At 38.6% G+C, this 144,179-nt stretch overlaps 4 protein-coding genes, 2 long non-coding RNA genes and 1 other non-coding gene across 8 annotated transcripts; 2 read left to right on the top strand and 5 right to left on the bottom strand.

Moving 5' to 3' along the window:
• Nucleotides 1-4,947: 4,947 nt before the first annotated feature.
• On the bottom strand, nucleotides 4,948-5,682 carry LOC132043420 (uncharacterized). The gene has a single exon (XM_059433911.1). It carries the CDS (start codon nucleotides 5,680-5,682, stop codon nucleotides 4,948-4,950), a length of 735 nt encoding a protein of 244 aa, XP_059289894.1.
• Nucleotides 5,683-5,771: 89 nt separating this feature from the next.
• On the bottom strand, nucleotides 5,772-6,203 carry LOC132043421 (uncharacterized). The gene has a single exon (XM_059433912.1). It carries the CDS (start codon nucleotides 6,201-6,203, stop codon nucleotides 5,772-5,774), a length of 432 nt encoding a protein of 143 aa, XP_059289895.1.
• Nucleotides 6,204-6,264: 61 nt separating this feature from the next.
• On the bottom strand, nucleotides 6,265-8,122 carry LOC132043422 (uncharacterized). The gene is made up of 4 exons (XM_059433914.1): nucleotides 7,594-8,122; nucleotides 7,394-7,501; nucleotides 6,907-7,172; nucleotides 6,265-6,573 (listed from the first exon to the last, which is right to left on the bottom strand). Exons 1-4 carry the CDS (start codon nucleotides 8,120-8,122, stop codon nucleotides 6,265-6,267), a joined length of 1,212 nt encoding a protein of 403 aa, XP_059289897.1.
• A 22,206-nt stretch (nucleotides 8,123-30,328) lies between these two features.
• Nucleotides 30,329-30,435, bottom strand: LOC132043432 (small nucleolar RNA R71). The gene has a single exon (XR_009411802.1). It is a non-coding gene; the product is annotated as a small nucleolar RNA R71 (small nucleolar RNA).
• A 38,421-nt stretch (nucleotides 30,436-68,856) lies between these two features.
• Nucleotides 68,857-118,375, top strand: LOC132043430 (uncharacterized). Of its 2 annotated transcripts, none has more exons than XM_059433924.1 (12): nucleotides 68,857-68,974; nucleotides 72,304-72,402; nucleotides 75,939-76,064; nucleotides 81,658-81,952; nucleotides 89,220-89,338; nucleotides 102,282-102,414; nucleotides 115,735-115,811; nucleotides 116,511-116,708; nucleotides 117,025-117,214; nucleotides 117,321-117,502; nucleotides 117,664-117,764; nucleotides 117,846-118,375. In XM_059433924.1, exons 1-12 carry the CDS (start codon nucleotides 68,960-68,962, stop codon nucleotides 117,979-117,981), a joined length of 1,671 nt encoding a protein of 556 aa, XP_059289907.1. In that variant the 5' UTR covers nucleotides 68,857-68,959; the 3' UTR covers nucleotides 117,982-118,375. The 2 variants fall into 2 exon arrangements, with proteins under 2 accessions (XP_059289907.1, XP_059289906.1); XM_059433923.1 differs by lacking the exon at nucleotides 68,857-68,974 and adding an exon at nucleotides 68,981-69,246.
• Nucleotides 106,295-106,607, bottom strand: LOC132043428 (uncharacterized). The gene is made up of 2 exons (XR_009411800.1): nucleotides 106,474-106,607; nucleotides 106,295-106,438 (listed from the first exon to the last, which is right to left on the bottom strand). It is a non-coding gene; the product is annotated as an uncharacterized LOC132043428 (long non-coding RNA).
• Nucleotides 118,376-127,139: 8,764 nt separating the features above from the next.
• Nucleotides 127,140-128,452, top strand: LOC132043429 (uncharacterized). The gene is made up of 3 exons (XR_009411801.1): nucleotides 127,140-127,775; nucleotides 127,866-127,942; nucleotides 128,036-128,452. It is a non-coding gene; the product is annotated as an uncharacterized LOC132043429 (long non-coding RNA).
• Nucleotides 128,453-144,179: the final 15,727 nt, after the last annotated feature.

A 144,179-nucleotide genomic window follows, 5' to 3' on the forward strand; every position in this document is an offset into this window, starting at 1 on the left:
TTCTTGACAACACTCCTATTCTTTTGAACAACATCAACCTTTATCTTGTAGGACTCTTGGTGACGACTTGTTTGCCCAAAAGGAGGACATGGCTGCTCTTTAGTTGTGGGAACATGTTTGCTGTGGAGATTATAGGGCATTTTCTCCTTCTCAAACCCAAGTCCTCTTCTCCCATTTCAACTTTTCTCATTTCTGGAGGAGATTGCATCAGAAGACCAGGTCCACTTGAGAGTTTTGTCAAGGTCGAACGTAGCCTTTTCTAGATCTTTTCTTAGGAGCTTGTTCTTCTCAATTTCAGTAGTACTACTTGACTTTACTTTTATTTAGTTCAGCTGCAAGCTCAAAGGAAGTCTCACTTGCTGCTCCTCTTCTTTTGGAGGAGGTTTCTATCTCTTTTCTCACTTGACATTCTAACATGATATTTTGTTGGTTTGTCCTCTCCATTTCTTTTGTTATTACGCACAGGTCCTCCTTATCTAGTTTTATTTCATCAAGAGCAAGATTCAGCTTCTTTCTCTCAATAGCCATAGCATAATAACCATCAATTAACACACTTGAGTGATATGAGTTTTTTCTTAGAGCAAATCTCTTAGGTTTTTCTTTACATCAAGGAGATTTACCACTTTGTTCTCATCATCAACATCACTTGTGTTAGATTTAGCCATGAGTGCAAGGTCTGACTTACGCTCAATTGTTCCATCGTCAAATGCCATCGTGGACAAGTCCTATTTGTCATTTTCATCCTCAGATTCACTTGAGGAGTCTCCCCATGCAGCAAATACTTGCATCACAATCTCATCAGAGGCCTCTTACCTTCTGAAACTCCTGTCAGGGACCTGGTTCCTCTTGGCAGTTCTATCATAATTTTCCTCCCTGGTTTGAGGATAATCCTTCATGAAATGATGAGGTTTCTCGCAATTGTGACAGGAGCAGTCTTTTCTGTTGGGGTTTCCTGTCTTGGGGAATGTCATGCCCTATTTTTAACGGATTAAAACTAGTTCACAACTTATGACTATGTTTCCTCTGGTTTTGTAAATTTTCAGAGTCGCCACCTAATTTTAGGAAACCATTCGTAAAAAATGAAAACTCCATTTTTAGTCTTTGAAACCTGTGAGATTCTAGGTAAGGGTTTTATTTACCCCGAGGGAAGGTGTTAGGCATCCCTCAGAGCCTATCCGAGGATAGTCTTTAAACTTAGTTTAATTAACACTAGAGGGGGATTTGTTTGGTTAGGCTGATTTAGTAGTTTGGGCCGGGTCGGGTAGCGGGTTGATGGGGAATTGAAACATCTTCGGGACGTTTTTTTTGTATTGACGGGGTGGAGGCGTGGCAGCATTGGGGGTTGTGCTGGGGAGAAAGGGATCGTTTGAGTATTGATTTGGGTCAAGGGTGAAAAGGAATTGACCCAATTTTATAGATAGTTGACTTAATTTCTAGTCCCTTTTTATTTCAATCAATTATTTAAATATGCTTCTTTGTCCTAATTAGTTCCCAAAAATATATACACCTATATAAATTATAATACAAGTAATTTAATATACGCATTTAGTTTAAAAATAGAATGAAAGATGATTAATACGATAATAAGTAGGATTAAAGGAAAAATGCCAATGCCAATATTGATATACGAATATCAACATTATTATTGTTATTATTATTTTTTCGAATGATTTTAATTAAAAAAAATGTTTAGTCCTTTTTAATTATAAAATATGATGTTTGGTCATTTTTAAGAGATCATAAAAAATGTTCTTGATTTTAGCGAAATATGCTTTGAAAAATAGTGTGATAATTAGCGAAAATATTCCAAACTCATTTTCGGGAAGTTTTCACGACTGAGAAGCATAGTGAAATTAATTAAATAAAAAGGAGGGCCAAAATTGGGTGTCAACAGCTTGTCCCTCTTCGATCAGGGACGATGAAAGAGTCTTTGGGTGAAGACGTTGACATAAACTCAATTTTGTCCCGACGAGTAAATCAGATTTGGTTTGGAAAGAGTACAACTGAAAAAGAGTAATTCTTTGGGAATCGAGAGGTGGGTTTATGAATTCGACCGAACTCTGGTTCCTGAGTAGCCTACATATCTCGGGTCATAAGAGAATCAGGTCGATGTAGTTCAAACAAGGATATGGTAAAATTTGGAGAGGTCCCCGAAATTTGCCCCAGCGTCTGAATTATAAGGACACTGGCTTTCTTGTTATAGACAGGGGAATGATAATTTTGTTGGAGATTCGGAAGGTTGAGTTGTTGAAAATTTTTGAGCGATCCTCAAAAATTTGTCCCAGTGTTGTAGTTATGGTAACACGAGGTTTTGGAGATGGAGAGGGTAGTAGTTTCAGCATGAGCGAAAATAGCTAGCATGGAATATGACTGGCTTGACTCTGAGTTCCCTACATGTTGAAGAGAACGAGAATTAATTTAGATGTGTTTCAAAGAAAACGAGAAGATAGAAAATTTTGAGGGGTATATCTCAAAATTTTGTCCCAGTGTCGAATTATGATGACACTAGATGTTGTTAGGAAAATGTGGTCAAATTTAGGGAAAGATTGTTGATGAAAAAGGTCTTTCTGATGACGGGATGTACTTTTGCAGCTTCTTAATTATAAATGTGGCGGCCGCAACACACCCATAAGCGTACTACACGAATGCATCTATGTGCCGTCATAGGACCATTTCGGCGCGTCGTGGAGGACCGACCCTCGTAATTGTCCCGCATCGTATTATGACGACCTTAGGATGCGGAAGAATTTGACCGAGTCTCTAGAATGTAGATTCTCAAAAAGGAGTGACTTCTTAAAATTGAAAGAAACTGGTTGGCGAGCTAAAGCGGAGAGCGGATTCGTTGACTCAAACTTGTGAGTTTGATGTCCTTATCAAGCGGGGCGCCTCGGCTGTGGCGTAGATAGTTCCACGTTGTATTGTGTTTATCTGCAAAAAACGTTAAGATACATGTGCAGTTCAAAGTTATAATGTAATAATAACATAAGGAAATAAAGGAAGGGATTGTAGACAAACTAGAATTGAAAGCACCGATTTGCGGAGCGACTGAAATGTAAAGCTTCCGGCTGGCGGAGCAACTGTAATGTAGAGGCTTCCGGCTGGCGGAGCAGCTGTAATGTAAAAGCTTCCGGCTGGCGGAGCAACTGTAATGTAAAATCTCCGGCTTGCAACCGTAACGTAAAGTAAAATCTCCAATTGGCGTAATGTAATAAAGCCCCGTTGGCGGAGCAACTGTAATGTAAAGTAAGAATCTCCTATTGGCGGAGCAACTGTAATGTAAAGTAAAAAGTCTCCGATTGACGGAGCAACTGTAATGTAAGGTAAAATCTCCGATCGGCGGAGTTGTTGGCGAAGTTAGACGGCGGTCCTCGATTGGCGGGGCAATTGGCATTGTTAGACGGTATCCTCGATCGGCGAAGTTAGTTGACGCAATTAGATGGTACCTCTCGATCGGCGAAGTCGACCGGCGTAGAGTTAGTCGCGGTTAGATCGTATCCCCGATTGGGGAGTTATTTGACGCAGTTAGATCGTATCTCAATTGGCGGAGTTATCGTAGATCGCATCTCCGATTGGCGGAGTTATTTGGTCATTGTATCCCCGATTGGCGGGGGGTTGTAGATCTCGATTGGCGTAGTTATTATTGAGAAACGGAGCTCCCCCCATCTTCGAACAATCGACCTTTTTTTTTCGTTCGTAGGTGCATAAGCTAAGATAACAAAATAAAATAGGAGAAGGTTATTTTGGCTTATGATGTAGTGATGGACCGCCTCCACTAGAAGCTCGCTTCGATGTCATCTCGTCCTAATTCCTGTCAATCCTGTACTCAAAGAAAAATTCTTAGTTTGGGAGGGGGTGTTGATTTGTGTCGATCGTGGCCCTAGCCTTGTCACTTGAATGCTTTGAGCTTCTTTGGTTGCGGAGATCTGCGTCATGGTAGGTGGAAAAATACGTAAAACTTTGAAAGAAAGAAAAATATGGTATTTTAGAAATCGGATATGCATGTATATATACTACGTATAAATGCAATAAAACTCTATCATTTTTTAGATTATGACACATTCCGAAACGCATTGAGCTTTTCCATTCTGATGCCTGCATCCAAACGGTGTCTTTGCATAGTCTGTTCCTCTGACGACGCTTCTTCATATTCAAGCCAAGTGTCCCGATGTCTTTGACGATGAGACCGATCCTAATCTATAGTTACATTACAAATAAAAGGTTTCCTAAGGGGTATGACCGAACCTTTTAGGTTGCCTACGTATCCCAAATAGGAATCAGGTCTGTACGTAGTTCGAGGGTACAAATGAAAAGAAAATGATATGTAATGTGATGTGACCGAGCCGACTGCCTACGTATCCAAATGGAATCAGGTCGTAACGTAGTTCAGTTACAATAGAAAAGGTAAAATAATGCAATGACCTACGTATCCAAACGGAATCAGGTCATAACGTAGTTCAATTACAATAGAAAAGAAGATTAATAAAGGGACCGAATCCGGTAGGGATTGCCTACGTATCCCACCTAGGGAAATCGAGTCGAATCGTAGTTCCAGTTACATGAAGATAATGTTTTTGGGATTTTCTATTACAAGAGACCGGACCCGATGTGGGTTGCCTACGTATCCCACCGCGGGAAGTCAGGTTAGCGTAGTTCTGTTACAATAGAAATGCAAATTACAACGGAAAAGAAAAAGCTAGCTTGGATGTCTTCAGATGTAGTACTTCTTGATCGAGTCTGAGTTGATGGGCTTCGTGCTCACTCTTACCATCCATTTCTCGCCAAAATCAATGCTCCTCCGAAAGCACTCGATGAACCACGTATGGACCTTGCCAATTTGGTGCGAATTTCCCTTTAGCTTCATCACGGTGAGGAAATATTCGCTTTAAAACCACTCGCCCGGTTCGAATTTCCTAGGCCTTACTTTCTTGTTAAATGCCTTGGACATCCCTATTCGATAAAGTTCGCCCGTGACGACACGGCGTCCATCCTTTTCTCATCAATGAGCATCAGCTGTTCGTGTCTACTACGTATCCATTCTGCATCGTCCAAACCAACATCTTGGATAATCCTTAGAGAAGGTATCTCTACTTCTGCAGGTATCACAGCTTCGGAGCCATAGACCAGCATATAGGGAGTTGCTCCTGTGGATGTTCTAGCAGTGGTACGGTAACCAAGCAAAGCATATGGCAACTTCTCATGCCATTGCCTGTGACTGTCTGTTATCTTCCTCAAGATCTTCTTGATGTTCTTATTTGCTGCCTCGACTGCTCCATTCATCTGTGGTCGATAAGCTGTGGAATTTCGGTGGGCAATCCTAAACTTTTCACAAGTCTCTCTCATAAGATCGCTGTTGAGATTGGTCGCATTATACGTGATAATTGACTCTGGAATCCCAAATCGGCAAACTATATTGTTGCGAACAAAATCTGCTACCACCTTCTTTGTTACTGCCTTATACGTTGAAGCTTCGACCCATTTAGTGAAATAATCGATGGCCACCAAGATGAAGCGATGTCCATTTGATGCAGGGGGTTCGATAGGTCCAATCACATCCATGCCCCAAGCGGCGAACGGCCAAGGGGAGCCCATTACATTGAGCTCATTTGGGGGAACTCGAATGAAATCTCCGTGAACTTGACATTGATAACACTTTTGTACATAGCGAATGCTGTCTCTTTCCATAGTCATCCAAAAGTATCCCGCTCTCAGAATCTTCTTTGCCAAAGTGAATCCGTTCATGTGAGGTCCACATGTCCCTGCGTGTACTTCTTCTAACAACCTCGTCGCCTCCGTGGCGTATCCACGCATCTTAGCAATCCCAGATACGAAGTCCTCCTATATAGGATTTCTCCGTTAAGGAAGAAGTGATTTGCCATTCTCCTCAAGGTCCGCTCTCGTTTGTTAGTTGCATATTTCGAATATTCTCTCGTCTCGAGCAACTTTTTAATGTCGTAGTACCATGGCTGGCCATCCAATTCTTCATCGACATGAAAACAATATGCTTGCTGATCATGTATTTCTACCTTGATAGGGTCGATGTAATTCTTGTCCGGATGTTGGATCATTGATGACAATGTCGCAAGGGCATCAACAAACTCATTTTGGATTCGAGGGACATGCTTGAAGTCAATCTCTCGAAGCGCTTGCACAACTCCTTCACGCAATGTAAGTATGGAAGAATTTTGACATTCTTGGTGGTCCATTCTCCTAGTACCTGATGAACTAATAGGTCGTAATCGCCTATTATCAAAAGTTCTTTGATGTTCATAGCAACTGCCATCCTAAGCCCAAGGATGCAAGCTTCGTATTCTGCCATATTGTTCGTGCAGGGAAATCGATCTTGCCGAGATAGGGTAGTGCTGACCTATCTCGGAAACCAAAACTTCCTATTCTGACTCCTTTGAAATTTGACGCTCCGTCAAAGAACATCCTCCATCCTGAGTAAGGCTCTGAAATATCCTCTCCTGCGAACAGTACTTCCTCATCAGGAAAATAGGTTGTAAGCGGCTTGTATTCATTGTCTACCTGGTTCTCTGCAAGGTGGTCCGCCAATGCTTGTCCTTTGATGGCCTTCTGAGTTATGTACACGATATCAAACTCACTTAACAAAATCTACCATTTTGCTAATTTTCCCTTAGGCATCGGCTTCTGGAAGATGTATTTGAGTGGATCCATCCTTGAGATCAAGTACGTGGTGTACGCAGACAGGTAGTGCCTCAACTTTTGTGCGATCCAAGTCAAAGCACAGCACGTGCGTTCCAACAAAGTGTACCTCGCCTCGTACGGTGTGAATTTCTTGCTTAGGTAGTAAATGGCTTGCTCCTTTTTCCCCGTCTCATCGTGTTGTCCCAACACACATCCAAACACACCGTCCAGTATGGACAAATACAGCAATAGAGGTTTTACCGGTTCTGGCGGGACCAATACGGGTGGACTGGACAAGTACTCCTTGATTCTGTCGAAGGCCTTCTGACACTCTTCTGTCCATTTTGTGGCAGCATCTTTCTTCAGCAGCTTAAATATGGGTTCACAAATCACCGTTGACTGTGCGATGAATCGACTAATGTAATTGAGCCTTCCGAGGAAACTCATTACATCTTTCTTGCTCTTCGGAGGGGGCAAGTCTTGGATTGCCTTGATTTTTGAAGGATCCAACTCTATACCTTTTCTCGCTAACAATGAATCCCAATAATTTTCCAGCAGGAACTCCAAACGCACATTTTTGGATTCAACTTCAAGTCGTACCTCCGCAATCGTTCAAAGAACTTCCTTAGGTCAGTAAAATGATCTGAACTCCTTCGAGATTTGATAATGACATCGTCCACGTAAACTTCGATCTCCTTATGAATCATATCATGGAACAAAGTAGTCATGGCCCTCATGTAGGTCGCACCAGCATTCTTAAGGCCAAATGGCATTACTCGGTAGCAGTACACTCCCCATGGAGTGGTAAACGCCGTCTTCTCTGCATCATCCTCATGCATCAAAATCTGATGATATCCTGCAAAGCAATCGACAAATGATTGCAACTCATGTTTTGCGCAGTTATCGATGAGTATGTGGATGTTCGGAAGAGGAAGTCATCCTTAGGACTAGCTTTGTTGAGATCCCGATAATCCACACATATCCTGATTTTTCCATCCTTCTTTGGAACGGGCACAATGTTGGCCAACCAGGAAGGGTAGTTTGTAACCCTCACGACATTTGCTTTAATCTGCTTGGTGACTTCCTCTTTGATCGTTAAACTCAAATCGGGATTGAACTTCCTTGGCTTTTGCTTGATCGGTGGGCGGGTGGGATCAGTTAGTAGCCTATAAGAGACGATATCGGTGCTCAGCCTGGGCATGTCGTCGTAGGACCAAGCAAATACGTCGACATACTGCTTAAGCAATTCCAACAATTCTTGCTTCCGTTCAGCTTCTAAGTGTATGCTGATTCGAGTTTCCTTCACTATTTCGTCGTCTCCTAAGTTAACTATCTCAGTTTCATCCAAGTTTGGTTTCTCTTGATTCTCGAGTTGCTCGATCTCTTGCGGAAGATTCTCAGGCATCATGCTTTCGTCGTATTCCTCGTAATCTTGTTCGTCGTTTGTACTTTGCTCAATGGTTTCGTTACATGTCATAATCATAGAACGAATATTTTTACTAGTTTGAGTGCTGAAAAAGAAAGGCGAGTATAAGTAAGATATGATATTTTAATATAAAAAATAGAAATGCATTTTCATTAAAGAAGCATTCAATGCTTTTAAAGAAAGAGGCGAATGACAAAAAGAGCACAGGCGTGATTCAAGCCTCAATTGATCATGCTATTTTGAAAACAAACTACAATTCCACACTATTTCCCAAGACTCCATCTAATTCTGATTTCCAAGGATGGGGAATAAACGGGGTGACTAAGTTCCCCGAACTACGATTTGCTCCTGGGCCCTATTCGAATTTCAAACACCGATCTCTCCGGCCATGTTCGGCATCACGAATAGTCGGTGTCTCGGCATCGGGAATTCCTCCCCACAATACTCCTCGATCATTGTCACCTTCAACGGCTTTCTCCATTCCTCTTCATGATCTCTTCGTTCGACCTCCACCGCAAGTCATACAAACTTATCTCCACAGAACTTGATGGAACTTGTTCCTCGGTGGAAGTTTCTACGAAATAAATCTTGTTTGCTTTTCTCCAACATAGGATTCATATGCTTACTCCAAAAGTACCCAGCTAAAGCGTCCCCGTTGGATTGGTTCAATTATGCCATGATCGATTTTGGGCCTCAACCGAATACTTTGGTTTGCATCTTCTTTCAACATCTCGCGACGATAATGTTTTCCTTTGACCATCTTTCCGTTTAAATCCTCCGGCACTTGACATCTTCACTGTCATTCTATGGACCCCCTCCATCATCTCAATCTATTTTTACGGGTTACATGATTTCCACGGCTCTTCATCGTACCATGAAAGGTGGATCCATCTAATTCTCCCATTTCTTTGATATCGGAATACGGCATTCGTTCACGAATAGACGGGGTGCATTGAATTGCTCCCCTTGATTAAAGCTTCAACTACGATTTGCTCCCACCCCATTCGATGATTTCAAACAACGATGCAAAGTGGAAGGAACGGCTCCTGCCATGTGGACCCATGGCCTTCCTAACAACAAGTTGTAAGATGATGATATGTCCATCACTTGAAAAGGATCGGGAATTCCACGGTTGTAATGTGGTTGGGCCGACATAAGGGGCATGAGCAAAGATTTGGATGTAGACGAGATTTCTCCAAGGGTGTGATTGGATATTTCCTCCCTTTGTGTCCCGTGGAAAAGCTCGGACCTTCATTGAATTTTTTCTTTCATTTCTCCCTTTTGGTGTCCATCTTCAAACTTCTCAAGGTGTTGAGAGGGCAAATGTTACACCCTAAACCTCCATCGACAAGTACCCTAGATACAAACTTATCTCTCGCTCCCTTGCGGTGATGTGAAGTGCTTTGTTGTGTTCGTTCCTTCCGACTTCTAACTTGTCGCGGTAGGTGGAAGTTCGTCAAAAATATCTTAGGAGGTTTGTATCGGAAAGAAATCTTGTTTGCTTCAACCATGACTCGCATGTTCCTCATTTTTTTCCTTAACCGATTGTTGCGGCCGATTGCGTCTTTCACTCGTCGTCTCATCCGATATGCTTACTCCACTCGATACCTTCGCTAAAGCGTCCTCGTGAACTTCGAACTCATTAACAAGGACATGATCGATATTTGGGCGAGGGGGTCTTCTTCAATTTGGTACGTTCCTCAACCGAGGTCGAAGGTTAATAATCTTTGGTTTGCGTCTTCTTCCCGGTGAGATGGGTCTGTCCCGAACCTCGGCATCGTCAATGTTTTTCCTTTGATGGTGCTCTTTACCTGAACTTTCTCTGTTTAAATCCTCCGAGACGTAACATCTTCCTGACCTCGTCATTCCATGACCTCGTCTGGGAAGCTTTAAAAAGAGTAGAGTAACACATTTGATCACATAATTACGTCAAGTCGACGTGCAAACAAGCGTGTCCTAATTGTGGAGCCTCTTTTTGCCAGAGGTAAGCCTACGTTACACACAAGTTGATGATGATGATCCCTTTTTTGACACATTGTGCGATTTTTTAGAACAAACATAACTTCCATTCCAACAAAAGGTAGCTCGAGAGCTTACCCTTAAGCCTATGGCAGCTTGAAATGATAAAACACAAAAGGGGATGGCCATAAAGGCATACAAAAGGAATGGGTCGATGGAAATTTGAAATGAAAATGCAAAGGGTGGCCACGAGGGCGTACAAAGGGATTGGGCCATGCGGCACTCTTTTGGAATGTAAAGAAAATAAGAAGTGGAAAGAAAAGAGTCTAGGGCCATGTCGGGCCGTCATTGTCATCCCCATCATATGCTGGATCATAATCGGGCCCTAGGTCGTACTCAGGTTCCTCCTCTGGGTCTGTCCAACCTGCCTCTGGATCATATTCAGGTCCCTCCTCCATACCATGCACTGTAGGCCTGTACCCGGACTGCACCTCCAGTTCCTCCTCGGAAGGTCCGGCTGGAGTATACTCGGGTGATTTCTCAGGCTCCACCTCCATTGCAAGGTCACATTCTGCTTCCCACTCTGGATCTTCTTCCGGATCCTCCTCCATTGGTTCGTCTGACTCTATCGGATCCTCCTCCTCTACCAGCTGTATCAAATGGTTTACTGAACCCGGAACTACCTGCCTGTACATGTCATTGTTGACGTTCATGAGGGGCAGTACCTCAACTGTGAGCCAATCGGCTACATCATAGTCTGTGAACCCGTCGAATCCGTCCTCGGTTGGTAGAAGCGCTAGGCCCCCCACATTATACCAGGCGTAATACTCGGGTGTGCACCAACTCTCATTACTCATACCAATTGTGATCATGTTCAACCATTCTCTTTGTAGAATTCTCACTCGTGCCATGGTTCCAACCACCCAATCATAGTTACCATCATGCAGTGCCATGCGGGACCAGACTGGGACATCCTGCGTAACTTCAAACCGCCTCGGGACTGCGAGAGGCGCATATGGTTGAATCCGTCCAACCCGATTAGCTCGATGAAGTATAGATTTGCGAGTTCTCACCAAAGGTCTCCCGGACGAGCCGGGGGTTTTCCGAACAGCATCTCCCGTGTGGCCGTACCAAGAATGTGCGCCACTCCCTCGCTCCCGTAGGTTCGAGGCCGATGCCTCATTCTTTCCGTATGGCTCGAATTACGCTATGAGTATCTATGCAGTAATCCATGATAGGGGGGCGAGTATAGAAGTGTTCCACGGCCCATAACTGCAGCAAGAGATTACACCCCTCAAAAAAGTTATGCCCTCTTGAACAGGCCGATAGAGCTCGGAGCATCTCCGCGAGAATCATAGGGACCAATGTCAATTCATCCGGTCTCGAGAAGATATTCATAAAAAGTGGCAAAAGGTTAATATTGATTCGGTAGGCTTTCTTTGGGAAGACCAAGACTCCCTACAAAGCTATGGCGAAGACTCGTGGCCGCATTTTCTCCCACCTTCCGCGGTCACATGCAAACTCATCCCGATGGTGATCAAAGCTTTCTCGGTGCCCAAATCTCTGAAACAGAAAGTCAAACTTCACTGGATCATTTTCCACGTTTCGCAAGATCGGGTAGACATTAAATCCCAAAATGCGCAAGAATTTCTCTCCCGATATGAAGGATGGTAACACCGGCATTCTTTAAAAGAGGATTTTTTCTGAGAACTTGAAAAGAGATTTCGACAGCCAAAAAAAGAACTTAAAGTTAAAAGAGGATTTTTTCTGAAAACTTAGCAAGAACTATGGATTTTTAGTTATGAAGACTTATGAAAAAGAAAGGGATTTTTTCAATTCAACTTTAGAGTAAATATAAGTTTTCTCTCAAAATTCTAAGATTGTTTCCAAGGGATTTTCGCACCTTCAAAAACCTATCTAGAACAGCCCAAGAAGGCCGTATTTATAGGCAAGCAACTTGGGGGTTTCAACAACTTCTTCAAAGGGAAATTTGCCTTTAAATTTCGAATCAAAGAAGGGGAAAAATCTGAAATTTCAAAAAGAGGAAATGATGAAGAAAAAGTGACGGATTTTCACCTTTTCAGACGGGTTTGATGGATGTGGATTCGTTGGGATTCCAAATCTAGTGGATTCGCGGGTATGAGGGCCTTTACCCACGGATTGAACAAAAAATCGACCTTGAAACCGACGGCTCACCGCACTCCTCTTCCACCGAGGTTGATATGACGCTTTACCGGCTCCTTTCGGCTCGCCACCACATCAATCGAAGGGGAAAGAGACGTGGTAGCAGTGGAGGTGGTGGAAGTTTCAAACCCACAGATTTCACTATTTTTTTATTCAAGAGAGAGGGAAGGTGGTTTTGGCAGTCTGATGGTCATACTGGAGAGGCGATATGATGGAGGTGACGGGGTGGCGGCGATGGCAGTGTCATGGTTGAAGAGAGAGGAGGTGAGAGAGAAGGGGTCGTTTGGTTAGGGAGAAAGAGGGTCGTTTGGTTGAAGGAGAAAGACTTAGGGATTTTGGTTAGAAGACTTAGTTTAGGTGGTTTGGGCAGGGTTGGGTCAGCAGGGAATTGGGCTGGGGCGGTTGAGTGTTGGGCCACAGATTTTGATTTAGAAGTAGGAGTAGGATTTGACCCAAATTGTTAGTAGATGATTTGATTTCCTAATCCCTTTTTACTTCAATCAATTAATTAAAATATGCTTCTTTGTCCTAATTAGTTCCCAAAAATATATACACCTATATAAATTATAATACAAGTAATTTAATATACGCATTTAGTTTAAAAATAGAGTAAAAGATGATTAATACGGTAATAAGTAGGATTAAAGGAAAAATGCCAATGCCAATGCCAATATTGATATACGAATAAAAAAAATGTTTAGTCCTTTTCAATTATAAAATATGATGCGTGGTCATTTTTAAGAGACAATAAAAATGTTCCTGATTTTAGCGAAATATATCTCGAAAAATAGTGTAATAATTAGCGAAAATATTCCAAACACATTTTCGGGGAATTTTCACGACTGAGAAGCATAGTGAAATTAATTAAATAAAAAGGAGGGCCAAAATTGGGTGTCAACAATAACTATTCCTCATTATAGAATGGCACCTGCGGAGTTGAAAGAATTGAAGGAGCAGTTGAAAGATCTACTTGAGAAGGGATTTATTAGGCCCAGTACATCATCGTGGGGAGCGCTGGTATTATTTGTAAGAAAGAAGGATGGCTCTTTGAGAATGTGTATTAATTACAAGCAATTGAATAAAGTGACTGTAAAGAATAAGTATCCCCTTTGGAGGATTGATGATTTATTTAACCAGCTGCAGGGTGCCAGATATTTCTCGAAGATAGACTTAAGATCAGGGTATCATCAGGTAAGGGTGAAGGAGGAAGATATTCCGAAGACGGCATTCAGGACCAGATATGGGCACTATGAGTTCCGTGTTATGTCATTCGGGCTAGCTAATTCTCCCGTTGTACTCATGGACTTGATGAATAGTCAAACCCTCCCTATATTTATTTGTCATTGTATTTATAGATGATATTCTGGTTTATTCACCATCAGAGGCTAATCATGCAGAGCATCTACGTACAGTGCTTAGGGTTCTTTGAGATAAAGAGCTATATGTAAAGTTTTCCAAATGTGAGTTCTGGTTGAACTCTGTGGCTTTTCTTGGCCACATTATTTCAGGTGAAGGCATTAAAATGGATACTCAAAAGATTGAAGCTGTGAAGAATTGGCCAAGACCCACGACCCCAACAGAGATACGTAGTTTTTTGGGTCTAGCAGGATATTATAGAAGGTTCGTGGAAGGATTTTCTTCTCTTTCAGCCCCATTAACTAAGCTGACTCAGAAATCAGCTAAGTTCTAATGGACAGATGAATGTGAGCAGAGTTTTCAGATATTGAAGGACAAGTTGACTTCAACACCTGTTTTGACTCTTCTAGAAAGAGCATATGGATATGTGATCTATTGTGATGCCTCAGGTATTGGTTTGGGCTATGTCTTAATGCAGCACAGTAAGGTTGTTGCTTATGCCTCTAGGCAGCTAAAGAAGCACGAGCAGAATTATTCAACCCATGACCTTGAGTTCGCTCCAGTGATCCATGCCTTGAAGATGTGGAGACACTACTTATACGGTGTTTATGTTGATATTTATACTGATTATAAGAGCCTCCAGTACATCTTTAAGGAGAAGGACTTGAATTTACGCCAGAGGCGATGGCTAGAGTTGCTCAAAGATTATGACGTTGATATTTTGTACCATCCTGGGAAGGCTAATGTAGTAGCTGATTCTCTTAGTCGTAAATCTATGGGTAGCCTGTCATATGTGCAGCCGGAGAAAAGAGAGATAGTCCACAAAGTTCACCAACTAGCCAGCCTTGGAGTTCGGCTGTTAGATTCAGGTGATGCAGGAATTACGGTCTAAGATACAGTGGTGCCATCCTTGGTAGCGGAGAAAAAGGAACGTCAGTACGAAGATCCTGTTCTAGTCCATTACCGAGATACGGCTCCTAAGAAAGAAAAGACACCTTTTGTGATTACAGGGGATGGAGTACTCAGGTACCGAGGTAGATTATGCGTTCCTAATGTTTCAGGACTTCGTCAGCAGGTTATGGGGGAAAAACATTATTCTCGCTATTCTATTCATCCGAGCACAATAAAGATGTATTATGATCTCAAGGAAATTTATTGGTGGGATGGTATGAAAAGAGACATAGTAGAATTTGTCGCTCAGTGTCTGAAATTTCAACAAGCCAAGATAGAGCACCAGAAGCCTGGAGATTTATTACAGGCTATGGAGATTCTGACATAGAAATGGGAGGTAATCAACATGGACTACATTACAGGTTTGCCCTGTATTCAGCGGAAGTATGACTCGATATGGGTTATAGTTGATAGGCTTACAAAGTTAGCCCACTTCCTACCTATCAGAACTACTTATTCAGCTGAAGATCATGCGAAGCTCTATCTTAGAGAGATCGTACGAATTCATAGTGTTCCTATAGCCATTATTTTAGTTAGGCGGCGCAGTTCACAACTAACTTCTGGAAATCTTTTCAGAATGGATTGGGGACTCAGGTGAGTTTTAGTACTGCATTTCATCCGCAGACAGACGGATAAGCGGAGCGTACTATACAGACACTTGAGGACATCTTTGAAAGCTTGTGTGATTGACTTCCGAGGTAGCTGGGATGATCATTTGCCTCTTATTGAGTTTGCACATAATAACAGTTACTATTCCAGCATTCAGATAGCTCCTTATGAGGCTTTATATGGGCAAAGATGTAGATCACCTATAGGATGGTTCGATGTGGGAGAAAATCAATTAATAGGCCCAGATTTGATACAGCAAGCAATTGACAAAGTGAAAGTGATTCGAGAAAGGTTACTAGCGGCACAGAGTCGATAGAAATCCTATGCAGATAACCGATGGCGCAAGTTAGGGTTTGAAGTAGGCGATTGGGTCTTCCTGAAAATTTTGCCTATAAAGGGAGTGATGAGATTTCGCAAGAAGGGTAAGTTAAGCCCCTGATGCATTGGGCCATATAAAATTATTCGTACGGTGGGTAAGGTGGCTTATGTGCTAGAACTACCTTCTGAGTTGGAGTCTGTGCATCCATATTCCATGTGCTCATGCTCCGTAAGTGTATAGGAGATCCTTTGAGGGTTGTACCAGTAGATGATATCCAGGTAACTGAGCAGTTATCATATAAGGAAACCCCAGTGGCTATATTAGATAGGAAAGTTCATCGATTGCGAACTACGAATGTGGCTTCTGTTAAGGTTCTTTGGAGAAATAATAATTTTGAGGAAATGACTTGGGAAGCGGAAGAGGAAAGGCTAAATATCCCTATTTATTTCTGTCAGGAGGCTCAGTCTGAGGCATTATCTTCCCTAGGTATTGATTTTATTTATAGTTATTGTGACTGGTCATGTGAGGCCATGGTGTTATATATTTTAGCATGTGGCCCTGTGTGGCATTATTTTGGGTTGCTGTGTACAGGTTGGATTGGTATATTTACAGGGGAGAATCTGCCAAAATATTTATAGCCCAGGACTTTCATGACGAATGTTTCTAAAGGGGGGGGGGGGGAGAATGTTACCCTCTCATTTTCGTCGTAAGAAAGTCCTTGGCTTACTATAGGTAGTTCATACCCTTAGTACGGAGATGCATACCTAAGATTTTGAGATATTAAGTGCTTTATCACGCGTGTACTAGAGTATAAGTATGCATTCTTTGCAATACGATAGGATTAAAAGCTAAACGAATCGAACGGACGTGAGCCGGAGCGACTTAGGAGAGTCTGCAGAAACCAGTCACCATCGACGGGCCGTTGACAGGTCGATAAGCTGTCATGGTGCATCGTCCCTACTCCGCTGCCTCTGAACTTTCTGGTGGCAGGTCGACGGAGCACGTCGACGAGCCGTCGCGCTGTCGACCCGTCCATCGATCTGCATAGCTGGAACTTTCTAGTTCCATCCATATATATTTTTCCCTTATGTTTTATTCTTATTATTTTCATTCCCCAAATTAGAGAAAGTCCTAGAATATTCCCCTCAATATTTTACATCATTATAGTGAAGATTTAGCAAGATCCGAGCCCCGTAAACCCGAACTTGTGAAGGAAAAGTCATTCCTAAGGCTCCATTAAAGTTGTTAAGCTTTGGAATTGGAGTTGAAGTTTGATTCTTGGAATCCTAGAATCCTCAAGGTATGTATATAATTTCGACCTTTGTGTTTAAGTTAATTATCTAGAGTTTTAGTGGTCTTAAGCAAGGAAACATCATTATGGAAGTTGTAAGTTGGATAAGGGTAAAGTTAGGGTTAAAGGTTATTTTGAAGGATGAATTGGAATAGATTTGATTATATTTGGATATGTAAGTATTGATATTGTTATTGTGGGTGTGGTTGTTGATATTTGAGTTGAATTGGAAATTGAGGGATTATTAAATACAAAGGTGATGTTGTCCGGAAGTCGTTAAGTTCTTTTTTCACTTGAATTGGGTAGTAAGTATCATAAAGGGGTCTAATTGTGGCCTATGTTATCTTGGTTGTAGACTTATGAGTTCGAAAAGTAGACGTTGGACGATTAGATACGCTTCAAGGTATGTTAAGGCTGTCCTTTCTTTCATTTTGGCATAATCTTATGATATGAACAAACAAACGTGTAAACGAGCTTCCATATTACACTACAATTAGATGCACTAGGAGTACCTCAGTTTTTTATAATCCTATACCCTGCTATGATTGTTCCTTCTGCTCGTGGGTCTTGAGATTTCATATATTGATGATGTTACACAAAAGGTGTCTATCGGAGGTAGTGCGACCTTATGTCACTCCGAGAGTTTTAGTTACTCATTATACTTATGCATTACATTTATTATATATATGCACATCGACCCATGACCAGAAAGCGTTATATACGCGTATATTATATGTATATGGGGTATGGGGAAAGGCATAGGCGTTATATATGCATTACCATCTGATCAGCTGGTGCACAGTGATGATGATGATGATTTATGGATCGGGCCGTACGTTCCTCGGCACTAACATATGATATATGGATCGGGTCATACGTTCCTCGGCACTAACATATGGGATATGGATCGGGCTGTACGTTCCACAGCACTAACAGTTATATTATGACCATGCATGTCATACGCCCTTAGAGACACTTTCATGTTATACAGATGTTCCCAAATTTTTTTCTACAGATGCATTCAGATATCGAGACTGATTTCATGTTTCACATCTCTATTATAATTCTTATGTACTTGACGTTCTTATGCCTTACCTACTCGGTACATTTTCCGTACTGACTCCCTTATTGCTTGGGGGGCTGTGTTCATGCCCGCAGGTTTAGGTAGACAGAAAGACGATCCAGCTCAGTAGGACTTCCCCTCAGCTGTAGTCGGTGCGCTCCACTAGATCCGTAGCTGTGGTCGATTTTTGGTATGCCATTTTGAGATGTATATGCATATATGGGTATGGCGGGGCCCTATCCCGTCCTTTCTATAGTTTTTTACTCCATTAGAGGTTTGTAGACAGGTGTATGTATGTGACAGATGATGTAGCCTTGTCGGCTCCTAATCTTTTTTTTATAGCATATGTAGCAGCCTGGTCGGCTTGCCTTTGTTCTTTCCAGCATATATATATATATATGCAGATTTTACAGAGTCCATGATGTTCTCCTTTCTTGAATCATTATAGTTCAGCTTGATTTATTTATAGGCCCTTGTTATTTAGTGTTATTTAGATACCAGCATAGGGGTGTTTGGTCATTAGAGATCAAGCACTTGTCATGGCTCATCGGCTTGGGTCGTGATGAGGTTTACAATTTAAGCACAAACGAACAGCGGCTCACAACAGTATAAAGAACTTAGACTAAAACTTGTGTCTGGATCAGGTTCTTCAACTTTTAGGTGACTTTGTTCTTGAGAGTTTTTGAGAACTTGTATCGGCAGCTTTACACAATTTAGATTAGGTTTTCAAGTCTGCTAAATATGTTGCCATCATGGTGTATATATAGTGGGAGCATGTGGGGTGAAAAGAGGCCACTCTTCAATTTGACCTAAAGCATAGGCCAACTCACAGCTGTACTTGTGTGCAGCAAGTGGCTCGGCTTTACAGCTATCGCTGCCGACATTGCAAGCTGCACAGAGAGCAGATTACAGACTAAGTCTCTATCTGGTTCTGAAACAGTTTGAGAATCATCAAAAAACAAATGCACTTGGAACTATCAATTTCCCTCATTTTTATAATGACAAACTCATAGACTGATGTTCCCCCTGAGAACCAGCTTCCCACTTGTTCCTCCTGTAAAGCAAGCCATCATTGTCAAGGCACTTGCAACATGTTAACAACATAATACCAGCTTCTATGTGAGGTATCTATCTTGTTATGAAATAGTTTAACAGTCATCAAAACACGAATGCACTTGGAACTATCAATTTCTCCCTTTTTGATGATGACAAACGCACAGACAATGTTCCCCCTGAGAACCAGATTTCCACTTGTTTCCCCTTTGAAGCAATATGTCTGCTCCCTTAATTCAGCTTTTCTTTCCCCCTTAGTTCATCATTTCTTCTTCCCCTCAATTCAACACCATCCAGCATATGTTCCTTAATTAAATATGTTTGCCCCCTTAATTCGCATTGCCTTCCCCTTAGTTCAGCATTTCTTCTTCCCCTAAATACAACATCATGAAACATGTTCCTTCCTTTTTAATTCAGTATGTCTTCCCCTTTTTGACATCATCAAAAAGGAGAACAAACACAACATGCGTAATAATAGAGATGCCGTATGGCATAAAGACAGCCAAAGCAGGATAAAGTAATTATCCAAGTAAGTAGTGTAGATAATACAAACATGATAATTAAAACGCTAAGACATCATGCTAGAGACAGAGATTTTCGAGCTCAAGAGAATAAAATATGGAGGACATAATAGGGAGAAGAGTTAGGGAGCATGAGCAAGGGCCTTTAGAATGTTGTTTAAATGTTCACCAGCAGCTCGTTGATCTTGATCAACTTATCACGAAGCTCATCCTCTTATCCTTTAAGCGAGTATTTTCAGCTTGGAGCTCAGCATTTGCACAAACAAGCTTACTGCTAGGACCAGGTTCGTGTGTCTACCCAACCAATTCAACTTTCAAACTATCATTTTCAGCTTCAAGCCTGTTGATTTCAATGGTTGCTTGATGCTATGTTTTGATTAAGTTAGAGATGCCATAGCTGCTCCCCATACCTTTCTTTTTGGGTATGCATTCACATTCTTCCAAGATCCTTAGAGTGATCATCTTCTTCCTTGTTCCCTCTTCTGAACTTCGACAATCTCCAGAAGCTCTTTCTCTTTTTCTTGGAGGAGCAGAGTTACTCACTTGCTTTGCTTCCTTTACCTTTTAGGAGGTCAACCCATGTTTTTCCCTTGACTTCTTGTTCACTCTGTACATCCTCATCAGAATCTATTTCAAGAGCGGAGTTGTTAGACTCACTTGTCTTATCAGAGAAAGGTTCTTTTAAGAGCACAGACACTCCTAGTCCGACCAATGAATGATTCAAACACTCCTGGAGTTTTGACACCAGGTCCCTCTAGCACATTTCCTATTTAACTTCCTTCCCCTTTAGCCTTTTTATCATCCCTCGCAGCCTGCAGGACATCAACACATCCAGCCACCGTTTCCACTTCACTCTCTAAGATATTTGACAGTCCCACTCGTTTTTCAGCCAAGTTACCATCTATATTTTAAGACAGAATCTCCTACGTCTTTAACCCAATCAGAATAAGAAGGGGTTACCTGAAATCCCACTGCAACTTTATTTTCCTCAGTAGTACCGGCACTTTTAGAGTCACCCATGTCCTCACAGCTCGACTTTTCAGCAGCAAAGATTTGTACGTTAGCAGTTACATAATCAGAATCCCTTATTTTGCTAGATAGCTCTGCTCCATCATCCTTTGCATTGATTATCTCAGTGGTTTCGAGAAATTTAGAAGTAGAGAGTATCTGACCGCTCTCGTCGGAATCAGGTTTATCATATGGGACAGGATTTAAGGGTCAACACACTGATTTTTCATGAGTTTGGTCATTTTGAGTTAGAAGGACTAGTCATGAGGGAATCTAAGCGTGTAGATGATGAATTTTGGTCTTTTAATGCTAAAGATGGTGTGGAGGATCTTGCGAACTGTGGTCCTAAGGGAATGTGTTCTTGAAGAGTGAGGAAGAACTGTTCATGTCTGGGACAGCTTGAGAGGCAGATTCGTTTGATAGACATGATTGATAAGGGCAAGATTTTGTGAGAAGAGGAGGAATCACCAAGGTTTTCTTGCAAACCGGTTCAGTTCAGAAGAAGATCTAACGTTTGGTCTTAAGTTTTGAAAAGAGGGCGAGAGGAGTTTTAACGACATGGCATTTTAGCAATTTATTACATATAAGCATTAGAAAGACTACTGACTTGAGTCACGGGGACCAGGTCCCTTTGTGCTTTATTGACTAAGAAACCATAAAGAAATAACTTCACCATGAGTTTTCTACACCTTGTAACGTTTTGTTCAGCAGCAAGCAGAATTAATATAACGGGAGAGTGTTTTAAAAAAAAAAAGTGCACACTCCCCATAGAGTTCCTTGAGTGAGATGACATTCTTTAAGTTTTCCAAAGGATTTTGAACAACATCACTTACGCGCCTTTTGGATCAGTTCTTTCTCACTCGGGGCTTCTCAATCAACGATCAAGTTCCATTTGGGAACCCGCATCAAATCGGGCCCCTTAGGATGATGACCAGTCAAGCTTGAGCTTCCTCCATCTAAACCAAGTACGTCTTCCTTTTTCTGGTGTGGACCAAGTTCCTCCTCTATAACCTTTTGTTTGGCAAAGATCTTCATTTTTGAGGATGATTGAGGTTGCTGATCTTTTGGGGTTCACATTCTTGACTACCTTTATGCCCCACCTAATCTCCTTTTGCTATCTCCTTCCTTCCAAAAATCATATTCATCAGCTCTTTGATCTGGCTGTTTAGTAGATGATTTTTCTTGGTAACTTCTTCCACTTGTTCTGATAGATCTACGATGCTGACCATATCATAGCTCTCTTGTTTGGCACTGTCAAGCTTCTCAGTTAATCCTTCTTCTCTTTAGTGAGTCCATGAAGCTCACTTATCCATCCTTTTACCACTGAGATCAACCTTTTATGAGAGTGACCTCCCAGCTCTGCCTGATTTTTAGGAGGATTTGCCTCCTTTTTGCTGGTTTCATCATAGGTCCCATATTTTCTTAGAAGACACGGATTCAAGTTACTCATTGAGGCTTCATGATTTAATCCACCCTTAGGTGTACTATTTGAGTCAACTTCATCTTCGGATTCCCTCATTGAATCTCTCCATGTAGTTAGGGCCTTCCTCATCAATTTCTCAGCTGCCCTTCTTTTTGTAACCCTTTTGACAGATATCTGACTTCCTATAGCTGTCTCATTGGAGTTATCCTTGAGATCTTTACTATTGCGCCTTCTCTTCAAAGATTCAGCATTTTTCTGAATGATTCTTTGAAACCTATGAGTGAGATATGCGATTTCTAAGTCATCATCACTTGACTTACTATTGCTCTCATCATCAAGACTATCTCATCTCTCTGGATCTTGAGTGGTCTCATCATCCTTCATTTTTTAAGAGATCCAAGCTTTGTGCTGATTTTGTCTATTCCAACACATGTACTTTTAAGAGCTTCCCAGATTTCCTTTGCTGTTTTACAGGAAAAACTAGATTGTGCTCTTTTTATCCAAGGCTTCAAAGGAGGATGTGCTTAGTTCTCGAATGTCTTTTCGCAGAGTATGGCTTTGGTGAGCAAAAGCACAAGAACCATCACAAATGATGTCCCACGATTCGGATCCTCGGCAGGTGATGAAGTCTTCCATTCTAGCCTTCCACTAGTCATAGTGTTCGCACCGAATCTTGGAGGACTCCAGATGCATTCTCGCTTCATTTTGTTTAGTGAACTGGCCATGAAGAAGATCATTTCTATGTGTTAACCTTTTAGAAAGAACCCGCACCGATACCAATTATTGCAGGTTGTGTGTCCACCAAATAGTATATGAAGGACCTGGTTGTGTGCCAGCTCCCTTATGCGGTGCAGTACAAGAATCAACACAAGATTTTTATGTGGAAAATTCCTTGCTAAAGGGATTAGAAACCACGACCTACCCCAGTAGGATTTCAACTCCACTACACGAGCAACTTCAGGTTACAACTCTACCGTAAGCTAGGAACTAACTCCCATAATCCCTCACCCTCACAATGAAGTTTTTTTAACATAGGAGCTAAATCCCTAGTCCCTCCATACTTGCAATACTCCAATTGCAAGCCATTCCATTTAGCTAACTCTAGCTAAGGACCCTAATACACTTAGACTAATCCTAACCTAATGTACTACTCAATAGCTTGAGAAAACACACTTCCAACAAGCACCCTTTGAGACTTTTGATCTACCGATAAATAGCTTCCTTTAAAGAGAAGAGTAGGTTTACAATTTAAGCAAAAATGAACAAAGGCTCACAACAGTATAAAGAACTTAGACTAAAACTTGTGTCTAGATCATGTTCTTCAACTTGTAGGTGACTTTGTTCTTGAGAGATCTTGAGAACTTGTGTCGGCAGCTTTGTATGATTTAGATTAGGTTTTCAAGTCTACCAAATATGTTGCCATCATGTTGTATATATAGTGGGAGCATGTGGGGTGAAAAAAGACCACTCTTCAATTTGACCTAAAGCGTAGGCCAACTCACAATTTGATTCTTTGTGTGTAGCAGTACCTCGGCTTATCGTTCTCTCTCGCTAACAAAGTAAGCCGCACAGATGTGACATACTGAGTCTCTATCACAGTTCAAACGAGCTTTGACAATCATCAAAACACGAATGCACTTGGACTATAAATAGCTTATCGATCTTATTCAGGGTTTGCGAACGGACTTGATGATATTTTGTTGATAACAGCTACTCGGACAGGTGTGCTGGTTCGCATCGATACGTTGTAATGATGTGAGGAGGTACCATGGTTGCGATAGGTCTTTAGAGTGATTATATGGTTTCCTACGGGCTTGGCCCGGCGAGGCACATAGTGGTATGCCTGCAGCATTGTGATCTGAAGGTTTAAGAAGACTTGAAACTAGCAAAGTTGGCAACGAGTAAGATCAGCTTGATGGGATTGCTTGAAGTTCCTCCGATAATGTAAGAATTCTTTATGGCAAGAGTAACTCATGGTTTCGGGCTTGCATTGTTGTGTTATTAAGAAATTCGTGGTGAGAAGAACGACTTTAGAAAGTGTGAAAGGAAGGTTAGTGGAATCAGGGTATTATACCAGTTCAGAATAGGCTACGATCATGTCTATGTCTAAGGTTTGTGCTATTTTGAGAAATGTTCTTGGCACCTATTGATCGCTTCCAGAGGTATGGTTTTATCAAATCAGAGAATTCCGGTAAATGCGGCTCTTTTATTTTGGGATCAGTTGTGAGAGAAATTCGAATATAGAAATTGGGAAGTTTACTGATGAGGTGCGAGGGTAGTGTTTGTGGCGTACTTCGTGCCTGGAGGCTTCCGTGTTGTTATGATTATGATTCCTTGGTTATCGTCAGCTCCTATACTCTCTTTCTTCGCTCGAGGATGAACAATTGTTTAATTGATATCTGATGCAAAGACCCGTTTGGTCGCTATGGTGCTTTTGACCTATTACTGAGATCTATTAGTATGATTTTGACTCGCGTGGACAGGTGGGACAGTTCCCGAGGTCATCGGACGAGTATTACTATGACTGTTGGAAATTTGAGCCTTTAAGTGAAAATCATTTGACTCAAAGTTGACTTTTGGGTAAACGGACCTTTTTTTTAATTTTATCGATTTCGAGAGGTTCGGATGGTCATTTGTGACTAGGTAGCAAGTTTGGTTCATTTCTAAGGCTCTTGGTAGCATTTTGGGACTTGGTTTGGAAAGTTGGTGTTAGGCCATTGGGGGTTGACTTGGTCAAATAGACTTTCGTTGGAAAATCAGAGGCCACGGGTGAGTTCGTAGCACATTTTTATGCGTGCATGCATGATTGTTTTGTATCTGTGGGGCCTCGGGTGATAGTTGGACTTCGGGATGAAACTAGTCAAAAACCAGGAAAATTATGGTGTCTGATGTCCGCGGCGCGTGGGCATCTCGCAACCGCGGTGGCCGTCCGTGTACTGTGAGCGAGGGACCGACCGCCGTAGCATGTTCTGTGAGTTTGTGGCGGGTCGCCACGGCGGACTACCATCTGCTGTGGCCGACTCGTGATAGCAGTCAAGCAGCGGCTGAGTAAGTTTTATGGTGGCCGCTGTAGCAGTTCTTGTAGAACCATAGTGGGTGCCTTTGCCACGAACGACCTATCGCTGCAGCGGGTTATGGGAAGATTTATTTCTTATTCTCAAAAACCCTTAAACCCTTGTCATCTCATTTTATCCATGTCTAAGCATACTTGGGCGATTTTGAGAGCTTTGGGACCGAATCTTCATAAAGGTAAGATCCTTGGTCTTAGAAGTCATTACTTACCTTCCTTAATCATTAATCTACGCTAGAAATCACTAGAATCAAAGAGGGAAAGATGGGTTTTATGATAAATTCTAAAAATGGGTTTTAGATTTCTTAAATAGAAATTGTTGATGAAATTGGCTAGTATAACCCTAGAATTTGATATATTCATTGTTGTTAAGCTTATACCTTCCATTATTAGAGGTTAATTTATGGATTGAAAAGTTAGGGTTCATACCCAAATTTTGGGGTTTCACTTTAAATCTGAATTTAGCTTAATCTTGAGGTAATCTAGCAATTGATTAATGGGTTTTGATCATCTAGACTTGAATTGCATATTCCACCTTAGAATTTCCCCTTCAACCCATTGTGGGCTCATTTCCCCAAAAATTTGGACAGTTTGCAGTTAGACTAGAGTTGATGCTTTGGCTGTTTATTTCATTTCATAGGTGCTTTTGGCCTTATTTTGTTTTACTTCTCTGTACAGATTCTCTTCATCAATAAATTCAACACTAGTATCATGCTAGTTGTTTTACGGGAAAAAAATTAGAAGCTTAGCAATATGGGAATTGTCCTTCTTGGTTTCTAAACTAGAATACGTTCATGATAACACTTTGAGTACTCGGAGGCACAAAGAAAGGACAAGGCTAAGGTGTGATGGTTCGTGGCTCCTGTTCGGCATTCCAGGTAGGTTACGGCTTACCTTATGGCTAGACTTCGGCTATAGAGTCAGTGATTGTTGGAGAAAGCATGTGTGCCTTCTAACGAGGTTTAGGTTGGAATACTTAGGTTGGTATTGTTGTTGACTATGGCTTTTCACCTTATTACGTATTATGGCTTGTTGCCTTATTGTGAGTTGTTGGCTTGTCTCCACGTGATTGATTATCAAGTTGATTCTTAGTGATTGCTTATGATTTGGAGAGCATATTTATCATTGTTGAGGTTGTTGGAAAATAAAATAAAGTTAAGATATAGATAATGTGATTGAGATATGTGTCCATGTGTGGTACGATTGATTTGATAAGTTATCATTATTCATTGATATTATGCATTGTACCCCTTCTCATCTTCCATCATACTCTGATATTCTGATATAAGCTGGGCTTGGTATTATAGTGTGATTGTATTTATTGGGCATTGTATTGTAAAGAGGAAGTAAGTGATTTAATCGTGATATTGTGATACGTGTCCATGTGTGGCACAATTGATATTGACAGATTCTCGTGATATGTGTCCATGTGTGGCACCATTGATATTGATATATTCTCATTGGCATTGATATCATTCAAGCATTTGGATCGGGTTGCACGGCGCAACATATTTTATACATATATTGGATCGGGTTGTGCTCCGCAACATATATTAAACCTATTTTGACATTCATCGTCCGCCGAAGCGTGTGTGTTTTATTGCATTGCATTGCATTCATATTTCATTCACTCGTACACCTGATTTCTGTTGTATTTATTTACTGTATTGTATGATACTCGTGAACATTGACTTCCTAGTTGGTTGTACTCCTGAACATTGACTTCCTGGTTGGTTACTGCTTGAGATCGTCGTGTGCCTGATTAATACATACTTGGGAATTGATAGATTAGTGGAATAGAGACTTTCTCCTAGGTTGAGACTTGAGGATACAGAGTAATATTGTTGGCGGTACTATTAATGTGGTTATTATGAGAAATCGGGGAAAACTTGGCAAGACTTGGGTTTAGGTGCTTCATCGTAGCCCATGATTCGATTATTGATCCTTATGTACTTGAGATGATTACTCCTGGATTGTGTGGTGTTTATATCTAATTGTGAGCATGTCTATTCTTCAGTCTATTTATTTACATATATTAACTAACTGTTGTCGGTCTACTCAGTACGTGTTGTTGTACTGATGCTACCTTGCTACACTCCTTTTCGAGGTGTAGATTTGAGACAGGTTCCATTCCATTCCTCGTGATTGACTTTCGAGGCCTAGCTGACGAGTATCCAGGGTGAGCACATGGCTAGATTTGCAGCGTGGATGACTCATCTTATCATTACTATCTTTATCTCTTTCCATCCAGACAGATAGTTGTAGATATTCGAGACTAGTATTTCCTAGACATTATGTAGTGGCTCATGTACTATTCAGACCAGATTTTGGGATTCGGTGTATTTTCCGCATTTATTATATTTATCTATTTATGTTAGACTTATTATATAATTCTAGGTGATTGGATTTATTTTATTTATTATTTAATTGTGAATAAGGGACGGGTTCGCCTACCGAGGTGGGGAATGATAGGTGCCCGCACGTTCCCCTAGTTAGGGCGTGACACACACAAATACAAGTATTTAAAAAGTAATTTAAAAGCATTACAACTACATTCAAAGAATTACACAAATATAATTTACTTCAATTTATTTACATAGTATACAACTTTTAGATTCTAAGTATCTTTGTAAGATGTATTTTTAGGAGTTACTACCATTAATGCATATACTTTTTATTTTCTCTTTCTTTCAAATATGGAGAGGACATGAGATAGAATTAATGTAACTTTCCAAATAAATCAAAATTACATGAATACTATTTTCTAATAGACCTTTAAATCCTACATCTATCGTTTTGAAAAGATTATTTTTCGTTTCCTTCTCTTTATTTTTATTCTTTTACTTTTCACTTGATGCAATTATTTTTTATGACTAAAGGAAATTATTTGACTTGAATTGAGACTTGACAACTTTCCTGCAGGCCTAAATGCTATTCAACTGACTTTGTTCCATATCACTTGGTGAGAGCTTGGAGGGGTGATAGATGGAAGAAAGTCAAGGCACCAAGATTTGTAGTTCAATTGTCATGTTTAGGTTTCTGATGTTAGCTATTCTTTTCTTTTCTTAGTTTTTGTTGTTTTTGATTTTGCGCTCCATTTTCTGGAGTAGCTTTTTTGTACAGACTCTTTTGTTTTTAATAAATTCCCATCACTCTCTAGTGGTTTTAGCTAAAAAAAATAAAAAAAATATTTGAATATGTTAATATTAAGAAACGTACATGAACATACAATAATTATTATTCGCGCTTCAAAGATAAAAACTATTCTAATAACATTTTTATAGTACACACACACACACACACACACACACACACACACACACACACACACACATATATATATATATATATATATATATATATATATATATATATATATATATATATATATATATATATATATATATGTATTTTAATTCATTAAATAGTTGGTATACCAATGTTAAAAGTTGTATACAGTATGCTCAATATCATAAAATGTATATAATAGCATGATGTGTCGTAGAATTACGGTACATTTGATTCCTTTTGACGACAAGCTTTACTTGTTTTTAAGTGAGTTTGTGTTGTTTTGATGTACTTTTGTTATGTTTTGGGTATTTGACGACCAAAAGGGAAAAACAAGGAAGTTGTATCAAAAGTCCAGAAAAAGAGGAGTTTTACGGACCGTACAGAATAGCAAGATTTTGGGCTGCTTGATACAGCAGATTATACGGGCCAAAGAATATTTCTATGGGCCGTACTTCACACCATAATTTGAAGACTATATCGCTGAATGCAACAGGAAGAATAAAGTAAGGAGGAAACTACGGACTGTACTTCCATTGGACGGTCCGTACATTTGGACGTAAAAGTAGACCTAATTTTAAAGACTTGTGACCGTATAAAAGTTACGGACCATACTTAAGTTTTATGGTCCATACTTGGTTCCGTCGGGGGCATTTTTGTCACACTTAATTCCGTATTTTTGGACCTTTATAAATAGTTTGTGCAAGATTTTGTGGGTCATCCATGTTTAGACTTTGAGTTATTATTCCATAGCATTGAATACTCCAAGTAGCTGAAGCTTTTGAGGAGATTGACTACCTTTTTCTCTTTTTTTATTCATAGTAAGCTTTTAATGTCTTCTTTATTGTTTTTTCTTGTAGTAAACATTAAGCTTTTAATGTCTTCTTTATTGCTTTTTCTTGTAGTAAATTATGACTAGCTAAACTTAATACTAAGGTTGTGAACCCAATGATGGGTGTTATGTGAATGGGTGTTTACTATTGAATATATGCATAATGGGTTGTTTGTTTGTATTTATTTCTCATGCTTTAAAATTGGTTGGTGGTTGCAAACATTAACCTATGCCATAAACCATTGCTTTACTTGGAAAGGGTGAGTCAGGGTTTGGTAGAAATAGATAGCAAGAACTCGAGGCGTTAACCCTCTTTTAATAAACTCACTTAGAGATAAGGAGTTTACTTGGCATAAATTAGTCGTTCTTCATAACAACTCTTTTATATATGGTTAAATCATAGAGAGGAAATACTTTCTAATTATTGGGAACTATTAGAGTCATTTAGAGATTAAGTGCAAACAATACAACAATCCATTAGGAGCATATCATATTAACACCTATAGCATTACATCTCATCTGACGGGGACACAACCTTGGTTTCTTAATCCAATTAATTACATTCAAAATCATAATAGCTAGTAGAAATATAAACTCTCTTTATAAACTTATCGGAATATGAAGTAAGACTAGGATTTAAGTAACACACTATGATAGTAAACTTTTCACACTCATTCCCTATGGGATTCGACCCCAACCTAGTTGGGTTACTATATTTGACAACGTTCGCTATACATCATTTGTTAGGTGTAATTTGAGCGTATCAAATTTTAGCGTCATTGCTGGGGAATACGATTTGAAACTACTAAATAGTGTGTGCTTTACATCAAGTATTTTTTTTATTCCATCAAACTTTGTTTGTTTGTTGTGCACCGGGTGATTATGTCAAGAAGATGAGGAGGACGTGGAGTGAACAGTGGTCGGGTTGCAAATGTAGTCCCCCCCCCCCCTAAATTTGATGAAGATAAGAATGTGTTTGTTGATTTCATACAGCAGGTCGAGTATGCATCCGCTATTGTTCCTTCAAGTGTCGGTGCCGCAAGTTTCAAGATTGATAGTTCTATCTATCAATTGCTCAAGCTCGAAGGTTATTTTTGGAAATCTACCAACAATGACCCACATCAACACTTGAAGAATTTCATATGTGTGTGTCAAACACATACCCAGAATGTTATCACTTCAGATGCAATCCGGTTGAGAGTTTTCAAATACTCTTTAGCCGGTGAAGCAAGGGATTGGTTTGGGAAGTTTCCCCACAATTCTAGTCATACTTAGGGGTGAGCTGGTGAATGTCTTTCTCAAGAAGTGGTTTCCTCCAACCAAGAAAGTCAAACTCAGAGATAAAAATTTTGAGTTTAAGCAACTTACAGGGGAACAATTGTATGAAGCTTGGGAGAGGCTTAAGCAGTACTTGATGCGTTTTCGGAATCATGGCTTTCCAGAGAACATATTAATAGAGAAGTTTCGCATGGGGTTAGATCCAATGACACAATATGAGGTGAATAATACAGCCGGTGGGTGTTACATGGACAATACTTATGCCTGAATCACTCAATTGCTAGACAGATTGACTACACATAATCAAGCATTGCACTCGGGTGTTACACCTCGGAAAATTTTTCATTGATGCACAGTGAATAGGCTAATAAAGAGCACGAAGTATATGATGTTTCGATAAGTAAGAAATAGCATTTGATGATTCTAAATAAGATTTCAAAGACATTTGAAGTAGGAGACGAAAGTTGTTAAGGAAAGTAAGGTATATGTTATGTGTCGGGAGAGATTTATGAGTAACGAGTTAATGATGGCTTAATAAAGTTTTGGAGAGGAGTTATAACATCCCTTGGATTGTTAATGAGGTGATAAACAAGTGCTAAGAAGGTTCCATAAGGATTGGAGATCAAACGAAGTGACGAGAACAAGTTCAGTGGACTGACGGATTATACGGCTCATTATACGGACCGTATAATGTTATACGGACCGTATAATGGACCGTAGGACCATCACAGTGAAGGTCCCGCACTGGTGGAATTATACGGTCAGTTATACAGACCGTATAAATTTATACGGCCCGTATAACGGACCGTATAATGGTCACAGTGAAGGGTGAATAAAAGGACCATTTCACGGTTACTTATACGGACCGTATAAGTTTATACAGATCGTATAAGTGTCCGTATAATGTCCCGACGGATCAGATTGCTGAGTTATTAAAAAGGGGACCAAGTTCATTATTTCATTTCCACATTTCACACCCTCTCTCTAGAACTCTCTAGAATATTTCTCCCACATAAATTCAAGAGATATTAGTGATCAATTACATCAAGTTAAGTGAATCAAGTGTAAGAAACCCATTAAAGTTCATCCAAACCAAGAAATCTAAGTGAAGGTGAAACTAGGATTTTTCTCAAGTGAAGTGTTTGCACCCAAGGTTTATTTCTACGTCATCTAAGGTAAGTTTTATGATATTTCCATGTTGTTTAAGACATTTGAAAGTTGAAACACTTGGATTATACAAGGAAATAGGAAATGGGTCATGAATGTGGGAATAGTGTCACTTTTGAGTAAATGTTTGGATTGAGTTATGATTCTTGATACATTATGATTATAATCATGTTATAAATGATATTGAGAACATGGAATAGACGTTGTATATGAATGAACGTAATTATGTGATATGACCATGAATACGAAGTGAATTGAGAAGTAAGGATAATGTAGTTGGATGAAGGCTATTGTGATGATATTGTGAATATTATTATTGATGTTTGGGGGTTGGTATATGGTATGAAAGAAGTCGTATAAATAAAGGAGATGTTGTCCAATTCTCCCTAGCTTTAGTCATGAATGCTAAGCTATCAATTCTCTAATGTTAGTATGCACTTTAATGAAGGTAGAGATGTGAACATTGAAGAAGCACGTGCAAGTGATAGAATAGTTGAACGAAAAGGTATGTAAGGCTAACCCTTCTTTCATAAGGCATGGTTCTTTGTTCTTTGGCCAAATATCTATCTTCTATGGGCCTACGATACTCTCTAATGATCCTATCTCAAAAGCTACTAAGCGTATGATTCTCGATATGATATGACTGTGCTAAGTGTCTTATACGACGAGTAATCCTTTAAGGATAGATGTAATGAATGACGATAGTAACAAGGCTAAAGGTGCTTATGAGCTTATATGTATATGTGCCCATGTGTGGCTATTATGAAACCCCGAGCTTATATGGCCGGGTAGAATATAGTAGATATGCATATATGTAATGCGCGCGCACCACTGCAGTTGGGTACGGATAACCCTGAGCCTTGGTAGGGCCAGGTATGTATGACACTGAGCCTTGGTAGGGCCAGGTATGTGAAACACCGAACCTTTCATGGTCGGGTATGCTATATAAATGCTATGTATATGACATCAATATGAGTACGAATATGCCAAGTATATGTAAATGTTATGTAAAGGCTATGTATATGCAATGTATATGAGATGTAAAAGATATGAATATGAGTATGAATGGAAATATAAATACGACTACGAAAATGGATACGAAAGGTAAGAGAGTATGGGTATGGATGTATGTACACGGATACGCAATAGAAATGGAATGTCCCTATGGAAAGCAAGTAAGTGCTATGACGATGATACTATTATCTCCCATCTTATGCTATTTCATATGTTATCTATTATGCTTTCATATTGATATTGATCATGCTTGACATAGTCAGTACATTCTTCGTACTGACGTTCTTTTGTTTGTGGACGCTGCGTCATGCCCGCAGGTGGCCAGGGAGACAGACTTGATCCATAGCTATATTCTCAGGGACTACATAGCGGAGCTCCATTTCATTCGGAGGCTGCCTGACTTTTGGTATAGATTCTTTTGTGTACATATTCATGGGCACGACGGGGTCCTGTCCCGCCTATATGTTATGATATGACGTATTCTTCTTAGAGGCTCGTAGACACGTGTATATGGTTAGATATGTTTGGCCTTGTCGGCCTATATTTTGTGGTATTATTTTGATAGCCTCGTCGGCTTATGTACATTTATATGGGCATAATCGTTAGTGATGATGTAAGTGAATTGTCGCCCAATGGGATTAATATGAATGATGAATAAAAGCACGATTTACCTATGTGGCTCACCTAGATGTGATGTAAAAGCACGTTAAGAGGTACCTGGGTAGGTTAGCACCTGGTGCCCGTCGCGGCCCTCTGGATGGGTCGTGACATCGGGTGGCACGGATGGTATGGCATATGGGGCTCCGGTAATAAAAAAATATTGTGAAGAAAAACCAAGAGAGGGACCAAACTCTGGCTCAACTTGCAACCAATATTACTTTGTTGACTAAGAGGTTTGATGAGAAAGAGACAAAGAAGGTGAACGCAGTTGAGGACTTGCAGACTTTGGCAAAGGGAATGTATCAAGCTCCAGAGGTTCCATATCAAAAGGGACTGCCAATGCAATATGAATATTCCAACTATGTTAACAACTCACAGGGGGGTTACCAAAGTTAGAATTATCAAGGGTCCAGATATCAAAATTAGAATCAGTGGAAACCACAACAACAAGGGCAAGGTAATCAATATGGGCGAAATGACTATGGTGAGTCGAACCAAGGGAACTATAACAACAATAACAACTTCGGGAATAGGAGTTCCAATCCCTATGCTCTGCCAAAGGATCAATCGAATGAATGATAAGGTGAGTTCTAAATTAGAGAGTATGCTTCAGAGGGTGCTAGCCAACCAAGAAAAGTTCGATAAGACCATCAAGGGGTTGACTGAAGTTATGTGTTCTCACACTGCTTCCATTCAAAAGCTTGAGTCTCAAATGAGAGATATTTTAAGAGAGCAATATCCTCCACAAAGGGGACAACTCCCGAGTGATACAATACCAAACCCAAAGGGTGGTGGTGGTGATCCAATAGCTAAGTGCAATGCTATCACTACTCGAAGTAGGAACTACTTCAAGGTGTAGGTGCGAAAGTAGTTGAAAGGAAGCCTATAAATTAACAATATGAAGAGGCATAACTTAAGGTGCCAAGTGTTGTTGAGGAAGTGCAAGATGAAACTCTTAGTGTGGTTGAAGTTGATCGTGTTTTGGAGATTCCAAAGGCTTAAGAGCTGAGCAATGACAAGGGAAAAGGTAAGGTAATGGGGGCACTTAGGCCCTTAGCTCAACTTTTCAAATCTTCACCTCTCTTCCCCCAAATGTTGGTGAAGAAGATCGAGGATGCCAAGTGCCAAGGATTTATGATCAACTGAAGCAACTATCTATGAATATGCCATTCCTTGATGCTTTCCAAGAGATGTTGGGTTTTGCTGAATATTTGAAAGATTTATTAACAAAGAAGAGGCCAATCAAACATGATACAGTGAGTGTCACTCACCGTATTAGCTCTATCATCTCCACAACCAAAGTTCAGAAGAAAGAAGATCCATGGGCCTTTACTATTCCTTGCACTATTGGTCATCGTGATTTTGCACGAGCTCTTTGTGATAATGGGGCTAGCATTAACCTAATGTTGCTTGCTATCTACAAGCAATTTGGGTTAGGGATGCCCAGACCAACCAGCATGCGGTTGTAGATGGCTGATAGATCGATAAAGAGGTCGGTTGGGTTTATTGATGATGTTCTTGTTCGATTTGGTGATTTTCTTCTCGCGGTGAATTTTTTTATTCTTGATTGTGCAGTGGATAAAGATATTCCAATCATATTGGGAAACCTTTCCTTACAACCAGAAGGGCTCTTATGGATTCAGAGAATAATGAGATCAAGTTTCGAGTGAATGATGAAGAGGTAACTTTTTAAGCTAGCAAAGGGATGAAATTACCAAGTGCTTATGAAAGCACTTCGGTGATTGACACAATAGATGTAGTTGATGAGGCCGTTGAATTTAAAATGGAGGAAGAGTGCGTTAGCAAAGCCTTAGCTCCTATCTTGGTTAATTTAGATGTTGATGAATGGAGGGATATGTGGAGACAATGAATTCGCTTGAAGGATTGGGGTATTACTCTTACCATCCAAAGAAGTTGTCTCTTGATCTAGAGAATCGGGCTACTCCTCCAGCCAAGCCATCTATTATTGAGCTAACTAAGCTTAAGCTCAATCAGCTCCCGTCATATCTGAGATATGAGTTTCTCGGTCCAAATAATACATTTCTTGTTATTGTGTATGCATTTTTGAATGATGAGAAGGTGAAGAGGTTACTTGAAGTCTTGAGAGAATATAGGCAAGCTATTGGGTGGACTATTGCAGATATTCGGCGGATTCCCTCTAGAATTTGTGAGCATAAAATTCAACTTGAAGAAGATAGCTAGCCAAGTGTTGAGCATCAAAGAAGACTGAACCCACCTATGCAAGAGGTGGTCAAGAAGGAGATTATCAAGTTGTTGGATGCCAGAGTTGTTTACCTCATTGCGGATAGCCGATGGGTTAGCCCGATACAATGTGTTCCGAAGAAGGGGGCATCACAGTTGTGCCAGATGCAAAGAACGAGCTTATTTATACAGAACAGTTACTGGGTGGATAGTATGTATGGACTATCAGAAACTCAACACCGCAATGTGCAAAGACCATTTTCCTATGCCTTTTATTGATTAAATGCTTGATCGTCTAGCGGGAAGGTCATATTATTGTTTCTTGGATGGATGTTCTGGCTAGGTGGGTTCTGTCTTCTTTGATGCTCAACACTTGGTGGTGTACACCGACCAGCTGTATTGTGGTATTTGATGGCGAAGAAAGATTCCAAGCCAAGATTGATTCGATGGGTTCTCTTCTTGCAGGAATTCAATATCGAAGTCAAAGATTGGAAAGGTTCAAAGAATCAAGTTGCGGATCATCTATCTGGGCTTGAGGAAGTCGGTAGACCAATGAGAGAGCTTGTACTTGATGATGCTTTCCCGGGTGAGAGGCTCTTAGCCGTGTCTTGTCATGTAGCACCGTGGTATGCCGATATAGTAAATTTCTTGGTCACCGGTCTTATTCCTGAAGAGTTCAAAGCGTATCAAAAGAACAAATTTTTGCATGAGTGTCGATATTACTATTGGGATGAGCTTTATTTGTTCCAAACATGCACTTATAACATTATTCGGTGTTGTGTTCCCGAAACTGAAGTTACAGCTATCTTGAAGGCGTGTCACGACTCTCCGATTAGGGGGTCATCGTGGAGGAAATCGAACAACAGCTAAGGTGCTTGAGTGTGGGTATTATTGGCCAACCATTTATCATGATGGCCAGATCTTGTGACCAATGCCAAAGACAAGGGACAATCGCAAAAAGGCATGAAATGCCTATGAACATTGTGCTAGAGATGGAACTATTTGATGTATGAGGGATTAACTTCATGGGTCCCTTTGTGAGCTCTGGTGGAATGAGGTACATCTTGGTGGCCATTGATTATGTCCCCAAATGGGCAGAAGCAGTGGATTTACACAACAATGAGGCTAAGAGTGTCATGGGTTTTCTGGAGAAGAAAATTACCACTCCCTTTGGCACCCCGAGGGCAATTATTAGTGATGGTGGTTCTCATTTTTGCAACAAGGCCCTCATGGGACTACTAGAGAAGTATGGTGTCAAGCATAGAGTGGATACCCCATATCACCCTCAAACAAGTGGCTAAGTGGAAGTCACTAATCGGGAGATAAATAGTATTTTAGCCAAAATGGTTAAAGTAAATCGGACCGAGTGGTCCCGAAAGCTAGATGATGCTCTTTGGTCTTATAGAACGGCATTCAAAACTCCCATTGGAACTTCACTTTACTGGTTGGTCCTTGGTAAGGCATGCCATTAGCCAGTCGAGCTCGAATACAAGGCTATGTATGCATTGAAGAAGCTGAATCTAGATTGGTATGAGGCAACCAAGCTTCAGTTGTTTCAACTTAATGAGATGGATGAGTTTCAATACCAAGCATATGAAAGTGCAGCCTTGTACAAGGAGAAGATGAAGCCTTATCATGATCAAAAGATACTAAAGTGGTACTTCCAACCTAATAAAGAGGTCTTGCTGTTCAATTCGAGGTTAAAGATTTTTCTGGAAAAACTAAAATCCAAATGCTCTGGGCCTTTCAAAGTAGTAAGTGTTTCATCCCATGGTGCAATTGAATTGGAATCTGGAGATGAGACTCGAACCTTTAAAGTGAATGGACAAAGGGTGAAGCATTATCATGGTGCGCATCGATGGTGATTGAATTGTTGATAGTCTCAATTTGAAGCACAGATCTTCGCCTGACCCAATGTGAAGTGATAACATCGTCGTGCCGCAATGTTAAATCAAGCACTGCTTGGGAGGCAACCCAAGTTTATTTTCATGTTGTGTGATTTTATTGGTCCTTTTTTTTTTTTTTTGTTGTTTAACGTTTGTTTGTGTGTTAAAACTCCAATGCTCCAAGGAAGGGGGGTGATAGGAAGAAAATTGTGCAAACTGCTAAGCTTCAACACTAAAAGTACGGGCCGTCAAATCTACCGTACAAAATTAGTACGGTCCATAACTTGCACCGTACCAAGAGGAAAGAATCATTGGCTTGCTCGAATTTGACATCCAGTTACGCTAGAGGAAATACGGACCGTACAATACGGTCCGTCGTTCTGGCCTTACGAAAGAGAAAGGAGAATATGCAAACTGGTTTTGACCATCTAGTTACGCTAGGTATATACGGACCGAATAATTTTATACGGTGACTTGTACGATCCATACTTCTACAGTTCCACGTCATTAAATGACACCTGGTAAGTTTAAATAACATGGACTGTACATCTAAGGTACGAGCCGTATGTGTATGGTGAAAGTTGGGCAAAGGTTTAAATACATAGCCTGACCTTCACTCTTCCCGCTTCTCACAAAATTCAAAACCCCTCCTATATTTTCTCCCATAACCGACCACGATCCATTCACTACAACTTCCTATCATTCCCTCATTATATTTCACTACACACGCTATCTCTCTCACAAGTTTTGAATGCAAGACAAGGAATCAATCACTTTCCACTGTTCATATTTTTTATCAAGTTCATCACACACAGGTATGTTGAAGTTTTTGTTTACTCTTGCCTTGTTTAATGGTAAGTGGATAGGCCAATGATTTTCGGGGTGGGGATCTGATATGTTATGCTGTAATGAAAGACTCGTCGAGGCAAGTATATCAAAACCTCCACTGAGTCAGAGGGCCTTCCAATGGATGACTTTACTTGGAAGTCCAAAGTTGTTAATGCCCTCCAATTGGTCGACAAAATTCCATTGAGAGAAAATTGTCTAAAAGGGTGAAGTCTGAGTAATCCGAGCCCCCATGTCCCAAATACGAGAGGGTGTAATCTTGAGGTTGAGAGTGTATAATGTGTGTGTTTGTGAATGTCTATGAAAAAAAATATGAAAAGTAGCCATGTACGTTACATGGTACAGACCGTATCTGGGATGAAAAATTGTGAACATTCTGTTTAGGAGGTACGGTACAAAGTACGGAACGTAAAAAAATTTACGGGCCATATTATGGACCGTACCTAGGCTGGAAGATTTCGAGGGTTCTGTTTAGGAGATACGGTAGAGAGTACGGATCGTAAATTATTTTAAGGGTCGTACCTTCTGCCTTATCTCTGGAAAAAAAATGTTACGGCCAATTTTGACGGACCATTAATTATTTGTATGGTCCATCCCTTTTTCTTACGGCCAACATGACTGAATAAAGTCCAAATGCCTGCAATTAATACATTGCTTTCCTATTGTTACTTCATTGTTTTCTTTGTCACTAACACTATCCCTCAATAGGTATGCCTCCGATAAACACAGTCCAGATAGGTGGTGGGTCCCAACAAATAGAAAGGGGCAGAGGTAGAGGTAGGGCCACCACACAATTACGCCTACGCGATGTATCCTCTGACCAAAAGGAGAAGGAGGTTGAATTTAGGCACTTGAAAATGACAAGGACCTATGTGTCACAACGAGTATCACCATCATATGATTCCTCCCAGTCTAAAGAGGAGGAATCTTCTTCTTCCGCACAAAGCTCTAGTTATGAGAGGTCTGAACAAGAGAGTGGATCAGCCGCTAATCCCCCTACCTAACACTGAATGAGGTTGAGGTTTGAAAGGTCAAATTAGACATTACCAGCAAAAAAAAAAATCAATTCTGCTTTGGGAATGATTATGTTGCGCCAGCAAATATTTTCGAATTTGAGTATAAAGTGGCTTAAAAAAAGTCAGACTCTGTTCGCCAGTGGATGGCTACAGTGATAGCTCGGGTTGATCTGCCTTGGCTAAAGAATAAAAATGCAAAGATCTACAAGAGGACTCTCTCTCTCTCTCTCTTTCTCTCTCTCGAAGCAAAGTTGGTGGAGTCTTGTGGTGTACTAGATACTTTCCACACGCATTAAAATTCACTTACACTATATCGAGTTGTTACAGTTGCAGCACTTATGTCCCTATAGCCAATGAATGTTGGGAGGCTGATTCTTACTGAGATCCATGAGAGAGCACCACAGCCAACTACATCCTTGATCTTCCCATGCCTTATCACTGAGATATATCGGAGAGAAGAAAACCCTAGAATTCCTCATCGAGATCATTGTGTTTAGGCTACAGACGTATATGACCTTAGGATGAGCAAGGATGAGACACTCAGAAAGTCTTGGGATATTGATGATTCGTTTCCAGATTTTTCGAAAGGATAGGAGGAGCCTCAGGCCGAATCTATTTTTGAGGCCACATGTGATGCCACCACTGAGGCATCACCCACTGTTACGGCCCCTGTTACTGATGTTGCACCATCCACCACCACTGTCCTACCCACTGCGGCTGCACCTACTTGATCGGTTGTTCCTCCCTCATCCTTATCGCAGCCAACAGGTGACCCCTTTGCTTTCAACAAAGAGAATTTTAGAGAGTTTCCCTCAAAGTAGAACAGGCTGATCAGCAAGTGACTATCATACTGAGACAGCTCCAGAAGTTTGTGAGCAAGGAGATTAAAGCAGCTTTGGTCCCTGTAAGGCATCTGCCGAGCAGTCTCACCAGTTGTTACATGACCGACTTGATGGGTTTGAGATGACGTTGGCAGCTCTTGAGCTAGCAGGGTCGGGTGGTGACATAAGAATGCTTTGGGATGAGCTAGATCAGCTAAAGGCTGATATACATGAGCTACAAAAAAGCAATTAGATCATTCTTGAAGATCCCATTCCCCCAATCAAGATGGACATATCGTCTTTGGAAAAGGTGGTGAGTTTAGTAGATGATGATGACTCACCGTGGAAGAACAATGGCAAACAGATATTAGATAATGTGGATCCATTAGGGAGGAGATATATGAGGTCACTAGGGCCCAGTTGTATCAAAAGGAGGAGGAGCAAATGCAGATCGTCTTCTGCAATTCCTTGATTGAAAGTCATTCTGCAGCACTCATCAGCAGTGTTGTTGGTGCATCCTCTAGAAGCACCTAGGCAGAGGTTCCCGTGCTTGGCCAAACAGTGCCACCTACTACCACTGATCTTGTAGCAAAGGCAAAAGTTCAGACTGCTGAGGTGGAGACAGTACAGACTGTTGAGGTGGTGGCACCTCAAGACGATCAGAGCGCCTAGTGCGCCAAGGGAGCCCTTACCCTCTATTTTTACTTATTTTGATGCATTGGGGATGCTTCATGTTTATTTGGTTGGAGGTGGGCTACCTGGCTTTTGTTGTATCTTGTTGTATAAATATCTTTGCCATGGTTCTTTTCCTGAGAGGTTTAATTTGTGTTGAACCTGGAATGTTTAGTTTGTTGTTTAGGTAAAATAGAGTAATTATGACCTATATGGCAGTGGTTGATGAACTTATGGCATGTATGATATGTATTTTGAAATTGAAATGACCCCTCCAAAATTTGGTGTGTACTCAGAATATAATAGTGAATTGATATGCATGATTCTTTTTATGACATTATAAGTATTGGGGTATTGTGTGTGATGAGTGCCCGCTTGGGAAGTCAAAATCAAATTAACAGAGCAATCCTTATGCCATTGTGTGTTGAGCTATTAAAGTCTGTTCATGTACTGCACTTGCAATCTAGAACTGGACTAATTAGTCATGCTCGATTTTTAAGGATAGTTTGGCTGTTGAAATGATCTTAGGCTTTCTTTGTATTTTTGAAAAGCCCTGTTGCCTTTTATAAGCCTAACCTTTTCACATATATGATCCCTAGTTACCTATCTTGAGCCTTTTAACCTTTACTTGACCAGCCGCTAACTAGCCTCTACCCTTGTTTGAAATCTTCCCAATTTTTGCACCAATTCCCTCCTTGACACTTTAAGATGATGAATGAGAGGCTAAAACCCTAAGTTGGAGGTGACACACAATATGTTGGAAATTGAAACCCAAAGCCTAAGTTTGGGGTGGGAGTGAGTTGCCTAGTAGAGAATCGGTGTGGTTGATGTAAATATTTATTCCAAATCTAAAAATAAGGCAAAATATAAATAGAAGCAGTAGTTAGTTAAACCACACTGAGGTTGGAGGATCGAAAAAAGGGAAAAGAAAGACAAATAAGGGCAAGTGAAGTGTAGTGTTCAAGGAGGGTGAGTCACTAATAACCATGTATCTATCTTACCCGTCCCTAAGCCTACATTACAAGCCAAGGAAAAGTCCTAGTGTGATCACAACCGAACCATCCAAAGTTGAAGGAATTGAAAATAAGGGCAAGCTAGCATATGGCATTTGCATTTGCAATATATGAACTTCTTTGTGAGTGTGAGTGCTTTCTTCGTCTTTGTCTCGTTTATTCTTGTACATGTGTGTTTTGGGACACTCTTTGGTCTTTGTGAGGATATAAGGGTTGCTGAAAATTGTTGAGAATGACTGACTACCTAAAGTTGCATTTGTGTATACATTGATACTCCCAATAACGTGATGTCATTGATTGAAGCTTCATTGTGAATCGTAACAATTTTGAGTGATGCATCTTGTTTGAAAATGTGAGAGTGAGGGGGCCATTCTTGAGAAACGTGCATGCCACTAGTTATTAGTCAAAACCATTGTAGACATTCCTGATTTGTGATATCTGAGCGTTTGCGTCAGTAGAATGTGTTGTTTTACTTTCTTGAGGACAAGCAAAGACTTTAAGTTAGGGGTGTTGATGTGTCGTCGAATTACGACACATTTGATGCCTTTTGATGACAAGTTTTACTTGTTTCTAAGTGAGTTTGTTTTGTTTTACTGTATTTTTGTTATGTTTTAAGCATTTGATGACCAAAAGGCAAAAACAAGGAAGTTGCATCAAAGGTCCAGAAAAAAAAGAGTTTTACGGACAGTACAGAGTATGTATGGGCCATATGTTCCAACCGTATCTGGGGTGCAAGAAACAGAATAGCAAGATTTTGGGCTGCTTGATATGGCAGATTTTACGGGCCGTAGGATATTTCTACAAGTCGTACTTCACATCGTAATTTGAAGACCAAATCACTGAATGCAACTGGAGGAATAAAGCATGGAGGAAACCACGGACCGTACTTCCATTGGACGGTCCGGCATTTGGGCGTAAAAGAAGACCTAATTTTGAATACTTATGACTATATAAAAGTTACGGACCATACTTGGTTCCGCCAGGGCATCCTTGTCAAAGTTAATTCCACGTTTTTGGACCCTTATAAATAGTTTGTGTAGGATTTTGTGGGTCATCCATGTTCAGACTTTTGAGTCATTATTCCATAGCATTGAATACTCCAAGTAGTTGAAGCTTTTGAGGAGATTGACTACCTTTTTCTCTTTTGTTATTCATAGTAAGCTTTTAATATATATTAATAAAATCTTGGCTTTTCTTTCCTACACAATGTAACCCCACGATAACGTAGGAGAAAGTACCATTTATTAATTCAAGACTTTAGGAGTAGTCATAATTGAGGGAGGATTGACAGCTTTTAAGGTAAACCATATAAGTTTCTTTGATGGTACAATATGTAATATTGGAAGTGGTTGTAGTTTGTATAATTTACTTCTAGAAAAGTTGTAGTTGTGAAAGTTCCCCTAAATAGTTTGCAATGAACATAGCCCAATAAATTTTACATCTAGAATAGTCAACTTAAGTTTACATTGAATTTCATGAAGCCAAAATCTATTTTAATATTTTTTTTAAATTCTTCCTGAGCTACAATAAAGCCCTCTTCATTTTTTTTCATTTTAATTTTTTAAACATGTATAACATCATGTATAGAAATATATAAACACTTTTATACGCTACTATACATACATATACACCCCTATATACTAATATACATTACATAAAGATTATATATATAACGTAAAAATAATATATTTCAAAATTCACAAAATCCATGCACCCTTTGTGTATCTGTTGGCGGTTAGCAGAATAAAAGCAAGCTCAAAGATGGAAAAAAAATTGAAAGGGGCAATAAGTGAAGTTGAAGAAGACGATGAACATGATTCTAAAGAAGTGCTCCGCAGAGATACTTTCTCCGGGAATGACAAACTAGGTCTGATTGAAATAGCGAAAGTAGGTCGCAAATGGTCACACGAAAAGTGAACAGTGCATAGTGTGCTTGGAGATGAACGTAGCTTCACAAATTGGAGTAGGAAGAAACTAGGGATCTTGAATGTTTTGAAATTCATGATGGAGTGAGTTTTGAAGGTTTTGGGTTATAGATCTTTGTAGAGGAAAAGAAGACGGTTCGATTCGTATAATTTGAAGGTGAACGAAGGTTGCCGGCCGATGGCAGTGATTTCCAGCCAATGGAGAGAGGGCGGCAGGCGGTGGTTGCATGGTGGTCCGTGCCAGTGGCGGTGACTCCCGACCACAGCTCAAGGGGGAGAGAAAAGTAACAAGTGGGAGAAATGGAGACTAGGATTTTACAAAAATCATGGCTAAATGAACTAAATTGGTAATAAAGTAATAATTGGGCTAGAATTGGCAAATCAAACATTTGAAGAGGTATTGACCTGTAATTATTCCAAAGAAATAGGCAACCCATTGTTCAATTACAAGGCCAAGGATGACACAGAAAATAAGAGCACTCGAGGAGAGAAATCCACATTGGCAAGGAATAACTTTTTAATGAATATACCACTAGGCCAGTCCAATAACTTTTTTTATTTATATAGAAGAATCAATCTAAAAGTATACATCATATTCATAATCAAAACTAGCTATAATAAGATGTGCTATAACTAATATGACACTCAAGCATTCTATGCACTTCCTACCTAATGTATTATTACATAATGATGAGTAACAATTCAAGCTAAAATCGATCTTCATAGTGCAGTCCCTCTCTAGTCTAATTTGAGCAACTCTATATAGCAACACATCCAATAAGCCAAACCATAACAAATCTCTGTGTGCATTGTAACCATCATGAAATTCTTTTAGTCTTGATCCTTAAAGCTAGGCATTGAGAATTATCCATATTGAGAAGTCTTCTACCTTTCACTAGTAAATATTTAAAGGAATTGCACTCTACTCTTCCATCCTTTTCCCGAGCATGATCACAAAATCCCCGCACTCTTTTTGTGCGTCTGTTGGTGGTTAGTGTAGTAAAAGAAAGCCCAAAGATGGGTAAGAAATAGAAAATAGCTGAAGAAGATGATGAACATGATTCTGAAGAAGTATATGTACATTTTTATACGCTATTATACATTACATATACACTCTTCTACACTATTATACATTATATATATATATTATATATATAATGTATAAATAGTGTACATGTGTTAGATTATCATGTATAAACACTGTATAACTGTGTATAGATAATGTATCCCCACTATTTGTGAATCCTTGCAATTTTCGAAGACTTGGAAAGACATTTTCGAGAAGAAAAAATTCAAAGGATGAGAGCTCCAAATTCATAAAATCCACACACTTTTTGTGTCTCTGTTGGTGGTTAGCGCAGTAGAAGAAAGCTCAAAGATGGGTAAGAAATTGAAAATAGCTGAAGATGACCATGAACATTAGTTTAAAGAAGTATATATACATATTTATACTCTACTATACATTACGTATACATGATATACACTTTTATACACTATTATACATATATATATATATATATATATATATATATATATATATATATGTAATTAATCGTTGTTGATATAATAGATTGACCTTGAAACAACAACGATTAATTAGAGCTTCAAATTCATAAAATCCACGCACTTTTTGTGTCTCTGTTGGTGGTTAGCGCAACAGAAGAAAGCTCAAAGATGGGTAAGAAATTGAAAATAGCTGAAGATGACCATGAACATTATTTTAAAGAAGTATGCATACATATTTATACTCTACTATACATTACGTATACATGATATACACTTTTATACACTATTATACATTATATATATATATATATATATATATATATATATATAAAATTAATCGTTGTTGTTATAATAGATTGACCTTGAAACAACAACGATTAATTACTCTGGTTTGGGTAACCATATATAAAAAATGCATAACTATGTATAAATAATATACCCCCACTATTTGTGAATCCATGCAATTTTCGAAGAGTTGGAAAGACACTTACAAGAAGAAAAATTAAAAGGATGAGAGCTTCAAAATCCACGCACTCTTGGTGTCTTTGTTAGTGGTTAGCGCAGTAGAAGAAAACTCAAAGATGAGTAAGAAATTGAAAATAGCTGAAGAAGACGATGAACATGATTCTAAAGAAGTGTTTATCCACATATGTACCTTCTATATGAATGACAAACCAGATCTGTTAGAAATGAGGGAAGTAGGATGTGAATGGTCATACGAAAGGTGAAAAGTGCACCGTGTGCCTAGAGATGAACGTAGCTTCACGAATTTGATAAGGAAGAAATTAGAGATCTTGAATGTTATGAAAAAAATCATGGATATTATGGATCTTGTAGAGGAAAAGAAGACGGTTCAATTCGTATAATTTGAAGGTGAATAGAGGACCGGCAGAGATATTGTGGTAGGTGGTGATTACGTGGTGGTCTGGGACAGTGGCAGTGATTCCTTACCATTGCACAAGGGGGAGAGAAAAGGAACAAGTGGGAGAAGTGGAGACTAGGTTTTTACCACAAAAAAAATGGCTAAAATAAGCTAAACTGAGTAATAAAGTAATAATTGGGCCAAAATTGGCAAACTAGATATCTACAAAGGTACCAGGACGTAATTATGTCAAAAATACATCCAACCCATTGTTCAATTACAAGGCCCAGGGTGACACAGAAAATGAGAGCACCTGAGGAGAGAAATCCACATTGGCAGTGGATAGTTTTCTTTATTCCTTGGAGAAATGTTTCCCTGCAAGAATTCTTTCTTTAGTTCTTTTTATTCTCATTTTTTATGATGTTTCACCGACTATAGTTTGCACAAGTTATTTTGTATTCTCATTGAGGATTTGTCATAGATATCTTCTTCATCTGATAAAGTTTTATCAGCCCATTCATCTTGAGAATCTTCATTGTTCTCCTCTCGCTTTTTCTCCTTTTGAGTTGTATCATCTTTGTTGTTGTCTCGTACTCCTATGTCATTTTCCTCCCTCAACTCTTTATAATTATTTTTTGAGTAATGATTTAAATTCTGAGTAAATCATTCTTTATTAATTACATTGCCCATCTTTTCCTTTCCTTTGCTACTAGCTATTTTCTCTGATCCACTATTTGGATTTCTTTTTACCAGTTGTTTCCTGATCATCATCGAATAAAATAATCTCATAATTCACTAGAATATTTGATAATAGTACTGCCAATCTTGATTTTGGATAAGTATCCATTACTTATTTCTGATTCTCCCTAGTGATTTCTGTTTTCCAGTGGTTCTCTTCGTATCTTTATGATATTTATTTGCTGTGAACTAGGGTATTCAGGATACTTATCACACCTTCATCTAACTTAGCATTGTTCTCCATCTCCATATTCTCGTCAAATTTCTCTATTTGATTAGCACTATAAGATTGTTATCTTTTTAGCTACTAGTTTCAGTTGTTAGTAGTGGTTTGTCTATGTAAAAATGGATTATGTTAGTTTGTATACACCCCTCCTTCTTCGCTTCACGGTTCACTAATCAGAAATGGAGGTATTAACATTCAAAATGCACAAAGGATTATTATGTTTTGCTCGTCACAAACAAACAAAAATTTTGAAAAAATATTAAAGACAAGAATAGTTCCTTCTTTTGCTAGGAATAAAACCATTCTCAAGACTGTCAAAGTTAAAAGACACTAAAAATGTTGTTTTATTTCTCAAAAAATTAGAGAGTGCATATCTTCTTCCAACTAGTCAAGCCCATATTACAACCATAGAAATCATCCCAGTTTATCATTTTGAAAATTAAGAGTCACTCCACCAATTTATATACCCGAGTCAAGAGTAGGTTCTGAAATGATCAGAGCTTCTCGATAATGCATTACCTTCACAACCTGATGCAATATTGAAATGCAAACAAAGGAAACAGACAAGAATGATAAAAGATAGACACAAGAGATGGAATCAAAAGTAACCAAAAGATATATTAAATCTAGAGACCTCAATTGATTAACCAAAACAAGCACCTAATCTATGAGATAGACCTCAAGGGAATTGTGACAATCACTTGCAACCTAACTTTCCAAACAAGATTCAAAATAAGTTTTACCAAGCTCTCAAACTCTCACAAGAGTGTAATTGTCATTACTCAAAATAATCTAAGGATTAAAGTTCTATTCCCAGTTATTTATAGTTTTATGGTGTCTATTACAAATATGCCCAAAAGTGGCATTTCAGAATTGCAACCACATATTTGGTTCTTGGATCTACAGACCGCAGAAATGATTTACGGTCTGTAACCTTCAACATAAGTCATGGGCAGAATTGAGTCGTTTATGATCTCAAGCACGGTCTGTTTTATAGACCGTAATAGGATTCGACAGTCTATTTTATGGACCGCCAATCTCATCAGTTCCTCCTTCCTTTTGATTCATGCTTGGGCCTTCTACGGTGATTTCCATGACGTGGCATCTCTTGGAATGTGCCAAAGTAAGTTCAAGGACCTCCATCTTCTTGAACACTCCTTGTAATGCTTAGAGGTCTCGGGCTTGGCTCCGTGTGAATGGCCTTGATGTGACTTGGGTTGCATCACAACCCAATGAAAATGAATGTCCTACTTCTAGAAATTTGGTGCCGGAAATACAGAAAATGAGTGAAGAAACGTCCAGTGATATAAAGGCGCCGAAACTAATCCTGGAATTCCTCCTATTTCCACAAGTATTGTGTTTACAACGCCGAGTCCACCGACTATTTGATCGAAATAGCCACCGCCAATGCGTCGAATCAGACTGACTACAGGCGACACTGATGAAGATCAATGCGAGTCGTCAAAGAATAAGAAGAGGTGAAATTTCACCACCACCATCTGATTCAAACTCTGAAATGCTAGAAACAAACCTGTTTTGTTGGGTGGATTATGCGGGTTTCAATCTAGCTTGTGAATAAATTGGGATACCACAAAAGGATTATTCGTGTGTGTCTAATAAATTGATCTTGGAGATAGCACAGGAGGCCAAGGTGGAAGCCATTGTTGCCATAAACAAAAATTGGGATTTTGAGAGAAGAGTTTTCTTGAGAAGTAAAATAAAAGAGGAAAGGTAAGAAAATAACTTTTAATTTAAAAAAGTCAAAAATAATCTTTTCATCTTTTTTTTTTCTTCTGTTCCTCACTCTCCCCGGAAGAGAGATGTCAGATGGCCGAAAAAGGGAGTATTTGTACCAGTTCAAACTTATATAACCCCCACAAAGTTTAAGTGTCTTTTCGAAAATTAGGTATTAGTTCCAGGGGAGTTTATGTATTTTCTCTTAATATGAACTTCTCTACCTTTATGATCTTTGATTCTGTGTAGATGTTTAAAGATTCCTAATATCCTTCTGATCAGAAAGGATTGCTTGATCAATTTACTTATTGTTGTGGTCTTTAACAGACTTATTTTTTTTCCTTCTCCAGCATTCTACAATTGACCATAGAATGGCCTAATTTTCTACAATTCTTACATTATTTTAGGAATGTTTTCATACTTAATCTTCTATTCAAATCCCTTTTGTTATATCCCGCATTTTGTGAGTCGGAATATTTTAAGACAATGGCGGGAAGTTAAGGACGAGGTTACATTCTTTCGGCTTCGTTTGAACGCGCAAGTCATTATGATTTTATTGGATGAGAATATTAAAGAAAATTTGGGGTTAGAAGTGGAATTTTGGAAATTAGTAGTTCATGAAAAATAAGGCCACATGTAATGTGGGCCATGGCCACTTGGAAGTTTAATATATGTAGAATTAAGATGATTTAGTAGGTCATTTTCATCATGTTCATCTTAAGGAAATTTCTAGAAATTTGAAGAAAGATTTGGAGGGAAAAGAAAAGAAAAAAAAAAAAAAAAAAAAAAAAAGAGGGGCACATGGCCGGCCATGTGCTTGGCCATGTGCATGGCCATGTGCCATACTAATATATATATATATGGAGGGATGACTAGAGAGGGCAAGTCTTCATCATTCAAAGCTCTAGAAAATTCAAGAAAAGAATAAGAAAGAAAGAGGAGAAGGACGGCCAAGGGGTGGCGAAACCATTCCTCCATTTTGATGATGAAAAATTGGTTGCTTTGTGCCTTCCTACTAATTGGAAGGTCCTCTATCATGTGGAGTAGTTGTTGGAAGAAGGAAACCATTTGTCTTGCAAGAACAACCTTACCCGAATGGAGAAGCAACATGAAGAAGGTGAGATTCAATCTTATTTTTCTTATGTTATGGATGGTTTGTACGTGTTGTGAAGTATGGAAATGAATTAAAAACTTGAAAATATGGATGTTGAAGTTGAGCCATGAATGTTGATGTTGGACCGTGGGTGCATGTTGTTGTGTTATGGTAATGAAATAATGGTATCTAGCTTGTTATGTGTTGTTGAAATGTGTAGAAAATGAATGAAACTCATGGAGTGTTGTATGTTGTGGAGTGGCCGAACAGGGGCTGTTTGGTGTGCATGAAATGAGCTATTGTTATTTGGTGTTTGGTTGTTGTCGTCATGCTTTATGTAATGTAAAAATGAAGTTTAATGATCCCAAGTTGAAACTAAAACCGTGTGGCCGAGTTAAGAATTAATGTGGCTTTAATGTGGTTTCTTGAATTTGTAAGAATCATGTTGTTAAAGTATGTTTTGTTGGTGTAGTTTATGACTTTGGAAGAAGAAAATGTGTTGTTGTTGTCCCTAATGTAGTTGATGGATTTCGGGTAAGATGGCCTATGGTTTAAGTTGTTTTGAATATTGTATGGATTCCTTGGGATGTTCTTAAAACGTATTTGAATGGCTTCGGATTATTATTTGAATATGTAAGCATTGATGTTAGTTTGAATGTACGAAGTTGAGTTGAACATAAATGGAGTGTTGTTGGGAATTTGGGGAGGAGTTATTAGCATTATAACGTATTTTGAATGAATTGTTAATGTTGTTGGAATGGTTGTTGGTGTTGTGTTTTGGGCCGAGCCATATTCTCGGGACGCTATATGTATAGGGGAAATCTTTGCCGAAATTTCGGTAGACAAACATGAACTCAAGTTGAGGTCTTGGTAGCTACAGCTCACAATTGGCAAACATGACCAAATTGCGGATTTTGGCAAACTTGGGACTGGGACTTGGAGTAGCACAAGCGGCAGAAAAGGTATGTAAGGCTTCCCTTTTTCTTCTTTGGCATGTCTTAGATGTACTAGGCTTGATTACGAGCCTCGGGGACTCTAAATCTAGAAATCCGAGATTGAACTTAGTTACTATTCATTCAATAGAATTGAACTAATTAGTTTACACTTTTGTAAAGAAATGGTCCAAGCGTCCGTAACCTTTGGAAACGAAAGTGGAATGTTTTGAAATCTTCAAGGATGACCTAATAGGACATAATGACCACGTTTTTAGGTCGTTATCCGACTTGACTCGAGGTGGGACCACACCCCTCGAGACCTAAGTGTATAGTACTATTTGCCTTAATTCCGTTCGTTAAACAATGGAAACTTTGGATTAATGATTTGAGTTTGCTATAAGTATCCGGTAACTCGGATATGGGTATTTTAGTTAGACTATTCGATATAGACGCTCGATACGAATAAGTTTGATATGAATATTCGATATAAGCACTCCGTCGTAAATATTTTGAAATAGAAAATCCGATATAGGTATGCAAACATAGAGTGATTTATAAGTATTGGATATAAATAAGTTGATATGAATACTCTCTCGTAAGTCTTAAGTTCTCGTACACGACCTCGGATCGCTTGGAAAGTCCGAAGAGGTTTTTGTATGTTAAATGTCTTATAATTCTCCGATGCTAACTCGGAAGAACCGAAGAGACTCGTTACGAATCTTCGGATGATAATAAGTGTATGTATTCATCGAGTCGATTTCTATGCATATGGTTTCTCACGACTCTGCTCGTGCGCGCTTAATGTATCTTTCGAGTCCGGGCCGGGGCATGTTATGATCTCGTGTGTACTCACGTACGATTCGATTCACCGAGTCCGGGCCGGGACATGTTCTCGTGCTATTCTCTCTGCATTATTCACCGAGTCCCTCGTACTTGCGGGCGGGACACGTTATTTATATGTGATTATGATGTGATGTTATGGGGATGGTGGCCGGGATGGCACATGATTATTATTCACCGAGACCCGCGATAGAGGGCGGGACACGTTATGTATAAATGGTTACGAGATGCATGATTTTATTACCGAGTCCCTTAACAAAGGGCCGGGACACGTTATTTGTATATATGACATACGAGTTCGTTTATACATGATTTTATTCACCGAGTCCCTATCGTAGGGGGACACGTCATACACATATGTGATTTATGATTTTGACATGCATTACGTAATCGTCCGATATATGTTATCCTGCGAGCCTTACGCACGTTGGCTCGTAGTTGTTCGATATATGTCGAATACGTAATATTCCGTATGTTCGACATTCCGTCAATGAACATGATTTCGAATATTCGAACATTTCGTAACTCCGTACGTTGTCGACGTATGACGATACGGGTTCACTCGTGTTTTACGGTACCTCTTCGGACATGCGATCCGTGATTTGTGAAATAAGCATTTTGGTACTTGATTGACTTATTTTTTCGTACTCTTTTTGGTATACGAACGGGTAGGTATGGGATGGTGTACGAAAGGAAGCGTCTCTGAAGTAGGTTATTTATAGTGTATTTACGTTATTTCGGTTATAGTTCGGTTACTTTGTGTTGTATGCCTTACATACTCGGTACACATTCCGTATGCGACCCCTGTTCTTCGGGGGTGCGTTTCGTGCCGCGCGGTACTCCCGGATGAGGGTGGAGTTATTACGAGAAAGATGTTCCGGCGGAGATGGCAAGCTCGATTTCCGGAGTCCGCCGAGTCGAGTTGTCATTGTGATTTCTGGATCTGTGTTAGAGACTTTGCAGACAGCGTCGTGGGTATGGTATGTCAGTCTGTCAGCGGCTCCATCAGCCGACATGTCGATTTGTACTACGTAGTAAATCTTGTATAACTACAGATTTTGTCAGATTTATAAGCTTCAATATGTATTTCATGATTATTCAGCTTGGAGATTTGGAAAAAATTTTATGTGTGTAGTAAAAGTCTGTGGGTTCGCTCGGCTCCGGATGTGGGGTCGGGTGCCCATCACACCCTAGTAAGGTCGGGGTGTGACACCTTTAAGGAAGAATAATCATCCTTAGTATTAACCCAAACACTAAAGACCCAAGTTTTAAGTAAATCAATCTCAAAGCTTACTTTAGCATACTTAGTCTATTCATTGTTTTAGTGGGAATATCAAGTTTTAGAGGAGTGCCCACTTCTCCTGTTATTTGTTCAGTATAATACTAATAGTGCATGTGTAAAAGAATACACGGAAGAAGAATCCGCGATGAAACTATCGAAAGATCCTCTTCAAGCTAGAAATTCAGAGTTCATTTCTGCAATCAAATTTTAAAACCTTCGATCTATATCACCCCTTTTTTTTCAAAAAATTAAGTTATACTCACCATCATTTGTGTAACTTATAGAGACGTTGAAGTACACCCCATTTTTCACAGATGCCTTCAAAGAGATTTTTTTTTAAAATGAAACTGAATTATGTTAATCTACGGTTGATTTTTCAGAAATCATCCGATAAATATTCTTCTACAAGGAGCTGGCATAATCCCATAATAATCTCTAGCTTTGAATATCATAACCGAAATATTTCACTATAGTTGCCACCACTTCTTGCTCGTGGCAACTTGAGATTGCAGAGGAGCTCGGTGCATCAGTCAGGGTGGTCGCGTACGATGGTTGTGTTGACACCTAATTTTTGACCTCCCATAATTTATTTTAATCACCCAGAATCCTTGGGTATTAAACGGAGTGAAATATGTATTTTTAGAAGCCAAAATGATTTTATAAAATTATTTAGATAATATTTTACCATTCTCATTTGGTAAAATAACTTCTATAAATATTATAAATCATCTGGAAATTAATTTACATATTGTTGCAACAATTATGGTACTTGCCAAAATCAAAAGCATTATAACAATTATTTGTTTAATTAGTTTCCCAAATTAGCAAGTATTTTACTCCGTTTAACTCAAGGAAAATGATTAATTAAAATAAATAATCATTTTGCCTCTCAACTTTAATTTCTGCATAAACAAATCATATTGACAAAACCTGCATATACAACCCTCCATATATACATATGTATACAGCTATATACATGTGTATACGTATACACACACGTATATCACATATAGACACATATATATGGGTTGCCCCTTATTATTTTTGTATCAGCTAAGTTTAGGCCCAAAAAGGACCTGACCTGGCCCAACTATCCATTAAAGAGGGGGGTAATACCCCTCATCTCTTCATTTCATACCAAATAGACCCTAAGGGCATTTTCTCTCTCAATAGGTCGTGAAACCCTAGCCGCCACCCCCACCCCTTCCCTCTTTCCTACGTCATCCATGCCGAAAACGGCAAAGAAAGGAAGGGCCCGCTTTGGTTTTGGACCGTGCATGGTCAAGAATGGGAAGAGCATTAATTGCTCTGCCATTTCTCACCCTCTTTCCACCAAACGAGGTATTACCACCCCCTATCTCTTACTTTTCTGTAAAAATCAATGTTTATTAGTACGTATTTTTAATGGGTTTTGTCTTGAGGTGAGTTTGAATCCTCAAACCCCATTGGTCCGACTGTGACCATAAGGATCCACTGAGTTCTGGTTGCAAATCCAACCCTTTATTTGTTGCATGCATCGATCTGAGCCTTACGATTACTTGTTTGTGAGGAACAAGTCCAAATTCGAGACTTGTCCCACATCGATGAATTAGGGCTTTTTGCGAATTTGGGGTTCTATTTGAAGCTGAGGTTTTTTTTTTTTTTGGGGGGGGGGGGGCGGAGATTTACCACAAAAAACTCAAAATACTTAGTTTTGGCATACCTTTGCTTTGAAACTTAAATTTTTGAGTTTAGTATAATTTTTAAATATTTTTTACTTTTTCTATGTTGGTGTGGCTAGGTGTTGGGATTAAGGAGCAAGGAGATCTATCCAAGTTCAATCTCGATTAGTGCTACACAATAGAAAGGTAAATAATCTTTCTTTTTTCCTTTTTATTTCGCATTTTTAGTCTCATATCATATTTATGTTTTTTTTTGTTTTTTCTTAGCTCAGAGAATGTTTTGTGTTGGCTGTTAGATTATGTGATTTATTTTTGTCCATAGATAATTTAGTTTAGTCTCGTTATTTGATTTTTTGCCTGGTCGTGGAGTAGTATTAATTGATCACCAGTTTGGTATGATCATGTTTTGTTATTAGCCTAACGTTTATTAAATATAATTTAGATTTCAACCAAATTCTATTGCTTTGTGCTCTTATTTTGCTTGCCCAGATTAAGTTAGCTATATGCCAAGTTGGTACATGGTTTTTTCATTCAACCTGTTTATGTCTTTTGACCTATAAGTATTTAAATTCATGTACCTCTATGTTAATTGAGTCTACCCGATGCCTGTAAATGTTTTGACAACTCTGATGATAATTGTCACACATCAATAATGTCTTAAGTCTATAAATGGTAATCTGAATGAAATAAAACTGTCTACTTGACCTTTTTTTTAACTCTTGAACACTGTGGTTTGTAGATACATGTCTCTTTGTCCATGAATTGCCATTTAAATCTGTTCAAGTGATTCAGTCGGCTTTCCCCCTTTGTTCTTTTTTCTTTTCTTTTTTAAACCATGTTTATGTTTTGAGGACTTAGCTTGTAGACTTAAACATTCTGTTATCAACCTGCAAACACCATTTCATGAAAAATATAGCTTGGAAATAGGTTATTGATAGGGGACCAGTTTGCTCTACATAGCTTAATGTTTATTGTACTTGGCCTCATGTATTGTTTTTTTTTTCTGAACTATGAAGTTTGAGTTGGTGTTGAGTCATAGTGTGTTGGTTCTGTAATACTGGGGGTTGATAATGAAGGTACCCCTTGGGGATTTATTCAAAGCATAGGTGTGACTAACTAGGACTTAGAATAGAGTGGAAAAGCTTTGAGTTTCTAGTCAAACTCAGCTTGTCATCCTCCTTCTAAGTTGTTAGGGTTCCCCTATATAAGAATAAACCTTATGGGATCCCTTTTAATATCAAATGGATAAGCAAACATGTATGCTCATGTTCTGAATTTCCTCTTTTTTACTTGGTTTAAATTGTGTTGTCTAGTTTTGTACTTCAAAGATATTCTGATTCTACCAACATGAAACCTGTATATTATACATTTAGTTTTAAGTGGGCAATTACCTTGGCTTGCCTTTGTTTGTTCTTTGTCCATTTGAAACTTTGAAGCATTAAATCCATTTATATGATTCTCTTGGCTATTTTATTCTTAATGGGTTGATTCTTCTTCTTTTTTTCTATTTTTTAATATACCAAGTGATATACCCGAGTATACAGGATATACTCACTTCTGGACACTCACTAAGTGTATAGAATACAGTATACTCAGTGTATAGGAGGTATATCATGTTGGCTAGTGTGGGCTGATTGTTTGGATTCTGGGCCAGGTCACCCTCCTTCATAATTGTTGACTTTAGTTTATTTTGCTAAGTGTGGACTATACTTAGCCCAATTTGTTTGCCTCTGTTTCAAGCTCATTTGGGCTTGCATATTTTACCTATGTACTTTCATAATTATATGTTTAATCGCCTAAGTCAGTTACTAATCCTTATCATTTTTATTGTGATTACATGGTTCCTCCCGGGCCACTTAGGCCGCATCCTTGCATGAAACCTGTTGGGCCAAAGGCCCAACTGCCTTCTTTTATCGAGTCTGATGGAGGAGAAATGGAAGCTAATATGTTGAAGGCTCAGTCATGGGTGAAAATGACATTGATGGGCTTGGGTAGGCCCATCAGCCGAAATTTGCCTTACTTCTCTCCTACTTTGCATTATATATCTCTTGCTTGTATATATGTTGTATATGTATACAACACATGTATATTGGAACCCTTATGGATGTTAGAACTTAGGACAACATTTAGAGTTTTAGGAAAGTTACCTAAACATTTTTTGAAAGTTCGAATAACTTAAATCTTTGCATGAAATGGAACTGAATCCAATTTTTAACTAAGTTTAAAATTGGACTATCATTTTAAAAAAAGGAAAAACGGTTTCAAAATTGATTAAGTGGTAAAAGGATTTGGGCCTTCCGCCCCTTCGTGAAAATTAGTATCTTGAAATAATTGGACTGTTTTGGGCCTTAAGCCTACTGATGAAACCAGACTGCTCCCAGAATTAAAAAAAAAAAATCAATGAATAGCCTAATGTTGTTTAAATGGTGGATTTGTTTTCGATGAAAAACACTCCGAATACATTTGAGAAAAATCTGGGTCTTTTGTTAAAGTTAAGGTTTTGATCTTGTTTGAAATAAAAACTAACTACTTTTGACTTGGACTAAAAAGGATTTTTGAGATTATTTGGGCCAAAGGATTCAAAGACTTGTGGACTAAGAGCAAAAAGGGATATTTGGGCCTGGAAGCCCAACATTAAATCTAGATTACTTGAACTTTTGACTTGGATACATTTGTGAAAAAGGACTTTGGGCCTGGAAGCCCAACATTACACGGACTGAAATAAGAGGAATGTTTTTGGACCAAGATTGAGGTATGATGGACTTTAGACTTGGACTATGGTTTGACCTTATGGGCTTCAAAAATGATAAAATTTGGACTTAATGAAAGATCACGCATATTTTGTTTAAGGTTTTGAATAGCTGCAGAATGAGAAACCACTGTCTATGATAACCTAGATAATGTCTTTTCAGTATTCGTCTGACTTGCCAGCACTTTTTCAAGCATTGACTCCAACCTCGAACTACCTTGATCATTAGACAACCCTTTTGGTGGAATGTAAGGGTTGGAACTTCTGTTTCCGAAGTTACCATTGTTGTTGTTGTATCTACCTTGGTTCATTCCACCATAGTTGTTATTGTAGTTCCCTTGGTTGTTGTTGTTGTTGTATGCACCCTGCCCTTGTTGAGGTCTCCAGTATCTCTGAATTGGTCCAGGAATTTCCCCTTTCGCGATGTAGTCTGCATATTGAACATTTTCAGCTGGCGGAAGGGGACCCTCTTGATATGGACCTTTTTGGACTTGGCAAATTCCAGGTGGCATGCCTAAGATATCTTCACAAACGTTTACCTTCTTCGACTCTCTCTCATCAATCCTCTTCGTCAGTAAAGAGATGTTCGTGGCCAGTTATGCCAATGCCTGCTACGTCTCCTGGTTATCCTTCACAATATTTTGGATCAATAGTGTCCCAAGTGATAAACCATCAGAATTACTCGAGTGCCATGCTTGACTGTGTATAGTCAATCGATCAAGTATATCAGTAACAACAACATAGGACTTATTCATGAAACACCCACTAGCAGCATTATTGGCGATTGCTTGAGTCATAGGATCCAAACCTCTATAGAACTTCTCCTTCAGAATATGATCTGGGAAACCATGGTTCAGACTCCTATCCAAATTTTATTTGTACCTCTCCCAAGCTTCAAAAAGTTGCTCCCCATGACGTTGTTTGAACTCGTGAATTTGATCGCGAATCTCAGCCCTTTTACTCGAGGGATACCACTTCCTGAGAAACACTTTGACCATCTCTTCCCATGTAGCAATAGAGTTTCGGGACAGCTTTGTGAACCATTTTCTCGCTTCTCCGGCTAATGAATATTTGAAGAGTTTCAGCCGAATAGCTTCTTGAGGCACACCCATTTGGATATGATGAGAGCATACCTCTAGAAAGTTTGTTATATGCAGGGGAGGATCATCATCGACTGCATTCCGAAAGTATCCCTGTTGTTTGAGCATATGATAGAGGGACTGGTCAAACTTAATAGTAGCAGCAGTCACCCTCAGATGAATTATTGCAGATGCAAAGTCTTCCTCCATATCTGACTCATCAGCAAAAACATTCTCGACTGGAAGTCCGTCGTCTGCCATAATCACCTGGTTTACAAGGTAGGAAACAAGGTGTGTTAGAGTAGGACAAAGACTTTAAGAAGAGTAAACACTATTTAGTAATTTCAAAACTGTATTCCCCGGCAAAGGCGCCAAAATTTGATACGCTCAAATTACACCTTTTAATAGCGTAAAGTGGATGATGTCAAATGTAGTAACCCAACAAGGTTGGGGTCGAATCCCACAGAGAATATGGTGTAAAAAGTTTACTAAACGAGTATTAAACTAATCTTGCAGTCCTGGTGTATTCCAGAAAAAAAAGTTTTATAGGAGTTTTGGTTTGTGGACTAATTTAGAGTGATTGGTAATTTAAAGTTGTAAATATATGGGTAAAAAGAACCAAGGTTGTGTCCCAGTCAGATTAAGTGTATGATCATGGGTCTTGGTCTTGATATATTTCTAATGGATCGTTTGTGTGGATACACTTAACCTCTTATTCCTAAGTGAATTTATGAAACAAGGTTTAAAGCCTTGAGTTCTTTTTATTTGTTCTTACCAAACCCTATTTATTTTCCCAAATAAACCAAAGTTATGGCGTTAGCTAATGTTTATAACCACTAACTATATAATTAAAACGAAGAACAACTAAACCCTAACAATCCATTATGCGTATATCAATCACATATCCCAATCACAAAACACCCATCCTTGGGTTCACAACCTTAGTAAAGAAATTTAGCTACTCATAGAAGAAGAAGAAGAAGAAGAACAAAAATAAATAATTGAGATCATAATGCTTACGAATGATTGATTGGAATTGAAGAGAAAATAATTGCAATTGTTTGTAATCCCAAAAAGACTTCAAAAACTATGAGTATTCAATGCTAAGGAAATAAAGCTGAAATCTGGTGAATTGTAGCCTACAAGAAACCTACATCAGGTATTTATAAGAGTCTAAGTCGTGAAAAACATGTTGACAAAATTGCCCCCGACGGATCAACATACGGACCGTAAATATTATACGGTCCGTAAAATCTGCAGTTCCTGTCCGTAAAATCTCCTTCTGCCGCCCAGATCTACGCTCCCTTTTTACGGACCGTAAATATTTTACGGTCCGTATAACTGGTCCGTAAATTCTTCTTTCAGTTGAGACTTGTTGTAACTGATCTACGGTGAGATTTATGGACCGTAAATAATGTACGATCCGTACTTTCTGCAGTGAATTCCCTCTTTAGGTGTGAGACTTCTCTGTCACTGATCTATGGTTGAATTGACGACCCGTAAATATTATACGGTCTGTCTTTTTGCTATGTAAATCCCAGCTTCAGTTACTTCTCTTTCTTGAACATCTTTTTAAGCCATTTTCATGACTTTCGCCATAAACACGATAAATACCTGTAACATAACACAAACACATCAAAACACCCAAACTTGCTGTTAAAAAGCATCAAATGCTTCGGAATTTCGCGACACATCAGTCATCACTTCTTCTTATTTGCTATGAGGGCCGTTGCATATCTATTTTCCTGTTGCCGAAAGGGCCATCACTTCTTCTTATTTGCCATGAGGACCATTGCATATCTATTTTCCTGTTGTCGAGAGGGCCATCACTTCTTCTTATTCTTTTTTTTGCGCTTGAGTGCCCTCTTTGAAATTTGGTCTTTATATTTTGCCCCTCATTTATGTCTTCTTTAAATTTTGCCCTTGCCTTTGTTTAATGAAAGTTTTTTGACGAAATTATCCTTACCCCATTAAAATCCTTTTTATTTCGTCATTTGCCCCCTTTTTTTTTTTTCTTCTTTCTTTCCTCCTCTGTTTTGTGTTTGTCTCATATGTTCTAAAACGTAGGTACGAATTTGGATCTTTTTGCTCATTTCAATATTTGTTTTTATGTTAAATTGTTATTTGTTGAATTAATATCTTTGTCTTCATCGTTTTTTATATTTAATTGATCCTTTTTTTATTTAAAATGATAATGTCTTGTTATAGTGTCTGTATGATTTTTTGAACTTTAGTTTCATTCCCCATGTATATATTTTAATTTTTTGAATGTCGTATTATGAATGTCGTAATATGTTTTAGTTGATTTTGATATGCGTTTTAGTTTTCTCTTTGTTGAATCATTGAAGTTTTGCCTGTGAACTGCTGTTTTATGTTGTTGCTGCTGTTTTTATTTAATAATCTGGTTTTTGTGAAGAATGTGTTTGTTTGAGGCAACATATGCTCGGTCGTGAGAGTTATTGATTATTGAAATTTGAAGTTATTAGGTCCGGCATAAAGTTATGCTTGTTCCGGCATAACTTCATGAATTAAGTTAATTTATGTGTGCTTGATTTTATGGTGTTTTCTTGTTAATAATTTTGATTTTTATGCAATCTTATGTGTTTTTGGTGTTGTTTTGTTAATAATGTTTTGTTTTGGTTATGAAAAATGAAAGTTTGCCTCTCATGGCATACTTTGTAATTTTTTAAAGTGAACTTCTGCCCCCTCCGGCAGACTTGTCTAATTCTTAACACTTGTGTATTTTTTTGTTTTGGTTATGAAAAATGAAAGTTTGCCTCTCACGGCATACTTTGTAATTTTTTAAAGTGAACTTCTGCCCCTCCGCAGACTTGTCTAATTCTTAACACTTGTGTATTTTTTTGTTTTGGTTATGAAAAATGAAAGTTTGCCTCTCACGGCATACTTTGTAATTTTTTAAAGTGAACTTCTGCCCCCTCCGGCAGACTTGTCTAATTCTTAACACTTGTGTATTTTTTTGTTTTGGTTATGAAAAATGAAAGTTTGCCTCTCACGGCATACTTTGTAATTTTTTAAAGTGAACTTCTGCCCCCTCCGGCAGACTTGTCTAATTCTTAACACTTGTGTATTTTTTTATTTTGCTTATGAAAATGAAAGTTTGCCGCTAACAGCATACTTTGTTCTTTTGTAAAGAGAACTTCTGCCTCCTCCGGCAGACTTGTCTAATTCTTAATACTTGTGTACTTTTTTATTTTGCTTATGAAAATGAAAGTTGCCTCTAACAGCATACTTTGTTCTTTTGTAAAGTGAACTTCGCTCCTCGGGCATACTTTTCTAGTTCTTAACACTTGCGTAAATTTTTGTTTTGCTCATGAAAATGAAAGTTTGCCTCTAACAAAGATATTTTGTTCTTTTGTAAAGTGAAATTCGCCTCCTCCAAGATACTTGTCTAATTCTTAAAACTTGTGTAATTTTTTATTTTGCTTATGAAAATGAAAGTTGCCTATAACAAAGACATACTTTGTTCTTTTGTAAAGTGAATTTACGCCTCCGACATACTTTTCTAGTTCTTAACACTTGCGTAAATTTTTGTTTTGCTCATAAAAATGAAAGTTTGCCGCTAACAAACATACTTTGTTCTTTTCTAATGTAAACTTCGCCTCCTCCGGCATACTTGTCTAATTCTTAATACTTGTGTATTTTTTTTATTTTGCTTATGAAAATGAAATTTGCCTCTATGACATACTTTGTTCTTTTGTAAAGTAAACTTACGCCTCCTCCGACATACTTGTTCAGAACTTTGCCTAATTATTTTTTGTCAACTGAAGTTACTATAATTTCAAGTCTAAGTCATTGAGCATTGTATACTAATCAAATGGAACGTATAAACTAATAAAAATCGAACAAAGCAATAAATTTGATCAATTCTATGTTGTTGAGTAAAATTATGATTCGCAATGTTGAATCTGTTGCATATCGTTGTTTAGTTCATAGAAGATGATTTGTTGTTATTTTCAAATATTAACAAATCTAAACTTAATAAAGCATGAAATTGAGTTGAATTACATTCAATTGAAACGCTATATATTATATATTTTATCTTTTTCGATGTTGTAGTAAAAAGAAAATCAATGGAGATTTCTCCGGTGAAATGTTGGAACGATGGAACGATTGAAAGGTTTGTTATTGAAATGATGGATAGGTTTAATTGGATGTTTGGGGTTCATTACGTACTTTTAGATTTTTATATGTTATGGGTAGGGATAGTAAAGTCTTTTTCTTATTATCTTTTAGCTTAGAAGGGCAAATATTAAAGACCACGCATTACGGGGGCAAAAATTAAAGACCAGCGCATTTGAAGGGCATTCGCGCCAATTGCCCCATTACATATCTATTTTTCAGCTGTCGAGAGGGCCATCACTTTTTCTTATTTGCCATGAGGGCCAATGCATATCAATTTTTCTACTGCCGAGAGGGCCATCACTTCTTTTTATTTGTCGTGAGGGCTATTGCATATCTATTTTCCTGCTGCCAAGAGGGCCATCAGTTCTTCTTATTTGCCGTGCGGGCCATTGCATATCTATTTTCCTGTTGCCAAGGGGGTCATTCATACAAACATGCCGAGAGGACCATTTATATGAACTGCCGAGAGGGCCATTCATACAAGCATACAGATATAATCAAGATGGTAAAGAAATGTAAATCCGGTCAAGCGACCGCAGTGTTTGCTCCAAAAAATCAAAACGATGCAAATCCGATCACAACAGTATTCGTCATCAAGGTGGGAACAGATTTATAGTCGTCAGACGCCACCGGCTGGTCAAATCAAATCTAGATGTATGCGGAGCAAACGTGGAACTTTTTCTTACGCAGCCAGTCAAGATAGGGTGCCCATGAGAGTCAAGCTCTCTGACCAGGACTTGGAAGATCGCTCCCGCTCATGCTCAGCCACACCATTTGCTTGTTTGTTTATTCATTTTTACTTGCTAGTTTTTAAATTTTTTTGCAAATCGGTCGGACACACACCGATACCCTTTTGTTCCGATCGAGTCGAACTACAAGTGACTTGATTCCCAAGACCAAGGATATGTAGGCAGACTCATAACCAGAGAGTCAGTCACACTCTAACCAATCACACCGGACTTCCCAGTCTCATAACCGGAATATCCAAAATTTGCTTAAATTCGCATTTTTTGAAGCATAAGTTGAGTTGAACCACAAGTGACCTGAATTCTCATGTAACCTGAGATATGTAGAAAACCCAGAAATCAGGGTCCGGCCACATATTTTGAAAATTGCAAAAAAGCGAGAGGTAATATGGAGATGGGTCAGTCAAAAATCAGGGTCAGTCAAATTTCGCTGTTCAGAGATGGCTTTGCCATCCCCGAACACCGAAGGGGCAGTTGTTGACACCTAATTTTTGACCTCCCATAATTTATTTTAATCACCCAGAATCCTTGGGTATTAAACGGAGTGAAATATGTATTTTTAGAAGCCAAAATGATTTTATAAAATTATTTAGACAATATTTTACCATTCTCATTTGGTAAAATAACTTCTATAAATATTATAAATCATCTGGAAATTAATTTACATATTATTGCATCAATTATGGTACTTGCCAAAATCAAAAGCATTATAACAATTATCTTGTTTAATTAGTTTCCCAAATTTGCAAGTATTTTACTCCGTTTAACTCAAGGAAATTGATTAATTAAAATAAATAATCATTTTTCCCATAAACAAATCATATTGACAATTTTCAAATTAATCATAATTAATTTAAACAATTAATTATGGTTATATTTGTAAAATTGCTTATTATGTGTTTAATTACGGCTACAATTGAAATAATCAATGATTAGCATAATTCCGGCGTTAATTGAAATAGCCAAAATTCTTTGATTTAGATTAATTAAGGTTATAATTGCAAAATTGGCCTTTAAGTGTTTTTAGTCCGGTTGTGGCTACGATTGAAATAGCCAATTTCATGAATTAACTTGATTAAGGTCATTTTTACAATTTGATTCTTGTCTAATTAGTTTAAAAGCGGCCATATTTTAGATGTCCAATTTAAAGACGTTTCTTTAATACGGCTATTTGTCAAAATCTCCATATACAACCCTCCATATATACACATATATACGGCTATATACATATGTATACGTATACACACACATATATCACATATACACACATATATATGGGCTGCCCTTTATTATTTTTATGTCAGCCCAAAAGGGACCCGACCCAACCCAACTATCCATTAAAAGGGGGGGGGGGGGGGGGGCAATACCTCTCCTTTCTTCATTTCATACCAAACAGACCCTAAGGGCATTTTCTCTCTCAATGGATCGTGAAAAGCTAGCCGCCACCCCTCCCCTTCCCTCTCCGCTTCGTCATCTATGCCGGAAACAACAAAGAAAGGAAGGGCCCGCTTTGATTTTGGACAGTGCATGGTCAAGAATAGCAAGAGCATTAATTGCTCTGCCATTTCTCACCCTCTTTCCACCAAACTCAACCCAAACGAGGTATTACCACCCCCTATCTCTTACTTTTCTGCAAAAATCAACGTTTGTTAGTCTGTATTTTTAATGGGTTTTGTCTTCAGGCGAGTTTGAATCCTCAAACCCCATTGGTCCGACTGTGACCATAAGGATCCGTTAAGTTCAGGTTGCAACTCCAACCCTTTATTTGTTGTATGCATCGATCTGAGCCTTACGATTACTTGTTTGTGAGGAACAAGTCCAAATTCGAGACTTGTCCCACATCGATGAATTAGGGCTTTTTGCGAATTTGGGGTTCTATTTGAAGCAGAGGGGTTTTTTTTTTTTTTTTGGGAGATCTACCACAAAAAACTCAAAATACTTAGTTTTGGCATACCTTTGCTTTGGAACTTAAATTTTTGAGTTAAGTATAATTTTTAAATATTTTTTATTTTTTCTGTGTTGGTGTGGCTGAGTGTTGGGATTAAGGAGCTTGGGAATAGGTTAAATTATTGATAGGGGACCAGTTTGTTCTACATAACTTAATGTTTATTGTACTTGGCCTCATGTATTGCTTTTTTCTGAACTATGAAGTTTGAGTTGGTGCTGTGGCATTATGTGTTGGTTCTGTAATACTGGGGGTTGATAATGAAGGTATCCCTTGGGGATTTATTCAAAGCATAGGTGTGACTTACCTAGGACTTAGAATAGAGTGGACAAGCTTTGAGTTTCTAGTCAAACTCAGCTTGTCATCCTCCTTCTATGTTGTTGGGGTTCCCCTATATAAGAATAAACCTTATGGGATCCCTTTTAATATCAAATGGATAAGCAAACATGTATGCTCATGTTCTGAATTTCCTCTTTTTTACTTGGTTTAAATTGTGTTGTCCAGTTTTGTACTTCAAAGATATTTTGATTCTACCAACATGAAACCTGTATATTATATATTTAGTTTTAAGTGGGCAGTTACCTTGTCTTGCCTTTCTTTGTTGCTGTCCATTTGAAACTTTGAAGCATTAAATCCATTTATATGATTCTCTTGGCTATTTTATTCTTAATGGGTTGATTCTTCTTCTTCTTCTTTTTTATTTTTTTTTTATTTTTTATTTTTTATAATATACCAAGTGATATACCCAGGTATACAGGGTATACTCACTTCTGGACACTCACTAAGTGTATAGAAGACAATATACTCAGTGTATATGAGGTATACCACGTTGGCTAGTGTGGGCTGATTGTTTGAATAACTTAAATCTTGGCATGAAATGGAACTTAATCCAATTTTTAACTAAGTTTAAAACTGGACTAGCGTTTTAAATAAAGGCAAAACGGTTTCAATATTGATTAAGTGGTAAAAGGATTTGGGCCTTCCACCCCTTTGTGAAAATTAATATCTTGAAATAATTGGACTGTTTTGGGCCTTAAGTCCACTAATGAAACCAGACAGCTCCCAGAATTTAAAAAAAAATGAAAATTTCAATGAATAGCCTAATGTTGTTTAAATGGTGGATTTGTTTTCGATGAAAAACACCCCGAATACTTTTGAGAAAAATCTGGGTCTTTTGTTAAAGTTAAGGTTTTGATCTTGTTTGAAATAAAAACAGACTGCTTTTGACTTGGACTAAGATTTTTGAGATTATTTGGGCCAAAGGATTCAAAGACTTGTGGACTAAGAGCAAAAAGGGATATTTGGGCCTGGAAGCCCAACATTAAATTTGGATTACTTGAACTTCTGACTTGGATACAGTTGTGAAAAAAGACTTTGGGCCTGGAAGCCCAACATTACACGGACTGAGATAAGAGGAATGTTTTTGGACCAAGATTGAGGTATGATAGACTTTGGACTTGGAATATGGTTTGACCTTATGGGCGTCAAAAATGATAAAATTTAGACTTAATAAAACTTTTCTACATATATATATATATATATATATATATATATATATATAGGAGAATACTCCATTTTTTTTATATAAAATAAAAACCCATAAGAACTAAACTCATCTTATTAGGACTAGAATAGTAGAGACTCTACTCGGGAGAAATCTCGGGTGTGTTCTAGTCTGGCAATAAAGTGAGTTGAACACTTACGTGGATTTTCAAACCCCAAAACCCCTTTTCTAAGATGACTTTTTGCTGAAATTTTTCTCGGATTAATGATATGAATGAATGACAACTTTGCAAGAAAGAAAACATTTTAGCAAATACTCACAATTTATCACACATTGAAGCTCGTAGGTCAACCGTATTCCACAGATCTTTAATACTAGGGTGCGTAAAACCTTCCCTAGGGGGTCACCAAAACCCTTACCTCGAACTTTGGTACTAAAACGATTTCTCTCTTGCTTGAAAAATCTTTTACCTGATTTTCCTAATTTCTCTTAATAAATTAGGTGGCTACTCTAAAAATACTAAAATCCATTTAGAGCACCAACAACCTCGAAGTAGCTTTTATGCACCCGCGTAAAAGTGAACCGTAACAGGTTGTTTTTCATTGATTTCAAGTGAATTTTGATTTGCTCTAGAAAGAGAGTCATTTTGGTCATTAGCATGCATCAGAGGGACGTCGTTAGGCTGCCCCATAGCGTGGAGCGTGGGTTATAGTTGCTGGTGTTCGTGAACCCATCGTCGGAGGAGTAATTCTAGTGAGAGAAAAATGTTATCTGTGATTTGACTAATCAATTTGTAAAATATTTTTTGTCGATATTGGATTAGTAGTTCACTCTTAAGTAAGGTCCCAAAGTAATTTTGGGAAAAAAAATATTTATTTCAACTTTTAAAAACCACTTATGCTACTACTCAAAAATACTTATTTGTCTAAAAGTTTAATTAAACACCTCAACTTTCTAAAATCAACACTTTTTTTAATTAAAAATAAGCACTTTTAACTTTCTACAAGCTTCGCCTAACATTCTATTAATCAAGAGAAAATGACCAAAAATACCTTGAGCTATTCAAAATTGGTCAATTTTATCCTCCGTTTCGTTTTTGGCTAAATAAATGTCTTTGCAAATAGTCAACTAGCTCAAAAATGCCCTCCAACTAACCAAATAGTTGAAAAGTATCCTTTCTATTAACTGTTACACCAAAACAAGGGAAAATGAGCTAATTTTTGCCCTTGAACTATCTAAAATGAGGCAATTTTGCCAAGGTTAATAGAATTTGATTTTTATTTATTTTTAACATATCATTCTTAGAGTTAGTAAAATAAATACATTCTTATTAATGTTAAAAAATAAATTTTTAAATAGTTATGTAAGAAAAGGTATATGATTTTCATGTTCGGAACTAACAATTCATCACTAATGCAATATTGCCCCGTTTCGAATAATTTAACAGTAAAATTGGCTCATTTTCCCTGATTTTGGAGAAATCATTAGTAGGTATTTAATTTGACTAGTCAGAGGGTGCATTTAGAGCCTGTTTGGCCTAGCGGTTTTGAGGAGCTTCTTTTTTTTTTTTTTTTTTTTTTTTTGCAAAAAAAAAAAAAAAAAAACGCTTTTTCGCGAAATTTGGGAGAAGCAGAAGCAATTTTTTTTTCCAAGACAAAAAAATCCCTACCATAAATATATATTATCAAGTATATCCCTCATTAATCGATTAATTTTTAATTAATAATACTTTTTTTTAACAAGTTAGCTTTCATGTATGTAATGGACTTTTATAAATTGTGTAATGATTTTGAATTTTATTTTGGTTGTAGATTTTTAGTATATTTAAATCATCGTGTTGATATTATATCAATATTTAATATTTTTTTTGATTCATATATGCGTTATATAAATTGAAAATTTTAATATGTACTTTTAAATTTTAATTTAAAACTACAAACTTAATTAAAATCTTTCATAATAGATATTTAAATAATTTCTTTCTGTAAAATAATCTTGATAGTAAACCTTAATTGATAATTGTCCTTTTTTCGTAATTTGACACTCAAAAAGTACTTTTTTAAGAAGATTAGCTAAACATAATTTGCTTATTAAAAACAGTCAAAAATACTTTTCAATGAATTAGCCAAATATAAACTGCTTCTCAGCAAAATATATATTTTTTAAAAAATATTTCTACTTCTCAAAATAAGTCGTTTTTTGTTGATCGGCCAAATAGGCCGTTTTTAGCTGCTAGGCCAAAGTGGCTTAAGCTATTTGACAAACCATAGAGACATTTTTGAGGAAAAAAACATAGCAGTTAAACTTGACTTATTCCCAAAGGCTCCCCTTAATCATAACTTAAACAGGGAGAAGCACCTACACTGCCCCTTTATTCCACACGGTTTTGCCTCTAAGTTGGTTCCCTTCACCCTTTCAATGGAAACTCCTCAGGTAAAATTGTGCTTCCTACTCTCACTTCTTTTGAGTTACTTCATCAAATGAAGTTGCTTTTTACATTTTCTTGACAATTAGTAACCACAAAAAATAGGGGAATTACATACTTGTGTTAATTAGTTATCCTAAAACCCATTGTGTAGAGGTATTTGCAACTTTTTATGTTTTTCATCAGTATAGTATTAGATGCGGAATGTGATTGTGACAAGGTAAGTGCTCAAGCTTTCTTCATTACGGGTCGTTTGGTTCAAATACAACAAGTTATTCAGGTATTGTATAATGTAGAGGTTAGTAATGCAAGAATTATTTGAAATCCAGTTAGTGTTCTCCTTTTATTCAGATATCTAGTTGGTTTTCTACTTTTCAATTCAAAACATTTGTATGTGACCATTGGTTTTATTTCTTTTGCTCTGCATTTTCTTCTTCATGGCTGACAAATTGATATCTTTAATACTCCAAGGAGATATCCAGGCACTCCATTTTTGTTTATGGACACTATTATAGAAGCTGATTTGACTCAAACGGAAAATATATGGTTTAATTAAGTGGAAAGATAACTTCTAGAAAAATTCTAGTCGAAGATAAAATTAAGTGCCTATTAAAGTGTCTTCCATCCATCTATCAGTGGTTGGGAAGCTCACATTATTGCTGGTGTTGGTGTATCTAGGGCTTGTCACCTCCCCAGTTTGATTTTCAAAATTTCAGTCATCTGATTTGAAGAACCAGAACCTAGCAGATTGTGCTAGCTTAGGAAATAGGATCTAGGCCCCGTTATGGTCTTTTTCGGTTGCATTTTCAAAGCCTATCTCATAATATTACAATTATCTAGTGTGCAAACCAGGGTTCAAACCCAATAGAGACCAGAAACGCTAGGTGGTTTCTTTTCATCTGCCTAAACTTTGGCGGACATAGTTACCCGGTACCGATGATGGCTGGACTGGAAGATAGAGGTGCCTGGTGCAATAGTTGAGGTGTGCGCAAACTATGCCAAAACCAAAAAAGAATTACAAAGATAATCTGGTTTGGCACTCGAACGGTGCATGGACTAGTATGCCTAGTCCTAAGCAAGATTAATGTATTGCATTGGCTCAATGGCTAAAACTTAATGTAGCCAAAAGCTTAAGAATGAAAAACTAGCAGTCAATAAATAAAATTCCAATGTAAAACCATTCAAAAAGAGGCAACCTATCAAACATGAAAAGCTCAGATCTTGAGAAGTAAGAACCTATGGGTTGTTAAGTAACCAACACATACATTTCTCAATATTTGTTTCCATAATGAAAACATAATTGTCTGTATTTGTCATTAGTTTTAAATACTTATTCCTGAACTAAAGGATTGAACGAATTTGGTGAGTAGAAAGATGTCCTTGGAACGCTTTGGTAGGAAGTGAAGATGGCAGCAGAATAGGGGATTTGGGACTGTAGGGTGGGGATGGGATGGGGGTGGTACAAGAGCAGAGTGTTAAGGGGTGGGGAGAAAGGTAGGGGTGTTAGGGTGGAAGGAGGATAAGATGAGGAAAGAAGGAGAGAGTCACCAAGTTATAGTACAGAACTAAGAGCTAGTATTAGGTAGATCCACTAAGTCCGTGGGTTGGGAGGAGCTGCATTTACGATGCTACTGGGAGGAACCAGGGGAGGGATTCAAGATAAGGAGGGAGGCAATGTAAGTTCAGAAATAAGTGAAGCTAGTATGGGAAGCAATAGAGTTTTGGGAAAGAAATGGCTTTGTGAACAAGGAACCATTCTTAAGAACCTTTCTGGTTACAAAGTGTCTGTTTGATACAACAGCAACAACAACAACAACAACATACCCAGTGTAATCCCACAAGTGGAGTCAAGAGAGGGTAGGATGTATGCAGACCTTACTCCTACCTTTGTGGGGTAAAGTGGTCGTTTGGTACTAAAAACTTAAAATGTTTGTAATATAGAATTATCAAACCTAATACTAATCTACTAAATGTTCAAAAGCAACCAACCAAAAAGCGCTTAACTGTTGCAACATTGTAGTTACCAATCTAATAGATAAAAATATGAATTACAAGATGCCATAACCATAAACTACCAAAACCCAATATTTTAAGTCCAAAGGCCTAACCACATTACAGTAGTAGGACATAACCTATAACAGGCGAAAGTGCTGAGTAGTATGCTTATTTTGGAGAATATTCTATGCACGACATGTTGTTTACGCAAGGATGAACCTGATAACAATGAAGATGTCATATTCAATCAACCTTTTCAATATCATTGTTTATGGTTCTTTCTAGATGGTGCCACATTTCAGGAAGATTGTGACAACTAGAAATTATAGTAAATTTTAGCGGTTCTGAGTTAGTTACCCTTAAAAACAGAGTAAATCCCATCAGAGTAGTTTGAACATATCAATTACAATGCCATAAGAAACAGAATTAGTTTCATGTATAATCCTGTAAAGTTAAAAGGTACATAATGCTGCAGTCTGTAGTAACATTGTCAACGAATTATATTGGGTTGGTCATTATTCACAATTTTTTTTTTTGATACACAAATCAAGAACATGAATTATATTGGGTTGGTCATAAACACAAATCAACAACATGAATATAGTTTTTAAATATTTACCTAAGAATCCTAATGCTGCAAATTTTGAATTACGATATGTTAAGTTTTCAATTTTCAATATTTTTGAATAAGATGTCAAGTACCAAGCTTGGCTTGCGAAGGAGATAGGGTGTGCTAGATAGGGGGGAGAGAGAGAGAGAGAGGACAAAGATGGTTGGCAAGATCACTGTTGGCGATAGAGGCCTAGAGGGTAAAGAAGCAGAGTGGAGCAGTTGGTGGTTGTTGGAGTGGTAGACTAATAGGGTTTTCCAGAGACAGAAAGTGAGAGACTTCTATAGTGTACTCGTGACTATTAAAGTTTAACTAGTGTGTATATTATTTTTTTCCTTTTTTTTCCCTTTGCTTAAACTTCTAAAATATTGAACTAGTTCTATACTTCTATCAGCTTTTGCTTCCTTAGCACCAAAAATAATTGATTCTTGAGATATAAATACGGAAAACTGAAATACATTCTGAATAACAATTTCAAGTAAATTGGATGCTTCAGTTGATTTTCCAAGAATGTCTGAACCATGAACACCCCAGGATTTCACCTTGCGCTGAATGTTTCGACGCAGTATATTTTCTGTAGTTCTTTAATCAGAAATCAGTAAATAACTAGAGATTTATATTTTCCGTAACATAAATGTAGTATATTTTCTTTAGTTGCTAAAACAATCAAATTATAGGTTTATACTTTGTGTAATTACTGCTGAAGTACTTTCCTTTTCTTTTTCCTTTTAGTTACTGAACCAGAACTTGCCTCATGATGCTCATACGGACGGTGACATCTTGTTGATGCTTGAGCTTCCAGAAAATGACAAGTTCTTCAAGAAAAAGAAGGTTTGAGGTTTTGAAGCATATTATTGATAATCCTTATTCCTTCTAGCTGCCTGTCATGACCCACAATCCCAAAGCCTCGTAACGAGCACCCAACAATCCCCCATGTCGAGCGAACGACAAAAAAATCCAAAACCATTGCATACCAAACGAGTATAGGTCTAATAATAAGACAACCACACAATCACCGGAAACCAGTTATCCTAAATCAATGCAGAAGCTCAAATAAAACAGGACTACTTTACATACTAAATCATGAGCATCCACAAGTATATAAGTATGACTAAAGTCTAAAACGGTAATAAACTGAATAACGTAACAGAACTTCCGACGCAGAACTAATCACTTGGCTCATCACTGGAATCTGAACTCGACAATTAACAATGATCAACCTCGAGGCTCGCTGGTGCTAGGAACCGTATCTTCATTTCAGATGCACGGAAGTGAAGAAAGGGGGTGAGTACGGGGGAATACTTTGTAATTATCATTGACTGTGCCCAACATGGAAGTTGCGAGGGTCGTGATATGAAAGTAGTCTTTTAGAAAATTCTAAACATATATGATAATCAACAACAATAATATGCACCTAAACATGGTATTAACATAGCCCGTATACAATAGATATACAACCCGAACATGAGTCCACATGCTCGTAACTGATAACTTGTACATGAGTCCTGATGTCCAAAACATATCCCACAACTCAGTGTGAATCGTATATGCAATTTAACATTACTACTATATATAAGGGAAAACTTAGGGCCTTTTGTAGTCCTCACAAGAATTTCCAAATTTTTTTAAAACTTTTAGGTCCTAATCTTATTTATGTAAGTCAATTTTTTTTTTTTTGTTTTTAAGGTCTACTTCAAAAGCTATCGAACCTCCTACCTCATTTTTCACGTTCTTTGATTTTCTATTTGGTGCTCGATATCCGCATTTGAGCCCAATTAATCCAGATAATTCGTATTGTATACTGCTCCCTCCAAAGATTTTTTCCATATCCATGTTCGAACCCCTGATCCCTAATTAAGGGAGAAGCAGCTCCACTCGCTGTACAAGTTAAATTATGTATTTGTCTTAAAAGTTCATTAACTAACCCCTGATCCCTAATTAAGGGAGACGCAGCTCCACTCGCTGTACAAGTTAAATTATGTATTTGTCTTAAAAGTTCATTAACTATGTATAGATTATTTATTTAGAGCTAAATAACTTTAGAAAATTAGGATACATAACTTATAAATGTCAAATTCTGGCTCCGCATTTGATTTGAAGTAAATAATTTCATCAAAATGGAAGCTAAAATATTAAAGGAGTGCAATTAAAATTTTGCTTTCATATATTGAAAATATATATATATGAAATTTAATTATTACTAACGTAATTACCCACTTGTGGGACTACAATAGGTATATGATTGTTGTTGTTGTACACTTGTACTAACACAAATTATATTTCTTTAATTAAAATATCTATTTTTATATCTTGAGTTTGGGCCCGGGCTTAGCACGGGCCTCACATAACTAGTACATATACACAGTGACAAGCAGTACAACCATGTAAATTAACACATATGAAATCCATCAAGTTATTCTAGCATCTAACTAATGAATATTTTTTTGATCAAGTAAAAATATTTTCATTCATAAGCATGGCCAAAAAGAAAACGGCCATATACAAGGGATGTACCAAATGATAAAGAATCTACAAAATATTATTCTCTACAAACTCCTCCCAATCCTCTATACAACCAGGAACTTTTTGATTACACCAAAAGAAAATAAGAGAGCGGAGACTACTCCTCAACTGAGAAAAACTTGACTCTATTCCTTCAAAAGCTCTTTTGTTTCTCTCACTCCAAACTACCCACATCAAAGCAAGCGGAACCACGTTCCAAGCCCTTCGTCTTCTCCTCCTGCTCTCATCAACTCTTTCATAGTTCTTGGCATTACCCAAGAATTCTTGAACCACCTAAAGATATCCCACCACAATATCAAGGTAAACCCACAATGTAGAAGAAGATGGTCCACGTCCTCCCCCGTCTCCTTGCATATGAAGCACCAACTGACGCAAACAACCTTTCACTTTCTAAGATTTTTCCGCCATCAAAATCACTCCTCTAGTGGCTAGCCAAGTGAAGAAACACAGCTTCCTCGGCACACTTGGAACCCATATTGCATTACATGGGAAATCAATCTCCTCTCTAACCAAAAGTTTCTCATAAAAAGACTTCACCGCGAACACTCCAGTATTTCCGAGGGCCCACCCCCACACATCGGGATTATCCACCGGATTGACTTGCCTATGAAGCAAATCTATCAATCTTTTAAACTCGCGCACTTCCCAATCTTGAAAATCCCTTCTAAATCTCAATTCCAAAAAGTCTCTCCACCTTGAGTCCCCCTAATCAGTTGAATTGTCAAATCCCTTTGGCATGATATTTTGTACAAATTTTGGAAATCATCTTTCAATAATATGTTCCCACACCAGTTGTGTCCCCAAAAATATACCATCCTCTCATCTTCGACCTTGAATGAGATATTTTTCACAAAATTATCCCATCCCTTTGTGATATTTCTCCACAAACTACAACCGAAAAGGCAAAACGGTATCTCTAGTTTTCCAGCCCCCTTCCATAATCCCATATTTGTCAACTATCACCTCCCTCCACAAAGCAGTTTGCTGGCATTAATATATGCACAAATAATCATATCTCAGATATAACATGTCATGCACAACAAGATAACAACAATACATCGCGTATAATACCTTGCTAGCCCCATATATGCTCGTCACCTCATGATATATACAGTACCCCATATACACATTGAATGTAAAAGACTCCAAGTTTGAGAAAAGAACCCCATTGAGGTCAAAGTCTTACCTTACTTCCGTCCAAGCTAAGCTTAAGCTTTCAAAACAACTTTACCGCGTTCAAAATCCACCAAACAACTTCAGTAAATTCAAAAGAGCAATTAATGATGTCAAACAATGCCATTGGACTCAAATTCTACAATTTAAGACTCGATAAAAGTAAAAGTCAACCCTAAAAGTTAACCCTGGGTCAACATAGTAGAGCTTCAAACTAAAATTCAAATTCAGATTACCCATCACCCCGCGAGTTCAAATTTATGCTTAGATTTCTATCTTGAGACATTTGGTCCATCAAATTTAGGATTTGATGTTTCAAGGGTTTGCTTAAAATCCCTGATTTTCGCTATTAAGTTCCATGCTTTATGGTTAACCTTAGCACACAATCATGATATAAACTCAAAGTAGTGATTAGAATACTTACCGCAACTTAAAGGGCGAAATCCCAATCTCCAATTCCCGAAACTTAGAATGTAAAAAATGGTGTAGCAATAGCTGCTGTCCATGAAACTGATCTTATATACCCTGGGAGCTTCATCGTGATCGCGACACCTTGCTCGCTATCACGGAAATAAACCCAGAGCCAGACTCATCACGATTGCCACAAGTTATCCACGATAGTGAAGTCTTGCTTGACACCTGGTCATGATGTTATCTAATCTTGTCTACAGAAACTGCTGGAAGACATGGGTTGTTATGCAAAACATGTATCCATACAGAGCTCTGCAAGTCCTGGTGAATTGAAGTCTTCTTTACTTTTGATGCTTCAGAGAGCTAGAATCATAAACTTAGATGAGGTATTCCTTTCTCAAAAACTTATATCTAGAAGTAGTTGGGTAACTTGTAAATGCTAATAACACTTCTGTTTTATTTTTTGCTCTGACTTGGGAAATGTGTTGAAAGTTTTTTCTCGACAAAATGACTACGGTCATTTTTCCCGTGAAATTTGGCCGGACTTTACCTTACTTTGGTTCAAATCTATTCAATTCTTCATCTCAAATCTTATGAGGGTGTCGATGGGAGGAAACTTATTCTTTGTTGCTGGGGAGAAGTCATTTGAAATCAAGGAAAATGGAGGAGACCGAGACTGTTGGTGTATTTGGCTGGAAAGGAAGAAGAACTTTATCAGTACACTCTCCATCAATGCTAGACTGCTACTATGGGTTTGTCAGATTCTACAGTTGGTGTCAGAGGGTACTAGTCAACTGTGCAGACGGTGGAAAAGAACCGAACAATAATGAACAACAATATGAATACTTCACCTTTCAAACTTCAATAATTTTGGCAAAGAGGTTAGGATTTTGGCAACCCAGGAGAAGACCAGTACCATTGTCTCCCTAAAACAGTGCAAATGCAGGGTGGGTTGATGTTGCGAAAAAGATTCAGAATGTCATAGAAAAAAATTTGGTTGGGTCACCAATATATGGGGTATCTTCAGGGCTCAGTCTCATGAATCTTACAAGGATACGGTGGAGAAGATGACCTGACCTAAAACTGGAGTGAGGGTAGAGAATCCGAGCGAGCAACCAAAGTTCAGAGAAGTTAAGGAAGAGACTTTGAAACCAAAGCTACAGTGGAAAGGTGTCGGGTGGGTATACTGGGGATATTACCACTGAGTCTCAGAGATCAAAGGTTGGGCTCGTAGGCTCGTAGAAGTTGGAAGGTTTCGGCCGGGGTCAAGATCATAAAAATGAATGAGTGCTTCCTTTTCGAGTTTCCATCCAAAAGGGAAGCGGAAAGGATCATGGTAGGCGAATAACATTGGAACAATCTTAGATGACATCTAGACTGGTGGTCACTGACTGTGGGTCCTCGTAGAGCAGATTTCAAACCAAACAATGCCTTGCACCTGCTTTGGCTTCCTTTCCACTTGTGGTAGGAAGAGGTATTTCTTGAAATAGGAAACGTTTGTGGGGAGTTCTTAGAGATGGATAATGATTCTAGTTATACAACCCATCTTCGGTGGGCCTGTATTTGCATCAGGTAGACTGATGGAAAGATAAAACCCGTCTTTATTTTCAAGAATTTGCTCAGATCATATTCTGATATTATTATAGAATTTACTATGATATTATTATAGAATTTACAGTGTAGTTTGTGGGAAAAGATCTCTTGTTTCAAGTTTAAAATTGGTGGTTGAGTACTGCATGGCTTAATGAAAGAGTTTAAGGGTGGTGGTCTTCATGTTAGGTTTCAAGCAGACCTGACTATATACTAGCCACGAAACAGAGGTTGTTGAAGAAAGATTTGAAATAGTGAATTCCATTGAAAGAAGAATATCATATATTATGAATAAGCTGTTGGTGTATTTTGTCATGAGTAGATTGAGCAATAGTTTGGCTGTGAAATGGAACTCCAGTAAGTGGCAATTCAAGAGGAGATTTCATGGAAACAAAGATCCAGGGTGCAGTGGCTAGAACAAGGAGATAAGAGTACCAGTTGTTAGAATCCTTGTGAATACTTCTTATCAAAAAATAAAAGATCCTTGTGAATATTCTAGAATGTGTGTAAATATAGTGGCCACTAAATTTACTCGTATTGTAATCAGTGTTATCAAAAGCGAAAAGCGCAAAAAAGCTCTAATTTTAGCTGGGGCTTTAAGCGCAAAGCGCAAAGCGCAAATAAAGCGTGGGCTTTAGTTAAAAAAAGCGCAATGGTGCAAAATTACAAATATATGTATGTTTAGTCCAAGACTAATAATAGTAGGCATGAATAACAAATATATGGACAAAGAAATTGTAAAAACATTACGATAAAGTGAAATATCAATCATCTAGTGTCGCCTCTTCAAGAGAGGGTCAATGGCAAGGAAAAGTATGTCTTAGAGCCTTGATGACGACACTGAAGCGCACATAAAGCGAGGCGAAGCGCTCAACAAGTTTTGAGCCTCGCTTCAGGGCCTAAGCACGCTTTAAGCGCGCCTTTGACAACACTGATTGTAATTATGTAGTGATTTCCTTTCCTTTTTAAAACATGTAAACACAGTTATTTTAATCCCGTAGTTTGAGGGAATAATCAAGCTGAGTTCTCCCTTATTTTCTCTTCCACTTCACACCAGTTATCTCCAAAAGATGACCAATATTCATAGGAGATATAATCACATTGATAAGCTGAATTCAGATAGCAGGACCACTGTTGAATCAGAGGAAATCACAGCAATTATTGTAGAACTATATAAGATTATAAAAAATTTGAAATGTGGAGACTAGATTTCAAGCAGACGACTTCTCTCACTTTGTCAGTGGAGGAGAAGGACGCTCTTGAAGGTCCTTTCTCTGAGGAAGAAGTTTGTAATGTAGTAATAGCTGTTTAGGGGACAAGACGCCTGGGTCGGTTGTGTTTTCAGTGTCATTCTATTAGAAATGCTGGTAATCATCAAGGAAGACATAATGACTGCTGTATCTCACTTTTACCATATGGAGCAGTTGGGGAAGAGCTTCAATGCTTCTTTTATTGCTCCTACTCCTAAGAAAGCACGAGCAGAAGAATTGGACTTCAGACCAATTAGTTTGATTGGGAGCTTCTACAATTTTATTGCCAAACTTCCTACTGAAAGATTGAAGAGAGTCATCGACAACCTTGTAGGTGATACGCAAAAGACTTTGTTTAAGAAAAGGGGAAATTCATGAATGCTGTTTTTATTGCTAATGAACTTTTGGACACCAGACAGAAACAAAAGAACCCTGGAGTCATCTGTAAGTTAGACTTAGAGAAGACTTATGACATGTTAACTGGGAGTTTCTAAATTACCTTTTGAAGGTTTTGGCATTTGGTAACAAGTGGATAAAATGGACTCACGTGTGTATTTCTACTATGAGATTTTCTGTGATTATCAATGGAACCCCGGAAGGCTTCTTCCCGGGTTACAGAGGATTAAGGGAAGGGGATCCTCTAAACCCTTCCTTTTAATCCTTGTTATGTAATGTCTCAGCAACATGCTGAAGGTGGCAGAACAGAGAAGGTGGGTTCAGGGCTTCAGTGCTGATATGAGGTGGCAAATAGACACTTTTATTACACATATCATGTATGCAGATGATACCTTAGTTCTACGTGAGGCAGAAGGAGCATAATTAAGGTTCCTAAGGTTGATCTTGCTGATTTTTAAAGGATTGTCTGGTCTTCACATTAATCATGCTAAGATCCACTTGATTCCAGTTAATAAAACATAATTTACAGGAGCTGGCAACAACACTTGGGTGTAATACTGGAGGTTTGCCAACAGTATATCTGGGACTCTCTTTAGGTGCCAAATTCAAAGCTTCAGTGATATGGCAAAATATTCTGGAGAAGTGTAAAAAGAGACTAACTAATTGGGAGAAACAGTAGTTGTCCTTGAGGTGGGGGTGGGCAGGTGGTGCTTATTAATAGTGTTTTAAAGACTCACTTCCTACGTATACTATGCCTCTTTTTACTATGCCTCTTTTTCCTATATCTGGAAAAGAGACTAGATACTATAAGAAAGTGGATTTCTCTGGAGGGAAACAAGGAGAAGAAAACATTCCACCTAGTGAATAGAAGAACTGTCGAGATGAACAAGAAACAAGAGAGTGGGAGCGAGAAATGTCTGATAGCATAAATAAGAGCTTACTTTTCAAACGGTTATGGATATTCAATCAAAATGAAGGAGATTTATGGAAAGTTGTCGTTACCAAAAAGTATGGAAGAGAGCATGACTAGAGTGCTAAAATAACTAACTCAGTTCTTGGGTCAATGATTGGAAACATATAATATGGTGGGACAGTTCTGTTAGAAACACTAAGATTTTGGTAGGTAATGGCGGCAAAACTCTTTTTTGGCATGATGCTTGGATAGGACACTCGCCACTGAAGGTGGAAAAGAGATTCACTTTCTTCGTATACTATGCCCCTTTTTCCTATACCTGCCAATGTGGAAAAGAGACTAGATGTTATAAGAAGTGAATTTCTCTGGAGGGAAACAAAGAGGAAAAAACATTCTACCTAATGAATTGGAGAACTGTCGAGATGAATAAGAAACGAGGGGGACATGGGAATGGGAAACCTCTGATACCAGAATAAGAGCTTACTTTTAAAGGTTATGGATATTCAATCAAAATGAAGGAGCTTTATGGAAAGTGATGGTTATCATTGCTAAACTAACTAACTCAGCACATGGGGTCAATGACTGGAAATATATAATAAGTTTGTGGGATGATGTTGTTAGAAACACCAGATTTTGGTAGGTAACGGCAGCAAAACTTTATTTTTTTGGCATGATGCTTGGTAGGACACTCCCCACTGAAGGAATTATTTTCAGATCTTTATAATATAGTGAGGGAGACCCGTCATACGGCGGCCCAATGTAGATCTAGCACTGCTGGGAGCTAAACTGGGGAAATTGTAATGATAGGGAAGTGGATGGTTTCTCACGACTCATCCAATTGTTGCAGAAGTTTCAGATTTCAGGAATGGAAGAGGACAGGCTGTTATGGGGTCCACGGACTACAGGTTATTTCTCGGTCAATGTTTGTTACAAGTTCCTAATGACCTCCACTACAAGTGAACAGAATCAAGGCTTGTGGCCTTGGAGGCAGATATGGAGATCCAGGTCACCTTACAAAGTGGCATATTTTTGTTGGACTGCACATATGAAGCAGTTCTTATACAACAGTCCTTACAGAGAAGGGGTATAGCTATTTGCATTGTAGCTTCCGAACTCAAATCTTGAATATGTTTTTAAACATTTTTCAAGTTAGCTGGGTGTTGCTTAAAACTATTAAACAATTACTGCACCGTTGGACTGGTAAGGGTATTGGGAAGGAGAAAAGAGGAGTCTGGGAGTCCATTCCTTCCTGCATATGGTGGGTGATTTGGAAGGAAAGGAATCAAAGACGTTTTGACAGAAAACGTGGAAGTGTTCATACACTGAAACTTAGATGTATATTTTTTTGGCTTTTTGGTATAGACTAGAAGATGTTGGTACAGCAGATAGGATTTTTTCCCTCAGTTTACTACAGTATAAAGGAACTGATTTGCATGTATTTTGGCATAAAATTTTGCCTGTCTATAAAATCTTACCAAAAAAATGTTAATAACACTTTTTTGAGTAGCTTTCTGTGAGTAGTAATTCATAAATCCTAATTCTATGAATTGTGAGGACAATCAGTTGTCGATAGAACAGTTAAAATTTGCCTATGGTTTGTTGGTGAAGCAAAATATATGTAATCAGTTGCTTTTCTAACAAGCTCCTTTCTATATTGGTTTTATATCTGCCAAAAGAACAGTTTTACTATAATTTCAGTTCTGAATATACCACAGCTTATCGAAAGAGGGGAAAAATCATTAATGTGCCACTAACAGAATGACAATCAAAAAATCTCCAAGTATCATTTTGTTGATGAGATCGCACTGATAAAAGTTGTCTTTGGTTTAGCTGGAACTTTACTTTGGTGGAGAAGATGTCACAGATATGGTAGGATTTAATAGTCCAAGGAATGAGATGGAAGCTTTGAATTCAATTCTTACCGCCATTGCTAAGTTAGATGGAGAACATTGTTCAACAACCGCATTGCAAGAATTACGAGTTGCAGCTGTCAACTTGATTTCTGAGTTGGGAGAGAAATTCAAAGAGGAGAGAAAAGTTGTTACTCAATCTAGGTGTGAGCAAGAGAAATGTTTACAACAATGGGGCAAAGACCGAGGTGTGAAGTCACAATTGGAGATATCTTGTAAGTTCTCATCTCATCATTAATCCAAAAGTCAAGATTATTTTTTTATTTTTGTCATATATGATTTAAAATGCTATTGGAAAAAAGAGGAAACTCATATTCTTTCTCGGCTAAGCTTTGAAGCTTAATCTAGGAACTATAGAATTGCAATTCAGGGTTATCATTATGTATATCACTTCCCTGTTTACGTGGGAGTTTTGTGTGATGACCTTTTAGTTGGTGTTTGCCAATTTCATTTCTTTTTTGTTTGATTCGTACTTGTCTTTGGTGTCAGAAAACTACTTCGAATAAAAAGGATAATGTTGACTTCTGTTTTCTTTTCATTTATTTGATTTTTTATTTTTATTTTAAGGTAACCTTCCTCTGCTTATTGCCTTTCTTGCAGCTCACCCTGCAGACCCTGTTGCTCATACTCTCCTCTTCTTAACCTCTTGCCATCTACTTCCTACTTTCAAACTTCTTGCAAGTACATTTTTATGCCTATCAAACTTTCTCTTTTTATTTTTTATTATATAAAAACATGTAATTTTGATGAAGTAAAAAGATATCATTAAAAGCATCAAGAAGATGCAGAAATTTACAGAGCTGAGTACAGGGACTCAGAAGCAAAAGTGTAGCACAGTCAGTTCTATTTACATGTGAAAAAAATTAGCACATGTTTTCAATTAAGTGCTTTGTGGTTGAGGTATGGGAGTAACAACTTGGAATTCTTGATGTGAGCCCATCGGTTTCAATTTTGGTGGGCAGGATTATCTTAGGAACCTGTGGTTTCTGGGTGGAGACGTTGAGGTGCAATAAAGTTTGCCCGGGCATTACCAGCTTTTAAAAAAGGAAAGAAAGCAAATTATTACATGAAAAAACAATAGATTAGTTTTGGTGATCAAATTTTTAGTAAGCCATAACATGATTGCTAACAAGATAATAATTACTGTATTTTCATCCATTCAAGGGTGGGAAGTATGAGACATTGCTATTTGCTTGTACGTTAATATTTAATCCTCCCCCACACCCCCCACCCCTCAACTTGTAATTTTTTTGTGCTCTCACACCTTAAAAAGTCGGTATTCCCTTTACACACCAAACATTGTTTTGCCTTATAATACACAACATTTTGTCTACGTACGTGATTTACCAACAAAAGCAGCGAGGAAGTGTAAAATTGTGTATCTGATTCTTTTTTTGAGTGCCACCTGTCCGATTCTTTTTTTGAGTGCCACCTGTCCAATTCTTTTTTTTTTCCTTACTTTTTTTGTTTGTTAATTCAATCAAAATTTGAACTAAAAATGGATTCTCTTCTTTTCCCCCCTCTTCTTCCCTTCCATCATCGCTGCCATGTGCTATCTCCAGCTACCTCTCTTACTATTTTTTTTTCTTTCACTTCTTCTTCCCCTATTTTTCCTTCCATCGTCACTGCAATGTTGTCTGTGGATTGTTCTGTTCTGTTCGGTGGATCTATGGTGAGATGGTGAAGGAATGTGTCAGAGGATTGAGGGTGGGTTTTATTGGTGGTCTTGCGGTGGTTTCAGGTGAGTGGGACTTTGGAGGAGTGTCATTCTTTTTGTACTGTCTGTGTAAAGAAATGGTGAATTGAACTGTGAAATCTGTCGTTTGTTGCCTGTTTATGGTGGAATGCCTGATGTATGTTTGTTAAAAAGAGTGAGTCAGGGAAGAATTTTTAGTGAAGGTGTCCAAAGATGGATAAAACTGGTGGAGATTTCTCAGTTGGTGACTATTGTGAATTTGTATTATATGTATATGGGTTGTTATGGTGAAGGTGACTTTGGCTTGAATGGTGTCAGGTGGAAATGGCGGTTGTGCTTGGTGGTGACTACGGACTGTTTACATGTTGAATTAGACATGGTATTTTTTGCTTCAGAGGGGGGTTTGTACTGATGCTGAAACATGGGTGGGAAGGTGGCACATGTTCTGCGTGTGTCAATTTATCATGAAGAGTAAGGCTTTGAGGAAAAAAGTAGTACTTTTGTAAGAAAAAGGATTGCAACTAATGAAGCTCAAGGGGGAGTGAGGCAAACATTTTCTTTCGGCATGGCCCAAGGTGAAACGTGCAGGTACTAGCTATGGAATTTTCAAGTTAAGGTGTGTAGATGGAACCTGACTCTTTAAGGTGTGTCAATGGGTAAAAAATTCATGTTAAGGGGAAATATGTATTAGGCCTTTGCTTCTGTAATGCTTTATGCGGTCTTACATGTGGTGTCTATCTCTAGGGGATTTTTGGGTGAGATTCCTAGAATAGTTCTCATCCTCTTCCTCTCGAAGTTGCAATTTGCCAATGCCAACAACAAGCTCTCACCATCCTTCAGCTATTGCACAACTTTACCATCACACTTTTCTCATTGTTTCAGCAATATGCAGCCTTATAAACTCGTACGCTTTCAACAATTTACTGTCCTAGCCTTACTAGATGGTTGGACAGTTACCTCCAGTGCAGGAGAAAAGTTTTACTGGTTAATCTGACACTTCCTATGTCAATTTCCTGACATTGTATCACATACAAACTGTATGATTAAGCTCCTTCAATGGCTAACATCTTGATTGAAAAACTGGTGGAGCCCGACGTCGGGGGCTGTTCAATCTTCTACTAGAGCAAACTCTGTTTGGGTAAGATTTGTAGGTGTTCCTTTGCATCTCTGTTCGCAGAAGACGTTCAAAATACTTGACGATCATTGTGGTGAATGGATCGACACTGAAGAGGAAACGCAGCTACGAAATCACCTCAAATGGGCTAGAGTTAAAATCAGAGGGGATGGTTGCAGTATGCCGAAGGAGGTGATGGTAAAAAAACGAAGGTCTGAACTTCACAATCCAGATCTGGGTTGAAATTCCGGTAGTTTACTCCATCGGAGAAGACAACGGTGAAAAAGGCGAACCCTCTTTTATCCAGTAGATATAGAGGGTTTTGCCAGAGGTGACAGCTTTAGCGGAGACTTCAAATTCAAAAGGGAATCACATGAGTTCCCCACGTGATTTTCCTCTGATGAACAAAATTTCAGGCCCAAATCATTTTGAGGCCTTTTCACAAATAGAGGAACTCGACAAGCAAGAGGTTTTTTTTTTTTTTAATGAAACACGTGCTTGGTCACCTGAGACTGGAAACCTGCAAACAATTAGGCCCCAATTTCATATCGATCCAGTGCTGCTCGAACTGAAGACAACCGCTTCCAAATTTCTTGAATCTTTCTCGCAGTGGGAGGCGACAAAATTCTCTTCTTCATCTTCTTCTATACCCACCATAGTCGCACCTCTCATACCTTCCCCCACCAACCAGAATTTTCCTTCAGTCCCGAAAATTGCCGAGCCCCTCAATAACTAAAATCCACATCATCATCCGATTCTTTTCCTGCCATGCAATACCAAATGGAGAACCATGGTGAACAAAAAGACGACGATGATATGTCTATTATCCAAATAGATGACTCTCAACCTCTGTTGGCATTAGTAGAGGAGAATCTACAATTGGAGGATAAGGAGGAAAAAGGAGGTTTAACTATTGAGGACGTTATTCCGTTAAACTCAACCGATCAAGCAGTCTGATTCAGACCAAGGGATCCCTATTTGGGTCATACAACATATTATCAGATTGAGCTGGTATGGTGTTCATTTTCAGGGTTGCAAGGAGATGGCGCTGGAATTATTTATGAAAATTGATGGGAAGCGACAAGATATTAAAGAAAAGGCTGTTGCTATCGTTCCAGTGACTCCAAAAGGCAAGGGTTCTAAAGAACTGAAGAATCTAGAACCGGGCAGTAATTTTGTGAGTTTCGGTACTAGAAGTAGTGGGGATGCTTTATTAACCTAGTCAATGAAGGTTAATATAGTATCATGGAATGTGAGGGGCCTTAATGATCCTAGAAAGAGGCTGAAATAAAAAATATGGTGAGCAAAATGGAGGGCAAATGTGTATTGTTTTCGAGAATCCAAGCTGGAAGTGATATAGGGGACATTATTAAAGAGTTATGGGCTAATAGGTGGGTGAAGTATGCATAACCAAAGGCTAGCGGTATTAGAGGGGTATTATTATTCTTTGGGGCAGTAGCATTTGGGAGGGAGAAGTATGTGAGATTGGTCCTTACTGTATCACCTGCAAATCTACTGGCAAATCACAGGATTTCTGTTGGAATTTGTCAAGTATTTATGCTCCTAATGGTGGAGAGGAAAGGGAAGAGGTCTGGTGGAAATTAGGGGCAGTTAGAAGCCTCTTTAGTGGCCCTTGGCTGATCTCTGGAGATTTCAACACTTAGATTTCCATCTGAGAAGAAGAATTGTACAAGATTCAATAAAGCAATGGAGGATCTGTCTGAAATTATAGAGGACATGGAATTGGAGGATCTACCACGGGTAGGTAGCAAGTTTACATGTCAAAAAGGAGAACGAAATGACATTGGAGCAAAGGCTGGACAGATTCTTGATTTCAGAAGAGTGAGAAGTGTCTCTTAGGAAAATCAAGCGATCAGTTCTACAAAGAGTCACATCAGGTTGCAGTCCTTTGATACTGGAATGTGACAACTGGGAGAGTACAAACTCTTACTTCCAATATGAGAATTGGTGGATACAGACAGAAAATTTCAAGGGCAGAGTGAAAGCTTTGGTGGGAAGCTGGGGTGTATGTAGGTAGGCTAGATTATATCCTATCCTGCAAACTGAGAGCTTTGAAGGTGAAGTTAACAGAATGGAGTAGAACTGCACAGGGTAATTTGGGGTTACAAAAACAAAACATCCTCAAATCAATTGTCTGAATTGGATTTGATACAAGACCAAAGACTTCTGATTGATGATGAGGCCTATCTGAGGGTAGTCCTAACAGTGTTTTGAGGTAAATCTTAGAAGGGAGGAAGTGGCCTGGAGACAAAGATCCAGGGCTTTATGGCTCAAAGAAGGTGACAGGAATACCAAGTATTTCCATAAAACTGCTAACAGGAGGTATAACAACATTGATAGCCTGCTGATCAATGGGGCTATGCTAGATGAACCAGCAGAGATTAGTGAGGAGATCACTAGTTTCTATCAAAATTTATACTCTGAAACAGAAACATGGGAGACCACAATTGAAATCCAGAGTAGAATCTATGATCAATGATGAAGATAATATCTTGCTACAGAGACACTTTGGAGAGCAGGAAATTAAAGATTGTGTCTTGTCATGTGCAGGGGATAAAGCCCCCGGTCCAGATGGTTTCTCTATGGCCTTCTTTTCTCATTGTTAGCATTGATCCCCAAGAAGGTGGGTGCCAAAGAACTGAAAGATTTTAGACCAATTAGCTTGATAGGTAGCTGTTACAAGATCATTTCTAAACTGCTGACAGGGTGAAGAAAGTGATGTCTAAATTGGTGGATGCACACAAATGACTTTTATCAAAGGAAGACAGATAATGGATGCCTTTTTGATAGCAAATGAATGTGTGGATTTGAGGAAGATTTCTAAGGTTCCTGGAATTTTGTGTAAGCTTGACATAGAGAAAGCATACGACCATTTAAACTGGGAATTCCTATGGAAGACTTTGGAGAAAATAGGGTTTGGCTGTAGAGGTCTGGGACAAGGGGACCTTTATCCCCTTTTCTATTTATTTTAGCAATGGGATGACTTAGTGACATGCTGAGTACAACTCAGATTACTGACGGAATCAGGGGTTTCAAGACCAATGCTGGGGTGAATCAAAGAGTGACAATATCTCACCTTTAATATGCTGACGACACTCTAATCTTTTGTAATGCAGAAAGTGACCAATTGAAATACCTGAGAGTCATTTTTATTCTCTTTGAAGCTATATCTGGACTTCTCATCAACTGGGGGAAGAGCTTGTGTAACCAGTTAGTGAGGTCCCAAATATTAATGCTATGACCAACATCTTGGGAGACAGAATTGGAGAACTTCCTATCACATACCTTGGCATGCCACTGGCTGCTAAGAGTAAATCTAAGAATATCTGGAATACAGTGTTGGAGAACTGTGAGAACAAACTAGTTAATTGGAAGAGCCAATACCTAATTCTGGGAGGTAGACAATCCTTTATTAATAGTGTTCTTCACGCCATTCCAACCTATATGATGTCTATATTTCCCATGCCAGGGAATGTCATTGACAAGCTGAATGCCATCAGAAGAAATTTCTGATGGCAAGGAAACAATGAGACAAAGAAGATTCATTTGGTGAAGGGGTTGACAACCATGACTAGTAAGCAAGCAGGAGGAATGGGTATTAAGAACCTGAGGACACAACCAAAGCCTTCTGCTGAAATGACCATGGAGATTTGTTTCAAATGAACAGTCTTTCTAGAAACAAGTTGTCCTGTCAAGATATGGGAGGTAAGGTCAATGGATCACAAAGGAAGTGAAAAATCTTATTGTGTTGGCTTGTGGAGAACCATCAGGAATCAGTGGCCTAAAATGTGGAAAAATACCAGGATCAAAGTAGGCAACGGAGGGAAAACATCCGTTTGGAATGATGTTTGGATTGGGCAACACTCCTTAAAACATATGTTTCGTGATATATATAACTTGAACCAACAGAAGAGGGCAACAATTTTGAAAGCTAGGGACAACCAAGGGTGGAATCTCAGTTTCAGAAGACTACTCAATGATTGGGAAGTGGGGAGGTTGAATGATTGGGAACATATGTTTCGTGATATATACAAGGTGGCATGTTTTTCTTGGCTAGTGGCTAGACAAGCTGTCCTAACTCAGGACATACTGATGAAAACAGGCCTTCAGCTTTGTTCCAGATGCTTTTTTTGTGAAACTGAAGCGGAGACACTATAAAGTGACACAACTTTGGCAGATATTCATCAATTTGAGGGGAATCAGGTGGACTATGCCAAGGAGTACATTGGATGTTCTAGCTTGTTGGAATAAAGATGGGAATATGTCAGGACATAGGGAGAGATGGAAGATTGTCCCAGCTTGCATTTGGTGGACAATTTGGAAGGAGAGAAACCAGAGATGTTTTGAAGACAAGAGTGTCTCCTTTCAGAAATTGAAAATGAATTGCCTAGTGTTTTTCTATTTGGTGTATTCATGACCTTCCTCAAGAGGCTGAGGACATTGCCAGTGTTTTAGATTGTCTTTGAAGGTCCTAGGTGGTACGTTTTGCCTTTGTAACCACTACTTGTAAGTATTATTGAAGTACAACTTTTGGTGTAGTTTTTGTCTATAATAGAATGTTAACTGTTTCAAAAAAAAAAAAAAAAAAAATTCTTGATTGAAAAAAGTAGAATACTATTTTCATTTCCTTTGCACATTTCTTGTGACGCAGACTTTGAAGGAGCTGGAAGAGGAGCCGTTGCAAGACAAGATATGAGAATTGGAGACATTGCCTTGGAGATCCCTTTATCCATTGTCATCTCAGAGAATCTTGTGCATGAATATGACATGGTACACTTTTTCAATGTTATGGGCATTTGTTGGTTGAATCATTTATGCTTTTTCTCCTTACTTTACCTTGGCTTGCTCAAAAAATTCAACTATTAGATTTCACTATTTTGGCTTTTGCATGCTAGCCACTTGTCAAATTTAAACTCTAACTGATTGAAGTGCCTATATATGAAGTCTCGACATTGTAATTTTTGTATATTGAAAGGACTTATTTTCAGGAATAGAGCGTAACTGAAAATGAGATTGGATGGGAGGATAGAATTGGAAGTCCATTTGGAGTCAACACTTGAATTCCATTAGTCTTGTAGGAACCTTGTCTCACACACCGACTCTCAACCTGATACTTTGAAGGCACTTCTCCATTTGCATCAAGTTTGAGATTTTTCCTATGGTGCCAGATAAGGAGCTTTCTTCTCTGCAATATGACTTATCTTTGAGGAAGTCCAGTTTCTGTTATACACATCCTAGGGTCCTTATGAGATGATATAGGCCTTAGTGGGCCTGTCTCTAGTTTATACCTTTTGGTTCAGATCCACTGATGTAAACACTTCATTTTGGTTTCCAACACTTTTTTGAGACTGGTAACATGTATATTATATATATATATATATTAAACCTTGTTGATTTGGTATTAATGATTAAGATTGAGATGTTGATTTGATATTGATGATTAAGATTGATAGCTTAATTTTAGGAATATATTGTATTGATGTAAATGATTAGGAATTGATTGTGTAATATTGTCTTTCCTTATTTAGTCTTAGAACTCATGTATAAGTACCATTTTGTGGATTGTATATTCATTCGAAATACAAGAAGCCCTTTCTTCTTGCTAAAAATCTTCATGGTATCGAGCCATCACGCTTTTCGAGGTGAGTTTTCTCCCTCGCAAAGACTAGGGTTCCGTGTTTTATCAAAGAGGTCGAGTTTTCTCTCTCTTTCGTGGCTGTCCGCACAAAAAACTCCTCTCGTTCGCCTCGTTTCCGGATTATTTTTCTCTCGTCGGGGGGTCGCTAGAACATTCCGAGCCTATCCCTATCGCTTTGATTTTTTTCCGATCACCGGAATTAGATTCGGCGTGGCAGCCCAACTTTCCGCCGATTTTTTCTCGAATTTTTTTTTCCGGCTTCTCGGTCGTAGGCCTATTCTAACCCTTCCCATCCGATAATATGGCGACACTACTTACCGGAAAGACTTTGTCTCAAGATTTAAGTTCAACATCTTCGCCGTCTTCGAACAAACTTCGACTCTTCTAGCGTTGCTAGCCCCAATTATGTGCAGTCAGTATTGCTTTTAATGCTCACTTAATTGTTGGATTATTGATTCGGTGCGAATGACACATGACAAGCTCTTCTAAAGGCCTTCAAAATTACTCTCCTAGTCCCAAAGCGGATTATGTCGAATAGCCAATGGCTCCCTAACCCCCGTCTCCGGAACAAAGTTCAATCTTTGTACCCCCGATATTACCTTATCATCCATTCTTCATGTGCCCGATTTTCCTATTAACCTATTATCATAGCGCTATCACCAAAGAACTAAATCAGTAGTGTCGATTCTTTCCCGATTATCGTGTTTTCAAGACCTTCATACAGGGAAGTTAAGATCGCAAGTGGTAGATCGTACGATGGCTCATATTTGATCGATGGAACTCGAGACTCGGTCGTGCCTTTTTGTAGGAAATAAGGACGTCAACCGAGAAATAATAAAGGGCATGTACGGTTGGGACACCCATCTTTTTTTGCTTTAAAAAAAGTTATACCCCGGTTTATTTTCTAGAACCGAGTTTGAATCTTTGTCTTGTGATACGTGAATACGCCAAGCACACTAAAAACTCTTATCCTCTTGAGTGACAATAAAAGCACAATTCCCTTTTCGACTATTCATTCTGATGTCTGGGGTCCTACTCAAACACTTTCTTTGTCTGGTAGTCGATGGTTTGTTACTTTTATCGATTGTTGCACTAGAATGACACGGGTATATCCGTTAAAAGCCAAAAGTGAAGTTTTCTCCCGTTTTAAGTCATTTCATAAGATGATTTGTACTCGAGTTTGAGGCTAAGATAAAGATATTTCGAACCGACAATGGCACGTAATACATGGATAAAACTTTTGGAGCTTACTTGGAGTCTTTTGGGATAATCCATCAAACTAGTTGTCCTTATACTAGTGCACAAATGGGTTGTCGAAAGAAAAATAGGCATTTGTTAGAAGTAGCAAGATCCCTTTTGTTTACCATGAATCGCCGAAGCCTTTATCGGGGATGCCATTCTAGTAGCCGCCTATCTCATCAATAGAATGCCACTTAAAACTCTTAATTTTCGAGTCCTTTACAAGCTTTAAAGGGTAAAAATGACTATACTGTTCCTCCAAAGATATTTGGGTGTGTTTGCTTTGTTCACGCTAGGCACTCGGGAAACTTGAACCAGAGCTCTTAAACGTGTCTTTATTGGGTATTCTCCAACACAAAGAATACAAAAGTAAGGGTACAAATGTTATCACCCTCCTTCTAGGAGATTCTTTGTCGTATGGATGTTACCTTTCGTAGAATCCGAGCCCTATTTCGCATTACACCATCACCCTCTTCGTGGGGAGAATTATAAGGAAGAAGAGATGGTTTTTCCTAGTTCTATTGTTGAAACCATCGCCACAAGGGAAAGTGAAATTGGAGAAAGAATTCAGGGGGGAGACTATTGAAAACTACCGCCAAGAGAAAGTGAAATCGGAGAAAGAATTCGTGGGGCATTGGGCGTTTGGATAGGCCTGATTTGATAACTTACTCGAGGAGAAATAGAAAGGTTAAGCCATCACGCAACTCGCCGAAGCCGAACCTTCTTCTTCGGTGAGTTATCTATACTTCCTAACGAGTTAGATTTGCCTATCGCTTTCATTGTGAAAGGAGTCAGATCTTGCACTAAACACCCTTTATCTAACTTTGTTTCCTATAATTCTTTATCGCCCTCATATGCAGCCTTTGCCTTGTCTATTTCTCCGTGTCTATTCCCCGTAATGGAGGCAAGCTTTTGCATTCTAAGTGGAAGCAAGCTATGATGGAAGAAATGAAGGCCTTGTCAAAGAACGAGACTTGGGAACTTGTCGCATCACCACCGCACAAGAAGTTGGTTGGTTGCAAATGGGTCTTCACTGTAAAACATAAAGTCGATGGTTCTATTGAAAGGTTCAAAGCAAGATTGGTGGCTAAAGGATTCACTCAGACTTATGGAGTGGATTATCAAGAGACATTTGCTCCTGTTGCAAAAATGAATACTATTAGAATTCTTCTATCTTGTGCAGCTAATCTTGACTGGGACTTGCAACAGTTTGATGTGAAGAATGCATTTCTTCATGGAGACTTAGAAGAAGAGGTGTACATGGAGATTCCTCCTGGTTTTGGTACTGAACAAAGTCAAGGAAAGGTATGCAGACTGAAGAAAGCCTTGTACGGATTCAAGCAATCTCCAGAGCTTGGTTTGACAGTATTTTATAAAGCAATGATCTCCTTTGGTTACCAACAAAGCAATGCGGATCACACCCTCTTTGTAAGACATTTAAAGGGTAAACTCACTCTTCTCATAGTTTATGTTGATGACATAGTAATGACAGGAGATGACAAAGAGGAGATGACCCGATTGAAGAAGTTGTTGGCACAAGGATCTAGGAAAATTGCAGTACTTCTTGGGAATTGAAGTTGCTAGATCAAAAAGAGGAATCTTTATTTCTCAAAGAAAGTATATTCTAGATCTCTTGAAAGAAACAGGTATGACCGGTTGCAAACCAGCAGAATCACCCATTGAAAGCAATCACAAACTACAAAGCGGAGTTGGAAAGTCAGTTGATAAAGAGAGATATCAGAGGCTGGTTGGAAGACTCATTTATCTCTCTCACACTAGACCAGACATAGCCTATTCAGTCAGCCTAGTGAGTCAGTTTATGCATGATCCTCGAGATCCTCATATGCAAGCTGTCTTTCACATTTTGCGGATTCGAAGTCTGCTCCAGAAAATGTCTACTTTACTCCGACATGGTCACCTCCAAATGAAGCCTTTACCGATGCTGATTGGGCTGGATCTTTAGATGACAGAAGGTCTACATCCGGTTACTGTACACTCGTAGGAGGAAACTTGGTCACTTGGAGAAGCAAGAAGCAAAGTGTAGTTGCTAGATCAAGTGCGGAGGCAGAATATAGAGCTATGGCTCGGGTGTTTGCGAACTTTTGTGGTTACAAAAGTTACTAGAAGAATTGAGATTGTTTGAAAAAGGAAACTTTCCTTGTATTGTGACAACAAGGCCGCAATCAGTATAGCTCGAAATCCAGTCCAGCATGACCGAACAAAGCACGTTGAAATTGATCGACACTTCATCAAAGAAAAAGTCACGGGTGGTGTCTTGAGTTTATTCCACGTGTCATCAGAAAAACAACTAGCTGATGTGTTTACTAAAGGCCTCAACAAACGGACTTTTCATACACTGGTTTGCAAGTTGGGCATGTGCGACATCTTTGCACCAACTTGAGGGGAGTGTTGATTTGGTATTAATGATTAAGATTGAGATGTTGATTTGATATTGATGATTAAGATTGATAGCTTAATTTTAGGAATATATTGTATTGATGTAAATGATTAGGAATTGATTGTGTAATATTGTCTTTCCTTATTTAGTCTTAGAACTCATGTATAAGTACCCATTCTTGTGGATTGTATATTCATTCAGAAATACAAGAAGCCCTTTCTTCTTGCTAAAAATCTTCAAACCTGCACCATAACAGTGCAGCCATACTTACAAAAACCCCACCATGCTTAGGACTACTGCTTCACAAGGAACCTATCATATCAACTAGTGATTCAGCCTCCTCTACATAGTTTTCTTCACACCAAAAGTGAAACAAAATGACACAATTCATCTTGATTTTCTGCACAGAATTGCATTTGTCTTCAAAAACTCTATTGTTCCTCTCCTTCCAAATTATCCACCAAATAACTGCTGGGACAAGTTTCCACCAACTCTTTGTGTTGATGATTATAAACTGTCTGTTACCTTCTCCCAACACCCCCCCCCCCACCCCCCCCCCCCCCCGCCCACACACACACACACACACACCCAAAAAAAAAAAAAAGAATTTGGGAAGTATTGGGAAATTGATATAGCACTAGAGAAGAGAAGGGAGAAATGGGGAATAGTAGAGAGGAAATAAAGAACAATCAGAGAAAAATAAGAGTAAGAGAGATCAAGGATAAAAGTATTAAGTGTGTGAAAACAAAGTACACTGGAATATACCTATGGAGTAGAGAACCCTTTACAAGCTAGGTTTTGGAGATAATTAGAACTCTTTTTTAAATTAAAAGATAAGGATAAAACTAAAAATTCCTTGGCAACCTGTACTTATGGGCAGGATTCAGGATTACATTAGGAACTTGTGCTTGTGGGTCGGACAAGCTATCCTCTGAATTAGTCGAGGTCTGTACAAGGTGATCAAGACATCATCGCTTTTAGAAAACGGTTTAAATTAAAAATAAGGATAAATAATAATAATAGTATTCTGGGATGTAAAGGGATAATATGCCTACAGTCTATTTGGGCATGCCATTAGGTAATAAACACAAGGATACAGAGATATGGGATAGCATTGTGGAGAAGACAGAAAGGAGATTGGCAAGATGGAAGGCTCAATACTTGTCTTTAGGGGGTAGACATATCCTTATAAATTCAGTGTTAGATTCCCTTCCTACTTACGTAATGTCACTATTTCCAATACCTTCTGAAGTTTTGAAGAAACTGGACAAATTAAGGAGGGATTTCCTTTGGCATGGTTGCAAAGAGATTAAAGGTTATAATTTGGTTAAATGGGAGATTACTTTGAAAAGCTGAGACAGTGGAGGCTTGGGCATCAGAGATTTGAGAAAGCAGAATAATAATTTATTGATGAAATGGCTTTGGAGATATAATGAAGAGGGGCAAGCTCTATGGAGGGATGTTATCAAATGCAAATATGGTACATACAATCCTTGGTGCAGTAATGTCAGCATTGATACTTATGGGGTTGGGGTCTGGAGAACTATCAGAAACTTATGGCCAAAGCTTGAAGGCAATTTATATATAAAAGTGGGAGATGGTAGGAGAACAAAATTCTGGGAAGATGCTTGGAATAATCAGACCCCTCTGAGAGATTCCTTTCCAGATATGTTCATTATTTGCAACAATCCAGAGGCTAATGTCAGTGATTGTTGGACGCCACAGGGTTGGGATTTACTTTTAGGAGGCTACTAAATGATTGGGAAGTGGAGAGAGTGGCCAAATTGCTAGAAGAAATAGGGATGTTTCCTGGCACCAACAATGCACCTGACTCATTGAAATGGAAACATAGTGAAGATGGGGCTTTCACTGTTAGCAGGGCTTACAAAAAGGAAAGCAACCATCAAAACAACAGACGCAAAAGCTTGTGGAGAAAGGTTTGGAGAAACTTAGCACCAACCAAAGTAAAATGGTTTACATGGTTGGTTGCTAGGAGGGCTTGCTTGAACCTGAAGTATTGAAGAAAAAGGAATGACTGTAGTATCTTGGTGTTCATTATGTGGGAAAACAGAAGAGACCAACAACCATTTATTTTTGCATTGCAGCTTCACAACACAGATTTGGGCCATCTTTCTTAGTCTCACAGAAACAAAGTGGACCATGCCTGAACATACTGCAGATCTGCTAAGTTGTTGGATTAGAAGACGGGGAAGTAAGAGTCAGAAGGCATGGTGGAGGATAATAAGAGTCAGAAGGCATGGTGGAGGATAATCCCACACTGCATATGGTGGACAGTGTGGAAAGAAAGGAATATTAGACATTTTGAAGATAGGTCCAATTCCATTCGGAAGGTTAAGTGGAATTGTATTGTATCTTTTTATTTTTGGTGTAAAGAAAAAGATATGGAGGAAACAGAGCAGTTGGTAGCATTATTAGGATCTCTGTAAGTATTTCTCTCTTAGTTTTTCTTTTAAAGGTCCCCAGCATCTCCATAATGCTGAAGAATACCAATTACCATTTTCCAGAATAATGTACAAAGATTTGAACGTAATACAAAATCCTAAAGATAAACATGAAAGAAATAAAATATTCTAAATCTGAAGAGATTTCAAAATTTTGCCTTGCTTCATTTCCTACTATAAATTCTCCCAAATCACTTGAAGCTGCAACATTCTCTTCTGGTGGAAGATAACCCGACTACGATGAGTACCTAAACAAACCACTAGTTGAGGAACTATGATTTCATTGATCAACATACTAGAACCTAAGGAGGAGGTTTACGCTAATACTTGCATATATAGTAGAGAAAGATACTTGAAACTATTGGTCATATAATCTGGTAACTTCTTTTTGAGGAAGATAACATGTATACAACTACTACAACATACCCAGTGTGATCCCACAAGCGGGGTAACATGTATATTAATATAAACAAAAATAGTGCTAGGACAGTGCCAAGCCATATTCAGGAAAACAGAAATCCAACTATGTTAAGATGACAGAGAGCCTAGCAAGTCTACTACAGATTCTGCCTCCTCTACAAAGCTTTCTTTCCACCAGAAATGAAACAAAAGAATACAGTTCATCTTATTAATCTGTAAAGAATTGCTTCTATCTTCAAAAACTCTTGTGTTTCTCTCCTTCCATACTGTTCACCAAATACAAGCAGGGATCAAGCTCCACCATTTCTTCTGTTGAACTAAGCGCCGATTGTAGTTCCAACACTTTAACAGATCAGAAGTGTTAGTTGGCATGCTCCATTTGAGTCCCTTAGTATTTAGGAAGAGTTGCCACAGCTGATCAGTACTTTTCAAGGCTGCACCACATAAAGAGCATCTTGAGTATAGGTGAAAGCCCCTTCTCCTCAGATTTTCTTGAGTTAGACAAGCTTCCCTTGCCACTAACCATGTGAAGCAAACCACTTTGAAGGGTGCCTTAACTTTCCAGATATACCTTTAAGGCTGATGCTCTATGGGTGGTATGGGCTAGAGAGTAAAATATAGGCAATTTAACAGTAAAGAGCCCGTTTCTGCATAAATTCCATTTCAGTGCATCCCCCGAGTCCCTGAGACTCTGAAAACCTTCCAGGTACTTGAAAAACTCCACAACTCTCTCGAATTCTCAGTCGTTCAAGTGTCTTTTGAAGGTAACATTCCATCCTGTTTGCCTCCATACTGTATCTAGAGTTGCTTCTGTTGATGCTGCAATGTGAAAACATTCTGGAAACAAATCAATAAGAAGGCCATGTCCCAACCGGTTGTCCCTCCAGAACAGTGTTCCTACCATTGCCAAACTTTATGGTAGTATTTGTAGCCAGAACATTCCAATAGGATCTGATGGATTTCCAGACCCCAAATCCAGGGGGCTATTGACAGTTTTTGAACATCACAACCCTTCTTGTCCATACTTGTTACGTATGACCCTTCTCCACAGTGCATTAACCTACAGGTCATACCTCCATAGCCACTTTAGGAGTAGACTTTGGTTATAAGCTTTTAAGTTCCTAACTCCCAAACCACCATAGCTTTTGTGTGAGATAAGAGTGTTCCAGTTAACCAAGTGAATTGTTTTCTTTTCTCTGTTACCTTGCCATATGAAATTCCTCCTTAGTGCATCAACTCTTTTTTTCATCTTGCAGGGTTAGGGAAAAAGAGACATGACATAAGATAGAGCATCTAGAATACTATTCACTATAGTCACTCTTTCCCCATCTACAGCAACAACATACCCAGTGAAATCCCACAAAGTGGGGTTTGGAAAGGGTAGAGTGTACGCAGACCTTACCCCTTCCTTAAGAGGTAGAGAGGTTGTTTCCGGTAGAACCTCGGCACAAGGACAAGCAATTCAAGGCAGTATAAAAAGTCATGGCAAAATACTCTAAAAAGCATGATAAAGCTGTCTGAATGATTTTGATAAGAGGGGTTTAAATACTCCTTTGCCATGTGAGGGGTTTAAATGATTTTGATAAGAGGATGATGGTTAAGTCTTTATTACTAGAATGGAGGGCAGATAGCTATTGTTTTGAAGAAACAAAAATTGAAGGTGAATTAGGGGAAGTAGCAGACATCTTTTGGGAATAATCTACCTTGGAGGCAAATGAAAGGAGTGGGGAATCCTTTTTATGTGGGATAAGAGGGTTTGGCAGGGGGAGATTATTGATTAGGGGGTTTATTCCATTACTTGTAAATTTGCATTTTACATGGTTTTGCATTGGAGTTTAAGCTCCAAACAATATATTGGATAGGGTGGAGCTTTGGTGGGAATTAACACGTTCCATAGGTCTTAGTAAAGAGGCTTGGGTGGTTTGCGGGTATTTCAACATCACCAGGTTTGCTTCTGAGAGAAAATCTGCTATGGGATATTCCAGGGCTATGAGGGAGTTTTCTGAAATCATTGAAGACTTAGAGTTGATGGATCCTCCATTATTTGGAGGGTAGTATACATGAGCTAATCATAATTGCTCAACTAGAATTGACAGGTTTGTTCTCTCTTCTGAGTGGGATGAGGTTTTTGATAACATCAAGCAGTCAGTGCTTCCTAAACTTACCTCAGACCATTGGCCAATCCTGCTGAAGTGTGGTGACCGGAACTTCTCAAAATCTTACTTTAAATTTGAGAATTGGTGGATGGAGGTGGGGGTTTTCAAGGAGAGAGTGGGGGCTTGGTGGAACTCTTTTGATATTTCTGGAAGGCCTGACTATGTTCTGGCAAACAAACTGAAATTGTTAAAAGGAAAGCTCAAGGAAAGGAATTGGGAAAATGGGAGTAACCTGAAAGAGAGGAAATCTTCTTGATGTTAAAAATTAATAACCTGGACTTGGTGCAGGAACAGAGGCCTCTACAGGATGAGGAGCAACCAGAAAAAGCTTCTTTAATCATGGAATTTCAGGAAGTTGCTAAGTATGAAGGTGGGCTTTAAATAGATCAATTTGATCATTTCATTTTGACTACATACACCCACCTACAGCCAAAAGTAGATTGACCTGGAGTCACAGGAATAAGCTCTCAAGTATCACTAGCATGTAAAACAAACATCTCTTTGATCATAGCCGTCGCCATTGAGGATGAGATAACACTTCATCTCACCTGTGGGCTTAGGGATAGAAATAGAGAAAAAGAAGGCACAAAGGCATAAGGGGTGATGATAAACGATGATAACTCAAGCATGTATAATGGGGATTGAGATAACGAGTAGTTCGAATACCTTTCCAGAGTGCGATCAATGGACTAGTAAGAGACAAGACCAAAGTAGGTGAAGGATCGATGCTGACAAAAATCAAGAGTCGTGGAGCTGTAGAAGGTTGGAATGAAACTGGAGCTGAAGGTGGTGGAACTGGAGCTACAGCTGTAGGTGGCGAAGCTGTGGAGGAAGATGGAGAGACAGTGATTGAATCTCCAAAAGATGAAACTGGTAACACCCAGAGATGTCTAAGTGATCACCTGGACCTATGAAGTATGGTTGCTTTTCAAAGAAGGTAACATCAGCAGACACAAGACACTGCTGGAGGTCAGGTGAATAACATCGATATCCCTTATGCACCCTCGAGTAACCTAGAAATAACACATTTAAGAGAAAGGGTTGGAGTAAAGTTATGACCAATACATGTGCTCCCAAAGACACGAAGTGGAAGAGAGGACAAAGGTCAGTGGGGAATCAAAACAGAGTATGGAACTTGATTCTGGATAGCTGAGGATGGCATACAATTCATAAGATAAGAAGATATGAGAACTGCATTTGTATGAGTAGGGTACGCGCAGTCTCAATGAGATGCCTATTCTCCCTTTCAACTACTCTATTTTGTTGAGATGTGTAAAGATAAGAAGTTTAATGAATGATCCCATGAAAGTCCATGATCTACTGAAATGTAGAGGATAATACTCTGGGCGTTATCATTATGAAATGTAAGAATAGAAACCCCATATTGATTTTTGATTTCAGCGTGGAAAGTTTGAAAAACAGAAAACAACTCAAATCAATTTTTCATCAAGAATATCCAAATGCGCCTGGAATAATCATCAATGAAACAAAGTAACGGAATCCCAAGTAGAACTGACCTGACTAGGACTCTCAATATCTGAATGAAGTAAAATGAAAAGCATCTCTGCTCGATTATTCGGTCGTTGAGGGAAATGAGAGCGAGTATGCTTACCGAGTTGACATGACTCACACTCTAAAGCAGACAAGTGCGACAAACTAGGTGCCATTTTCTGAAGTTCTGATTAAATATGATGTCCCAACCGTCTTATGTAATAAATTGGGTGAATCAGCAACAGGACAAGCTGTTGAAGTAGAACAAGATGTGAGTGACTTGCGAAGGATAAGGTAACAAAGTCCATGTGTTTCATGCCTGGTACTGATGTTTCTACCCATGCTGCTTTCCTATATGAAAGCAAAGTCATCAAAAAATAGTATAGAGCAGTCGAGTGATTTGGCTAAGCGACTAATTTCTGATCGTCAGGAGAGACCGAGACTAAGAAATAGTAGTGAATATTTATTACCAGAATTGTAATCAGAAACACCTGAATTAATAACCCAACTACTGGGAGAGAGAGATTGAGAGACAATTCACGCTAGTATCTGCCTGAATGACCGAAGCTATCTGAGAGGATGTCTCTTTACGTGCTTTCTACTGAAGGCACTCAATATAATCCAGTAGAGAAACAATCCAACTATTCATACTATTGGATCCAATTTTGCTACACCCCATTTCTCAAATTCTCGGCTAATACTTATCTGGTCAACTTTGGAATGCCAGATCAGACTTAAGATCAAAAACTGTTCTTTGTTTTTCACTTCTGGCAGAATTTCAACACCGACTCTTATGCCGATGATAGAAATTAGAGATTTTCAGTTGGATGGGGACGCAAAGGGGGAGGCGACCTCTAAGAAACCAACAACTTCACTTGAAGTCGCCGAAAATCAATAAATCTCGCCGATTAAAGAACTCTGCCGGAAAACTGAACTGTCCCTCTTAGACTAGCTCAGTGGCTGGATTGTAGCGGAAATTGGATGAACTAGCTCGGAATGAAGAGGCGAGCACCACAAAAGAAGGAACCTCACCAGAAAGTCGTCGGAATTACATGCACATGCCGGCGCATGGACAGATCAAGCCAGAAAAATTGGACTTCTTCCCAGAGCATGGAGGCGCGTGACAACTCCGGTGGGGTTGTCGGTTCATGGGTCCTTGTCACTGGGATGTGCTGAGTCTGACTGTTATGTTGGTTGATGCGTAACACCCGCAGAATTGAAGCAGGATGAGATAGTCGCAGGAAAAAGAAGGAATAACTGCACAACGACTATTTATATTCTTCCTGATATCACTGGTAAATGCACAACACTAGTAACTCACAAAAGCTTTGATGATGTGTGAGATGAAACACGGAAGCAGATATTGAGGCTTAATTGTTCCCTCAAGTTATTGGGGTTTAAATAGCTAAGTGTACATATTCTAAGAAAGGAGAATAGGATCGATTACATAATTACAGGATCCTAGAATATTTACAAGATTCTCACAAGTAGCAAGACTGATGTAACACTAGAAGGGAGAGGGAAAAGGGAGAAGAATAGAAAGAGAAAGAAGAAAATATAATAAGATTGAGAAGAATAAAAGGTAGAGGTAGAACAACTGATAAAACATTATTTATCAAATTTGTGAAAGTAAGGTACGAAGAGTCCTATTTTTAGAGTAGAGAACCCTGCACAAATTAGACTTAATGAGACAACTTTACGTCCATTCTTTAATTGGGAGAAATGATATATAGATGAAATCCAATATAAAAAATCTACAGTAGTTCAACTTCTATCATTAAACCTCTCAACTGCAAATTTTCATGCTTTATCGGCATGAAAAGCTGAGAAGAGTGTATATAGATTTATACCATACCACTGACAATCTTTATAAGAGGATTGGCTAACAAGTTTTTCATTTATGTGGCAGTATTCCATTTTGGAGAAGGTCAAGGGCATGTCAGCAGAAACAATGTTACTGTTGTGGAGCATGAAGGAGAAGCACAACCCTGATTCCAAGTTTAGGTTATACTTTGATACACTGCCGGAGGTATTTAATACAGGTTTGTCTCTTAAAACAATGTTTTTATCGAATTGAATAAAGTATGTTGGTTTGTAATTCCGTCTAATATGGAGTTAGACCTTCCTCTATACTTGTCCCCGTCTTGTGAGCATTGAGCAGTTACCAACCTTTCCCAGGTGCGCAGTTGGTTTCAGAATTCCATGTGTCGTTCTGATTGTAGAAATTGTCAACATCCTTGTGTTATTTAAAGTATACCTGTTGCTCCTTCCACCCAGTCTATTTACCCACTCGATAGAAAAAAAGAAAATTGCTCAAGAGTTTGACATATTGAAGTACAACGGTGTGGTCTATATATTTTTGGAAAATGCATGTGGACGCTCTTCTGTATAATGTACATAGCATAGCATATCTTTAGGGATTGATAGAATTTCTCTTTTGATTGTTTCCTTAATTAGCATAGCAGTAAATTTATATATAACTATCACATTGTGGAAGAGATGACAAGGAAATTACTCCACATTCTTGTTCCCTTGCATGGTATTAGAGCCACTAGGGCTTCAAATTTTGCTCAAGAATTTCGAAATCTGCTTGTTGAGAAAAGAGTGTGGTTATTTAGGTCACCCTAAAAGAGTGACTGCTTTATGTTACCGCCAGCAAAGAGGATTCCAACCATCGAACTCCATTTTATGTGATTGGGTGAGCTTTGTCTGAGGCTCACGCGCCACCTATACTTTGCAGCTGTCTCCCATGCGCCGGAGCGTGGAGGCGCGTTCTCCAGCAGAATCTGCTCCTACCCTAGTTTCCAGCCTCACCTCTCCATTTCCGGTCCGTCCTTGGTACTCTTCTGTTCATCCAAAGTTGTGGGGAGACAGATTCGTGGATTCACAGCCTTGGCTACATAAATTTCAGATATGCAAATCAGGTTATTGCTGTCAATTTTCTTTTCAAGCCGAGACTCTTTGAGTTAAATTCTATTGATCATTTTAAGAGGATTTTGGTTTTACAATTCATTTTGGTGTTGTTCGACTTCCGTTACTCCCTCATTGTTGATTGATTCGTAGATGGATCAATTTTGTCTGCAACTCTGGGCTTTCTGTTGCTGATTGAGTAGGTTGCTTGTGTGGAGAGTTTTGCAACTGTCTGATTGCGTTGATAGTTTGGACTGATCTTGCCTGACTCTGGCTATTTGTATTGAGGCTTTCTCTTGATTTTCTCTTCACTTTATTTTGATACTGTGAGTTAGCGGCAAAAAAAATGACTGCTCCTAGATTAACAGTTTTGGTTCCAGCTGATCAGTTTGCGAGATTCTCAGTATTAAAATTATTGAAGGAATTTACTTCTGTTTCTACACTTGTTGAGTCAGGTAAAATATGTCTTATCTCCTCTTCAAACAAATGGTGATTGATTCTAGTGCCACGGAGCACATGTTAGGTACTCCTAATATGTTTTCTAGTTTTCATTCACACAAATCATCCTCTTTTGTGACTGTAGCGGATGATGGGTCAACCTGTAACGTTATGGAATCTGATACTGTTAGACCAACCACATCAAGTACCCTATCATCCGTATTAAGTCTACCAAATATCGCATACCAAATATCGCATTTAGTTTAATCTTTGGGAGTAAACTTACCAAGGAGCTAAATTGTTGTATGTCATTTTTCCCCGACAATTGTTTGCTTCAAGATCTTATGACGAAGCAGATTATTGGTAAAGGACATTTGTATGATGGTCTCTACATCCTCACTGAATGGGGGCCTCAAGTTTGTTGCATGATCTAGTGTCACTTCTCTGTTTGAAGCACTTTTTTATTAGGACATTCCCCTCTCTCTAGTTGAAGAAGCTTTGTCTTCAGTTTCATGATGTTCCCTCATTGGATTGTGAGTTGTTTCAATTTGCAAAACATCATCGCGGTCCATTAAGTCCAAGGGTAAATAAAGGCTGAACCCATCGGGAGACACCTGTGGTTGACAACATTTTTCACTTAGGCGCCTCAACTAAACCTTGTTCCATTTAGACATCTGTGGTAGGGTCCGACTGTGCCATTTGGACACTTTCCGCTGACTTGGCAATTTGTATGATTTTCACACAAAAAAAGCGCGTGAAAAGGCTAAAAAAATAGATACTATCTTTTTTTTTTTTTTTTTTAAAAAAAAAAATAAAAATAGATACTATCTTTTTAGTCTAAAAAAAAAATAGATACTATCTTTTTATTCTTTTATTTCCTCCTCCTCCTCCTTCTTGTTTATTCCTTTTCTCTTTCTTCTTCACTTAATATTCTACCATTAATAAACCTTCCACCATTATTATCTTGCTCACCGGAAAAATGAAGAACACCGCCATTTTCTAAGAACATGTGGCAATTTTTATATAAAATCAAAATCAAAAATGAATTTAGATTTTTATACAAAAGAATTTCAGCCAAAAAAGAAAAAAAAATTAGCCCACCCCCTGTTCGTCTTCTTCTCTGGCCACCCTCCCAGAAAATTTTCAGTGGTTGACTTTGACAAAAAGCCAAAAAATTTCGGAGAATCTATATAGTTCCCAACAATATCTACCATTCTTCCTCAAATGTAATTATATAGGAAGAGTGCATATTTGTGTAGAGTGCAGAACTGTATCAAATTACAAGCCTTGACAAAACGGCCTTTTCAGAAAAAAGAAAAGAAAAGACCTAAAAATCTGAGTGGAAGTTCTTTTAAAATAGTAATTACACATAAAAGGGCTTAAAGGCTTTCTAAAATTCTCTAAGACTATACTCAAATTAACCTATTGTAGCTTGACATCAGATTTAATTCTTTCAAAATTTAGAACGTAATGATAAATAAATAATTATCTTAGAATTAGTACAAAATTTCAGCCCAAAAAAAGAAAATAGATCTGATTTTTTTTTTTTTAAAAAGTTCACCGGAATAATTTTCCGGCAAAAACTATTCATTTTCCTGCGAGAAGTATGTTTAGAGAGGGGAAAAAGGGGCTGGGTAGGTGGGGTTGGGTTTAGAAAATAATTTTTTATTTAGTTTTTGGGAATTTTTTTTTTCTCATAGTTCATTTTTAACTATTATTTCAGACTCAAAATGCACATGTAATCAGTTAATTGGCTACTTTGCCACGTCATCGGCGAGTGTGTTACACACTCTTTGCATATTTAGCTAAGTCAGCGAAAAGTGTCTAAATGACACAGTCGAGCCCTATCCTAGGTGTCTAAATGAAATAAGGTTTAGTTGAGGTGTCTTAAATGAAAGATGTCAAACCTGGTGTGTCTTGAATGGGTACCCGTAAATAAATAATTTCGAGCTTTTTGAGTTAGTTCATTCTGATCTTTGGGACCATGTTCAGTTGTGTCCAAAACTGGACATAAGTATTTTGTTACCTCTGTGAATGAATTTTCTCGGATAACTTGGATTTACTTTATGAAGATCTGTCGTGAGAGAGGTTAGTTTTACCCTACTGTTGACAATGTTGCAATAATAATTCAACCTAGTACGATAGGAACCGTTGATTCACACAATTGGTTATCGCGTTTGGTTGAAGGCCGATTATTCCCAAAAGAAAGTACCTGTGTGCGGATTATTCGAACGCCTCAATTTTAGAATCTGGCTAGAAACAACGCATGACCCGCCGTCCGCTTGCCGAATAAAGATAGGGGCCTCGGCTCCCGAGGGCACGTGTCATTGGCTAAGTCATCGCGGCGGAAGGAGTCGCGGTGACCGCCTTATCAAAATTCCATTGAGTGGCAGCTTTAGAATCCTTTGCGGTACGTATTTAAATACGTGACTTTTTATATTGTAAGTGGTAGAGCGGCCTCGCCACGATCCACTGAGATTTACCCCTTTGTTGCTCCAATTCGTCACTCCATTTGTCACCACATTTTCCCACTTTGTGGGATTTCGCTAGGTATGTTGTTGTTGTACTTGAGAGGTTTTTCCACTTTTGTGCCTTTTGTGCTGAAGTCAAGACCCAATTCAATGCTTCAGTGCGCATTCTTAGGAGTGATAATTCTTCGTTCAAGTCCTACATGAGATAACACCAGAATCTTCATCAATTGTATTGTCTCGATTCGCCCTCTCGAAATGGAGTTGCTGAGAGGAAGAATAAACATTTGCTAGAAACAACTGGGGCACTTCTGTTCCAAACAAAAGTTCCTCAACAATTTTTGGTTGATACAATCTTTGTAGCTTATTTTCTGATCAGTTGGATGCTTTCTGCTTAATTGTGGTATACCATAAAATATTCTCTTTCCATATAAGTTACTATTTCTGGTGGAGCCTAGGGTGTTTGGAAGCACATGTTATGTTTGAGATGTACGATCATTTGTTATTAAGTTAGACCCGAAGGCCTTGAAGTGTGTTTTATTGGGCTATTCTCATCTTCCGAAGGGGTATCGTTGTTACTCTCTTGTACTTAGCCAATATATGGTATGAACTGATGTGGTATTTTCAAATAATACACCACTTTCTATGCACCACTAATTTCTACAAGTCAGGGCATGGAAGTTGAGTGATTTGTCTACCGAGTTATAGCTCCAGATGCTTCGACAAATCAATTAGAGGATGATGTACCTCCTATGTCTTTTGGTCCTTCTATTGAGCAGCAACCGATCACGTTGCACCTCATGAGTCAACAATTGCACCTTTTGCTTTAACAAGGCCACATTTTATTCAAGTTTATTCGAGGAGGAGAGAGACTAATGATACATGCCCCACACTAGGTCCTTCGCCATCATATTCTTCTCCACTTTATCCTCTTTCGGAAAATCTTCACCTTCACATTGCTCTTCGCAAAGGTGCACGTCAATGCAATCAACTTATTCCATTGTCAATTATGTTTCATATGATCACTTTTCTCGCGTGTCTCTAAGTTACATGGACTCGCCATTTTGGGTGCCGTTCCCGTCCCGAATACGAACGGGTGCGGGTGCCGGAACGGCAAACATTCCGGATACGGTCAATCACATACGGATACTTTGACCCGAGTCCGTCAACAAATTTGGGGAAAAAAATTTGAGATTTTGATTTCTCAAAATTAAAAATAAAACAGATTTAAGATAAGAAAAATGACATACCTTCAATGTTGTAGCACTTTTATCTCATATTTGTTGCTTCATGTTTCGAATAAACCAAGAATACAAGGTTGTGTTGAGTTTCGGACGGCAAAGAAGTAGTGATATAGATGGAGGGTTTATTTTCAACCTTGAATGGCTTTCTCTTTCTATCTTGAGGAAAGAATGAAAGACTATGAAAGAGACGACCCAGAGGCTTGAAAATTTTGCTCTATAAAAGCTTTGCTCTGTAAAACCCTAAAAAGGAAATTTGGGGAAACATGAAGAAGACGATCTTTGGAGGAGACAGTCGTGTACAAGTTGAATTATAGTCGTGCACAAGTTCATTTAGGACTATTAAAAGTCTTAATTGTATTAATTAAAGTACAAATACAACCCCTTTATTCTTTATATGTGCTATTTTTATCCCCTTTATTTTTCATTATATGCTACTTGTGACACAAAATTAAAAAGCACCTAATTATGCTATTATAAATATTTCTTTCTTATACAATATAGGGATAATTTTTAAATTAATTATTAGTATGACAATTTTTTGATTATTAATTTATATTTTTAATAGCACAAAAGCACAGACATATTTACTGGTTGAACATAATAAAATTGACCCCTTTGTACAACAGATTATTCTTGGAACGTATTTTTTCATATGCCTTTTAAATTATTAATTATTGTAACTTATAGTATTTTTTACATAAATTCAAATATGTAATTTGATAATGATTTGAAAATAACGTAGAAAAATGACAAAGAAGAATGATCGAGATTTTTAGATAACTATATCAAGAATGAGAGAATTTAAGAGCACTTAATTTATATTAATTCAAATTAATTAATAGTTAAGGTTATATACTCACATTAATTAACTAGACTTGTTGGGGATCTTGTTTTGTTAGACCGTTTGATTCTTTGTCATCTCTGAAGCTGCTGAAGGACAAGAGGAAGGGCTTCTGAAGAGATGTTTAGTGGGTTTTTTTGGAGAAGAGGCTAAGGAAAGACCCACACTTGCCGATATAAGAAGGTGGTCAACTTCAACTTGGAAAAATTTTTTGGGGTGAACATCTATGAGATGTACGGGGATTTGTTCTTATTCGAATTCCCTAATAGATACATGGCGGAGAGGACCATTCAAGGGCAATGGTTTTGGAAAAAGCTCAGGTTGCAATTAGAATGGTGGAATCCTATGGCAGGGAGTATTTCAAACTCTGTTGAAATCAAGCAAACCTGGATTAAAGCGGTTGGAATTCCTCTTCATCTGTGGTCGCAGAATTTTTTTAAAGAAATAGGGGAGTTGTGTGGAGGATGGATGGCAACAGAAGAAGAAACAGAGCTGAAGAATCATCTAAAATGGGCCAGAATTCTGGTAAGGAACGATGGGAGGAATATGCCAAGAGAGGTGTCCATAACTCGTAATGGAATCACTCACCACATTCCAATCTGGCCGGAAAGCAAGACAAGATACGAATTATCACCGGAATTAGCAAAAGGAGGCATCGGAGAAGAAGAAACAGAGCAAGAACCAGTTATTGCTTTTACCCATCAGGCAAATAGGGTTACCAACTGCGTTGAAGTACAAAAATCCCCTTTTTACAGGGATTTCAAAGTCAGAGACCACGTGGGTGGTACTTCTTCTACTGCTGAGTTTTTTTGAAAACATATGCACGTGAGGAGCATGGTTGACTTAAATGAAATAACAGAAGTGGGCCAGCAGGTTGAGCCCAATAAGGAGACAGCTTTTAATAAATATTTTGGGCCAGATTTTTGCAGGCCAAGTCATTTTTAATGACTTACAAGGCCTCAATTCACAACATCTCTTCAGCAATCACTTTGTTGAAGTACTGGAACCTTATTCCATTCAAAAGCCGGAGCCTGCAAAGCTTCAAAGTGCAGAATATCAAGTAAATAATGCAGAGATAACTGCAACAACAACAGAGGCTGGTTTTGGGGAAACTTCTCAAGGTTTAAATGGGGTAACAGAATCTTTGGAGGAAAGAGAAGATGAGAGCAGGGATATGGAAGATCAAACTATGGAATTAGCCCAACAAAATTCAATCACAGCTATAGAAAATTGGGAAGTAGAAGAGGCTGAACCTCTTCTCATTCAGCAACAACAAGCCATTCATGACAAAGAAAGGGAGACATCAGTTTGGGTTCAACAAAATATGATCAAACTGGGCAAATTACTAGGGGCAGATTTCCAGGGGCATGAAGAGGAGGCCTTGGAATTGTTGTTACAAGTAGATAGTTGCAGACAAGCTAGAAGGATGGAGTCTGACAGTGTGTGCAAGAAGACAAGATTCAAAGGCACAAGAATTAAAAGGTCTACTTACTTTTGATGTTAAATTCAAGAGCAAGGGGGAAAGGAGTAAGGGGAGCAAGATACTTAACTTGGATCCATGCAGTTCAAAATAGTTTCTTGGAATGTGAGGGGATTGAATGACAGGGATAAAAGGAGAATTGTGCAGAGTTTGGTAGTTGACTGGAAGGCAGATATCATATGCCTCCAGGAGACTAAACTAGAGGGGGACATTAGAGATATTGTCAAACAAGTGTGGGGAGGAAGATGGATCAAATTTGCTTACTTGGAGGCTAGTGGCACTAGAGGGGGTATCATGATGATGTGGGATTGCAGAAGCTGGAAGGGGGAAGTTTTGGAAATTGGCAGCTATACTTTGACGTGCACAACTTCAGAACTTTTCATGTCATATAACTGGGGTCTATGCTCCAAATAACTACATCGAAAGGAGGACAGTGTGGGACGAGGTTGGTGCAGTCCGGGGATTGATGGAAGGGCCTTGGGCTGTTTGTGGAGACTTTAATGTCGCCAGATTCATCTCAGAAAAAAGAAATTGTAGGAGAAGAACAAGGAGTATGGTGGAATTTTCTGATTTCATTGAAGACATGAACTTAATTGATCTACAATTAGAAGATGGTAACTACACATGGTTCAAAGGGGATAATCAAGATAGAGCTTCCAGAATTGATCGGTTCCTGATTTCTGAGGAGTGGGATGACAGTTTTAGTAATAATAAAACAGATTCCCCTACAAAGATTAGCATCTGATCACATTCCACTAGCTTTAGAGGGGGCACGTGGAACAGGAGCAAAAACTATTTCAAGTTTGAGAACTGGTGGCTAGGAACAACTGGTTTCAATGACAGAGTCCAAGAATGGTGGAGCTCTTTCAGTTTTTCAGGCATGCCTGACTATGTACTGGCTTGTAAATTAAAAGCTCTCAAATCAAAACTCAAGGACTGGAGCAGAAGTGAGACAGGAAATCTGGGTCATCAAAGGAAGAATCTGTTAAGCCAAATGGCAGAACTGGATGAGGTGCTGGGAGACAGAGTTTTAACAGAGGAAGAAACTGTAAAGAAGGCAGCACTGTTCATGGAGTACGAGGAGTTGATAAAAAATGAGGAAATCTCATGGAGACAAAAATCTAGGGCCTTATGGTTGAAAGAAGGTGACAGGAACACAAAGTTTTTTCACAAAGTGGCAAATGCACATAAAAGATTCAACAATATTTACCAACTGATGATCCAGGGAGAATTAACAGAGGAGCCAGCTAGAATAGAAGAGGAAATTATTGATTACTATCAGAAACTGTACAAAGAAACTACTCAGTGGAGACCTACATGCCATTATGACAATTGCCCAGTCTTATCTGAGGAGGATAAGGATTCTCTACAAGGTAGCTTTGATGAGAGTGAAGTGCTAAGGTGTTTGAAGTTGTGTGCAATAGATAAAGCACCTGGCCCGGATGGCTTTACTATGGGGTTCTTCATCAAGTGTTGGGACATAGTGAAGCAGGACATCATGAATGCTTTTCAAAACTTCTATGACAAAGAAGTCTTTGAAAGAAGCTTCAATGCAACATTTATTGCTCTCATTCCTAAGAAGAAAGGTGCTAAGGAACTAAGGGATTTCAGGCCTATCAGCTTGATAGGTAGCATCTACAAATTGTTCTCCAAAGTTTTGACAGAGAGATTAAAAGGAGTGATCTCAAAATTGGTGAATTCTCAACAAATGGCTTTCATTAAAGGTAGACAGATCATGGATGCTGTCCTCGTAGCTAATGAAGCAGTTGACTCTAGGTTGAAACAAAAGAAACCTGGTATCTTGTGCAAACTTGATATTGAAAAGGCTTATGACCATGTTAATTGGAGTTTCCTTCTTAGCTTGCTAGAAAGGATGGGTTTTGGTCAAAAATGGATACACTGGATTAAATTCTGCATCTCTACTGCTAGCTTTTCAGTCCTTATAAATGGCTCTCCAGCGGGGTTTTCAAAGCACAAGGGGACTCAGGCAAGGTGACCCTTTATCACCTTTTCTGTTTGTGATTGCTATGGAAGGCCTTAATAATATGATTAAAACAGCCAATCTGAATGGATGGATAAAAGGCTTTGATGTAGCTAGAATTGGCAATGACAGATTAGAGGTGACTCATTTACAATATGCTGATGATACTCTCATATTCTGTGATGCTGAAGAGGATCAATTGAGATATCTTAGGGTGATTCTGGTTCTTTTTTAAGGAATATCTGGCTTGCATATCAACTGGAGGAAAAGTTTCCTTTACCCTATTAATGAAGTTGCAAACATGGACCTGTTAGCTGTTGTTCTGGGTGGTGAAGTAGGCACCTTACCAACAATATATCTTGGAATGCCTTTAGGAGCCAAATCTAAGTCAGTAGAAATTTGGAACAATGTCATTGAGAAGTGTGAAAAGAAATTGGCCAGGTGGAAGACCCAATATCTGTCTATGGGTGGCAGATTGACTCTTATCAACTCAGTACTTGATGCACTTCCAACATACATGATGTCCTTGTTCCCCATCCCAACAGGGGTCATCAATAGGTTGGATAGCATCAGGAGGAATTTTTTATGGCATGGGAACAAAGAAAAGAAAGGTTACCACTTAGTTAAGTGGAAAGCAATCACTTTTGGCAAGAATCTTGGAGGGTTAGGGATCAAGAACTTGAAGATTCAGAGTGAAGCTCTTAGAATGAAATGGTTGTGGAAGTTCACCAACGAGAATCAACTCCTTTGGGGAATATTATTAAAGCAAAGTATGAACAGGAAGACAAATGGATGACTAAGGAGGTCACTACACCATTTGGGGTTAGCCTATGGAGATCCATTAGAACACTGTGGAGTGAGTTGAGGGATAATTCCAAGATCAAAGTGTTTGATGGGAGTAAAACTAGCTTTTGGAAGGACAATTGGCATGAAGTTGGCAGATTAGATGTGGTCTTCTCAGATATCTTCAATATAGTTCTAAACCAGCAAAGGACTATAGCAGAGATGTGGACACCTCAAGGATGGAACATCACTTTTAGAAGACATATCAATGACTGGGAGGTGCAAAGAGTGGTTGAATTCTTTAGTACACTAGAGCAGTTTAGTGGACTACAGACAGGTGAAGATGTATTATGGTGGCAAGGCAGCAGTAAGGGTTTATTCAAAGTTAATGCAGCTTACAAGTTGATGAATCATTCCAATCAGCAAATAGCCAACTGGCCTTGGAAACACATCTGGAAAACAAAAATTCCTCACAAAGTTGCCTGTTTTGTGTGGCTACTGGCTAAAGAAGCAGCTCTTACACAAGATAATTTGATGAAAAGAGGTTTCATTTTATGTTCCAGATGCTTTTTGTGTGAGGAAACATCAGAGACAATTAACCATCTTTTCCTTCACTGTAAGATAACAGCTCATCTATGGAGAATTATTCTTAATATCAAAGGCATTTCCTGGACCATGCCTGGGAAGGTTACAGATGCTCTTAAAAGCTGGGAGGAAACAGGCTTACTGGCAAAGGACAGGACTAGATGGAGAATTATCCCTGCTTGCATTTGGTGGACAATTTGGAAGGAGAGAAACTCCAGATGTTTTGAGAATGTGGAGAATGGGGTGCAGAAGATCAAGCTAAGCTTTATTTTGCTGTTGTGTTTTTGGTGCAATCAGATCTACTCTAATGATACTGTCAATATAATTGATGTTTTAGATACAATATAGAGAGAGGGCAGTAAAAGTTAGACTTTCTTGTAAATACGGTTTCAGTACTACCTAAGTACTGTTTGCTACATATGAAATATAGAAAAAGTTACCAGTTTCAAAAAAAAAAAAAATAGTTAAGGTTATCGAAATATTTGAAATGTAACTGTATGTCTGATAGGAACTAAATGAAAGATTGAATTCTACAATATACATTACCCATCTTGGAGAATGAAAGATTGAATTCGACAATATACATGTAAATTTTTCATAAGAATATCTCTCAAAATTTGTAATATCTTTATAGCTCTATTTTTTATATAATTTTGAATTTTCTTAGCCGAATCCCAGCACCCGTATCCATAAGTAGATACGCACCCCCGAATCTTAAATTTAGATTTTGCCGAATCCGACGCTCGAATCCGTACACGTATCGGATACCCGCACCGGAGTCCGTGTAACTTAGGCGTGTCTAGCTCTTTGATAGCCTATCTAAATCCTATCTCTGTACCCAAAATAGTGGAGGCAGCTTTGAGTCATCCTAGGTGGGCTGAGGAAATGCTTAAGGAGATACATGCCTTGGATGAAAATCACAAATGGGTCGTTGCAGTCAAAGTTAATCTTGATGATTGTATGGCCATACTTGCTAAAGGGTATGCTCATACATATGATGTGGATTATTCAGACTCTCTTCGGTGGCCAAACTCGCTTCTGTCCGCTTATTTATATCTTTAGCTGCTTCTTAGAATTGGCCTTTACATCGGTTGGATATCAAGAATGCATTTCTTCATGGGGATCTTCAAGAAGAAGTGTATATGGAGCAACAATCTGGTTTTGTTGCTCAAGGGAAGTATGGGAAAGTATGCCATTGAAGAAATCATTATATGGCTTGAAGCAGAGTCCCAGAGCTTGGTTTAGCAAATTTAGTGAGGTTGTTCATGGATTTGGGTTGAAGAAGAGCACTTTTGATCAATCATTCTTCTATAGGAAATTTGCAGTTAACATTATCCTCCGTATTGTACATGTGGATGACATTATCATTACAAGAAGTTAACCGGTAAGGATCTCTTCTCTTCACTCAAGTCTTTCTTGCCGACTAAGTTTCATACAGAAGACTTAGGGCAACTGAAATACTACTTAGGAGTAGAAGTTTCTAGGAGCAAGAAAAGAATTTTTCTGTCTCAGAGAATATGTTCTTGACCTACTTGCAGAAACTGAAAAGTTGGCAGCTAAGCCTTGCAGTAGTCCAATGGTCCCAATGTGCATCTTGTGAAAGGTGATGATGATCCCTTTTATTATCCAGAGGGATACAGGAGGTTAGTCAGGAAATTAAACTAATCTTACTATGACTCGTCCAGATATTGCTTTTGCAATAAGTGTAGGTAGCCAGTGCATGTCCACCTTACGGTCAAACATTGGGCAACTCTGGAGCTAATCCTTTGTTACTTACAAGGAGCACTTAGACTTGGCATATTATATAGCAATAATGGAAATTGTCGGGTTGAGTGCTTTGCAGATATAGATTGGGATATATCCAAGGTTGATAGAAGGTCTACTACCACTTATTGTGTCTTTGTTGGTGGAAACTTGGTATCATGGAGAAGCAAGAAAAAAATGTTGTATCTCGTTTTGAGTGCAGAGTATGGATACAGAGCTATGGCACAGTCAACATGTTAGATTATGTGGATACATCATCTTCTAATTGAAATTGAGTTGAACCATCATACTATCCCAGTGTAACTTTTGTGTGATAATCAAGCTTCCCTTCCTATCGCCTCAAATCCGGTTTATTTTGAAAGAACTAAACATATTGAGGTTGACTGTCATTTTATTCGTGAGAAGATTGAGGAGAACTTGTTCCACTGACTACGTGAAAACAGGAGGGCAACTAGCTGATTTATTCACAAAGACGTTGGTTGAGCTCAAGTTGGTTATCTTTGTAACACGTTAGGCATGATCAATATCTATGCTCCAGCTTGAGGGAGTGTTAGAGAATGCATGTGGACACTCCTCTGTATAATGTACATAGCAATGCATAGCATATATTTAGGGATTGATAGCATTTCTCTTTTGTTTATTTTCTTAATTAATATAGCAGTAAATGTATATGTACCTATCACATTGTGGAATAGATGACAAGGAAATTACTCCACATTCTTGTTAGCTTACATATATCATTGTACTTATTTGAAGCTATATTCTTCTAATTTTATTGTTTGCTCCTTTTTTACTCTTTCTTGCGGTGTCCATTATGGTTCAGCTTCAGGCGTTATATGACATCCTTTTGGTTGTTTATACAATACAGGTTTGAGTTTTGGAATGGAAGCTATTATGGCTTTAGATGGAACCTTGCTGCTAGAAGAGATTGTCCAAGCAAAAGAGGTTTCAGTCTTTGATCCAATTTACTTTAGGCTAGTATGCTCATTTATTTTTATATATATATTTTTGTTTTTAGGCTAGTATGCTCATAGAACAGTGAAATTCTCCAGAGACTGCATAAACTTGTTCAGTAAAAAAAAGAAGGCATATTGTTTTGTTGCTAATATGAGTGTGATAACATGTTAACAAGCTGGTTTAACCAAGCCCGTCCCAATACAGAGCTCTTCTTTCATTCAAGATGAAGTCATTTTTTAATGGTTAATGACTATTAATTAGTACATGTCTACAAGCATCAGTATGGTGTTAAAGGATCAGTTACATTTGAGATTCTTCATTTTGTTTGAGAACTGAATATTTGGTTTGCCATAAGTGTTTCCTTTTAAAATCCCGTACTTCTTGCCAATGTTCTTTTTCCGAACTGCTTGGATTGCTTTTCCTTGAGCCGAGGGTCTATCAGAAACATTCTCTCTACCTCCCAAGGTAGGGGTAAGGTTTGCGTAAACTCTACCCTCCCCAGACCCTACTTGTGGGATTAGAGTGGGTATGTTGTTGTACTAGTTTCAAATGTTATTAGAATATGTGACAGGCTCGAGCAATGCAAGTTGGCTTGGTGACACTTTCTTAATGCTCTGTATTTCTGAACTCATCTTTCGTTTACTCTATGTTCCATTTCCCGGCATGATTTGAATAATATTCCTGCAGCACTTGCGTGCTCAATATGATGAATTATTTCCATCCCTATGCAATGATCACCCAGATGTATTTCCTCCGGAGCAGTACAGATGGGAGCAGTTCTTATGGGCTTGTGAACTTTGGTACTCTAATAGCATGAAAATTTTGTTTAGTGATGGAAAACTAAGGACCTGCTTGATTCCAGTTGCAGGGTTTCTTAATCATTCAGTAAGTTTATTCTTCCCTGCAGTATTTTTCCTTTCCATTCATGTGCTTTATATTATTGGTAACGGTGAACTCTAATCTTGTGAAATTGTTTGATGTGAGCGGAGCTGGAGTGTTGCTTGCTGACTTAAGCTCTTGTAACATGCTATCCGTGTGTCCAAAAGTTTAAACATCAATAAATTGGAATATATGTTGTGTTCTGAGTATTTTATGTGTAGTAGTACAGAACACGTTGTAAATCAGGTTCTTCAGTAAATCAGGTTATTCACATATAAATTTTGACATCTTTCTGGTTTTTGCTCATTTATCTTTCCTTCAGACTTGTCCACACATAATGCACTATGGAAAAGTAGATTCCACGACAAATTCTATAAAATTTCCTTTGTCAAGGTCGTGCAATGCAGGAGAACAATGTTTTCTTGGCTATGGGAGCTTCTCTAGTTCTCATCTACTGACCTTCTATGGTTTTCTACCACAACTAGATAACTACTATGATCTGATTCCGCTAGGTAATTTCCTCTATGTAGTGATCACTTTACACCTAAATATAAAAAATTCATGGCCACTCCTGTCTCGTGTAACTATTATTTGAACAAGGGCGTGTTTGTCTGGCAGATATTGATGTTGCAAGTAATGAAGATTGTGCAGACACAGACCTCACATCTGATTGGACATCCCATATGGTCCGGGGCACCTGGTTCTCAAAGAATCACAGCATCTTCCATTATGGTTTACCACCTCCTCTGCTGGATCGTATGCGTAGAGCTCGGAATCCGTTCTTGCAGTCAATGACCCTTGTAATCCCACATTAGCTTTCTATGTCATGACTTTTCTTTACCCCGTACCCTTATATATGTTGCATACTTAACTTTATCCAAGTTCTTCGTCCTCTTGTCTAATCAGCTATATCTCGACCATGAATATGCCTCACCTGAAATGCATATATTTCCCTTTACAGACACCAGAGAACCTGGAAATTGAACTCGAAATACTTAGAGACCTTTGTTCTCTGTTCGAAGATATGAGGGATGGACTAGGAGATCCTGAATTTGAGAACAGGTAAGACAGCATCATTATGTCACTCCAGAGAGATGAATTCCATTCCATTGGCCTAAGCAAAAATTTACTTTTAACTGTCAGGGAGACCACAAGTTGGGATGTAAAGCTTGCGGTGGATTTCAAGGACTTACAAAGGAGGATTTTCTCCTCCATAGTTGCTTCGTGTCAGGCAGGGTGTGAGTTGGTAGAATGTGAACTGCAAAGATACACATTGTAGTGTAGCAACCGGGAGGTAACTACGCTGCTGAAGCTCATGAGCTCTGCACCACAGGTTGGATTGGAAGCTCAAGTAAAAGGTGACAGTAACCTTTCTGTTCTACAAATGGAACAAGACTAATGGTTTTCCCTAGGAAAATTAGGCAAGTGGTTAGTAACCATCTTTTCTCATTACCAGCTGGTTAAATTTAAGCTGTTCATTGTCTTAATATTTAAGTGGCAGAACGGGTAGAAACACTCTTATCCTCCCACAATTTTCAGAAATTTACTGCTATCCTAGCGAGATTCTTAGTTTGTTCATACGCTCTATTTGGAAGCATGGAACAGTTTTGATAGCAAAAAATGTATCTCAAACAGGCATACGTGGTGTTGGCAAAATGAGCCCATATTTTATCCATTTTTTTGCGCGGAGTGCCCTTCTTTTGGGGTGGTCTTTAAATTTTGCCCCTCATATTTGAAATGTTTAAATTTTGCCCTTCGGCTAACACCCATAGGTCCCAGGTTCGAACCACGCGCGATCGAAATTTTAAAAAAAATTCGCAAGGCGGAGTTTAAATTTATTTATGCGCATCAAAGTCTACACTTGTTAAGGAATTACGCATTTATACGGACCGCATACTAAATACCTTATGGGCGGACGCATAAGATGTCGGAGTCCAGATAACTTGATAATTCCTTCACAAAGTTATGCGGTGGGGGCATACTTTTAATGGGCAACTTTTATGCGGACGAGATAACTTGTGAAGGAATTATCAAAGTTATGCGGGACCCCGATACTTTATGCCAAGTCCGCCCATAAGGCATAAGTATCTTGTGTCCCTGTGATAACTTCTTTAATTCCTTCGCAAAAGATTATCTTGGAATTGAGTGGGCATACTTTTAATGGGCAAACTTTTATCTTGGGATCACGGATAAACTTTTGAATGAATTATCAAAGTTATGCGGACCTCGCATACTTATGCCAAGTCTCCATAAGGCATAAGTATCTGGTCAGATAACTTTGGTAATTCTTCACAAGTGTCTGCCGTTGGGGCATAGTAAATTTAAACTTGCCTTATGAATTTTTTTTTAAAATTTTGACTGCGCGTGGGTTCGAACCTGGAACCTATGGGTTTATGCGAAGGGCAAAATTTAAAGATTTCAAATATGAGGGGCAAAATTTAAAGACCACCCCAAACGAAGGGCAATTCTACGAATTGCCCTATTTTATCAACCTGCCCATGTTTTAACGGGTCAGATAATGGGGGCTTCAACCGGGCAATTTGCACGATTGTCCTTATTTGGGGGTGGTCTTTAATTTTTGTCCTTCGCCTAAAATAGCCCGAGGTTCTGGGTTCGAACCCGGCTCAGTTAAAAAAAAAAAAAAGATTTCGCAAGGTAGAGTTTCATAGCAAAATTAGGCACATTTTTGTAAAATTCTAGCAGAGTAAAAATAAAAATTCTGTCTTGCAAAATTTCGCAAGCTAAACTTTTTGCTTTAATGCAGAATGTGTCTTAAAATTCTGCCTTATAAGGCAGACTTTTCTCGAAGCCTTGCATGTACAATTTTTTTTTTTTTAAAACTGAGCGGGGTTTCGAACTCAGAACCTCGAGGTATTTTCGGTCAATTTTTTAAGCGAAGGACAAATTAAAAGACCAGCGCCTTTGAAGGATAATCCGTGCAAAAAATGGGCTTCAACCTAGATAAAAAGGGGGGTATAATATGGGTTCCCTACATATGGGTCCAAATTTCAAACGAAGCTTTTCCAGTCATTTGCACGATTGCCCTTCAAAGGCACTGGTCTTTAATTTTGCCCCTCAAATTGGTGGTATTTAATTTTTGCCCTTCACTAAAAATTCCCTGGTTTCGTATTCGAACACCCGCATAGTCAATTTTTTTTTTAAAAAAATAAATAAAAAAAATTGCAAGGTAGAGTTTGGATTCGCAACTCTACCGAGTTACAGGTAGAGTTTTGCCTAACTCTGCCTTAGGGCATAAGGCAAACATCTGGAGGCAATTTTTTTAATTTATTTTTACATAGTTAGAAGTTTACAAACCTCTACCTTAAAACCTTAAGGCCTAAAATTGGTAAAAATTAGGATTAAGGTAGAGATTTGCCTTGAGGCCTAATTTTGGGTAAAAGTTTACCTTAACGCCTAACTTTTGCCCTAATAGGCTTAGTTTTGCTACAAACCTCTGCCTTGTGATTTTTTTTTTTACTGAGCTGGGATTCTTGGGGTATTAGGCGAAGGACAAAAATTGAAGATCACCAATTTGAGGGGTAAAAATTAAAGACCAGTGCCTTTGAAGGGCAGTCCGCACAAAAAGTCATTTGCACGATTACCCTTCAAAGGCACTGGTCTTTAATTTTTGCCCCTTGGTGGTCTTTAATTTTTGTCCTTCGCTAAAAATTCCTTGGTTTCGAGTTCGAACTCTCGTTCAGTCAAAAATTGAAAAAAAATATCGCAAAGTAGAGTTTGAATTTGCAAGGCAGAGCAAAACTTCGACTGAGGCAGAGTTTCAAATCTCTATCTTAAGGTAGAGTTTTGCATGCAAAATTTTGCCTTATGAATCCAAACATCCGCCTTACTTTTTTTTTTAATTTGTTTTTACTGAGGTGGGCTTCGAACTCAAAATCTCGGGATATTAGTTTTTTTTTTTTTTTTACTGAGTCGGGGTTACGCCACGACCCGAGTAGGGTCATGATGGGTATCCGGCTAACCGCCGAACACCACCTATTCTCATACTCATCTCGCTCTCATTCATATATATATATATATATATATATATATATATATATATATATATATATATATATATATATATATATATGTATATATATATATATATATATATATATGTATGTATATACTCATAATCATAGAAACGATTAGCATCTGAAACATATTTACTTTATATACATAAGCCCTTCGGCTATCAAAACAATATATATGCATGCATATACATGAAAGACTGTGAGACCATACTACTCACACCGCGTATCTACAAGCCTCTACTAGAGTACTAGACATATGGACGGGACAGGACCCCGTCGTACCCAAAATGTATATACACAAAAATACTGTCTCAAAATAGCACCTCCAGAATAAAAGAGGGCTCCTATAAATTTGCTGATAGCTCCTATGGATCCGCACCGTTTCCTTGTCTACCTGTGGGCATAAATACATCATCCAAGGAACCGGACGTCAGTACGAACATTGTACTGAGTATGTAAGGCATAAACAATTATAAGACATCAATGAAATAAGGGAGCATCAAATGAGGAGCAATGCTGTAACTGGCTATGATCATAAAAAAAAAAATGCATGCTAGCTTACTTCATAATCATCATCATGTCATGTATGCATATATGTATAAGCTGCCCGACCATATAGGTACGATGTGATAATCAATAACATTAGCCTACGTCCAGGCCTCCCGCATCCGGAGTACCATCTCATGCCGCCCACTAGTGGTGTCTGCCCATGCCATCTGGCCATGGTGTATAGCTGCCCGCCTTAGCGGTGACTGCCCGGCCATATAGGTGCGGTGTAATATCATCATCATATGTTCATCATAACATGCTCATCATAATATGCTCATCATAATATACTTATTATAGTACATGCATGGAACTCAAGGATGATTATACTTTATCGGGGTGACATAAGGTCGTGATCCCCCGATTACATTATGGAGCATTCATAAACATCTTTGCCCTCACCCCCGAAGGAATTAGCATAGAAGGTGAGTGTATACAATAATCAACATCAATGGATTATGGATAGCTTTATTAGCTTTATAGGAACATCATATCATGGACTCTAGATTCTTTAGACATAAGCTTATCATCATCATTATCATACTCATGACATATCTCTTGTCTCATATAGCTATTCATGAACAAGGGCTTTTAATTTTCTTGAAGATAGGACATTCATGAGAAAGGAGGAAATTCATGCCATAAGATTCATGCCTTAGAAAGAAAGGACTAGCCTCACATACCTTTGTCGTTTAACTATTCTATCGCTTGCTCGTTCTCCTTTAATGCACACGTTCTACCTTCAAGAGAATTCGTACCGACATTAGCTACACAATTACAAGAATGTGCTTACTGAAGCTAGAGAAAAAAGCGGCGACATTTCTTTGTTTATATGACTTCCTCCATATTTCATATCAACTCTCAAACATTCGTAACATCATTCATAATATCATAAATAACAATCATCCTTTATCTACATTATCCACATTTCACAATTTCACTTCAATTTCCCCATAATTATGGTCATAATTCACTATTACGTTCTTTCACGTGTAATGCTCATTCCATGTTCTAAATGTCATTCATAATCTACTTACGATCACAACATATCCATATTCATGATTCATTACAACTACTACTCAACAATAGCACTATTCCCACATTTATGACCCATTTTCTATATTCTAGTACAATCCAAGTGTTTCAACTTTTCAATACTTCAAATAATAGGAAAAGGTCATGAAACTCACCTCAGATAGTGTAGAAACAAGCTTTGAGTGGCAATACTCTTCTTACTCCAAAACCCTAGTTCACTTCTCTTGGGATTTCTTGACTTAGATGAACTTTGATGAATTTCATACACTTGATTCACTCGAATTCTTGATATTGATCTTTGATTTCCTTTGTTTTCTTGTGGATGAAGTGTAGAGGATGTTCTAGAGAGTTCATGACTTGTGTGGAATGAAAATGAAATGAATTAAATGAACTTGGGTCTCCTTTTAACAACTTAAAATCTGATCCCGTCGGGCAATTATACGGACACTTATACGGACCGTATAATTTATACGGTCCGTATAAGTAACTGTGAAATGGACCCTTCAGTTTCTGTTCTTTGTGACCATTATACGGTCCGTATAACTGACCGTATAATCCCACCAGTGAGGGATGTTCACTGTGATGGTTCTGCGGTCTATTATACGGACCATATAACCCATCAGTTCACTGAATCTTATTTTCATCACTTCGTTTTGATCTCCGATCCTTATGGAACCTTTTTAACACTTGTTTAGCACTTCATTAACAATCTAAGGGTCGTTATAACTCTTCTCCAAGACGTCTTTAAACTCTCGTTATTTCAATACTCGAAATTCTTGCTCGACACACAACTTATAACTTGCTTTCCTTAACAACTTTCCTCTCTTACATCGAATGTCTTTGGAAATCTTAATTAGGACCATCAAATACTATTTCTTACTTATCAAAGCATCGTATACATCTTACCCTTCATCAGCCTATTCACCGTACGTTAACGGAAATTTTCCAAGGTGGAACATTCTTCCCCCCTTTTGGAACATTCGTCCTCGAATGTTAAGTCATCGAGAATTCTAGAAAATTTTTGCCAGAGTTTACCCTGTAATATGGCACTACCATCCTGTCACAGCAACCCATAATAACATTGCCTCACAGGGCTACAGCACAATAGCAATATAAATTGGCCACACACGACCCATGTGCATAAGAGAAAACATACATACCTCATAATCTCGATGTCTCATCATAGATCTCTTCCGGGAGCTGAAATAAATGCGGATATGTGGACTTCATCTTCTCTTCCGCTTCCCATGTCATCTCTTCTCGGTTGTTATTTCGCCATAAGACTTTAACTGAAGCTACTTCCTTATTCCGAAGTCTCCGTACTTGCCTGTTTAATATGGCAATGGTACCTCTTCATAAACTAGTTTTTCTGTCACTTGAACGTCATCTACTGGCACAATCTTTATAGGATCCCCAACACATTTGCGGAGCATTGAGACATAAAAAACTGGATGGATTAATTCAAGTTCTGAAGGCAAGTCCAATTCATAAGCTACTTGACCCACCTTGCGGATAATCTTATAGGGTCCAATGTATCGAGGACTCAATTTCCCTTTCTTACCAAACCTCATCACCCCTTTTATTGGTGACACCTTCAGAAACACCCAATCGTCAATTTGAAATTCTAGATCTCGCCGGCGGTTGTCCGTATAAGATTTCTGGCGGCTCTGGGCTGTTAACAAGCGATCTCGGATCACCTTGACTTTTTCCACTGCTTGTTGGATCAACTCGGGGCTTATTAATTGTACTTCCCCAATTTTAAACCATCCAATTGGAGATCTACATTTGCTTCCATATAAAACTTCATACGGAGCCATTTGGATGCTAAAATGGTAACTATTGTTATATGCGAACTCAATAAGGGGTAAGTGGTCATCCCAACTACCACCAAAATCTAGAATACATGCTCTTAGCATATCCTCCAAAGTCTGAATAGTACGTTCGGCTTGTCCATCCGTTTGCGGATGAAATGCCGTGCTAAGCTTCACTTGAGTACCCAAACCTTCTTGGAAGGATTTCTAGAACTTGTCTGTAAATTGCCTTCCTCTGTCTGTAATGATGGATATCGGAACACCATGAAGTCTCACAATTTCCTTGATATACAACCTTGCATAATCTTCTGCTGAGTGTGTGGTCCTGACTGGAAGGAAATGAGCTGCTTTCGTCAATCTATCCACAATCACCCAGATAGAATCATACTTGCTTCGGGAACGCGGTAGTCCCATAATAAAATCCATATTGATCACTTCCCATTTCCACGTAGGAATTTCCATCGCTTGCAATAATCCCCCTGGCTTTTGATGTTCTATCTTCACTTGCTGGCAATTTGGGCATTGTGCTACAAATTCTGCTATGTCTCTTAGGGGTGGGCATAAACATCAAAAACCGAAAAATCGGACCGAACCGAATTAGTTCGGTTTTTCGATTTCGGTTTTTTCGGTTTTTCGGTTCGGTTTCGATTTTTTTAAATAAAAAATTCGGTGTTCGGTTCGGTATTCGGTTCCGGTTCACCGGTTCTTCGGTATTCGGTTAAACCGAAAATTTAATAAATAATTTTACTCCCCTCTACTTCAGTTCAGATCACTTAAAAGCCCACTCCACTTTGTGTCTTTCTTAGGCCCACTTTGTGAACTATCTATCCAAATTAGTATTACCAAGCCCATCCTACCTTGACCCAAATTAGTATTACCAGCTACCAGCTATCCATCCAAGTCCAATTCGTCTCCAAGAATTCAACAATCAACATATCAACCATTCAACCCTAACGCCTCCTCCTCTCATCTCCTCTCTTCCTCACGCCTAACCTAACAGTCCGACTCGTCACTCCTCAGTCCTCACACGATCCCCTTGCTCATCCGTCAACGGCGGTGGGAGTTCTCAAGCACCTCACACAAGGTAATTTCATTTTCTCCTTATAATTTCTTTGTTTGATTGTTCTTTCCTTTTCATAAGTTTGAACCTTAATTTCTTTTTTCACCGAACCCTAGCTAGTTTTGGATAAAGAATCACTGAATTTGTAAGTATTGGGTTGGATTTGTTTTAAATTCTTTTCCTTTTCAGTTAGTTTAAATCTTTATTATGGGTGTTAAATTTTCTTAAATTATCAGTGGGTATCTTTAGAATTGTAAAGAAAAGAAGAAGATAACATCTGTTCTTGTAGTTTTGGAGAAATCTGGGCAAGAATTATTTATACTGTAATTGCTAGATTTTCTTTAGGTGCATAACTGCATATTTGCTGCTTCTTGTTCGGTTTTGTTGAGTGTTTGTTGAACTGCTCTACTGCTATAGAGCTCTATTTTTTTTTTCTTTGAAACTGGTAACTGTTGCTATAGAGCTTCTATCTTATAGTTTCTCTTTTTAATTTTTCATAGATGGCGGATGAAACTAGACTAAGTGCGAAATTTGGTTCAGCGATAGCTTACCTAATACAGATGATAGCAATGACATTGACAAGTCACTTGACACCCAGACCCAGGTAACAAAGAAAAGAAAAGAAATAAGTTCTAGGTCAGCGGTTTGGGATCATTTTGATAAGGTCGTTGTGAATGGTATTGGTAAAGTGAGGTGTAGATATTGTAAAAATCTTTATGCCGCTAATACAACTATAAATGGGACAACGGGATTGAGACAACATATAAATTTGAGGTGCCCAGTATATAAAGCCAAGATTGAAACTTGCACTCAGAAAAAGATAAATTTTGCATCTAAGGGTGAGCCGCTTTGGGAATTTGATCAACAATTAATTAGGAGGGCTTTAGTTGAGATGATAATTACGGATGAACTACCATTTAGCTTTGTAGAAAAGGAAGGCTTCAAGAAGTTTATGAATGTAGCCCAACCCTTATTCAAGTTCCTTCCCGTAGAACAATAACAAGAGATTGTTATGAACTTTATGGCGAGTTGAGACTAGATTTGAAGAAGAATTTTAGAGAAGCAAAATCAAAAATCTGCCTTACTACTGACACATGGACATCATTGCAAAGAATTAATTATATGTGTTTATTTGCTCACTATATTGATAAAGATTGGATGTTGCATAAAAAATACTTTTGAATTTTTGCCCTATCACTAGTCATAAGGGTGAGCATATGGCGAGAGGCTATTAGTAATTGTTTGCTTTATTGGAACTTGGATAAGGTTTTTATTCTTCGTTGATAATGCTTCTTCCAACGATGTTACGGTTGGAGAATTGTCAAACAGTTAAATATGTGGGGAACTAATATAATGGATGGTAAGCATCTTCACGTGAGATGTATGGCACACATACTTAATCTAATTGTGCATGAAGGTTTGAAGGAAATTGATGCTTCTGTCAAACGTGTTAGGCAAATGGTGAGGTATGTTAGATCATCTTCGGCAAGGAGAAGTCACTTTAAGAAATGTTGTGAAGTTCAAAGGGTGGATTGTTCTAAAACATTAGAGCTAGATGTGCCTACTAGGTGGAATTCCACCTACTTGATGTTGGATACGGCACAAAACTTTGAAAAGGCCTTTGATAGGTTTGATCTTTTTGATGAGAATTTTAATAATTATCTTTCTACTCATGTTCTTGAAGATGGAAGTGTTGCAGGTCCTCTTCAATCTGATGATTGGGTGAATGTAAGGAATGTGATAAAGTTTCTTGAAAGATTTCACGAGCTCACCGTAAAGGTTTCAGGTTCACATTATGTTACTTCTAATGTTCATTTTGAGGATATATGTGAGCTTGATGTATATTTGAAAGTGTGTTTAGCAAGTGAAGATCTTAATTTGAGTAAAATGGGCGAGCGGATGAGAGAAAAGTTTAAAAAGTATTGGGGTGATCTGAAAAGATGAACAAAATGATTTTTATTGCTTAGTGTTGGATCCTCGTAATAAGTTTGTGTATGTTAGCTTTGGGCTTGAAGAGCTATTTGGGGAGGAAGTAGGAAAGAAAGTAAGCGAAGGAGTGTATGATTATATGAAATCTTTGTTTGTAGAGTATCTCAAAAATTATTCAAGAGAATTTCATCATAAATCATCTCCATCTGCATCTTCTTCATCTCAATGCTCATCTGATGTATCTTCTAGTTCTGACACCTCTTTGAGAGCAAAAGCTTTGAGAACTAAGCTTCAGTTGAAGAAACAAAGGAAGATTACGGATGTGGGGGTGCTAAATTGGAGTTGGATAAATACATTAGTGAAGAACAAGAGCCTGAAGATGAATGTGTTGAGTTTAAGGTCTTAGATTGGTGGAAAATAAATGCTCCTAGATTTCCCGTGCTTTCGGAGTTGGCTCGTGATGTGTTGGCTATTCCGGTTTCTAGTGTGGCATCGGAATGTGCATTTAGTACCGGTGGACGTATTCTTGATCCATTTAGAAGTTCATTGACTCCTAAATGTGTGCAATCTCTTATTTGTGCCCAAGATTGGCTTAGAGAAGAGACTAAACCAGTTAGTGTGGAAGAAAGTTTGGAGTATCTTGAGCAACTTGAACTTGGTAAGGTTTTATATTTTTTTTTGTGTTTGTTAGTGCAAAAATCATATACTTATTTATGTTGTATGACATATTTGATTAAATTTCCTTTAGAGATAGCAAATAGTGGAAGAGATCCTTGCATTGTTGATGTTTGATTTAGGGAGTTTGATTGCAATTTGCTACTAGTGGTAAGTTTAATATTTTATTTTGTATTTTTATTCTTTTATCTTGAAAGTTATATTCTAATTTTTGATTTTGTCTTATTTTTTATTATGTTCAAGTTCAACAATGCCTCCTAATGCTCGCTCACATGTTTGGGAATATTTTGCGGTAGTTCAAGAAAATAAAGAAGGGCGTAAATTAAGGTGCTTGACATGTGGTATGATACTTAAATATAATTCAAGAGTGAATGGCACAGGTTCGTTGATGAAACATATTGGGAAATGTTTTGAGCGTCAACAAGAGAGGCAAATTCGCCTTCAAATTTGAGCTTGTGTTTTGAATTTGGTGAATGTCGGACCGAATTGTGATTGCTAGTGTTGTGTTAAGACAATGGATTTAAGACTTAGTTTGTGACAGCTAATTTTTTGTATTTGGAGCTAAATTTTAAGACATTTGTGTTGTTTATTTATGTTGTTTGGCAGTTTGGCTGCTGCTCGTTTTAAGCTTATGTTATATTGTTATTTGTGTTGCTTGTTTTTGCCTTGTGCGTTGTTTTGCTGATCTTTGGCTGGCTATTGTTATTGTTTTAAGTTGAAGGCTTTAAGCCTAGTGGTTTAGTTTTGCTCTTTGTACATTCTTTGTTCTTGCCTTTGATTTTTGCTTGCCAATTTCTTTGCTCTTGATTTTGGTTGAATTTCTTGCTCTTGTTTTTGTATTAGTGTTGTGTTGCTTATCCTTTGTGTTGCTGCTTGATTTTTTTCATTTTTGTATCTGCTACTCTTGATTTTTGTGCCAACTTTACTGTTCTCTTGATTTTCGGGTGGGCTGTGTCCTACTTGGCTGCTGCTAGCCTGCTAAGGATTTTTGTGCCAATTGATAAAAGAGTTTGCTATGTGTCTTCTGTATTTGCCTATTTGGGGCGGTGATAGCATGTTTTTGTGGTTAGTACTTAGTAGTACATTACAAGCTTTATCAGGGAGGTAGTATTTGGCTCTGCTTCAAGCAATTGACATAAGCAGCAAAATTTTACATGTTATGCTAAATGGGTTCTTCTGAAGAAAGTTATAGGAGTAACTACAAACTAATATTACCTTTGATTCTTTGAATATATTATTAATTATTTTTCCTGTTTCGTGACATCTCAAAACATGAAACAATTGTATATAGTATTGTCTGCTACGACCAATCAATCAAGTATCCCAGTCTCTAACAAGTAGAAAACCGAATTAGAAAAACCGAAATCGAACTTCAAAAAATCGAACCGAACCGAATTAATTCGGTGCGGTGTTCGGTGTCCACTTTTAAAAAACCGAAATCGAAAAAATCGAACCGAAGAACCGAACGCCCACCCCTAATGTCTCTTTTCATGTCATCCCACCAATATATCAACTTGAGATCATGATACATCTTTGTCGTTCCTGGATGGATAGAATACCGAGAATAATGAGCTTCTTCTAAAATTCGACGTCGTAATTCTGCAACATTTGGAACGCATAGCCTGCTTCGGTATCTAAGAATTCCATCTATAGAAGTTTCAAATGGAGACTCCTCTTTTGCATGACATGCATCTCTATAATGATTCAATTTAGGATCTTCATACTGTCGCTCTTTCACTTCCATATCTAAGGACGAAATTGTGGGATTACTAACACTGACTCCTGCATCACCTGAATCAATTATACGTACTCCAAGATTTGCTAATTGGTGGAGTTCATGAATCAATTCTTTCTTCTCCGAAGGAACTTCATATAGGCTACCCATAGAGCGGCGGCTAAGCGCATCTGCAACTACATTTGCCTTTCTGGGGTGGTATAAAATGTTCACATCATAGTCTTTCAATAATTCTAACCACCGCCTTTGCCGCAAGTTTAAGTCCTTCTGTTTGAAAATGTATTGGAGACTCTTGTGATCTGTATAGATATCAACATGCACACCATACAAATAATGTCTCCATATCTTTAATGCATGAATAACGGCAGCCAATTCAAGATCATGAGTTGGGTAGTTCTTTTCATGTTTCCGCAGCTGTCTCGAAGCATAAGCAATGACTTTACCGTGCTGCATCAATACACATCCTAACCCCACGCCAGAAGCATCACAATACACAACATAGCCATCTAGCCCTTCTGGGAGTGTTAAGACTGGAGCTGAGGTCAACCTGCTCTTCAACTATTGGAAGCTATGCTCACAAGCATCATTCCACTGAAATTTTGCCGACTTCTGGGTTAGCTTCGTCAATGGGGCTGAAATAGATGAAAAGCCCTCTATGAACCTCCTATAATAACCTGCCAATCTCAGAAAACTACGAACTTCTGTAGGCGTCGTAGGCCTTGGCCAAGTCTTCACAGCTTCAATTTTTTGAGTATCAACCCTAATGCCATCATCTGAAATAACATGACCTAAGAATGTCACAGAATTAAACCAAAACTCGCATTTTGGAAATTTTGCATACAACTCCCGAGTTTGAAGAATTCCAAGAACAATACGTAAATGGTCTGCATGTTCTGATTCTGTGCGAGAATACACCAGAATGTCATCAATGAATACTATTACGAATAAATCCAAGAGAGGCCTGAATACATTATTCATTAGATTCGTGAACACTGTCGGGGCATTAGTTAACCCAAACGACATCACTCGGAATTCATAATGGCCATATCTCGTTCTGAAGGCTGTCTTGGGAATATCTTCTTCTCTAACTCTCACTTGATGGTAACCCGACCTCAAGTCGATTTTGGAAAACCACTTGGCACCTTGTAGCTGATCAAATAAATCATCAATTCTCGGAAGAGGATATTTATTCTTTATCGTCATTTTATTAACTGTCTATAATCAATGCACATTCGTAGGGAGCCATCTTTCTTTCTTACAAATAGGACAGGTGCTCCCCACGGTGATGAACTGGGTCTAATAAACCCCTTCTCAAGCAAATCTTTCAACTGTGCCTTTAGCTCTTTTAATTCTGCCGGAGCCATTCGGTAAGGAGGAATAAAAATAGGCTTGGTATCCGGCAACACATCAATAGCGAAATCGATTTCTCTTTATGGAGGAAGGCCTGGAAGTTCGTCTGGGAATACATCCGGAAATTCATTCACTACCGGAACAGATTGAAAAGTTGGCGACTTTGCTTCGGTGTCATGTACTCGGACTACGTGATAAATATAGCCCTTAGCTATCATTTTTCTTGCCTTAAGGTAGGAAATAAACCTACCTCTTGGAGTTGCCGTATTACCTTTCCATTCAAGCACGGGCTCTCCCGGAAATTGAAATCGAACTACTTTCATTCGGCAATCAACATTAGCATAACATGAGGCCAACCAATCCATACCCATAATCACATCAAAATCTAACATTTCCAGCTCAACTAAATCAGCTTTAGTTTGGCGATCACATATCACAATCATACAATCTTTGTATACTTGTCTAGCTATCACGGGATCACCAATCGGAGTAGATAACTCAAAAGGTTTAATTGGCTCGGGTTTCACCCCAATACGATTAGCAACATATGGAGTAATATAAGATATGTAGAACCGGATCTATCAATGCATACACATCATGAGAAAATACGGACAATGTACCGTAACCACATCCGGGGAGGACTCAAGATCGTCGTCCTAAAGCATACATACGGGGTGAGTGGTGCCGAAGTAGATGCTCCCCCTCGGCCTCTACCTCGGCCTCTTTGGAATGCGAGGGTATGCGCCGCCGGGCGCACCGAGGAAAACCAGCCGCCGGATCTGGCCGGACCCCAACTTCACGCTCATCGACGGACGATCTCTCGTCATGTGCACCCGACCACAAGTATAACAAGCATCCGAACCACGCGGCACCGTGTCAGTGTAATCTACCACACCGATCGCATCGCGGTGCGGAGGTCTCGACTATAATCTCCCCAAATCGTGAACACGAGGCCTTCGAACTTTGACCCGTCCCCGAACGGAAGGAGCGATCAAATCTCCACACTTCGTAAATCGGGGAGGTGCACTAGTCGCGACCGGCTCGAGTATCTAGAATGCGTACGTCTTGATCCCCTATAATCCTTTGCCAAGCCCATAGATCTGGCCCTTTTACTTTGCCCTCTATCAACATCACGATCACTCCTTTGTGGAGGTTGTTGTCCTTCTAGATTTTGGGCATGGGATTGAATGCGGGAAATATCCATCCCATCTTGCAACGAGGCCGTTAAACAATCCTTGAACAAATGTGGCCCCAAGCCACTCACAAATCTATGCAACCAATCTCCCATGTCGGCTACTATAGTCGGGGCATATCTAGCCAAAGAGTTAAATTGAAGGCTATACTCCCGGGCGCTCATATTTCCTTGCTTCAAATTTAAAAATCTATCCGCTCTAGTTTGGCGGACCTCGGGTGGCAAATAATGGCGAATAAAGGCATCTACGAATTCTTGCCAAAACGGGAGGAGGCACATTCTCTTTTCTCGATACCATCCAATTATTATACCATAATACCGCCACATCTCGGAGTCTATAAGAGGCCTACTCCACGGATTCGGTTTCGGAGGCATGAATAATCCGCAATGTTCTCAACATTTCATCAATAAAGCCTTGCGGATCTTCGTCCGGCTTTGACCCAAAGAATTTCGGAGGATTTAAACTCATGAAGTCACGGGCTCTGGTACTAGCTGACCGATCACTTGGGCTCGCATTTTGCCGTTGTACCTGGGCGGCAACCAACTGTCTCAATAAATGAATGGCTTCGGTCACTTGTTGACCCGAAGTAGCCGGTGGAGGGACTGGAGGCATAGGAGCTGGAGCTGAAGCCCCTTCTTGCTCTTCCGTAATAGGCGGAGTAGTGGAGGCATTAGATGGAGTCTCATTGTGTGATTCACCCTCATATACATTCATTGGCGGCTCTCTTTCTGCCCTCCTTTTCATCGTAGTCTTGCCCTTCTGGGCAGCTTTAGCTTTTCCTTTTGGCGGCATTTCTGAAATCACAACACTCTATTAGGGAGGATAAAATCTTATAACACAGCTCTATCGCACGATCTCATAAGAAGAAAGATGGTCATTTTTCCTAAATGCCCTGTAGCCTCCTGTTTATTAGCGTGGCGCGCAACACACCATAAACAAGATTCTACTAGACACGGCTCGTAGACACTTCCTAGAATCGAACACTTGCTACGATACCACTTCTGTCACGACCCGAGTAGGGCCATACGGGTATCCGGGGCTAACCGCCGAACGCCACCCATTCTGTTACTCATCTTCTCTCATTCATAATATATATATATACACACTCATAATCATAGAAATGATTAGCATCTGAAACATATTTACTTTATATACATAAGCCCTTCGGCTATCAAAATAATATATATGCATGCATATACATGAAAGACTGTGAGACCATACTACCCACACCGCGTATCTACGAGCCTCTACTAGAGTACTAGACATATGGACGGGACAGGACCCCGTCGTACCCAAAATGTATATACATAAAAATACTGTCTCAAAATAGCACCTCCGGAATAAAGGAGGGCTCCTGTAAATCTGCTGATAGCTCTTATGGATCCGCACCGTCTCCCTGTCTACCTGTGGGCATAAACACAGCATCCAAGGAAACGGACGTCAGTACGAACATTGTACTGAGTATGTAAGGCATAAACAATAATAAGACATCAATGAAATAAGGGAGCATCAAATGAGGAGCAATTCTGTAACTGGCTGTGATCATAAAAGAAATAATGCATGCTAGCTTACTTCATAATCATCATCATGTCATGTATGCATATATGTATAAGCTGCCCGACCATATAGGTACGGTGTGATAATCAATAACATTAGCCTGCGTCCAGGCCTCCCGCGTCCGGGGTACCATCTCATGCCGCCCACTAGTGGTGTCTGCCCATGCCATCTGGCCATGGTGTAAAGCTGCCCGCCTTAGCGGTGACTGCCCGGCCATATAGGCGCAGTGTAATATCATCATCATATGCTCATCATAATATGCTCATCATAATATACTTATTATAGTACATGCATGGAACTCAAGGACGATTATACTTTATCGGGGTGACATAAGGTCGTGATCCCCCGATTACATTATGGAGCATTCATAAACATGCTGCCTCACCCTGAAGGAATTAACATATAAGGTGAGTGTATACAATAATCAACATCAATGGATTATGGATAGCTTCATTAGCTTTATAGGAACATCATATCATGGACTCTATATTCTTTAGACATAAGCTTATCATCATCATTATCATACTCATGACATGTCTCTTGTCTCATATAGCTATTCATGAACAAGGGCTCTTAATTTTCTTGAATATAGGACATTCATGAGAAATGAGGAAATTCATGCCATAAGATTCATGCCTTAGAAAGAAAGGACTAGCCTCACATACCTTTGTCGTTTAACTATTCTATCGCTTGCTCGTTCTCCTTTAATGCACACGTTCTACCATCAAGAGAATTCGTCTACACAATTACAAGAATGTGCTTACTGAAGCTAGAGAAAACTGGGCCGTATTTCCTTTGTTTATATGACTTCCTCCATATTCCATATCAACTCCCAAACATCCGTAACATCATTCATAATATCATAAATAACAATCATCCTTTATCTATATTATCCACATTTCAGAATTTCACTTCAATTCCCCCATAATCCTGGTCATAATTCACTATTACGTTCTTTCACGTATAATGCTCATTCCATGTTCTAAATGTCATTCATAATCTACTTACGATCACAACATATCCATATTCATGATTCATTCCAACTACTACTCAACAATAGCACTATTCCCACATTTATGACCCATTTTCTATATTCTAGTACAATCCAAGTGTTTCAACTTTTCAATACTTCAAATAATAGGAAAAGGTCGTGAAACTCACCCCAGATAGTGTAGAAACAAGCCTTGAGTGGAAATACTCTTCTTACTCCAAAACCCTAGTTCACTTCTCTTGGGATTTCTTGACTTAGATGAACTTTGATGAATTTCATACACTTGATTCACTCGAATTCTTGATATTGATCTTTGATTTCCTTTGTTTTCTCGTGGATGAAGTGTAGAGAATGTTCTAGAGAGTTCTTGACTTGTGTGGAATGAAAATGAAATGAATTAAATGAACTTGGGTCTCCTTTTAACAACTTAAAATCTGATCCTGTCGGGCAATTATACGGACATTTATACGGTCCGTATAAGTGATCGTGAAATGGACCCTTCAGTTTTTGTTCTCTGTGACCATTATACGGTCCATTATACATTTTATACGGTCCGTATAACTGACCGTATAATCCCACCAGTGAGGGATGTTCACTGTGATGGTTCTGCGGTCTATTATACGGACTGTATAACATTATACGGACCGTATAATCGATCGTATAACCCATCAGTTCACTGAATCTTATTTTCATCACTTCGTTTGATCTCCGATCCTTATGGAACCTTCTTAACACTTGTTTAGCACTTCATTAACAATCTAAGGGTCGTTATAACTCTTCTCCAAGACGTCTTTAAACTCTCATTATTTCAATACTCGAAATTCTTGCCCGACACACAACTTATAGCTTGCTTTCCTTAACAACTTTCCTCTCTTACCTCGAATGTCTTTGGAAATCTTAATTAGGACCATCAAATACTATTTGTTACTTATCAAAGCATCGTATATGTCTTACCCTTCGTCAGGCTATTCACCGTACGTTAACGAAAATTTTCCAAGGTGTAACAGGTTCGAACCCAGAACCTCGAGATATTATGCGAATGACAAAAATTAAAGACCGCCAATTTGAGGGGTAAAAATTAAAGACCAGTACCTTTGAAGGGCAATCCGCACAAAAAAAATGTTTCCAATTCGCTGTTTAATGAGTTCAGTTCATTGTAGGAGGTGCTTTCATTTCTTATTTTCTTTAATTAATTTCTATGGAATTGTTAATAGGAAAACTATGTATATCTACATATTAAGGATAAATATTTACGAAACGTGACGATAGTTTTCCTTATTTACAAAACATGAAGAATAATTACAAAGAAGTCAAGTATATTGAGTCCAGAATTTATTTATTTTTCTCTGCAGAGTATGATTAGTGTATGAATACAGTATGTATATTCATACAACTTTCATACACGATTCACACATTTTTTTTCATGCTCACCCGAAAATAGTCAGATCTGGTCGTGTTTGTCCATTCCGGCATGTCGCCGTTGAAGCAACACCATTAACAGTACACGTCGCCACCCCCGCTATCCTCTTCCCTCCGCCACCAGATCTCCGGCGTTGCTCCGGCGTTTCGCCTTTGAAGTAACACCACCACCCCCGCTATCCTCTTCCCTGCACACTAGATCTGAGACTCCGAGACCAAGCAAATCGAAGAAAATAAATTCGTCAAAAATTTTAAAAAAAGTTGACCGAATTTTGGACAGATTTTTGGTCAACTTTGGAGGGGTATATCTCATAGTATATTAGGAGTTTTAAGGTGTTCCAAAACCCTAAAATGAAGTTCGTCGAATCTAGTTTCCAACGCAACAAACTACTCGTCGATACGACATCGAAGTACAGAATTATGGACATTACAAGTTAGGCTGACAAAGCAGAGACGCACTGCTACAATACCCGGGTTGCTACAGTACTCGACCCAACACACCTATAAATATCCCTCTAACCCATCATTTTTCATCAATTTTCACCATCTTCTTATCTACCACACTTCTAAAGAGTTCTTGAAAGCTCTTGAGGGTTCCATAACTTTCCATAATCTTCCATAATCCTCCATAATCTTCTATAACCTTTTCATATCATCAAGAGAGAATATCAACATCAAAAACCTCAAAGAAAATTCATGGAAGGTAATTTTTCTTATTTCTCTTCAAGGTAGCAATGAACTTGATCTTGGAAAAGGGTGAATAAAGTGAAGTTCTTCTACTATAAAGTATGTTCTTCCTATTATTTACATGATTGAGATGATGTAAAGGTTTAACAATTCATAGAGAGAAAAGAATCATACGAGAAAAATCATAAAGAGTTGAATTAAAGTTGATGGCCATGAGCGAGTTTGAAAGAGAGTTTTGGATTAACTTCAGATTAAATTAAATATAATTCTTTGATTATGGTATTATGGATGTTGTTATGGTTGGTTGAAAAATTGGACAAATGTCGTGTGGGGCATTTTATGGAATATATTGGTGTTGATAATATTGTGGTTGATGTTGGTATTGTTGTTGGTTCTTTGGATTGTGATTTCGGGCTAGGCATATAAATAGAGAGATCTTTGTATATTTGGTCTGAAAAAGATTTCATTTGAATGATTGAGACAAGTGTATGATATTGAGCCTAATGATAATATGGATGGTTTATGTGTAGAGTTGCAAGCTTGGAAGAATAAATGTTGAACGATTAAGGTGACCGAAAGGTATGTTAAGGCTAGTCCCTTTCTTTCAAAGGCATGATTCTTAAGCTAGGATTCCGTCCATATTTCTATGCCGTTTTTATTCCCAAAAGTAAGAATTCAATATTTCCAAAGCTCCTATGATGTTAAATGAAAAATGTTCTATAATGATTGTGACGATGATGATGATTCTATTCTAGAAATTCCGAAGCTACGATTTGAGAGCATTATGAGATTATTGAGCCATTCCATGAATCCATTGATCTTACTTATTGTTGATGGTCTCACCTCATGTTACTCGTTCCTTCGAGGTGAGATATAGCGAAGATAATGATTCTATTTTCAATGCTATCTAAGTTCATGGTTTTAGATACTCTCATGACATTATCGATTTCAACTTACATGGTTGATCCTTCAAGGAATGATATAGTGATAATGATAATCCTAATTATGATGTTGACTTCATTTATGTATTTTTTTTCTATGTATGTATGTATGCATTGCACTCCCACTGATCAGTTGGGGATGACATCGAGTCCGAAGAACGGTACGGATGACAGGAATCTAGGCCCGAAAGGGTTGGGTACGAAAACACAAGTCCTTTCGAAGGGCCGGATTGATTACACCGAGTCCCAAAAGGGCGGGGTACGGATGACACCGAGTCTCGAAAGGGCCGGGTACGAATAATACGGAGTGCCGAAAGGGGCGGGTACGGATAATACCGAGTCCCGAAAGGGTCGAGTACGGATGACATCGAGTCCCGAAAAGGGCCGAGTACGGATATGACAGATGTGTGTATAGTAAGTGTATGTGAATGCTTATGTATGCATGTTGTGTATGGCTGTGTATGAAATGTTTTTCCTGTAGATGAGTAGTTTACATGACAGAGATTGTAAGAAGAGTACGAGGTATAATTACTCACTTTATCTTATGTTATCTTCATTCTGCTATCATACTACTATTCATGCCTTACATACTCAACATATTGTTTGTACTGGCGTCCCTTCTTGTGGACGCTGCGTTCATGCCCGTAGGTGCAAGTAGACGAGATGAGGAACATTCGTAGTAGGCTGCTTTCAGGTATCAGTTTTGATTGGTGGGCTCCATCTCGTCCTGGAGCATTGTCGTGTCTGAGTTGTATATGTTTTTTTTTGTGACAAGAGGGTATGTCAGGGGCAGTGTCCCGACTTGTGTACTTCAGTCATGTTCATAGAGGCTTTGCAAACAGATTCCTGTGTACAGCTTAGTTATGTCTTGTTAGTGGATATGTGGACGTCGCAGGCCCATTACATATATACCTATGCATGATTTTATATTCATAGTTGGCTTTTTAGCCCTTATTTTGCCGTTTGAGACATAGAGGATGCGAGTTATCAATTGGTTCGCTCGGTTTTCGTAAGGTGCCGGGTGCTAATCACGCCTCACCAAGGTTGGGGTGGGACTGAGAAGTTGGCCAATATCTACATCAAAGATATTATTCCGTTACATAGGGTGCCCATTTCCATTATCTCCGACAGAGGCATTCAGTTCATGTCCTATTTTTGGAGGACTTTGTGGAAAGAGATAGGGATTTAGTTGGATCTTAGTACCACTTTTCACCCGCAGAATGATAGTCAGTCTGAGCGGACGATTCAGGTCTTAGAGGATATGCTCTGAGCATGTGTTATTAATTTCGGTGGTCATTGGGACCAGTGCTTACCTTTGGCAGAGTTTGCATACAATAACAGCTACCACTCGTGTATTAACATAGCTCCTTTTGAGGCCTTAAATGGGAAGAGATGCCGATCTCTGATTGGCTTTTTTGATGCTTTGAAGTGAGAACTTGGGATACCAATCTGTTGATAGAGTCGTTAGATAAGGTGAAGTTGATTCAAGAAAAGCTCGAGGCGGCTTAGAGTAGACCAAAGATGTATGTAGATCGTAACGTTTGAGATTTGGAGTTTCTGGTTGGTAATCAGGCTCTATTGAAGATTTCACCCATGAAGGGTGTGATGAGATATGGGAAGAAGGGAAAGCTAAGCTCGAGGTTCATTGGCCCATTTGAGATCCTTCGACGTGTTGGGGAGGTAATTTATGAGTTAACATTACCTCCGGATTTTCAGGTTTTCACCCGGTGATTCATATGTCCATCTTTGAAGAAATATTATTCCGATGGGTCTTAAATCATCCAGCGGGACTCGGTCCTATTCGATTAGAATCTTTCCTTTGAGGAGGAGCCGAAGCATCTTTGCTAGGGAGGTCCGAAAGTTGAGGTCAAAGGACTCAGGAACTATTACACCTCAAAATTTTGGGTTGCTATGCGGAATAGACTAACGCAAGTAAGGTGTACACGATGTCCCTACGAGTAAGAAGGGATACTTAACGATCCTAATTAAGATTCCAAAGACATTTGAGGTAAGAGAAGAAAGTTCGTTGAAGAAAGTGAAGTACAAGTCGCGTTTTGGGATGGTTTCGCGAACTATTGAGTTAAGGATTATTTAGTAATGTCTCGAGGAGAAGTTATAAGGCTCCTTAGATGGTCAATGAAGTATTAAATAAGTGTTAAGAAGGTTCCATAAGGATTGGAGATCAAACGAATCAACGAGAACAATTTCGGTAGAGGGTGAGTTGTACGACCAATTATACGGTCCGTATAACTTTATACGATCCATGTAATGTTCCGTATAACAGTCACAGTGAGGGGTCATCCTTTGGAAGTGTTATATCCCGTATTTTTTGCGTTGGGGTATTCCGAGCTAGTCGTGATAAGTTAAGGACAAAACTATTTCGGGATACGAGGTGGAGACTTTTAACCTCGGTTGTTTTAAGGCACAAGTTGCTTATAATTTTATTGGTATGGAATATTAAGGAAAATTAGGGGTTAAAAGTGAATTATGGAAAGTTAATTTCTTCATGAAGAAGCCTTAGGTGGCCGTGTGGTGTGGGGCCCCCCCCCCCCCCTTGGGTTGGCCAAATTTGATTAGTCCAAACTATGAGATGTACATATGTTCACCTTATATTTGTAAGGGCCATATATATATATATATATACATGGTTCATGACAAAGCAAGAGAATTATTCATCATTTTCAATTCAAGAAGCTTGGAGAAAAATGGAGAAGCATTCGGCCAAGGGCTGGCCGAATATGGTCCCTAAAGATTGATAAAAAAAAAATATTTTCCTCTAGCATTTCAACCAATTGGAGGGTCCTAATTAACGTGGAGTAGTTGTTGGGGCAAGCAAACCATTCATTCTTTCAAGCACCAACCCTAGCCAAGTTGAAGAACTAAGTGGAAAAGGTAAGGTTTAATCTTCTTTTACATGTGTTATGGGTGGTTTGAACGTGTTATAGTGTGTAGAAATGGATGAAATTCATGAAGTTATGTATGTTGAAGTTGAGCCGTGTAGGCTGATTTCATAAGATATGATGAATTGATTTTAATTGATATCTTGATTGTTGTTGTTGTGGATTCCATGGTAAAAATGAAGATTTAATGATTCAAGTTGAAGTTATAAACGTTTGTGAGGTGTTTTTTAGAAGCTAAGGTGATTTTAATATAGTTTCTTGTATTTATGAGAATAATGTTGTTAGCGTGTGGATTGTTGGTGTAGTTCATGAATTTGGAAGAAAGAAATGTGTTGTTGTTGTTCCTATTGAAATTGGAGGTTTCGGGTTATGTAGAAGGTTGGTTGGGCTGTTTTGAGCATTGTGCGGATTGTTTGAAGTGTTCTTGAATCTTGTTTGAATGGTTTCGGATTAGTACTTGAACGTGTGAGCATTGACGTTGGTTTGATTGTATGTGGTTGATTTGAATATAAATGAAATGCCGTCGAATTATATAGAAAGGAATTACTAACGTTGGAATACGTTTTGAATTAATTGTTGATGTTGTTAGTATGGTTGTTGGTATTGTTGTTGATGATTTGGCCGAGTTGAATTCTCGGGTTTGTTGAATTTATAGGGAAAATCGCCCGAATTTCTGTAAATGAAGTGCTAGCTTAAGATTGGATTCCTAAGTACCTATAGCTAATGTTTGGTGCCTAATGACGTTGTTGTAGATCTTGAGAAGCCGAGACTTAAAGTTCGGATTAGCTTAGGAAGCGGACGAGGTATGTAAAGCTTACCCTTTCTTTCTTTTGGCATGTCCTAGATGTAAGAATGATACGATACAAGCCTTGTGGTAACTCTACTCTTAAGATCCGAGCATGTCTACGATTCTTATTCACTTCTTGATATTCGCATTCTTAATGTAGTCGAGCTATTGCCCTCGAGTCTTTTGTATGTCTGGATAATGAATGTTGCATAAAGTGTTCTTATTCCTAAAGTGTTCTGTAATGTATAATGTCCCTAACTTTCATATATGGTCTCGGATTGCTATGATATGTTCGTAGAGAATTCTATAATGAATAATGCTCGTAACTTTCATAGGCGGGCTCGGATTGGCTTGATACATGTTTATGATCCCTGAGACGTTATGTGACATATTTCGTAATGATGTTTCAAGAGTCCTGAGTGTGACTATCATTCGGATACTCGAGCGTTGATTTGTCTACTTATCTATTGAGTCTGGATTGATGATTTGTATGCATGTGGTTTCTCACTACTCTGCTCGTGCAAGCCTCAATATGTCTTTCACCGAGTCCCGGGCCGGGTATGTATTCGTGCACAGTTCACTGCATTGTTCACCGAGTCCCTCATTAGAGGGCCGGGTACGGTATATATATGATGATGTGATGATGGCGCCCAGCGGGATGGGCCGAGTATGATGTACACATGATGGAGACGGGATCTCCTCCACCGAGTCCCTCTGCAGGGGCGGGTGCGGTATATATGTGATTCTTCACCGAGTCCCCTCACTAGAGGCGGATCGTATATATATATATGATGATATGATGATTCTATTCACCGAGTCCCTCACTAGAGGGCCGGGTACGGTATGTATATTTATGATGACATGATGACATGATGATACGATGATTTTACTTACGGAGTCCCTCACAGGAGGGCCGGGACACGTTATGTATGCATATGTACAAGATGATTATTCACTTATGTATCTAAGTCCCATAATGAGTTGGATGTGATATTGACATGCATGATTTATGTTTCAGAGGCAAGCCTTATGATTTTCTATACTCTTTATTTCAGTATGATCCTGTTTACTGTATTTTATGCTTTACATGCTCGGCATACATATTTCGTGCGGCCCCACCTTCTGGGTTGCGTTTCATACCCAATGTGTGTATTCGGATGATTTAGAGGATATTAGCCGAAGATGTTCCAATTTGGATTGGTGAGCTCCATTTCTTGGGAGTCTTTGTCGAGTCGAGTATTTATGTTATGATATCTTGATTTATGTTAGAGACTTTGCAGACAGAGTCATGTGTATAGCATGTCAGTCTTGTAAGCGGCTCTGTGAGCCGATGTACCATTATGCATTTTGTTACAGATTTCATACGATTACAGATTTTCCTTGATTTGAGAAAGACTAAAAGCATGTTTTTTTTAAGCTTACATTATGCACTCATTTCATGATTTAAGGGCCCAGTATGATTATGAGTATCACGAGAGTCCGCGGGTTCGCTCGGCCCTAAGTAAGGGTCGGGTGCCCATCATGCCCTATCGAAAGTTGGGGTGTGACAGGACGTATTATACGGTTACTTATACAGACCGTATAAGTGTCCGTATAATCCATACCGGGCAGCTTTTAAATGTTATAAAAAGGGGACCCCATGTTCTTATTTCTCATTTCACTCATTCTCCACACTTCAAGAGGGATCTAGAATATTCCATACATAATGCTAACACAAATCCAAGAGAGATCAAAGATTAAACACCAAGAATCAAGGAAATCAAGGGTGTGGATGCTCACTAGGGTTAATACAAGTCAAGGTTTCCCTTGGAATTGAAGTTGGAGGTTTCCTCAAGTGGAGTATCTTCATTCAAAGACCATTTCTACATAATCAAAGGTGAGTTTTACATCTATTTCATGTTATTACAAGTGTTGAGTGGTTGAAAGACTTGGATTAGAGAAGAAAGTAGAATATGAGCCTAAAATATGGAAGTAAGGGTATTTTGAGCAGTAAGTTCATTTGAGTCATGATTCTTAGCATGAGATGAGTATAATCTTGTTATGAATGATGCTAATGCCGTTGAGGGAGCATTATGTGAAAAATGAATATGTTATTGTATTGTAGTCATGGTTGTGGATGATTTGAAAGAGAATTGTGAGGATTGAATAATGTTTAACTTGAAGAAGTTTATTGATTTTAATATTATGGGTGTTTCTATTGCTATTTGGGAGTTTTTTATTAAATGGAGAAAGTTGTCGAAACAAAGGGAATGCTGCCCAATTTTCGTTAGCCCTTAGTCGTTTTAGCTTAGACTTAAGGGTGTTTCTAATGATCTAACCTTAGTACAAATTCTCTTGAATGTAGAGTTGTGAGCTTTGAAGGAGAGAGCGTATTCGTTAAGGAGACGTAAAGGTATGTAAGGCTAGTCCCCTTCTTTCAAAGGCATGACTTCTTCTCTATATTTCCATGACCTTCTTACATCCCAAAAGATGAAAGTTAAAGATTCTAAAAGCTTCGTATGAGACAGAGATGAGATATATTCCATGACAGTGACGATGATAATGATGCTATGATGAGCTTGATATTCTCATCTTTATGATTCTATTGATGTCATTTCTTGTTATTACCTCACCTCACGAAATTAGTTCCTTCAATGTGAGACATAGTGATGAGGATTATTCCATAATGCAATCAGAGGTTCCTGACCATATGTCACTCCGATAGAGTTATAGCTTTTACTTGAGCTCTCATGTATGCTTCATATTATGTATATGTAAGATTTCATCGTGCCTATTTGGTCGGGCAGTCACTACTACGATGGGCGTAGTGGGCAGCTATGATGATGAT

Source organism: Lycium ferocissimum, unplaced genomic scaffold (assembly GCF_029784015.1).
Source record: "Lycium ferocissimum isolate CSIRO_LF1 unplaced genomic scaffold, AGI_CSIRO_Lferr_CH_V1 ctg243, whole genome shotgun sequence".
Classification (NCBI taxonomy): Eukaryota; Viridiplantae; Streptophyta; class Magnoliopsida; order Solanales; family Solanaceae; genus Lycium; species Lycium ferocissimum.

What these genes read in the sequence shown, in the direction of transcription:
- LOC132043420 (XM_059433911.1), bottom strand. Translation starts at nt 5,682, where the DNA reads ATGGAAAGAGACAGCATTCGCTATGTACAAAAGTGTTATCAATGTCAA.
- LOC132043421 (XM_059433912.1), bottom strand. Translation starts at nt 6,203, where the DNA reads ATGGACCACCAAGAATGTCAAAATTCTTCCATACTTACATTGCGTGAA.
- LOC132043422 (XM_059433914.1), bottom strand. Translation starts at nt 8,122, where the DNA reads ATGACATGTAACGAAACCATTGAGCAAAGTACAAACGACGAACAAGAT. An exon ending in ATTTGGCCTTAAGAATGCTG is followed by an intron (nt 7,173 to 7,393) that starts GTGCGACCTACA and finishes ATTCATTGTTAG; the next exon opens with CGAGAAAAGGTATAGAGTTG. An exon ending in TATTGGTCCCGCCAGAACCG is followed by an intron (nt 6,574 to 6,906) that starts GTAAAACCTCTA and finishes TACATAACTCAG; the next exon opens with AAGGCCATCAAAGGACAAGC.
- LOC132043430 (XM_059433923.1), top strand. Translation starts at nt 69,139, where the DNA reads ATGTTTTTCATCAGTATAGTATTAGATGCGGAATGTGATTGTGACAAG. An exon ending in CAGGGTTTCTTAATCATTCA is followed by an intron (nt 116,709 to 117,024) that starts GTAAGTTTATTC and finishes TCTTTCCTTCAG; the next exon opens with ACTTGTCCACACATAATGCA. An exon ending in TCTTGCAGTCAATGACCCTT is followed by an intron (nt 117,503 to 117,663) that starts GTAATCCCACAT and finishes TTCCCTTTACAG; the next exon opens with ACACCAGAGAACCTGGAAAT.